Raw genomic sequence first — 131,361 nt, forward strand, 5'->3', positions numbered from 1 at the left:
TGGGCTTCCCTGCTTAGGCTGCTGCCCCCGCGACCCGACCCCGGATAAGCGGCAGAAGATGAAGATATATAGATAATTTTTTTCCTTGTATTATAATGTTTTTTTTTTAATTGTTTAACTTTCTGAGTGGTTCAACTTAAAGATCTTTATTTTACCTGCAGCCTGTTTTGTCCAAGAAGTGTAATAGATGGTGGCATCTTAGCAGATCATCTAAAGGGTTAAAAATCTCTATCACTGTGTGACAAACTAGAGGCCCGCAAACAGCATCTTGCCCCACAAAGCTAGAAACACCCTGATCCTGAGTCTCTAAAGTACTAAAGGAAATCAAATAATAAACAACTGGAAAGTTTGAAACAATAGAAAAATAAATCATTAACCTTTTGAATGGATGCAGCATCCATTCTCATAGAAAACACAGATTGGGAAATGAACATGGTTAAATTATTAGTCCACAACCTGCACCTGTAGAAACAGCTTCAGGCCACATGTCATAACCTAGAGAGCGGAGAACGAAAGATCAATTTATAAATATTTTCAGGGTTTGAGAACTGTCAATGGAACAATGTGATCGAGTTTATGGAAATGTTGTTAAAAGAAAAATTAGGTTTTCATGGTGATGTACACATTCAAAGAGCCCCTGAGATATACAAAAGATGTCGGTGACCCAGAGCGCGATTCCAAAACAAAAGATTTCAACGTCAGCAGCGACCAAAACCGAAAAATGAGTGAGCCACCAGAGGAATTTTTTTGATGGAGATTTTACCAGTCAGGTAAACAGGGAGTGTGTGAAATGTAAAGAAATTAGAGAACAGTTTACAGAAAGGAAAATAAAATCACACTTTGTGTTCCCTGCCACATTAAAGGTGTTTGAGAAGGATGGAAAATATGTGCAGCTGAGGGTGAACGCGGGCTTGGTGTGAAGGCGCAGACCTGAATTCTGTCTTGCAGGCGGCAAGCAGAGGAGAAGAAGTCTCCAGACAATGATGATATGTCTGGCATCAAAAATCATCTTGAGTGACACGGAAAAGACCAACAGGACTATTAAAGTATCGATCAGCAAAACCTAGACAACAAAAAATGTAGAAGGGATTCCTTGGAGACACTAGCCACTTTTTCTTTGTATTGTTGTTGGTTTAAATGACTGAATCTTTTAATAACTGTTTTTACTGAAAGGGGAATTTAAACTCCCCAGCCGGCATGGCCATATGGAGCCCATAAAGGTTAAATCTACACTGTGTGAGTACTGAGGGAACATGGGCTTGAACTAGGCACATTTTGCAGGTCCTATGTGGTTTCAGTTACATGGGTCCCATATGTGAAGCCCATGTGGGATGTATGAGGCCCTTAAGGGATGTAGCTGGGCTAAGTTGGCATGGGTTGTCCATGTGGGCTGGCTAAATGGGCCCCAACTAAAACCAACATAAGACGCATATGGGCAAACGTAAAACCTGACTGACGTGAAGTTCTGATTTTGCAACATTCAGGTCAGTTATTAGGTTCAGCAGGAGTACAATGAAAACTAAGTTTGGATATGTAATGGAATGACTGGATGCAGGAAAAGGGTGAAAAAAATATTTGTATTTGTAGGAAAATGGAAGAATAAAATAAAAATTTTCAATTTTGACAACAATTATAGCCAGCAAAAATAATGAAAAACCCTGTCCTTTGAGCTGAATGTTTGTCTTTTATTTTACCTCGGGGATCCACTGAAGTGTTGTAGAAGCACTGTGGAGCAGGTTTCAGCCCGACACCCTGTTTCATCTGTAGAATTTCAAAGTGCAACGTCTCTGACGCGGTTCACACAAGGATTGCGTAATTGTACATCATAGCTGGTGTAGGCCGACTTAAAATACTTTATAAAACTGCTTTAAAGGGAAGAATAAACCAGCAAATAAAAAAGCAGGCCTAGTTTGGCCGTGCCTTATGTGCTGCTCTTTAATTCTCTATACTCGGCATGTGTGTGTCAGAACAACAGGTTACAAAACGATGCAGCTTTTCTCCTCAAGATAGATGCATGTTTTCCACGCTGTCGTTTATTAAGTGAAACCGTCTTGCGTCTAACAGCTTGGTGCCACCGGAAATGAAGAAATGTTGATCTTTCAGAGTAAAATACATTCAAAGTGGACATGTAGTTTTTGTACACTCTCAAAAATAGAGGTACAAGATAAGGACATTTCTGTACCTATAGGTACATTTTAAAGAAATGTTCTCTCAAAAGTACAATACTGGTCTTTAAGAGACCAGAAGCACACCTTCAGAGGATGAAAAAGGGTTCAAAGTGACATAAAGTACAAATTTGTACCATTTTGACCATAAGGGAACCTGCAGCATTGAAAAATGTAATGTTAATGGCTGTAATGTTACAAACTAGAGCAGAGTTGAGTGATGACAGTAGTACTACTTAACAGTCATTTACTACACCAGACAATGAAGGTCAGATGCTGCAAACTAAGTGTATGTCTGGTCAGTATTTTGAGTTTTTGAAGATTATTTCTAGATTAAAGATAAGATAATATTGCTAAGTGTTATGGACCAGGTCTAATGCTGTGAAAACATAAAAAAAACATAACTTGATAAGGTGAGGTTGAACTTGATAAGGTACAAAAATAGACCAGAACTGAAGGGTACAGAAATGTCTCTCAAAAGAGTACACCCCCAGCGACAAGCATTCGTACCTTTTTAGGTACAAGCTGGTACCTCTAGTTTTGAGTGTGTAGGTGTACCCTGCCTTTCACACAAAGACTGCTGGGATAGGCTCCAGCTTCCCTGTGACCCTTTATTGGATCAAGCAGTTAAGATAATGAATCAATGAATGAATATTTCTTATATCACAAAGCTATAGCTTAGTTATTAATGTTCTTCTTCTCAACATTACCATTCAGCAATAAACAGTAATATTTTACATGCATGTTTTTACCTCAAAGTATCTCTTGTTTTACGTGAAATAACTCATGTAACACAATTAAATTAGTTTCCCCTTTTTTCTCTTTCTTAATAACCATGGAATTATAAATAATTGTCCCTAACGCCCTGTCCCTGGCGACAGCATGGTTTTTCGAGCACACATATGACTTTTCAACTCACCAAGATGAAATTTCTGCACGAGCACAGCAAGGAAACAGTCAGACGGGCCCTCTACCTTATGTTCCCTTTAACTTAACAAAATAACATCTCTAATTAGCTTTCAGGGCAAATATTTGGTTACAACTATTATTTTGCAGCAACTCACCAAGATGGCAAATAAAGTTTGGCTCAGACCGTCTACAGTCTGTCTCGTTCATGCTCAGAGCGCTAAAAACAGCTAAATTAGTTTCCATTCGCTACTTAAAGGTGGGACTAATATTACTCTCAACAAATGAGAAGGCCAGTATCACACAATGTTACCATAAAACAGGAAAATAAAGTGAGGGAGAAGGATGACATTTCCTTTTGAAAATAAATGCTGCAAATTAAAAGTGCACAATTGCATTATACAAATAAAAGGTAGAGAAAAAGAAGTTGTTTTTCTCTACTGGGCTACACCTTCCCCCGGTGAATACAGTGGGGTGAATAAGTATTTGACCCCCTGCTGAATTTGTAAGTTTCCATAGAAATGAACAGTCACTTTTAAGGTTGTTTAATTATTTTGGGTATAGATAGAATTTTAGTAGAAAATGCATAAAAACACACCATATGAAAGTTATAAATTCTTGTACTTATTGTTTGGTGAAATAAGTATTTGATTCCCAAGCAAAACACTAGTACTTGGTAGAGAAACCCTTGTTGGTAAGAACAGCTATAAGACGTTTCTTGTAGTTGGTCACCAGGTTTGCACACAGCGCTGGAGGGATTTTGACCCATTCTTCTTTACTGATAGTCTCATACGTCCTTCTAGTTTCTTGGAGTTGGAATCTCGAAGCTTCAGCTCCCTCCACAGGATTTCAATTTGGTTAAGGTCTGGAGACTGACTAGGCGGCTCCATGACCTTAATATGCGTCTTCCTGACCCGCACCTTTGTTTTACTTGCAGTATGTTTTGGGTCATTGTCATGTTGAAAGATTGTGTTCTTGGTGAGGTAAGAAGGCTTTTATCCAAGATTTTACAGTCCATGGCTGCGTTCATTCCCCCCCCCCCCCTTCACCAATGTGGTGAAGTTGCCCAGTGCCCAATGCTGAAGAACAGCCCCAAAACATAATGTTGTACCTCCATGGTTAACCATGGGTATGGAGTTCTTTGGGTCATACTCGTGTTTTTTCATCCTCCAAATGTGACAGGTCGAGTTAATGGCAGTTAGCTCATCTTTGGTTTTGTCTGACCACAGCACCTTCTCACAAGCCTTCCCCCGAGTCATTTAAATGTCTCTGGCAAACTTAAAGGGGGCCAGTACCTGTGCCATTATGTGCAGAGAAACCTTGCAGGCACTGCAAGATTTCCGTCCATGATGGAGCAGTGTGTTACCAAATGTTTTCTTGCCGACAGAGGTCCCAACTCCCTCCAGATCATTTGCAGGCTCCTGCAATGTTGTTTTAGGCTGCTCCTTCACCTTTCTCATCATCATCCTCAATCCACAAGGCGAAATCTTGCAGGGAGCTCCAGACTGAGGACAGTATTGAGCCGGGTTCTGCCGGAGGTTTTCTTCCTGTTAAAAGGGAGTTTTTTCCTTCCCACTGTCGCCTCGTGCAGCTCAGGATGGAGGATTGGATCGAAATCATGACTCAATGCAATCAGTTGGTTTCTATTATAGGATATGTATGAATTGGCTTGAAATGATGTGTATGTAAAGTGTTCTGTGACAACATTATTGTGAAGCAGCGCTATACAACTAAAGCTGAATTGGAGTCTTTTCCAGCAATCACTGAGTAAGAGGCAGACTACACCCTGGACAGGTCACCAGTCCATCACAGGGCCACACAGAGAGACAGACTCGCTCCTGACCAATCCATATAACATGCATGCCTTTGGAGGGTGGGAGGAAGCCAGAGTACCTGGAGAGAACCCACATTCAAACCCTCCCAGCTGAGACTCGAACCAGCGACCTTCTAGCTGAGGCTGCAGTGCTATTCAACCATTCAACCTACCCAGTAAAAATGCCATACATTTTACTTTTCCAGACATCTGTTATTTATCTCCACAACTTGCTCTTGCTCTGCAAAAGAAACAAAACAAAACACAAGAATAAATGTTGTCAGTCATTTGCAAATTTCAGAATAAAAATCATGCTGTAGTATTTCTTGTCATCTGATCTGAATCTTCCCTCTTTCACTGCAGCCTTCATCACTTGTTTTCCTTTCATCATTTCCCTTTCTCCCCTTCTCTCACTCGCCTCTTTTCTCTTGCTGTTTTCATCCTTTCAATATCCCTTTTCTACTTTTAATTCCTGTTTTACTTCTATCACTTCCCTATTTAAGCCTTTCATTTGTTTTGTTTTCTATTTTTATGTTCTCAAATGCTTTCCTTATGTTAACGCCAGTTTTCCCTCCACCTGCTAGTTTTCTGTCACCCGGTAACCCTCATCTCCTCCCTTCTTTCATTTGCTCTATTTTTTTCTGCTAATTATCTGTTTAATTCTTGCAGATATATATATTACCTCACCATAGTCCATTTTGGTCAGCATCTCTCTCTCAGTTGACCTCACAGCCAAACTGCCTAGCTGTTTCTGGCATGTTGTATTCCACAGCAACGTGTGTAATTGGCAAAGGCACTGAAAGACCTTACACAACAGCAGCTTGTAACTGGAATCGTCAAGGAAGCTTGAAATACAGTGTTAAGGGAGGGGAACATATCCTAGCCTAGTTCCAAGCACTTTGAATGGTGGTTAGAACTAGGTCTTTCTTTTTTATGTCAAGGAAAGATTTTGCAACCAGGTTTGTTAGACCATGTTTAGCCAGATGTTTGAGGGCCTCCTCATTTAGGAAATGCTCTGCAGAAGGCTGACATGCCTGTACACTCACCAAGATTTTTCCCTCAACTCGAGAAAACCTGTTCTGAAGCTCCTCTAGCATTCTATCAAGAGCTGGAAAGAAGACTTTCCCTCTCAGGTCATTTCCAGTAGAAAGGTTTGACCAAGTCCCACAAAATGTCTCAACTACAAAGTCGTCCTTTTTTTTTTTTTTTTTTTTTTTTTTTTTGCTTTTTCCTGCGTCTTAGTTGAGCAAATCTTAAGTTCACCACACAGGGATGAAGATGTGCTGACTTCAGCAGGGGGATCTTCCATATGATGAATGATTTTAAACCACGACGTCTTCTCAGTGTATAACCAATGGTAAACTTGGTCCCAGCTCTCTGTGGGTCATTGACCAGCTCATCCAGTGTAGTTCTGGGCTGATTCCTCACCTTTCTTTGCATCATTGACACCCCACAAGGTGAGATCTTGCATGGAGCCCCAGTCAGAGCAAGGTTGACAGTTGTCATTAGCCTCTTTTATTTTCTAATAATTGCTCCAACAGTTGATCTTTTTACACCACGCTGCTTGTCAATTCCCTTGTAGCCCTTCCCAGCCTTGTGGAGGTCTTCAACTTTGCCTCTGATGTCGTTTGAGAGCTCTTTGGTCTTGCCCATGGTAGTAGTTGGAGTCTGACTGATTGTGGGGTGGACAGGTTCTTTATGCAGCTAACGACCTCAAACAGGCGCTAATGAGTGAGATTAGGAGGTGGACTTTTTGAAGGCTTTGAAGGCTAACATGTCTTTAAGAACCAGAATTTATACAAATAAAATATTTAAAAATCATAAAATTTGAGTTCTAGATTTGTTATTTTAGACTCTGTCTCTTAAACGCACTTATGATGAAAATTTCAGACCTCTCCATCATTTCTCAGTGTAAAAACTTGCAGGGTGTTCAAATACTTCCAAACTATCCATACTGGGGCTGGGTTCTGTCTGCCTGATCTGTGTTCACAATCTCAGAACTCAGTGTGGTTCTATGATTTCATGTAGGAGCATAAGGAAGCATTTTGTATGTCCAGTAAAGTGATTAAATACGGTTCTTTGCCCAGCGGAGGATACATGCTGTCACTAAGGTACATTCTTTTTTGTTACTACAGGTAGATGATTGTATTGATCAGGTCGACTCTGTGAAATTGATCAGCAAATTTGACTTGTTAAAAGGACATTAGCAAATCTCTTTGTCCCAGGCACACAGAATATGTCTGCGTTGGTGCTGCAGCTTCTGGACTCTTCACATAAAGTCATGATGTCCAGGAGGAGAAACGCCTGATGAGTCAAGTAGCTGCTGATTATGATGTTTATTTAGATGACTTAAAGCCAGATCTTCTAAATGTTTGCCTGTAGAAAAACATATGTAAACTCATTTCACACCCAAAACAATGTACAAACTCATTTATTAACAGTGCAAACGGACATTTGCATCTTTCAAAAGGTGCAAAATAAGTAATGTGCATCCAGTTAGTATGGCTGTCACACTGACCTGCTTTAAAACTTTTGTCCTGTTCGCATCGACTTGTAAGTATCAGTCTCCTTTTGAAGAAATGTGGGTTTCTATTTCTTCATCATAGCAGAGCAGAACAAGGGATGAGCATGTGGGTACAGAAAGAGAGAGAAGCGAGGTCAAGCATGAGATCCACCTGGATCGAAAGAGGCTGACGCTTCACTGGTCTGACCTAGCAGCGCTGGTATGCACCCAGGGAGGAGTGGAGCTATCAGGGATGTCTAATGTAGGCCCATCTGCCTGCATCCCCTGGGTCCTCTGCTACCTTTGCCCTGCCATGCGCTCCCCTGTAGCCTACATTTCTAAAGTGGAGCCAGCTGAACCCAAATTCAGCATCTGTGTGTGCTAGATACGTCAGGCCCCAGTCCACAGCCAGCACCGCAAACAGAATATTCCCCACAACTCCCACACCTCTCCACCAAATTAAAAAAAGCACCATTTTGCCAAAGAGTTTAGATTACACACCTTGAAGTGCTGAGCCCAGACAGTTAGCATTGCAGTGTATTCACCATTACACACTCATACATGAGACATAGGGTCACATATTATTCAGTTTTCAAGTACCATTCAATAAATGGTTGCACAATGCATGAAGTGTACATACCTCCTCATATGAAGTACATATTCAAACTGCACACGAGCTCAAATACTTCTGCATAATTTCTTTTATTTCAATTAGTTTGTAACAATGAAAACTGGATACGACAAAGATTTTCATTCAAGTTTGGATGAATGAAATATTTCTGTTTTCCTTAAAAAAGTGTAATTTGAAATGAGATGATTTAAACGTGCAAGTTACCTTGTTTTTAATTTAAAAAATTCTAAAAATTCTTGAAAAAAAATAAAAATAAATGGAATGTAAACTACAACAGAAATAAATGATCAGTAATCAGTCAGTACAAATCCTCTTTCCAGGTGGTGAAAGCTGCAGGAAGCATGGCGTCCTGTATCTCTCTGTTTTGCTGTGTACTTGAAGAAGACTCTGAACACACCCTGTTTCTTCACTGTGTTGTGTAGAGGATGTAAATAATTGTCCATCAACTCCATTAGCTTGTGTAGCTTTAGTTCTGGACAATCAGCTCCATTTCCCAGCACAGCACCAGCTTTCTTCATTATTTTGTTCAGTATCTTCAGCTCTGATGCCACTGCCCCCTTCTGATGGCTAAAGAGGAAGTATCACGTGACACAACAAGCTCATAAAAGATGTTTTGCTTCAGATTTTGAAGGATTTCCAGTCAGGTCTATTATCCAGTTGAAGTACCAGATATGTGTAACCTTCCACCAGGATGTAAACAGCACTTTGCCCTCTCCTGCTTCTCCTAAAGTCCCTAACCATCTCTTTTGTTTTGTTTGTGATCAAGATGGTTGTTTCAGCAACATCCTATAACTGACTGACCAGCTCCTTGTACACTCCCACAGCAGCTTCTCACACGTCATAGCAGACTAAATTGTGTTAAATCAAAACCAAAGACTGGTACAGATGAGAGTGGGTTCTGAAGCAGATATATGATGATATCTTCAACCTCATGGCCATAAGTATAAGAAAAACTTTAAGTCATGAAAGGGAATGACTTGCTTGTTAAAGTGAAACACAGAAAGAGGACTTGATTTGATCTGTTTGGGGGTTTTGATATTAAAATTACATTATGACAATAATTCAATTAATTGTATACTATTAAATGTGTTTAATAGTTGTCATTAATATAAATCTGATTTTTATTATGCTTACATTTACTTTGATGGTCTTCATTTCCATTGTCAGTCCAGCTTTAACGGTCTCTTGGGAGACCTCACTGACATATCTCAGTTTGAACCTCGGGTCCAGGGTAGTGGCCACGTCGAGCAGCTCTTGTGTTGGTGGGTCACTATATTTTTCATTTAGGTATTCTAGTATCTTCCTCTTTATGTATCTTGACAGGTCTGTGTCATCCTCTTGCTCTGACAAGTTTGAGTCGCTAAAGAGGTGGTGTTGGTTTCACAAGAGACACACTCACATATTTCTCTCCAGAAAGGACATCAATGCCCTGCCATGAGGGGATGAGGTGTCTGGTTCCTTTGTCTTGGGAGAGGACCTGGGCAATTGCCTTCTGTTGCTCGAGAACTATGGAAACCATGGCCTGCCTAGATCCCCATTGGGTTGGACATTCAGTCTTTAAAGAGTGGTCAGGAGCTTCAGGTTTTTCTGTGCCTCTCTCAGTTCTTTCTTTTTTCTCCAACTACAGGAAAAGGTGCAGACCATCTTCTTGCAGATCCCCATTGCACACTCAATCCTGTGATCTTTCATGGCCCTCTCTGTGACAACAATAATATAAACATGTATTATCAGGATTATTATCATTTGGTTGTGTGTGTTTATGGGACAATGATTAATAGAGTAATTTAGAATAAATATCTTTGTATCTAATGAATGTAATTCATATAATTCATATTATTATTATTATTATTATTATTATTAATGGATTAATAGTGTGTGTCTGAATAATGACTCTATCCCCCTCTCAGATAGATAGATAGATAAAAAGATAATACGTGTGTGTGTGTGTATGTATATGAAAAGTATATTTAGTCTGAGATACTTTTTATCACTCATTCTCTCACAGTCACTCTACACACACATTACTAATATATTAATGATAATCATAGATATATCACAAAATTCATCACAATTAGGAGGACGTGGGCCTACTCACCTATGGCCAAGTGGAGTCTGTGCCCAAAGCACTGGAGTCTCATCCATGCAATGCAGCCAAGGCGACATTTGAAGCGTTGTCTGTGGTAATACAGACAAGTTCATTTTCATTCAGGTTCCACGTAGCCATTGCTTGTCTCAGACCAGCAGCTATGTTCTGCCCGGTGTGGTCTTCTGGGAAAAACAACGTCTGGAGACATTTCGTTTTCATGTTGAAACCGGCGTCTATGAAATGTAGCGTGAGGCTTATATACGGCTCCATGTTGCAGCTCGACCACAGGTCCGTGGTGGTGGCGAAATATTGGGCTGTAGCCACCTCCTCTACAACACCTTCACGACACTCTTCATGCAGGGCAGGGAGAGACACTCGACTAAAATGGTGACGAGATGGCAGCTTTATCCAAAGTGTTGCTTAGTTTCTTCAATCCCACGTTTTTCACCGTGTTAATTGAGCACTGGTCTTTGGTGATAAAATAAGTTCTGCTGTTTGTTATCTCTTTGTGCCTCTGGGAGCTGGTGGAATATTTGGTTGCGTTGAAAAGGGTTGCCTGAATCAATATCTGTGAAGTTGCAGCAGGAGTCGAGAGGGTTTTCTTTTTATGCTCCTTCATTGTTTGATCAAAAACCACTTTGTGAGCGGACTTCAAATGATTCATAGTCTTCAAAAATTCGTAGTTCGTAATGTTGCTCTGTGGTGCAGCTACGTCAGCGTGGCACAGTTTGCACATTATAGCTATTTAATCCACGTCTGATTCCCCGAACCCATAATGTTTCCACACCACTGAAGTCGTTTTACCTCTCTTTCTCTCACCATTATCCTCTTGCCTTTAACTTTGAATCTCAGTCTGGCTTGTGAGGCGTTCACAACTCGCACTGTAAACTTTACAGCATTGTGCTGCAATGCCAGTGACACTGATTGGCAACTGAAGACAACACAAAACTAAATTGCAAAGAGAAAAAAAAGTCGCACCTTTTTATTCTTATGAACATTGAAAACTCAGATCATAATTCCGATTAAAATCTGATTAATTTCAAAGCCGTACGAGAAGGTCTGATAGAACCCCTTCTTAAGCTTAATGACATCCTTCACTGCTGGTGTCCACCAACAAGAGGCACAGAACACAGTTCACTTGGACTCAATGTCCCCCGCCTCACTCGGGACATGGTTGAAGCTCTGCTGAAGGTGGGAGTTGAAGCTCGCTCTGACGGGGGACTCAGCCAGACGTTCCCAGCAGACCCTCACAACACGTTTGGGCCTCCCAGATCTGACCGGCTTCCTCCCCCACCATCTGAGCCAACTCACCACCAGGTGGTGATCAGTTGAAGCTCCGCCCCCCTCTTCACCTGAGTGTCCAAGGCATGTGGCCGCAGGTCTGACGATATGATTACAAAGCCGATCATCAAACTGCGGCCCAGGGAGTCCTGATGCCAGGTGTACATATGGACATGGTGTTTGTTATGGACAATCCATGACGAGCACAGAAGTCCAATAACAAAACACCATTTGGGTTCAGAGGGGGTTCCCATGCCTCCCAATCACTCCCCTCCAGGTCTCACTTTCATTGCCCCCATGAGCATTGAAGTCCCCCAGCAGAACACGAGAGTCCCCAGAAGAAGCCACATCTGACCACTCCCTACAAGGACTCCAGACAGGGTGTGTACTCTGAACTGCTGTTCGGTGCATAAGCACAGACAATGAGCAACTCCAGAGTTGAAGTAGATCCAGCTGCTCTTGAGGGTACTGGTTCCAGAGCCCAAGCCATGGGTTGAGGTGAGTACAACTATATCTAGCTAGAACCGCTTAACCTTGTGCACAAGCTCAGGCTCCTTCCCCACCAGAGAGGCGACGTTCCACGTCCTTAGAGCCAGCTTCTGCAGCCGGGGATCGGACCGCCAGGGTCCCCGCCTGGAGTTGCTCATGGTGAGAGGCACCGACAGGTGTGGGCATTCTCATCCCCTATGATACTGTGGGCAGAATTATCATAGCTATCATAGCATTTATTATTTTTCACCAGTTTTAGCCTACTTATTTTTTATGGAACTTTTTAAGTTTTACTTTATTTAACTGGGCATTTTTTTATTTGTTTTAGAATAAATTATTTTAAACTGGCATGCTCCTATCCTCCTTGGCAATTGTGTGCTCTCACCAGATCATTTGTTTTATTTCGATCATACCACCATTACCTTTAGAATATAAGACTGTGTACCTACTGTTAAACTCAACTTGCCTTTGCATGGAAAATGTTCATGTGGTTTGAGGAATGAAGAAATAAGTTAGACGTGTCCCTGCTATAAATTTGTGTCTGCAGCGTGGAGACATGCACGTTGCACTGAAGATATGCTAAACGCCTTCTTCATAGCCTGAACTTGTCTGTGTCATCTTTACTAAACCAGACGGACAGTTAGGTTGCCCACGTTTTTATTCTGTTCATTTATTCAACATTTCAGTTACTTTTCAGCTACTTAAACCCAAGTTGAGCATAAATAAATAATGTTTTTTTTTCATGTTATATTTGACAAAGAGACAGAGAGGGGACACTGAGAACGAAAGAAGCCAGTATGTCAGAGCAGGACGATGCAGATCAGATCGCCGGGGTCAGCCTGAATGCAACCAGGGAATATCATGTGAAGCCAAACATCCTGGGTTAGAGCTGCAAACATGAACCTCCATGTGAAATTACAGCTATGAGAAAACTGTGTTTAGACCACTGAATACAAATTATTTGTCATTCTGTCATAGTAGGGTGAATGAAATGACTGTCACCTGCCCTGAATGACTAAATGGAATTCAGTAAAGTTTTTAAATGTCTGCAAGTCATGCCACATTGTAAAATTGTACTTTAACATATAACACTGGTTAAAGATCTATTAAAAGATTCAATCCACACCTTCAGATGCACCACTGGGAGCTGAATACTTCTGATAACAGCAGCAGACACATACCAGCCCTGCCTGTATTTACTGAAACTGAAGGTTCCCAAACTGATTAAGCAACACAAAATGCAAATAATGCACCATTTAAAGCTTGAAAACATCAGTATGTTTCAAAATTAATGCTGTTCTTGCAAAATATTTCTCTTAGATGCTTTCAGGATCAGGTTTATGGCTTCAGTTTTACATAACCGGCAGATGTTTCAAGTGATGTTTCCTTGTTTATGTGAAGCACATGTCTATCACAATTTTAATGTTAACAATCCTAAATTAAAAAGGTCACATGCTTGTTTCGTACTGAGTTATAGAGACAATAAAATCATGACAAACTCTTTGTGAAAGTGACAAGTCAGTAGCAGCTTTCATCTTATTTTATTCACAACTTTTCAGTCACAAAATAAAGAAATTCTGTAAAATGACACTTATCCAAAGTTCCTCCAGATTAGTCTGGTCATTAAAAGCTCTCAAGCAAGGCGAAACCCAGTAAAGCAGACCAAACACAGGAAGTTGTCCAAATGATGCAAAGCAGCAGTGGTGGTCCTCTGTCGGGCATTATCCGGCACTGCAGCGCTAAGCTGTTACCCTGTTGTGCAGTCTGAAACTGCATGTCAAAGACCAGGCTCTCTTTAAAACAGAATATGCAGCCTGAATGTACAAAACACAACAAAGTGCACGAGCCTACCTGCCACAATCCAGGAGAAGCGACAAACACCAGGAAGTGACAGACTGCCAGCTACTAGCAAACAAGACCCAGAATTTATGCCCTGTTTACCTTTACAAGTGCTGCAGCTTCTGCAGATTGGCTCGCAGACCCAACACACGGAGGGCCGGCAACTGTCCGCTGTCCAGTCCAAAATATGTTATGTTGTTCTGATGTTCCCTTTGTGAAGAGTTTCAGTGCCGACAGTCCCATTTAGCGATCCAAAGGACTTTCATCTGAACTTTGTTCATGTCTGCCAGAACCAAAGGAAGGCCCGTTCCAATATTAAAATTAACATGGGTAGTGCAGAACCACATGGAAAGATATGAATATGTTTACTTGTATTAGTTAAAATGCAGACAGACTGAACCAAACAATTAGAGAAAATTATGAATAATTTGCTCAGTTTTTAATCATGAGAGGCATTTAAATGTCAATCAACACAAAAAGTCAAGGGAATGGGTGAACAATAAAAACAGAGGCAGAGCAGTTCTATTCCACAAATGAGGCTTAATAGCAGAGAAAACAAAAGACGGTGCTACAGCAGGGTTCAGTCGGAAGCATTAAACGTCACACTTTTAAATCTATATGCTGCAAATGAAGATGACACAGGCTTTTTTAGAGGAATGTCTACTCTTTGGGCAGCTAATGCTGAAAGTTGTATTATAGCTGGGGGTTTTAACTGTGCAATAAACAAAAAACTGAATAAATGCCCGCAGGAAAAAAAATGAATCAAAATGGAAAAAAAACAAAAAACAAAACAGCACTGAACAACATGATGAAGGAACTCGGCCTGGTGGTGTTACACCTGCATTCGGCTCTACCATGGATATGCCCACTCCAGCCAGCTTCCCTCACAGCCAATCTCCTGATTACTGATCATTCTCACCTGTCATCCATTCAGTCCTCCAGCCACATAAACACCAGCTCTCCAGCCATTCATTGTCGGACCTCGTAACTGCTCACCGCCATTTCCCGCTGTCCCTTCCCGGGCCCCGACTCACTCACCAACCCTGAGGACCGCTTTTGGCTTGACTTCCTGGTTCTGATCCCCGCCTTGTCTCCCGGACCCCTCGGCTTGACATCCTGGTTTTGAACCCTTGCCTGTCTCTCGGACCACCCCCTCAAGCTGATTCACCATCAGCGTGGTGAGATCAGTATTTTCCTGTTGGAGAACAAACTTGTTGCTAATCTTAACTGTCTCCGAGTCCTTCGTTACAGGTGGACATATGGCACCACAAACATCCCTGACACACTATACTATTTTCCTCTTCAAAGGTAGATAAAAGCTACTCCAGAATCTACTTCATGTGTATCAGAAAGGGAGGCCTATAGGGTCCCAGAATGTCATGTCAAGCCTATAACAACATCAGATCAGGGACCAGTAGTAATGTTGATTAAGGTAAATACAGAGAATTCAAACACTGGAGACTGAATGTCTCACTCCTAAACAAAACAGAAATAATAAAATGTTAAAGAATGACATGAATTTTTCAAACATGACAGTAGAGAGGTACCGGCACCACCTTATGGGAAACTACTACTTAGGGGCAAAATAATTGCACTCTTGTCCAAATTAAATAAAGAATATGGAAAACTAGAGGTACTTATGAAGAATTTAGAAGAGGAACACAAAAGGTCACAATAATACTTTAAAATATCTTAATCACTGCATAGACACATTAAACATCCTTCTGACCAATAAAGCAGAGGAAGCATTATGATTTACTAACCAAAAATAATTCTAATGAATGAATGTCTCACCTGCTGCTTCTAGTATGAGGGAAAGAATCTCATTAACCAAACTAACAGAGAATAAGTCCAAAGCAATGCAGGACACAATTACAAAAAAAAAAAGTAAGAAAGTCAAAGAATTTGAAAAAGAATAAAAAAAATTAAAAAAAATCCAGCTAAAACCTGCTCTGAAGCAATGATTAACGTGATCCCAAAAGGCAGGAAAGACCACACGAGTTGCACCTCATACAGACAAGCCTACTTTGTACCAATGCACATATTCTAATCGAGGTATAACGTTGCATCAAAACAGTAATTAAAACTGATCTAATTGGTTTCATACCAGGCAGACAAAATACGTATTAGAAGAACCTTAACTGCAACTTAACTCTAATGGGCAGGAAGTGGACCTAATAACAGCACAGATGGTTCTGGCAGGGAAACAGTCTTCAGCAGGCTGTCAGAACCTGTTACTGGGTGCTTACAACTGGACTCAAACTCATGTCTCCCATGTTCAAGTCATGACAGCATCTACAGAGGAATTGTGAGCACAAACTCACAGCTGATGGTATTCCTCTTGAAAAATGGTGAGGGCTAGGTGCAAATTTAAATCGGCGGCGATACAAGAAGGCACTGGTTAGAGGTAGATAACAGTACTGGAGAATCAGGCATGGAGACCAAGGCAATCTGGCAAAGTACGAGTGTAGTGAAGCTTCATTCACACTGACTTAACTGGAGAGGATGAACAGTTGACAGCAGCAGGTGAAGGCAGTAAAACTGATGGGAGATAAGAGCAAGGGGGAGAGGTGTTCAGATTGTAACTCTCAACTGCAAACAAAACCAGCAGACATCAATGTTTCGCAGCATAGATGCAGACAAAGCATTTGATCGAGTGGATTGGCTCTACCTACAACATACTCTTCCAAAAATGGGATTTAGGTGCCATACTCTGGCTTCATACCAACAGTAAAAGAAAATGGACCCACATCAAAAGATTTTAATTTAAGGGGGAAACCACAGAGGGGTACCCCCTTTTGCCCTTATTATTTGTAATCAGTAGAAAACCACTGACATAAATGATGAGAGATAACCATAAAATAAGTAGAATTACAGACAGAACACTCGTAAAATATGTCTGTTTGCAGATGACGCCATGCTGTATATTAAAAACCTGTTAACCTCTATTCCAACGTACTGAAACTGCCTTGCTACAGGTGTCTGGTTACAAAGTCGATGAAACTAAACCTGAGGCCATGATACTTGTAGGAAATTGGCCAGCCGATCTCTGGAAAATGTTACAATCAAAAGGCTATCAGAAGGATTCAGATATTTAGGAATCAGGATCACCCAGGAAACTTCCCAACTATATAAAGCAAATTAAACTGTTGTTGCACATGAAATCAGGTCTGTCCTGGTGAGAGATGCTCTGTCTCTCACTTTTTGGAAGGATTGAAACTGTATGAACATACTATCCAGGTTATCATATTTTACTAAGTACTAGTCATATGGATACCTGTGTCTACTTTCGAAATACTTGTTAAAATTGTAAGTTAACGTATTTGGCAGAGTAAAAAAACAAGGATTTGACAGACACTGTTATTTAATCAACACACAAGGTGATCTCAATATACCTGATCTGAGATCAAATTATTGGGCTGCACAGTTGCATGGTATGGTTGAGGACCAGGAAGCAAACTAGCTTGAACCTGAAACAAGCATGTTCTCTGGTTTCCCTTAAGGAACATCCCATTTCTAGAATAGAAGAAGTGGAGTGAATGAAGGATAAGGAATGGAAAAATTTAATATAGCCAAAAGATGTGGTCCTTAGTTAGGAAAGGTTTGGGCACACCTAAAATGATCAAAGATCTAATAAATTAGATGCTGGATTTAAGGCATGGCCAGAGAAAGGATTAATTATTATTAACCAAATGTTCAAAGGAAAAATCCTAAAATCATTCAAACATTTACATAATAAATTTGGTTTGCTACGCAATAAAGTTTATAGATCTATAAGAAATGACTCATTGTCTCATAATGAAAAGAGAACATTGATCCTACCACTCACACCCATAGGACACCTTCCGATAACATGCAAGTGCCAAAACAATAGTCTCTAATTCAGGTGCTTACTGTTATGCTTATCAGGTAACTCTTTAGATATATATAAAAAAAAAATAAATAAATAAAAAAAACAGGTGGGAGTTTTAGAGAAATTTTACTATTGAAAGAACTTGTTAAAAATGAGACCAAATCGCCAGCAGTCCTATATGGAAGGCATTCAACTAGAAATGAAAACTAAGGTGTTTCCTTAAGTGATCCAGATTCTCAGTAGATCAGCAGATCAAGCTTGTGCTGGAGGAACTGGAAACAAGTGGGAGACCTTACACGTATCTTTTGGGACTGCCTAGTTCTAGATAACAGCTAAACTTCAATGCACACAGGGAATGTTTTTGACCTTCTGGGCACCTGTAATCAATGACCTTAAACTGTCAAACATATTAGTGATTTGAGAGAAGCCTGCAGAAAGGGAAGAAGGGGGGGAGGGTGGAGGGGTCTATTTAGGCTATCATGTGTATACATGCTCACATACTATTATTCACTTATTTATTGACCAACTTCATCGAACTGTTTTCTGTTCCTGCCGTGTCCATATTTAACCCTAACACCCCACCTCCCACCCCCCTTAAGCACTCTTATCCCTGAACAATCATTTGTCTTTTGTTCTTGTTTCTGTATGGATAGAACCAAAGCCATGTATTGATCCAGAAAAGCCGGCTCAGTTTGTTTTTCTTTGTTTTGTTTTTCCAGACGCTTTCCTAAAAGTCCATTGGAATTTACTATGAGCACAAACTTCAATAAAATCTGTTTCAAAAGAAAAAAAAACAATAAAAGAAAAATGTGAACTGTGTATCATATACATACTGTACCTTTTTTCTTTTCTCACACGCCATACCGCTCACCGGTTTAGGTTCATGCATCACCTTCTGTAAGAAAACCTGCAGTTTCATTATACAGCCGAGTTCTCAAAACTTTGGATAAAAAGATGACTTGGTTTCACCACTGTCACACACTGGCAGATAAAAAACGTTTTGATCCATGCCTAGCTGAAACATTGATGTTCAACTGCAGCTGCACAGTGACATTGTTGCCATGTCATGGCTGTGACTTGATTCTGCGTGGTCATGTGATGATATCTTGTGGCCATGAAATACCACAAGTTACTTGGTTTTTTTTTGCATCTATTACCAAAACATTACACATTATTCACGTGGATAAGCTGGACGAAGCCTCACTCATAATGCTAACCCTAACCCCTGAAAGGTCCTTGCAATGTTCTGATCATGCTCATAATGGTTAAGAGTTTTTGGTTTTCATGGACGGACCTGTTTCATAAAGTTTAGGCTGGACTGGTAACACGTTGCAGACCATGCTTCATCTTCAACAATACTTGTTTTAGTGTTTAGAAGTAAACTTGCATACTGTATCTATCCCATGGTTTGTTTGTTTTGGCCATCTGCTTTTAATGTCAGTGTGGAAAGTTTCCTGGAAGATTTTTAGACCTCTAATTATTTTCTAATCGTAACTTTTAAGTAAATCAGGAGGGAATTTGATTGTCCTGAGCTGAGAATAAGACATACCAGCCTGACAGACAGCACATGGAAACTAGCTAAGACTAAACCTGGTGTAAGGCATCTTTTGTTAATGTTTTTTACAATTGGCCCCTGACAAATAAACTTATATATATATATATATATATATATATATATATATATATATATATATATATATATATATATATTGATTTCACAACACTTCCTTCAGGTTCATCATACCTTAGCATGACTAAAGTAAAAAAAAAAAAAGACTGTTTTTTTGTACATTTTCCTTCCCTCATCCCACGCCTGCTTCCTGCCACAAAGTAGCTGCTCACAGGGAAAAATGTGTTGATGAATGAAGCACTCATACAAAGTGAGCTGCTGACAGCCTTCGGGACCGGGGGGAAGCGATTCATTTGCAGCGCAAGTGTGATGTGTTCAGATCAGTCCCTAAGATGTCCCCAGAATATTTTGAAAGAGTCACAAAATTTTGCTGCTGCTGAAAATTCAGCTGCACACCCAGTGAATCTGTGCTTCAGAGAGCAGAACGTCAGCTGCCACCAATGCTGGATGTCTCATTACCCGTCCGTATGTATCAGACATACAGCGGCTTAATTTCCTCCTGGAATTTCTGATAGAGACTGCAGCAGCTCAGTAGCTGTTTTATATGTTCATGTTTTGAAGGCATGACAGGAATAATGTGGCATTCTGCAAACTTCCCAAGGACATTTGGTGTATAAACTGGATAAAATGGCATCAAACCAGCAACCATCTGAATAAAACAGAGTTTTTGTCTCCTTTCCATCAGAAAACATGAGTGCATCTGGTGTGAGGCAGCAGCATGCAGATCTTATATCATTCCCACACTGGGAAATAATGACCCTCATACTCTTTTCTTTGTTTTCATGATGGTGCCTCACAGCTCTGTTTTATAGCACCATGGGAGGAAATTTGTATGGCAGGAGGGGCTGAATTTTTCCTCTTTACTTAATGCAGTTTTTTGTTTTTTTTTTTCCAGTGCAAGCCCTTCCAGCCAATACTGACGTTCATTTGAGTTTTTTATTATTTATAGGAGCACCAAAGTGCTTTGTCTACGGGGGAGTGGGTGGGGGGTATCTCACATCAGCAAAGCTCTTAAAAGTCCACCTTGTGCTTACAGTCATTGACCCTCCCCTCTCCTCTATTCATCTGTCAACAAATGGTGATGCCCATAGAGAGGTTCACCTGCACTCCCTGCTGTGAAGTCCATTAGCAGTACAGACACACAATGCAGATTGTTCTTAGCTTTTGATATTGCCAGTGTTATGGATTAGGGTCGTGGCTTCATACGTAAGCTATATGACATAAGAGACTGGTTAGGCATACGCTGCTGTACTTTATGGCTTTCACCTGAATATGTCCTCTTAATTAATCGTATAAACCTGTGACCCAGTAGGAGCAATACACTGGGATTCATTAGTTTGGTCATTCATACTCTATCATACCCAAAGTTCTTTTGATTTTGTCTGTAAATCCATCAGCTCTGAGGGGTTACAACCTCCATCCCAATTAGGGGCGGCATGCACTGCATTTCTAGCTGCATAGAGTCCCTAAAATATTAAAAAGATCTTCTCTGGATCTGTGATAGGCATGTTTGTGAAAAAAGTCACCTTTAATTGGCTACATGACAGAAGACATGCTGGTGTCACAGTTAGGAAGTCCTTTAGGCAAAACCGTGTCAAGGACACACCGTCTTCAGAAACATGCTGCCTCTGAATTACAGCAAGGCTCTGCATCAGAAAAAACAACTCATAAAGCTTCATGCCTTTGTTGACTGCGCTGAAAAATAACAACTGTATTAAAGGACAACATCCAGAATAAGGGCTCAGTGTGATTTATAAAACTTGTTCATGGATTTGTTTTTAGTAGTCTTAACGTCTGTAATGGAGTTTATACAGGTCTCTATAATAATCTCTAAGACATTTGCAGCAAGTCTGAATGCTGCTATTCTTGTTCTCTTAAAGACCAAAAAGACTGAACAGCTGTCAAGTTCCAATCCTTTTACTTTCATTTCAGTCAGTTGTGACAGATATGCCCAGATCTAAAGAGGAATTAAGTAAAAGTGAATAAGTTTGTTTTCCATGTAAAAACATCATGTAACCTTAGCTAATGCCAACAAACAAGTCAGGAATGCAAAGTTTAAAGTTTAAAGTGCAGTGTATAGAGTTGAACGTATGGAAACATCTAAAACATGCAGGGCAGGGAGTCTTGAGGAGCAGGGTTAAGAAACACTGGGTCAGAGAACAGTGGCATTGCACAAGTCATCTTGACTTTCACGATGCATTATGTACTTTTACCCTAACCCCAACCGTATGCTGCATTATTTTAACAATGTTAAATAACATGAGAAAAGTGGAAAATGTGTATTAGTACATGAAAAGTGGCGCGCCATCTCTACTGCCATGGAACTGTGCTGTTTGGGAAATAAAATGTCAGAGCTGAATCAAAGTTGTGTCGTAGTAGGACAACACTGAACAACAACATGTGCAAGAACCAGATGTTTTAACTACCAGCTTTTAGCTTCTTTTTGTTGATATTGATCTGCTTGCAAAGCATGGCCAACCAATGAAACGTGTTAGGTTGCTGTTAAGATGTCCTCTGGAAGACAGAAAACCACCAGATGTAGCCGTTGCTGTGAAAACCTTCCCGTAGTCGTTAGACCAAAATGAGTGTGAAGCTGACATCATGTCGTGTAGAACTTTGGCTAATTAGGAGGGTTGCTGTTTTATTTACTTGTCATACTGTGAGAATCATTTTCATGAAGCTACCCTGTGTACAAACCTTATGTAACACTTAATTAGGCACACTTTAATCTTTCTATCCATTTCTCCTCTACATAACAAACGCTTTACATATTCTCATTTATTACATATTAATAAAAACCTTTTTTTAATAGGTGTAAGTGTCTTTAAAAATAATTCTGTAATGCTTTACAATGAAATAGTCTGACACACCAGTGTTTCCATACATTTACAGTTTTCTGTGGTAGTTTTTCTTCTCTTCCACGCAGTGAAGAATGACTTCTGCTGACATATACTAACCTTTAATTAATGTGAATGTAAAGTAGCCTCAACTTTCTATGCAGTAGAATATCACAGCATGAGAGCCAGCTTATAAACGTGCCCATAGAAGCTCAGCTGAACACAAAAGAACCTTGCAGAATGACAATAAAGTGGAGGCAGAGATGTGGTGGACCCAGCTCGATTAGACGTGACCGAACAGAATCCAAAATTTTATGTGAATTTTAAAAACACTTTCCAATTCAGTGGCACCTTTTCTTTAGTTCTGCAGCATATGTGCACAGTAGAGTTGTTGAAAAGCAGCGTACAAATGCTGAAGTTTACGTTTTAACAGCCTCAGGTCCACTTTACCAGCACCTTCAGAACTGCTGTCACACTTGGTGTCATAAACTTAACGATTTGTCTGAGACATTCCTCATTGATTTGTCTCCATATTGAGATGATACTGGCTGCCCTTTGTCCGCCTTGGATGTCCTTCCTGCTACAGCCAAATGTGTCCATCCAGCCATCCATTTTCTCCTGCTTATCAGAGTTATCAGGTCGCGGGGGCAGCAGCCTAAGCAGGGAAGCCCAGACTTGCCTCTCTGCAGCAACATTTGCCAACTCTGTGGGGGTGTCCCAAGGCGTTCCCAGGCAAGCCGCGAGATATAGTTGTGTTTATATGTTTCTCAAATCAGGTTCTGCACACGTCGAAGTGCGGATTCGTCGGCTGCATGCGTCATCGTAGCCCGCCAAGTGCTGTCCCAATTTAAAGGCTCCTTCGAGTCCACCCTTCAAATCCGCACTTCGTTTGGCTCCAGATTAGCTTAAAACGAAGGATACAAGAGATGTATCCTTTGCACCCTCTCCTATCCCAGAATCCATTTGCGCTCCTGATAGAAAATAATGAGCAGCAGAGCTCTGGTGTAGGTACCACACCAGCCAGACCATTTATCTATTTATTTTTATGTATAAACACACATATTTGTGTCCAATAACCACAAATGAATTTCATTCCAGTCGTCCTCAGATGTCTTCATCGGCTTTCATTAAAGAAAAGGTAGAATTTATTACAGTCAGTCAGATAACTGGAGACTAAAATAATGAACAATAATTAAAAATGTGCTAAATTATAATCCAATGATATAAGACACTGTTTTGTCCCTCAGGCCTCGCGCCCTCTCAGGGCTGCAGAGACTGTTGATGTTTTTAAAAAAAAACGCTCAAGACCGACCTTTTTCGTTTAGCTTATAACTAAGCTTTAACATTCTTATATTAACCCATATTTATTCTTCTTTTTAGTTAATTATATATATATATATATATATATATATATTTTTTTTTTTTTTTTTTTTTTTTTTTTTTTTTTTTTTTTAATTTTATATATATATTTTTTTTAAATGGATTATATTTTTGTTTATCACTCCAGCTCTCTCCTCATTGGGGTCCTCTTCACCAAGGGCTGCCCCTGCTCTGACTGCATGGGTGTTGCTGTGGGGGCCGTCCCTGTCTGGTGGGTTGGGATCCAGCGCTGCAGCCTTACGGTTGTGGCATGGGTCCTGTCTGCCCGGACCCTGGTGGCCCCCCTGGTGATGGCCTGGGTGGTCTTGGTTGGGGGTAGCCATTTGTGTAGAGGCTCCCTGAGAATATCGTTTCCTTCTCTGGTGCACATCTGGTGCAAATGCACCTGGCCATTCATCTTCTTTTAACTGTTACAGGGCTAATAGGGCATGGGGGAGGGTGGTTGTGGGTGGGTGAAAGGGGATGTGTATGTGTGTTAGTGTTTTATCTATTTTTATCTATTTTGATGTAAATTGTTTTATAATGTAAAGCACTTTGTATTGTTTTTAAGCACGAAAAGTGCTATACAAATAAAGTTTGATTTGATTTGATTTAGTCGAGTTAAAGAAAAAAACAAAAACAAATCGATCCTGGACAAATTAGAGCATTTTACTGATGAGCAGTAGGACAAAATACCTGTCAACAGGTGCAGAAGTCTGACTGAGAGGAACAGAAAACACCTGACTGGAATGAAAGCAATATATATATATATATATATATATATATATATATATATATATATATATATATATATATATATATATATATATATATATATATATATACAGGCCACATTTAATGGAGACTTGTGCAGTTGGCTTGAATTTAGCCTCCAGGGTGGTCTGCCACAGCCTCATTGGGTTTGCAACGAAGGTCCATCTGCTGCCGTTGATCTTGTACAGCTTCAGACATTCCAGGATCCATGTGTGTGACATTGAGTCGTAGGCTTTCTGGTAGTCAATCCAGGCGGTGCACAGGTTTGTCTGTCTGGATTTGCAGTCTCAGGCGACTGTTTTGTCAACCAGCGGCTGGTGTTTGGCTCCTCTGGTTCCTCTGCCAATGCCTTTCTTGGTCTCCGCCATGTATCTATCCATGTTCCCACTTATTTTAGCCGCTATGATGCCTGACAGGAGCTTCCATGTCGTGGAGAGGCAGGTTATTGGCCAGTAGTTGGATGGGACTGATCCCTTATGGGGGTCTTTCTGTCTCAGGACTGTTCGTCCCTTGGTCAGCCATTCAGGGTGAGTCCCATCCCTCAGGAGTTGGTTCATTTGTGCTGCCAGGCATTCATGGAGTGAAATCAGCCTCTTTAGCCAGTAGGCATGGATCATGGTAACTGGACTTTGTTCAGGGAGGGAGCTGTGGTCTGCTCTGAGGTCTTTTAACCACTGTGCTTCACTGTTATGTGATGCCTCCTCCTCCCATATGCCTTTCCAGTATTGTTCCATCTCCAGCCTTGGTGGGTCAGCTTGTGTAGTATTACCCTGCCACTGGGAGTACACTTTAGCTGGTTTAGTTGAGAACAGCCAGTTCATTCTTCTGGCCTCAACTTCTCTTTGTCAGGGTGGCAGTGGGGATGTGGTGTGGACCCAAATGCAGAGACAAGCTAACAGGGATTCAGATTCAAGACTGATTTATTCCAACCAAAGGAACTCAGGGGACTAACACAGGGAACACAATGACCAAGCAACTCAAGACAAAAACTGAGGGGTATAAATACACAGAACACAACGAGACATGGGTGAAACAGATTAACTGAATGAACCCAGGTGAACTTTTGAACACAAACAAAGGCAAAACAGGAAGGAAACCAGGAACAAAGTACACAGCAAAACATAACCTCATGACACTCTTATGTATCTCTTTAGTTGCACAGCCAGTCTTTGTTTGGCAGTTTCCAGGGCCTCAGGTATGGACATCTGGCCCTCCCTGGCACCCTTTCCATGATGGTGCCCTTCTGAACAGTTGTCGAACTTCCCTTCGAGTTGCCTTGATCTTGGCTTCTAATCTTGTCTTCCATGGTGCCTCCTTCTTGCCCTTGATGTTATGTCAGCCAAGCTTCTCCAGGATCACTGTTACTGTACTGTATACCAGCTTGTTGGTTTCAGTAATGGTTGCGGTAGGGACTGTACTTATTGCTGCATTCACCTCAGTTAGAAGGCTTTCTGGTGGTACATCACTGGTGGTAATTCTTGCCAGTGGGTGTCAGGGGTGGCTCACTCTCGTCCTAGCTATGATGCTGTCTCTGAGGTTGATTTTTCCCTCACTTGTCTCTATCTCTGGAGCTTGGTACCCAGTCTCCCCCATACCTTTATTTAAATGGTCCTGGTTGCTCCTGTGTACATGCAGTTTTAGGCACTTTAGTAACGTGTGAAATTTACTGGACTGATGCTAAATGACATATAAATAGACGTGTGTGCACATATGCACACACTCTTCTACAGACACTCCTCTGACAACCTCTTTGTTCCTAACTTTGTTATGAAACAACCATGTAAACAGGATTAAATCTCCTTCAGGGTTCCAGCTGCATTTCCAGCTTCTTCAGTTTGTTAAAAAAAATATGGGAGGCAGGCTACAAAAAAAGTCTCTTCCTCCATTTGGCGCAGCATTGCATTGTGAGTAAATACATAGCGATGGCGTTCAGGGTCCTATGCCTCATCTATTGTGCATACTGCCTCCAGTGTTGCAGTGTATTTCTGCAATATATTTGCATAGGACAACATAAAAAAAAAACCCCAAACAGCGATAGTTTCGTCTCCATGTTTTTTTCTTCACGTAGGTCTTGTCCTCTCATTTTACTGAATTCTAGTGTAGCGCCACCTTTGGTGGGAATGGGGATATATTATTGTAAAGGTTTGGCTTGTTTGATCAAAGTGCAGTGTAAACGCAATCTTGGTCTGCATGGACCCCCCCCCCCCCCCCACCCCCCACAACTGAGCTGAGTCCCCAATCAAGCCGAGTCTAGCGGACTATCCTGATGAGAATGCATCTTTAGTGGTAACTTCTGTGTGATCATGCAGCAGAGCTGATCTGACAGCAGCATGGAGCTGCATGAGGACTGAGCTATGTGTGTTCTTTATGGCGGGAAAAAAGGGAGGTCCTGTTATCAGAGAAGAGAAAACTACACATTCTTTTACTCACCAAAAGTCCCTGACACCACCAGAAAAGGAGGCTAGACTCAATGCTCATTTTGTCTTGAAATAAACTCACTGAAGGGTCTGAAACATCCATAAATATCGCGCCAGAGTGGCTAAGTTAGTAGCAGAGGTACCATGTGCATAAGTGTAATTGCCGTACCAGCAAATTGTGCCGTGACAATGTTTCCACGATAAAAATCCATAATTTTTTTTAATGCGTTGTTTCTGTAATTAATCAATCATAATTAACGTATTAAAGCCCCCCCCCCCCCCCCCCCCACTACACTATTAAAAAGCCTTTTGTTTTTTTGTCCAACTGTTTATTCTCCAGCTGCATCTTTCACATTACGTCACACAATTAAGTTCTGCAAATGGCCTCCCCAGCACTGATCGTAAACACATCCAGCTGTTGAGAGATCGGCTTTTTCAGTGCAGCTGCCAGAGGGACCATCATCAACACCTGAAGGTTGTATGTGTGAAAGCTGAGAACTGTGCTGCAGTAAACCTGTCCAAGTGATGAGGGAGTATTTGACGCAGGTGTGACCCATGCAGTGAGAAACCTCACGCCAACACTCTCCACTCCCCATTATCAACCTTCAGACGTGATTACAGCTCCTTAATCCAGCACCTGCCTGACTCAGCTGCCTTTATTTAACAGCTTTCTCTCCTGCAGAGATGTTCATACAAGACGTTGACTCTGACCGAGGCTGAACCCTGCTGCTGCAAATGAAAACGACTCGTCAAACTCGTATTTTATTCCTTATGAAGAAGGACATTTGCTTTAAGTGCTTCATTATCAAATCGTTCCGGTGCAGATTTCCTCGTAGAGGTGTTTTGATCTGCACACCGTTGGCGCTGTACGTCACAGGCTTTTTAATGATCACAGGTCAGTTTGTGGAAGAAACCAGAGAGACAGAGCAGCACCAGAACATAGGAAAGTAAAGCAATTTAATGACATCAAAAAACACCAATTAACATTCATAACATGCAATGGCTGAATTACAAAACATTCCTAATGTTAATGCCGGACCGTTCCGGATGGCGAGACAGTTGCCTGGTAAGATCCACTACAGGGTATAATGCAGCCACACAAAGTAATCTGATTAAACTACTCCTGAATCCATTCTGTGAAAATAACCCAGCTGTCTCAGCGCTGCTTGGACAAATGGTTTGTTTCTAACAGGAGATGTGTTATGGAGATGTAGGATCAGCTGTTCTGATTTAGATTATTTATGTTTGAAGTACTTCAACATTCCTCGCCCAGAGACTCACTTTAAAGGTTTATCAGACGTAGGCACTCATGTGTCATGCCGATCACATGTTGGTGTGTAAACTGTGACGCCCAGCAGGCACTTCTGCTGACCTGTAAACAGAGAAACAGCTGGACTCCTGTAGATCTTCCAACATGTCCCTCTTCTCTGAAGATCACCACAGAACCCTTTCTATTCTACAGAAACAGGAAACTCCAGACAAATGTGCAGATTAGAAGTGGCAATAATAGATGGAAGAAATCCAACATTTACACCATTTGTTGGCGTGATCAACCAGTGCAGACTGGACGGGTTTGCACTGATTCTGAACTGCAAAACCTCACATAGCGATGAAGATGAGGAGCAACAGACTTTACTGTCTTCACTGACTCGGAATTCCAGCAGTTTGCCCTCACATGCTCAGAAGATGTTTGTTTTCCTCTTCCGCTCGTTGCAACCTTGTTCCATGCAGGTTGAAGGAAGGCTAAGCTAACAAGTCGCTCACTTTACACCATCAAATGCATATAACGGCAGCACCTCCAAATTATTTAGTTGGATTCCTTCTTCACTCTTCTGAGTTACTGTGATGTTTAGTCAAGCCTACGACTGCTGTTAACGGCTAGCCGAGATTAGGTGGATGTAAATGCTCATACAAAAGTTGAATAACCTCCCTCCTTCACCGAGACTGGTGTCATGATGTGTGAATTTCATTGTGATTTTGTCAGGTATAAAACCATTGGAAGAAAAATAAGTTAATAAGCAAACCTTTATACATATCATAAATCATGTTTAATGAAACCATTTCAAATATAAAGGGTCATTAAATCTGCTCCAACCTAAGATTTAAGGCCCGCTTGCCTTTGAGCTGCTACATGCTGACATCAGAGGCAGAGCTGCAAATAATGATGCATTGTGGGATGTGACATTCTCCTAACATTTATACAAACCACAGTGCAGCTGAAGCAAAGGAAACAGAAAGGAAATTATACAAAAAAAGGAGGAAATCTTCTAAATTTCGAGTATAATTATAAAAAAAAAGAGACAATCAGCACGTACAATATACACTATATACACACTGTATTTAGTAACAGCCATTGTGATGCGACATGACAAGACAGCTTTATAAAATGAGCATATGGCAGTGTGTGGTTGGCAATGACGCATTACGTTTGACACTTTGTGCTGGAGATGGATCGCGTCCATTTTCCTTCCATTTGCTCCTTCCAGCAGGTGTCCGGGTGCAGATGAGTGGCTGCTCCGCTCCTCATTCCGGGGTCTGATCGGGGGCTTTGACCTCAGCGGACGCCCTCTTCTCCTTTCGCCCCGCATACTTGCCAATGAAGGAGCCGTCTTCGTTGAACTGAGTGTCATCTTCGCCGTAGTCTACCAGGCTGTCGCCACTGTCCCCTGCTTTGATTTCCCTGCTCAGAGAGCGCTGGCTGCCCCTCAGAGGCTTCTCATCGTTGTCGCTGCGAGGAAAGCACAGCAGATTTAGCGTCACCTCGTTTCACCCCGACATCTCTCTGTGGCTTTTTGGAGAGGAAGACGGTGCCGGCAGGCGCTCTAACTACCTCTACAATGACTGGCGCTGGCGTTACCTCTGGCTGACCAACAGGAAGCAGTCACCTCGATGCGCGTGCTGAGACTGAATTAATAGCTGGGTTGCATGTGCATCAATGGGTTTGACAAAGTGACAACTGGAAGGCGAACTGGAGCTGTTGCGCACACACATGCCGTGCTCCTCCACTGCTCAAACGGAGCCAACATGACGTGTAACGTTACATGTCATGCTGTGTGATTGCAGAAGCTTTTCAGATGAAGTGCCACACATTCAGGAGCCGGTTGCAAAAGTTACGTTTGAAATAAAAGGCAAGTTACGCAACATGAAGTCTGCAAGGCCACCATTATAAGATGAAGGTGTTGAAGGCTACGTATGGGCAAGCAAGAGGAAGTTAATGCGTTTATATCTTGACTGTGGTCTCCACATGTGGTCCACCGGCAACAGAAAGCTGCTTTTCTAATGTTTTAAACGTCACAGATGTAAATTCCTGTAAATGGCTTGAAATAGCTGAAGTCTTCCAGTTTGGTTCACAGACTCAGTCATAAACAAATTTACCACTAATAAATATTAAAATTTTATTGTGAAGAAAAAGCAGATTTAACTATATTTTACTGAGGAATTCCAGCCTCAGGCTACATCCACATGAACAGATGTGATTTGCAAAACTGTGTTTTTTCCCTCCAAAAAGATCCCTGTTTACGGTGCAACGCTGTCGGGTCCTGCCCCCACATCCTGAAGCCATCATCTTTAATCATCTTTATTACTGGTGTAAGACTGAGGGGGGGCTGTTCAATACATTTATCATGTATTTATTAGGGGTCGGTCTTTGCAATTAATTAATCTCAATTTATTGCATTTTAATCATAACAATATTTTCCCCCAAAAACAACAATTTTAATTTGAGCAGATATCAGTAGATGAATAAATCAGATAACAGACACAGACATTAATAAACTCCTTTGAAAAATCGTAAAATATAGCGCCAAAACTGCTAAGTTATTAGCAGAAGTCTACAGCGGGAATCGGTGTAATCAGTGTGAAACTGTGCACTGACAAACATTCTGCCATTAAATGTGTTTTTCCTGTGAATGAATTGTTTTTAAAGCGTAAAAGTCCCATCCCTAATTCATATCTGTACAAGTTTGGATGATTTATCTTTCTCTTGAAACATCCTCTCCCAACCCCATGTGTTCATGTTTACACCAAAGTTACGCAGTTTTTTGTTTTTTTCTGCATTTGTTTCCTTATTTTAAGTAAAAAGAACCAAACTGTGAACTTACAGCCAAGATAAGAATGGAACCGTGATTTTGGCGTACCGCTACACCCCTACCTTGCAAAGCAGAGTGACAGTTTCATGCTTACAACGCTTTGTTTCCAACTTTGGGACTTGGTTTGTGAAGAAGAGCAATAAAGCTCGCATTCGGCAGTGTGATGAAATGAAGCTACGTTTGGCCCCAGAAATGGGCCCAGCTTCTTTTTTCCTCCCTAAATGCTCTAAATGCTGCTTGTGTTGGGAGTATTTTATATATATATATGAGGTCTGCCTGACTGCTGCCAAAAGCCCAGACTGATTTAAAATGATGATTTTTTTTTTTTGTCAGGTTAGAATCGGGGACTGTCAGCCGACGTGTTGACTTCATCAGAAATGTTTCATCCTACAGATGGGTAAGTGGATCCTGATTCTGTTTACATCTTTATTAGCACAGCTGTGATCTGATGTGCACCAACCTGTAAGGTGTCTAAAAGAAACGATGCATCTGGCATCGTGTGTGTCAAAATTACAATATTTTACCTGATCAGTATTAATGACCTGTGCTTGGGTTTTGCCATTTAGGTATGATTTTTGAATTAATTAACTGCATCTATACTGTACACTATGCAGGAAATATTATTTATAAATGATCCTTTTAGTCCTCTCCCTGAGCCATCACCTTATCGTGGTGGAGGGGTTTGTGCATCCCGAAGATCCTAGCAGCTATGTTGTCGGGGGCTTTATGCCCCTGGTAGGGTCACCCATGGCAAACAGGTGTCTAGGGGAGGGACCAGACCAAGCACGGCTCATAGACCCCTATGATGACGACCAACCTGGGCATGAATGTTCCCTTGCCCGGACGCGGGTTACCGGGACCCCCCTCTGGAGCCAGGCCTGGAGGCGGGGTACGTGAGCCAGCGTCTGGTGGCCAGGCCTTCACCCATGGGGCCCGGTCGGGCTCAGCCCGAAAGGGTTACATGGGCCCCGCCTCCCGTGGGCTCACCATCTGCGGGAGGAGCCGTAGGAGTCGGGTGCAATGTGAGCTGGGCGGCAGCAAGGGGCGGGGACCCTGGCGGTCCGATCCCCGGCTGCAGAAGCTGGCTCTAGGGACGTGGAACGTCACCTCTCTGGTGGGGAAGGAGCCTGAGCTTGTGCGCGAGGTTGAGCGGTTCCGACTAGATATAGTTGGACTCACCTCGACGCATGGCTTGGGCTCTGGAACCAGTACCCTCGAGAGGGGCTGGACCTTCTTCCACTCTGGAGTTGCTCATGGTGAGAGGCGCCGAGCAGGTGTGGGCATTCTCATCAGCCCCCAGCTTGGTGGCTGCACGTTGGGGTTTACCCCGGTGGATGAAAGGGTAGTTTCCCTCCGCCTCCGGGTGGGGGGACGGGTCCTGACTGTTGTCTGTGCTTATGCACCAAACAGCAGTTCAGAGTACCCACCCTTTCTGGAGTCCTTGGAGGGAGTGCTGGAGGGTGCTCCTTCTGGGGACTCCATTGTTCTGCTGGGGGACTTCAATGCTCACGTGGGCAATGACAGTGAGACCTGGAGGGGAGTGATTGGGAGGCATGGTCCCCCCCCCTCTGAACCCAAATGGTGTTTTGTTATTGGACTTCTGTGCTCGTCATGGATTGTCTATAACGAACACCATGTTCCAGCATAAGAGTGTCCATATGTACACCTGGCATCAGGATTCCCTGGGCCGCAGTTCAATGATCGACTTTGTAGTCGTATCGTCGGACCTGCGGCCACATGCCTTGGACATCGGGTGAAGAGGGGGGCGGAGCTGTCAACTGATCACCACCTGGTGGTGAGTTGGCTCAGATGGTGGGGAGGAAGCCGGTCAGAGCTGGCAGGCCCAAACGTGTTGTGAGGGTCTGCTGGGAACGTCTGGCTGAGTCCCCTGTCAGAGTGAGCTTCAACTCCCACCTTCAGCAGAGCTTCGAACATGTCCCGGGTGAGGCGGGGGACATTGAGTCCGAATGGGCTGTGTTCCGTGCCTCTATTGCTGAGGCGGCCAGCCGGAGCTGTGGCTGCAAGGTCGTTGGTGCCTGTCGTGGCGGTAATCCCAGGACTCGTTGGTGGACACCAGCAGTGAGGGATGCCGTCAAGCTGAAGAAGGAGTCCTATCGGGCCTTCTTGGCCTGTGGGACTCTGGAGGCAGCTGATGGGTACCGGCGGGCTAAGCGGCATGCGGCTTCGGCCGTTGCCGAGGCAAAAACTCGGGCATGGGAGGAGTTCGGCGAGGCCATGGAGAAAGACTTCCGGACGGCTTCGAGGAGATTCTGGTCCACCATCCGGCGGCTCAGGAGGGGGAAGCAGTGCTCCATCAATACTGTGTACAGTGGAGATGGGGTGCTGCTGACCTCAACTCGGGACGTTGTGGGTCGGTGGAGGGAATACTTCGAAGACCTCCTCAATCCTACCAACACGGCTTCCCATGAGGGAGCAGAGCTGGTGGACTCAGGGGTGGACTCTCCTATCTCTGGGGCTGAAGGTGGTCAAAAAGCTCCTTGGCGGCAAGGCCCCGGGGGTGGATGAGATCCGCCCGGAGTTCCTTAAGGCTCTGGATGCTGTGGGGCTGTCCTGGCTGACACGCCTCTGCAGCATCGCGTGGACATCGGGGGCAGTACCGCTGGATTGGCAGACTGGGGTGGTGGTCCCCCTTTTTAAGAAGGGGGACCGGAGGGTGTGTTCCAATTACAGGGGAATCACACTCCTCAGCCTCCCTGGTAAGGTCTATTCAGGGGTCCTGGAGAGGAGGGTCCGCCGGATAGTCGAATCCCGGATTGAGGAGGAGCAGTGTGGTTTTCGTCCTGGTCGCGGAACAGTGGACCAGCTCTATACCCTCTCTGGGGTCCTGGGGGGGGCATGGGAGTTTGCCCAACCAGTCTACATGTGCTTTGTGGACCTGGAGAAGGCATTCGACCGTGTCCCCCGGGGGCTCCTGTGGGGGGTACTCCGGGAGTATGGGGTACCGGACCCCCTTGTACGAGCTGTCCGGTCCCTGTACGACAGGTGTCAGAGCTTGATCCGCATTGCCGGTAGTAAGTCGGATTAGTTTCCGGTGAGGGTTGGACTCCGCCAAGGCTGCCCTTTATCACCGATTCTGTTCATAACTTATATGGACAGAATTTCTAGGCGCAGCCGAGGGGTTGAGGGGATCCGACTTGGTGGCCTCAGGATTGGGTCCCTGCTTTTTGCAGATGACGTGGTCCTGTTGGCTTCATCTGGTCGTGATCTCCAGCTCTCGCTTGAGCGATTCGCGGCCGAGTGTGAAGTGGCTGGGATGAGAATCAGCACCTCCAAATCTGAGACCATGGTCCTCAGCCGGAATAGGATGGATTGCCCTCTCCGGGTCGGGAGTCAGGTCCTGCCTCAAGTGGAGGAGTTTAAATATCTCGGGGTCTTGTTCACGAGTGAGGGAAGGATGGAGCGTGAGATCGACAGACGGATCGGTGCGGCGTCTGCAGTAATGCGGGCTCTGCGCCGGTCTGTCGTGGTGAAGAAGGAGCTGAGCCAGAAGGCGAAGCTCTCGATTTATCAGTCGATCTACGTTCCTACCCTCACCTATGGTCATGAGCTGTGGGTCGTGACCGAAAGAACCAGATCTCGTATACAGGCGGCTGAAATGAGTTTCCTCCGCAGGGTGGCCGGGCTCTCCCTTAGAGATAGGGTGAGGAGCTCAGTCATCTGGGAGGAGATCAGAGTAGAGCCGCTGCTCCTCCACATCGAGAGGAACCAGTTGAGGTGGCTCGGGCATCTGGTCAGGATGCCTCCTGGACGCCTCCCTGGTGAGGTGTTCCAGGCACGTCCCTCGGGGAGGAGACCCCGGGGAAGACCCAGGACACGCTGGAGGGATTATATCTCTCGGCTGGCCTGGGAACGCCTCGGGATCCCCCCCGCAGAGTTGGCAAATGTGGCTGGGGAGAGGGAAGCGGCAGAAGATGGATGGATGGATGGATGGATGGATGAAATGATCCTTTTAGTTTTCCAGCATTTATTCCTTTTATTTAATAGATTTATTATATTATTTTTTTATCTGCATTTATTTAGCCTTTATGTGTTTCTTTTTACAACAGTTTTTTTTGTTAATCATTTCTTATTAAATGTATTTTCTTGTTTCCAGTCTTGTTTTTAGTGATATTTTTACTGTGTTTATTTTGTTTTCACGTAAATAAATTCAGACTTTCAGGAGTGAATAAAGCTGAACTCTTATTTTGTATTTTCCAGGTGACTTCTGTTGTACACGTTTTTATAACTATGTTTTCTTACAGCTTCATCTCTTTCCTGTGTGGGAAACTTAAAACTGCTCCCAGCTTTAAACTAAGCTAGAATAAACTAAACTAAGTTAAGCTAAACTAAACTCAGCTTAGCTAAACTAAACTAAACTAAGCTAAGCTAAGCTAAACTAAGCTGAGCTAAAATAAGCTAAGCTAAGCTAAACTAAGCTGAGCTAAAATAAGCTAAGCTAAGCTAAACTAAGCTAAGCTAAGCTAAGAGCTGCTTGCAGTTTTAAATCTTCCCAGCAGGCAGGATATTAGTCGTCTCATCTAGCTGCCTGTGAGAAAGCATGATAGCATAGCCTGACTCCCAAAATGCAACAGCTCTGCGTACTTTAGCTTCTCCTTAGGAAAATGGAGACTTAGCCTTAGCCTGCACTTAGCTTTGGTTTTAAAACTGTTAAACAGCTAGTTGTAAACCTCAATGAGATGTTGGCAATAAGCTGTGGCAACCGGCTCCTGAGGTGGCGCTGTCACATTGAGTCACTTTTAACATTATCACGTCAGTGTTTGTCGTGCACTTGGACTCTTCCAGTTGTAGCCATTTATGAACGCTACCTTGAGGCCAGAGCCCTTGAGACGAGCACTGATCCGTTTCAGCTTCCTGCACGATGACAGAAAGACTGAGTTTGGCGACATCTGAGCGGCTCTGTTGTAAAAACACTACACTTTCACAACACGCCAACACAACAGCAAAGCTAACAGCTAGCACTCTGACAAAGCGGATGTGTAAACAGTTTGACAATGCTACAGCTGTTTATCACATACTTTGGAGTTACTCAATCGATCAAATGTCTTCAGCAGATGAGGTGCGAGACTCCGCATGAACCTCGAGAATTCTGGGAAGTCTTTTCAGTGGCAGAAGAAATGCAGAGAAAGTTACTGCCAGGAAATGACAGAAAGAGGAAAGGAAGTTCGTATGCTGGCCTGCCTGGCGGGAGGTGATGCTTACCTGTACTCGCAGAAGGTGTCATCATTCATGCCTTGAGACTCCACGTCTGGGTGAAGGTCTTCTTTTTCTTTCACTGCTCAGAAATGGAAGAGATCAGTTATTTCCTCCAGAGACAGGGCAACGATGAATGCTAACTGAATAATTTGTTGTAATAAACAATAAATCGAGGCCTGTCTGTAAGCTAAAGGTTGTTGAAATAAAAAAAAAAAACACACAACTGAAACAGGAGAGAAAAGACTGTAATTATGCTTTTCTCCCTCAAAACTCTGCATGTGCTCCTGTTTGCATGTAAACATGTTGAGCTTCAACTCAAACTTTGCTCTGGGATTATTGTGCGCTTCTGTGTTAGAGGACTCTACTAAGACTTATCCAGCCAATAAACTGGACATGATGCTGAGCAACTCAATCACCACCACATCCTTATTGAGGTTTCACTTCCATAGACTGTATATAAAAAGATGCACAGAGCCTCCATGATGTCACCCATAGGTTTCTGAAGAGCTGAATTGAAGCTCGGTGGGCGGTTCCTACCATCGTATGGTACACACATGGTGGATGATTGACATCGAGTGAACTTCAAGCTGCCTGTAGCTAAGAGCTAACCGAGCTAACCCGGAGATAACAGGAGCTAACCAGCTAACGGAGGTAAGCAGGCTAAAGCTAAGTCACGTTGTTAACCGGTTAAAAACCACGGTTGTTCTACGTTCTTCTGACTTGAAGCGGGAGATCGGGTAACTGTCAATCAAAGGACACGCCCCTAAATGTGCCAAATTTGGAGATTAAATTACTTTAAAAAAAAAAAAATTCACTCCCCTCACAGTTGTCATGAAGTTAAACCTGATCTATTAAATCAAAAATGGATTTTTGTACCAGGCTGTAAACATGTTTATTTCTGCTGTAAACATGTTTATTTCTGCTGTAAACATGTTTATTCCTGCTGTGAAGTTGGTCTTTTTAACATGGGAGTCTATGGGGATTTGCTCTGTTTTGCAGCCCCTAGTGGATGAAGGAGGAACTGCAGTTTTATGCACCTCCACATAGGCTTCACTTTTAACTGCTGGAGGTTGCCGCTTGTTCACTTCCCAGTAAATCTCCAGAGGTGTTAACTGGTTCCAGTAACTCCCATCCAAGGCCTCTTGTTAATGGAGGAAGAAAAGTTCCACAGTGAAATGCATACAGAAATCGTTGAATAATTAATAAATTGTGATTCGTTAATTAGAATTGCAAACATACACATGAATAATTAATGAAATATGTCAGTAGTTAATAAGAATATGAAATAAATGAATTAAAAAATTATTTCATAATTAACTGAATATGTTTTGAAGTCATTTAGACTGAACTGATGTACAAGCATCTATAATTGTTTCCTGTCAGCAGAGCTGCAGTGCATCATTAAGTCATTTAAACTGTCATGGCGGCTCATCGGCAGATCTGACATCTGACCGGCTGCCCTGCTCCGCACACCGTCACAAATCAATCCCAGATTAAACAGAGACACTTGGACACTTCAGGTTGCCATATTTATCTCCATGTTAGATGGATATCTGGGAGTACTGATGGAGAAGCAGAAGCTCCAACTTCAGACCAAAGTATTTAAAGTCACGGTTAAACGCTGCAGATTTGCCCCACCCACTGGGTTTGGCGGGAAACAGAGACAGATAAACTGAAGTCATGATGGATTGAAGTGTGAAATAAACACATAAAAATGTAAATGTGTTTATATAAAAAATAAATTAAATTTATGACACATTTTTATTTATCTAATAAACATTTAACTAAATGTTAATTGTTGTGTTTAAATATGTCAACCTGCACTTTTCTCCCTTCATAATCATTTTGCATCTTGTGTTTTTCGTCTGTTATATTCCAGGTTGACGTGCTGCAGTGAAGACGGCAGCAGCCGGCTGTGGCTCGGTCCTCCTAGCAGGTTATATAATTACTGATCTAATCAATGCTAGGTCTGCACTGCTCACCGAAGACCAAATGAAAAGCCATTAACTTGGCTGAGATTTCTGTGTTTAAAGCATGTAGAGGTTTTGCAGGACCAGCACACATTTAACTTTCAGAAAGTACCAAAGGTTGAAGCAAAAATTAGGAGCCTAAACTCTGCAATGAGAGGAATAAAACTAAGAGCAGAGAGCTTGAGTCATTCCCTGAGCAGCCACCTCCTGCAGCATTTGCATTTGTCTCACTGCTGGCTGCCTTTTATTCCGACTGTTTGTTGGAAGGAAAATAAGCACTTAAACAAATTCACATGCAGGACATACAGCAGAAACGGTCATTTCCCATTTCTACAGCTGCCTTGTTTATGTCTGAATTTGCATTAAAATAAAACCGTGGCCTGGAATGTAAACACAGCCGTACACATTCCTGCTTCGGGATCTGGGATGATTGATTGCTTCTTTCAAAAGAACAAATAACTAAATGAAAATAAAATGAAGCTCAGAGCAGCAATTAGTATTCCAGGAAGTTGACGTGAGCTTGTAAGGGAGCACCTACCGGAATACTTTCCTCCTTTATTTCTGTTGACAAAGCAGGCGATCAACACAATGAGCGTGAGAAGAGCGATGGCGCCCATCAGGCCGATAAACCAGCCCTGAGTGGATATCCCTCCGTGGATGCTGGCCAGACCTGAGGAGAACAACACCGTGACTTTGACTCGCCTTGGCCTTTTCATCGGGACACTTAATTGAATGTTTACACCGACAAAGCCAATCTGATGCAGAGGCAGAGGGTGGCGGCGTGAGCTGCCCATGGAAACGGTCCAATATTAATATTAAACAGCTAATCCTGCTTGTCTAATTAATCAAGCAAGGAACGCTGAACAAATGTAATTCCTCTTAGTGGGCTGAATGAAATCCCAGAGACACCGTGAAGGACCACGCCGCGTTGCGTGAGTCACTGCTCAAGGACGCTCCAGGAACACTTTTCCAAGGCAGGTCAGTAAGTTCTACTTCTCTACAGCTAGTTTTGGCTCCTTCCTTCCTCACCTGCAGATTCGGTCATGATCATTTCTTCAAATATACTAGAGTGATCAACCCAGCTGCTAGGAATCAGGCGCACAGTGTACTCAGTCTCAGGTTCGAGCCCAACAATGATGTGGAAAGCGTTCGAGGCGCTTAAGGCCTCTGAAATGGTCCAGTGAGCCTCACCTGTGCAGAGGGACGGATGATTGAGTGTGTTAACAGCAATGAAAATGCAAAAGCACTTATCTCAAGCAGAAATGACTGAAAAACATGACACACAAGGCTACTCCTGCTACGCTACGCTGCTCTACAACAACCAGACAGAAGATCAGAGCAGCTTACGGTTCTTCCTGTGTGCAATATAAAACTCTGTGGGCTCTCCTACAGACATCCAGCTGATGTTGGCAGAGCTGTCGCTAACAGCTAAGCTAATGTTCACCAGAGCTGCGGCTGGCAGAGCAAAGAGAACAGATGAGAAAAAAGGACAGTAAGGAAGCGTTAGTAAAAGAGGAAGCACATGAAAGCTGCTGTGGAGCATGCAGGCTTGGCGTCACTATGAGATAAGACACTCCGTCTTGCAGAAACGAGCTTTCGGATGCATCAGGTATGTTTGCAGGATGTTAGCTTATCCTCTGTGTTGCAGAAGGACGTGGTGCTGAAATGGAAACAAACCTAAATGAACATTTTACAAGTTTGTAAGAGACATAATGGAACAATTCATGCACCTTAACTGGTTTCGATCAGGCCCAATAGACAATCTTATACCACTGAAATACAGCATGACGTCATCACCTGCAGCTATGGGGAGTTTTCATCAACTTGCAGGTTTATTCTATATTTTTTCCATATTTACATTTCTAAAAAACAAAGACTTGATTTAAAAAGAAACATTTTGAAAGCTTTAACTCATATCCTGCTGCTCAGACATCAACATATGACGGTCTAACGGGTAAAATGAGTCAGAAGCACAGAAATACAGGTTAAAAAACAAGGTTAGAATCTACTCACATATTTCTTAAAAAAGTTCCATTTCATTCATAATTACTTTTTTTTTTATCAAGTTATTAGTAAACTTAAAAAAGGATCAATTAAGAAGTGCCTCCTTCAGACTAGATGTGATGATTTATCCTTCAGATGTACAGCAGAAAAAGGAGGAAGGCTCCATAATTAGAATGGAAATGTGTGTTTTGACAGCAGCCCTCCGATCTGGCAAAGCCTGCTACAGCATGTCAAACATGGAAATCTTCCTTTGTGTCTCAGCTCAGGTACGTTATTTGCTCAGGTGATAATTCAGTCCACAAGGACACCTGCGTCTGGGCTGTCCATCTCAACCACTGGAATTGACACTTTCTCACTAATGCTGATGGATTAGTCTGCAACCATGGTAATTCCAGTCAATTGAAGCCGTGTGATGACTTCAACTGGCTCATGGAGTAAAAATATCCCCGAGCTGGCTGCCATGTATTGCCACCGCTTTCCTCAGCCTGCTATTAGACTCTGCACAAAGCAGCTGCTGGAACAGCAGGGAGATGATGCCCTGCAAGTCAGAGGGCTTTCTGTGGAAACGGGAGGCCGGGAAATATTCTGACATCGGAGCTTTCAGCAGCGTCCACTTATCCACTTATCCCAGCGTCCTGTAAATATCATGCTCCCAGTATGAGCTCACACCTCTCTGGTACAGCCTGGAAGGACGTTCCTCCTCGCCGCTCCCCAGCAGCTCCTCCTACCAGAGCCGCGCTGCTGTTTACCCAATTGAAGATTACATGGAAATCTCAGGTGACTGCTGGGTCAATATGTGGCCGTGTGCAGGCGGGACCGGGGCCCAACAAATCAATCACTTACAATTAGACATATTTGTCCTGTTCAAGTGACTGCACTCTGCAGCCACACGACCAGATCAGGATATAGATCTTGTATCCTAGATTTCCCCGCGGTGCAGAAAGATATTAAACCCGGCTCAGCGTATAACCCAGCTGTTACCTTTCATTCCATCTTTCTGCTTCTGCAAAATTATACAAAACATCACAGAGAAAGATCTCTGCGCCGTTAATCCAGCCTGACTCCTGCGGCTGTCACATGTGCTTAAGATCAAGTTATTTCTTTATTTCTGTGTTTTGTTGTCTCAGTGTGGTTTCATGCTCGCCGTGTCAGAATGAGCTGCAGATCTACCTATGGTGGAACGAGTGGGTTTGGTCACTTTGGGCTTTGGAGTGCTGGAAGGTGAGGCTGACTTGCCTAAAAAGAAAGACAGAGCTTGTGGTTACGATCTGAGGCGACACTCAGGCGCTATGCTCTACTGTTAGCCTACATGCTATTCTCAGCTACAGTTAGCAGCTACTCATCTACGGGATTTAAACTACGTTTCACATCTGTTTGCCCACAGTGTGGGATACTGTGGGTTTTACCACAAGTCCAGTTTTAAGTGTTCCTTAAAACTGATATTCAACCTACACCAGCTACGTTGGCTGGACAAGGTCTGGAAAACCCTGGGAAAGGTCTGGGAAAGGCTTGGAAAAACTGGGGAAGGTCTGAGTCCTGGACGTATCTCGTGTCATATTGGACGTATTGGACATATTGGACGTATTGGACATATTGGACGTATTGGACATATTGGACGTATTGGACATATTGGACGTATTGTGTCCACAGCAACGGACACGAACCTTCCAGCTGCTTTTCCAGCACGGCTGTAGGTGGTTTCTCTGTAAAACTAAACACTTCATGATGACAATGATTCAGCTGTGTTTTATTAGACTAGATATAATAAAGTATCAGGATACAAGCCTGTAGAAGTTAAATACTGTTTTTGAAAATAAAAAATCATGCCTGCGTCCAAAAGTTTAGAAATGTGGAGTTATTTATTTCCTTTGTTTTAAACAACCACAAATTTCTTTTTTTTAACTTTAACTGAAAGAAGAAAAAGCTTTTAACTGTGGCAGACGGTTATTATAACCAACTCTGCCACCATGACCAAAGTTTACATTATATCCTGCATTATTAACATTTACACACCTCTCCGTACTGAAGAGAGACAGAGCAGCTGTATGAATCTCTGATGATCTCCCTCAACTTGGCTCTTCGAGCTCTGAGAGTCAGACACGTATCACACAGTCTGCTGTTTAGTAGGAAATAAGTCAACATTCGTTTACAGCCGCTAATGAGCCGAGATGAATATGCTTTTATAATGAGGCTACTCATTAAGGAGCAGGCTTTCTCTGTGAGGAAGCTGATCGTTTTAATGAAAGGAGGCATCGAATGATCTCTGCTGCTGCGAAGAGCAAACAGTAGACATGCTAATGCATCTGCAGAGGGGCTGTGCTTTTTGAGCAGCAAAGGAGGGAAATAATGCATTTGCAGGTCTGTAGCACACACAACTGTCCACATTTCTACATCTAAAGCATGCAAACATTATTTAGAAATGCATAACCGAACATGTCATACCAACATGAATCACTGAGACAAACTGAATTATTCTAGTTGAGAGCAGCTTCTGAAGCGTGTTGGTATGGCATGCTAGTGTAAACATGGGATTACATACTGAGATCAACAGCAGAAGCCACAGTGGAAGCTGCAGGACAAAAGAAAGAAAAGACAAGGGACAAGCGTTGCATGGCCGAGCAGACACACACATTCACACACACATTTCTCATCCACACAGTGCAATCAAAGCGTGCGAGCGCTCAGGCAGACGGCCATTAGCAGACACAACGCTGACGTGTGGGAGACGCAGAGTGGGGCTGGAGTTTCCAGTCTCACATGTAACAATGCTGCAGGATTACCAGTCACTACATAAAAAACTATCATTTTCCCTGTTATCACTTTCAGCCAACAAATAAACAATCCCAAAAGCCAATTATGTGTCTTTCTGTGATTGTGAGGAGCCTTCCAGTAAGCAGGAGTAATTGCTGCATCATCAGCTGCTGCATGCTAAACATCTTGGGGGTTTTCTGTTTCTGCTGCATGTATCAGTCTCTATTTACTGACACGTTGGTGAAACAGCTTCCTGTTTCCTTTTAAATCTCCTGCTCGGCTCAACTTAAGGTGATAGTAAGGTGAGCGAGGCGCTCATCTGAAAAAATTTCATGCTACAAGCAACTCATTATGATGACTTCCACAACGAGTCTTTCAGGATTTCGTCGTCACTTTCCCTCCTGCTCGAAGCGGTCTTCTCTCTGAGCTGATTGCTTCACAGCTCCCGCTCGCTGTCTAATCAATAAGCACTTGTTCTCTCCGGACAGTGATAAATGAAAACCTCTGCTACGGCCACATGACTGTTTATCTGCAAATATTACTTACATGGAGATATGAAAAGCTTGGCTGCTCCGGAATGATTTGGCCTTGGCCACGTGTCGCTTCATGTCGCTTCATGACGCTTCATGTCGCTTCATGACGCTTCATGTCGCTTCATGTCGCTTCATGTCGCTTCATGTCGCTTCATGTCGCTTCATGTCGCTTCATGTCGCTTCATGACGCTTCATGACGCTTCATGACGCTTCATGTCGCTTCATGACGCTTCATGTCGCTTCATGACGCTTCATGTCGCTTCATGACGCTTCATGACGCTTCATGACGCTTCATGACGCTTCATGTCGCTTCATGACGCTTCATGACGCTTCATGACGCTTCATGACGCTTCATGACGCTTCATGACGCTTCATGACGCTTCATGTCGCTTCATGACGCTTCATGTCGCTTCATGTCGCTTCATGACGCTTCATGTCGCTTCATGACGCTTCATGACGCTTCATGACGCTTCATGACGCTTCATGTCGCTTCATGACGCTTCATGTCGCTTCATGACGCTTCATGTCGCTTCATGACGCTTCATGACGCTTCATGTCGCTTCATGACGCTTCATGTCGCTTCATGACGCTTCATGTCGCTTCATGTCGCTTCATGACGCTTCATGTCGCTTCATGACGCTTCATGACGCTTCATGACGCTTCATGACGCTTCATGACGCTTCATGTCGCTTCATGTCGCTTCATGACGCTTCATGACGCTTCATGACGCTTCATGACGCTTCATGACGCTTCATGTCGCTTCATGACGCTTCATGTCGCTTCATGTCGCTTCATGTCGCTTCATGATGCTTCATGTCGCTTCATGTCGCTTCATGTCGCTTCATGTCGCTTCATGTCGCTTCATGACGCTTCATGTCGCTTCATGTCGCTTCATGACGCTTCATGTCGCTTCATGTCGCTTCATGATGCTTCATGTCGCTTCATGACGCTTCATGTCGCTTCATGACGCTTCATGGCGCTTCATGTCGCTTCATGATGCTTCATGTCGCTTCATGTCGCTTCATGTCGCTTCATGTCGCTTCATGACGCTTCATGTCGCTTCATGACGCTTCATGTCGCTTCATGTCGCTTCATGATGCTTCATGTCGCTTCATGACGCTTCATGTCGCTTCATGACGCTTCATGGCGCTTCATGTCGCTTCATGATGCTTCATGTCGCTTCATGTCGCTTCATGTCGCTTCATGTCGCTTCATGACGCTTCATGTCGCTTCATGACGCTTCATGTCGCTTCATGACGGCTGGCTGCTTTGTGTCACTGGTCTGAACCAGTACTGAGAGCCCTACTACGAACCTAACTGGTTTACTGCCCCACTCACGTGTTTCCAGGATGGTGGTGCACTCCTCGCTGACAACGGGTCCGCAGCCCACCGCGGTGCAGGAACGCAGGTAAAACTGGTATTTGCTCAAAGGTTCCAAGTCACGCAGGACCCACTTGGTGGTGTCTGGATTGCTGATGTCGACCGTCTGCACAGGCCCCACTTCTTCTGTTTCATTGACTACATGGACAGAAAAAAGCCAAACCAGTTAAAATGTTAACGTCTTGGTGGTTTTTTCATTGCTTCAGGTCTTTTCCCGGATCAGCATAGTTCTTTAACATCTCAGTTTAAAGTTGGTCTTTGGCTACATCATCAGGAACATGGGTCAAAAGGTTTTGGCCATATGAAAGCGTAGACATGAAGCATTGTCAGGTGGCAAACCCAAAGGTTCGCCCACATGGCTTTACGGGGCAAATCAGAAGGCTGACAAAGAAACGTCGCTGTTTCCTGCAAATCCAAGCCATAATGGTAGCAGAGGGCCGTGTTGGCGCAATATATCCATGCAAAACCCAAAACGTTCCCATTTCTCATTCTAAAAACAAAGTTTTTACACAAACAGCCGGGTTAAAATCTGGAGATGGAAAACGCTGATAGGACAGGAAACGTTGGCCTGGAGCTACTAAAGGTTTGTGTGTATTAAAACGTGCAAACTCACCGCAAACTGATTTACTATCAGCGCACACTGATGGTGGCATCGCTCAAAGCTTCAAAGTAGCACGTCTGCATCCACTATTTATAATAATGTAACTATATTACTTTCACAGCTGTAATGTGAACTATCAAACCTGAGAGCAATGACGGTAACAGTCTCTCTCTCTGTGTGTGTGTGTGTGTGTGTGAGTGTGTGTGTGTGTGTGTGTGTGATTGCACACGATTATTGTTACAAGAAGAAGACACGGAAACAAAGCAAGGAGATGCAGTAAGTGCCTTTTTCACACTCATGGAAGTATTTTTGGAGGAACTCAGGATGGATTTGGAGTCATACATGCAGATGACAGATATTACGTGTCACAGCTGGGATCTTCCAGATGTGCCGTCCCTGTCCTAATCCCCATGAGTCGCCGGAAGGTCACAGTTATCAGGTTTCAGGTTATCATTAACTGCAACTATATTTTTTTTCCTCTATCTGGATTTCTTAGAGCAACAGGAGCAAATGATTGCAACCATCTGCAGAACATCTCGGGTCAGTGCATGGTGCTTTTATTTTGAAAAATAGTCCTGTTCTCCTGTTCTCCGAGCTGCGAGCTAGTGGGTTTTCAGACGGCGGGCTTGTAGGTGGGTCAGGTTATGAAAGCCTGAGTGAAAATAAATGAGGCTTTATTAGAAACAAGAGACTGTGTCATCTTCATTCGTGTTTTCTGTCCTGTTTTAATGCGACAGTACACACACACACACACTGCACCCCCACCTGCTATATTATATGTTGATTGTTGTTTTTTTCTCCTTCTTAAGTCTTCATACATCTTTTTACTTCATCATCTGTTCACATCATTTCACTAATTTTACATAAATCTGCTCTCATAGTGTTTATTGTTTGTCAGGCAGATTTCTTTGCTGTAAACAACAAAACCTAATTTAAATAAAATCACATTTTTATTAATAAAAGTTATTTGCATGAAACTAAGAGATTACTTGCATCCTATCCATAAATCAGGCGTCTTACTTTGAAGCTTTGGAGTGATGGGATCTCATTTCCCGTACATTAATCAGCCCAGTAGGAAGGGAGGCAACAAAAGCAAACCCAGCAGGTGCTGAGGTGACCTTTGCTGTGAGAGGTGCTACTTCTCTCTGGCTGGAGGTGACAGATTGTATTGGCGTGCTTCTCCTTCAGCGTGGATGCCGCCTCTTGTTAGTAGAAATAATGTTTTCAGGTTACTTTGGTTTTTAGATAAAAAAAAAAAGACTGCATTTTAAAAGTAATTTATGCAAATCAGACAATAACTATTTCCACCCTGCTGACAATATTTTCCTCCTCTTCTCCAAAAAGCCTTTGGCCTGACAGCTTGTGCTCATGATCTTATGGAGTGAACTGGCTGAAGGCTGCAGACTTTGGCTCCTCTGCTCACTACAAATAACAGCGTTTCCAAGTCTTCTTCATCCTAGAGGGCCAAATATGGCAGCATCACGAGGCGTGAAGCATGCCGAGACTCTGAGCAGAAGCTGACAGTGGAAACAGACTGAACCGAAGCCAAGGTCATTTTCAGCCCCCACAATGGATAAATATCACAATTTAGTGCAGCGAAAACTACGCTAGAGCCATCGGAAATCATTCACAATGTGCTGAGATCAATCGGCATTATTTTAAAATAGATGCAGCTACGCAGGATGATGCAACATGAAGGATTTGTGCTTTTTATTTTAATGGAGAATTTAGTGAAATAAAAGGTAAAAGCTCAGTCGGATCGTATTAAGACCATCTGCTACAACGTTCTTCTGCACAGCTGGTAAAATGGATGTAAAGACGGGAATGTTATGGCCCCAGGCCTCTGCCTCTTATGTTATTGAAGAACCCAGGACTCCCCCAGACTTCTACAAACTGTGCCATTACACTTCGGCGACTGGCTGAGTCCATAGGACACACCCAGCTGTGCCGTCACCTGCCTGCGGTTGACCCAATCCTCGGCTGGCTACCTGGAGCTTCACCATTTAAGCGAGCTCCTAATGAACGTTCAGGGCAGGTGTGGTGGTGTAGACCAGCTTGTCCTTTAGGGTTCTTATGAATGGTCAGAGTCCTGTTGTGGCTGCCTTTATCGGTCCTTGTCGTTGGCCTTTGTTGTATTTTTGGTGACTGTAAGTTTTTGTGGTGTGAACCAACTGGGGTTGGTTTTATTGATATTGTGTTGGTTGCCTATTAAATCTTTATTTTTTTATACACTCATTTAAAGTCCTGTTTCTCAACTGTGGCAAATTTTCTTACTATGGAGCCCTACCAAGTGTTAATTTTCTCAGAGTCTCTTCTCTGAACTCACTGGGTCCATTAAAGTCATCCAGTATCGACTCTTATGTGTTGCGCCGTCACCTTTTCCTTTCTTCCTCTGATCATGTCCTGCTGGGTGTCATCATGTGTGTTTTGTATTTTTAGTTTTGGTTTCTTGTTTTGTATCTTTAGTTCTGGTCCTCCCTGTTTAGTTCTCCTTGTTTCTTGTCTAGCCTTTGTCCCTGTTCATTATATTCCCCTGTGTCTCATTTTGTTCCAGTGAATTTATACCCTTTGGTTTTTGCTCCCAGTGTTGCTCCATTGCTTGTGTTTGTGTTAGCTTCCTGTGTTCCCGTGTCAAATTTATGGAAATAAACATCTAGATTCAGCCTTCCTGCCTCCAGTCCTGCATTTGGGTCCTCGCCTACATCCCAATCGGGACATATTGAGCAAGCTACTCAGGACCCAGCAGGCCAGAAAGAAGGGACCCTCCAGGCGTGTTAAGCTGAAACCACCAGAGAGCATCCAGTGAACTGGTGGAAATCTTGCTTGGGCCTGGACCAGTTCCTGAGCTGGTGGAGAGGGTGATCCAGTCACGGTTCTGGGGAACCCGAATGACTATCCTGCTCCATGGTCCAAGTATTCGGTGTCGCCACTAGCTCCACAGCCCACGTCTCCGGAGTCGCTGCCCAGCCCTGATCCACGCCACCATCTCATCTGGTTGACAAGATTTTATGAGATTTGCGGTTTATGCGAGGTAGCCACGTAGCGGTTTTTTTGGGGGGGGGGGGGGTTCTACTTGCTGCGGAGAATTTGCTCTGACTTTTCAAAGCTGCTTTTCTGACTCATTTTCGTTTGTAAAACTCTGAAATTTGCTGTTTGTTCCTTACAGCACCATCTTTACTGGAAATGAACTGGTCACGTTCCCCTAAGTCATGTCCGGGGAAACGTAAACGCCAAAACGTGTTTCCATTACACTTTTTTATACATTTTTACATCGAAACGTTTGGAAAACCGCCTGATGATAACATAAAACCTTATTCATGATATTTCAGTCTTTTTTTAAAATGTGTTTCCAGTAGTGTTTTTTTGTTTGTTGCGATATTTGGTTTTTGTGCAATTCTAGGTGTAATGGAAATACACCTTTTGTCTCCTTCCTCTTCTCTCTACACTCTATCTTCCCCTTTTCAGGTGCAGCATTAAATTTAACTTTACAATTCCTAAAGATCCTAAAGATAAATAATCAGGTTTGAAGTATCGAGCTGCAGTAAACCTGCGGTTAACCTCCGACTGGCGAAGCCAGACCGTCTTCTGCTCCCAGAGTTCTGGATAAAACAAGTTAAACAAAAAGCACATTGAATTTTAAACTGTTGAAGTCATTTTGTTTTGTTAGTCATCACCACAGTAAAGTCCACAGCTGCCGTTTTGTGTCCTGACATCGAGTGTACTTAGAAAGCTGTTCTGCTTTGGCACACACACACACACACACACACACACATGTTCTTACGAAGCAGGTGAACAGCCTAAACCCGGTGTAAACGCGCCGTGCTCTGTGCGTGTTAAACAACGTGTTACAGCGCGCCTCCTTCACAAAGCTGTGAGATGAGAAGCCATTAAACGCGGCTGTGAAGGTGGGCGTAGCGTCCACACAGCGAACAGCTGGGCGCGTCATCACACACCACTTCTGTCAAGGGGACTTTGGAGAAAAAAAAAACAAAAATAAAGTCACACTTGAAAGAAGCCATAAGCTTAATTACCAAGACGCGCCGGAAACGTCTCCTGAAACACGGCGTGACGATCGGCCCCCGAGCGCACCCGCCGAGTCAAACTCAATTAGCCGGCAAATTCTGCACTTTAGCTGAAGTTAGTCGTTATCTTTGTTGTGACTTTTCCTTTAGGACGGGACAGCATGTGTGAGACGTGCCGACAGTCTCCCCTTCAGGCAGGAGGGGGTCAGTACGAGCGGACCTCTGTAGAGCGTAACGTCTGAACGGCACACGGCGGTGACACGCGTGTTTATTCTGACACGCTTTCTGTCCTTCAGAGCCGCGCCGTAAGTCTCTTTCTCATCACCAGTGGACCAAAGACACAGCTTCCTTTTCCCTGAGAAGCTCTCAGCACATATTTGTTCCTCTTTAGAGGGAAATGGTAGGAAAGTGTTTTGGGAAGGAAGCGAAGCAGCAGGATACGTACTGAGCTGGTACTCCAGCAGGTACCCAGTAAGAATCCCATTGGGCTCCAGCGGTGGCGCCCAGGCCAGAGACACAGAATCCTTCTGTACGTCTGTGACGCTGAAAACTGGATTTTTCTCTGGCACTGTCGGACAAAGACAGAAACACACTCAGTAAGCAGCAACCCAGTTTCCTTTGCTATTATTAGATTTTCCCTTCTGTAGCTGTGAATCGATCCACTGAGCTTTTCCCACCTCCCTCGGGGGTTTTGAAGTTGACGGGATGGCTGCCTGGGCCGTTGCCGCGCCCGTTGAAGGTCATGACGATGAGGCTGTACTCTGAGAAGGGCGTCAGTCCTGCAACCGTGCCGCCGTTGCGATCCCCGGGGATCGTCAGCATGTGTTTGTCTCCGGGACGTTTCTGCGAATCCACCAGGCTGCGCAGACGCCACCAGTTTATCTAAATTAGCAAGCACACACATGGACAGCAACCTTGACATCATACATATGTAAATAGGGGGAGACTGTGGATGAGTGTTTTTTCAGTGGGAAAACAATGAGTGGACTGGTGGAGAAGACACAGAGGGGCGAGAGACGCCAACGTTCAGAGCAAGGTCAGGCCATTCCTTTTAAACTGTGTCTGAAAGCAAAGCTGTGTTTTTGAGGTATTACCCTGTAGCCTCCCAGATGTCCATGCAACTTGTCTTTGTGTACTCGTGTCCATTTAACCTTGATCACCGAGCTGTTCATCACCTCCACAGCTACATCTTCAGGTGCAGCAGAGGGAACTGAAAGGCAAACAGGGAAGACAGAGTGAGACGCCACGGCGCCATTTGCTCTGAAAACTACTTCACTCACGTCCATCAAACCAGGGAAAACTACGACTTACTACATCTAGTTAGTCATCACATCACTAAACCTTCTTACAGATGTTCTGATTTACAGGAACATCTGAGCGGAGAGAACTTTACGTAGCACCAACGGGAACACGGAAGGGTCAAAACTCTTCAGCTAAAAACGTTTCAGCACATCTGAGGAGAAACACAACATTCAGGTGGCGTCATGACCTGAGGAAACGTCCTGGGGACAAGTCCAGAAGAAAGCTGAACAAAGGAATAACAGTAAGCGTCTGAGAAACAAAACTTCTGTTTTTATGATGTTTTTCACGTCTTCGTTTCCGGTTTGGGTTCATAGAAAAGGTTAGCATAGAAGTTACGGACAGATCCCCATGAAACTTTCAGGAGTTGTTGGAAATGTGAAAAGGAAGAACAAATTAGTTTTTAGTGGTGATCCGGATCACCGTTTGGATCCAGGAACTTGTGAAAGGATTCTTTAACATTGTGCTTGGCGGAGGATCGCGCTCTCTGAGAGCGTTTCCAGTTGGTTTATGAAGTCATGACGTTTCTTCTTGTGTCCTGTTGACTGAACACCGCACGCCGTGCTGAAACATGCCGGGTTTTCAGCTCCTAGCACTGTTCACATCACCAGATCTTTGGTGAGTTTTACTGTCAGAAGCTTGTCTGACAGGCTACCGGGAACATGTATAGATAATAACACTGCTCATCGCTGGAGCTAAGCAGCTTTACAGGGAAATAACTCATCGGTCAGCAGTCATCGTTCCTCTGAACACGCTCAGCTACAAGGACTGGACATGAGTCAAAAACCTGCAGAAGTTGTGCTCAACCACCTGGAGGGTTTCCACAAAGCAGAACCTTTTCACCGGACTGGAGCTTTTCCTTCAACCCTTCTAATGCAGCCGTACACACTTTCACAGCTTTATTAGAACCATGCTATTAATGCATACGGATACTCACAGTCCTCTCCTGAGTAGCCAGTCAGGATCCGGGGCTCGGGGCCCCAGCCCTGAGTGTTCCTAGCCTGGATCCTGATTTCATACGGCACAAACGTAGGAGTGTTCTTCACCACAAATGAGTGTCTCTTCACAGTGTGCTCCTCCCAGTCCCCGTCCACGTCCTGCCGTCTGTAGCTCACCTTGTACTCCAGTCCGGGACCGTTCTGCTCGATGGGCTGCAGAGGCTGAGGACAGGACAAGTTTCACTGAGACCGGAGCTTTGCATCAGATGCTTGTTGTGTCGCCACCGCTGTGAGATGACAAGCAACGCCCAACGAGCTGCGCTGGAGCAGACACTGCTTCATCCTGCGTTCTGATAGAACAAGGGAACTACTGAGCTGGTCCAGCAGCGACAAGGCTCTGGTGTCACTGAGACGCCGCAGATAAAAAGATTCATCTCATGTCAGAACTCCAGCAAAGGGATGAGATGCTATTATCATTAACAGCAGGAGAACTCCTGACTCCTGCAGCCGCGTCGCAACGACAGGAAAACCAGATAAAAGTCATTCATATTTCAACAATAAAGCAAAAGTATGACTGTGAAGGTGAAAAGAGAGACTTTCTCTCTCTAATCAAAGAGCTGCTTTCAGAGGAAACCCAGAAACAAGCCCCGAAGATCCAAGCTGATGGATGAAATATCAAACGTGGAAACTTTCTATTGCCTCCATTATCGCTCATTGCAAATGAATCATTGATTTAAAAAAACTTCATCTGGGATTTTTTCAGAGGAAATTCTATAGTTGGCAAAGCTGAAGTGAAAGTGTGTAATTCTCTCATAAAGGAGCAAAGTGTGGCTCTTACCTCCCAGTTGATATTCATTTCATGTGGCAAATGACCTTCGATTTTGATATTTTCAGGGTTCTTGTCTGGAGCTGCACAAAAGAGGGAATATAGATTTAGTCAGCATTGTGAGAGGGAGAAATCCTCCGCGTCACGCCGGAGAGGAGACTTTCAACAAGACTGGCTTCCATTATGTGGCAGGTGTGTGTGTGTGTGTGTTTTAAAGTTCACAGCGCAGCGCTGTTGGCTGCTTCAGCAGGAGGGACAATGAGACGCGGACCTCTTGGGGGGGTCATGTAGCTCTCTGTGGCCCGGCTGGGAGGGCCCGCTCCGACGGCGTTGGCGGCGTGCACCCGGAAGCGGTAGCTGATGTGGCCGTGGAGTTTGAGCTGGGCCGAGTTCTGGTTCCCGGAGACTCGGAGCAGCTCCTTCCAGTTGCCCGGCTCCCACTTGCTTTCCTCGTACTCGATGATGAACTCTGTTACAGACAACCAGAGCTGCAGCTTATCGAAGACACGCTGCTGCTGCTGCCTCCTACGTTCTGTCATCTTTATTCATCAATAATCAGTTTGAATTGTACAAGACAATATCACACAAGTTCTTATACTCGCAGCGGGAAGCCAGATAACATCTGCATCCCCGTCAGAGAGGAGGCAGTGAGGACACCTGCACACATGGAGGTTTACCCGTGATGGAGCTGCTGTGATCGTCACCGGGGATCCACGCCAGTTTCACACTTCTGCTCCCGTGTTCGGACAGGACCAAGCTGTGGGGCGGATCAGGAACATCTGCAAATCACAGACACGTCAACATCTGCAGCAAGAGAGAGCCAAGGGACGAAACGTCCAATCAGATCAGCCGGAGCCAAGCTGGCTCGTCGCACACACACACACACACACACACACACACACACTGATGGGTTTTCTGACATTTTCATCACTTTGTGAATCCGCTGACCTAAGACCACCAGCGAGGCCCAGGCCGAGTCTCGGTCCACCGGCGTCTTCGCCACACACGTGTACACCCCCCCGTCTCCGTGGCTGACGTTGGAGATGTGAAGAATGCCGTCTCCTGCTACGTATCTGGGAGTGGAAAGATGGAGGCAGAATGTTGAGCAGTTAAAGTCAGAAGACCAGATGAGGAGGGAGCAGAACCTGCCTGGAAAGGTCCGTGTTGTTGGGGGTCATCAGCTCGCCGTCTTTCTCCCACAGCAGCTGGAAGTCGCCGCTGAAGGACTTGTCGTACTCTGCTACGCAGGAGAGCTGGGCTGTGGAGCCTATCAGGATCTGCTGGTCCTCTGGGGCCACCACGATTCTGGTGGGATCTTTCAGGAGAAGGACGAGTCAGATCTACAGACTGGTCTGAACTGCTGCAGCCTGTTTATACGGGAGAATCCTTTACCTTTTACATAAAGCATGGCGTCAACAGCAGACGAGCCCTCCACATTTTTAGCTACACATGTATACTGTCCCGTGTCGCCTCTCTGCACTCTGTAGATCTCTAGTGAACCGTTGTCGTGGACATTAAACCTGATGTCTGTGATGGATTTGGAGTCGTCGTCTTTGCTCCTGGAAAATGTTCCGAACAAACAAGCATGAAGGTCTGAAGTCACAGAGAAACATGAACCATGAGAGATGACACGGTGGCAGCAACCAAGAGGCAAGAAGCAGCTGAGAAGACGATCCCAGTTCAGTGCTGGGACTCTCCGTCCTGTTTGTGGGTAAAAGGGAGGCGTCTGGACAGAACTGGGGAAATGCAGCAACCAGGTGAGATCTACTGCTGTCTGCTGGTGTGTGGAGTCAGCAGGGAAGCACGGACTTACCAGGTGATTCGTGAAGGAGGAGAGCTGAAGACCTTGCAGTGCATCATCACTTCCTGGCCCTCCACTGCAGAATACTCCTCCCCATCACTGGTCAGAATCATAGGCTGCAGGTCTGCAAAGAATCCACTCATCAGCTGTTTGAAAATCACAACGTGGATATTTAGCAGCTCTCTCCAAGCAAAAGCAACGTTTTTCCGCCTGATAAAACAGAACAGAAGTGTGTGTTTATAGCAGGTGAATCCGGTGACAGCATTGTTGCCTCACCTGTGGATTAACTGAAGGTTCCTTTGTGTGACGGGAAAAAACAACTCGGCTGTCAGGCTGTCAGAAATGTGCAAATGAAATCAAAGCAGGAAACAATGGAATAATGAGTTTGCCCCTTATCAGCTGTAGCCAAAGCCTTGCAGTAAAACGCTCTGTCTCTAATTGTTTGTAGAGGCGGCTTCTGGGACTCAGCATTCACAGACTGTCCAGCTTTATTAACTCCTGTGTCACCGGGTGCAAGCTCCCCGCGTCGGCGCCGAGCAGAAGGAACCTTCTCTATTTGCTGTTTAATCTGCCACGGCGAGGCAGCAATGTTTGTCCAACGCACTGAAATTTGGATGCGATGTCTGCCGAACTTGTTGGCATGACACTAGCAGAGAGCAGAGCTTGTTGCTCAACGCGGATAATCGCTAGCTTGAATGAAATCACGCAGCTTGTCGACAGCGGTGTCCCGGGCTCCTCGCCTGGTTTATGGACGGATGCCAGCGTCAGCACCAACGCACAAACGTGACACATCAGTCAGCAGTCTCTAAATGACTCCCCGCAAACTCTGACACATTCTCACAAACACTGGGAAACAAAGGCTTCACACGGATCACATGTTCATGGACGTGAGAAGAACACGAGCTGAAACAGAAGGCATGGAAACAGCCGCGAAAAGCCCCAAAACCGCCAAACTTACTCATAATCATGATGTTTGCATTGGCCAGGAGCGTTCCGTGTTTGTTGGAGGCTTCGCACTGATAGACGGCGCTGTCCACAGCTTTGGTGTTATGCAGCATGATGGTATCACCGAACACCTTCCTGTTGGCTGCTGGAGACTCTGTAAGGACCCAAACACACACATTTAAACAGACTAGCTGAAACACATGTTTCCTCCATAAAGAGCAGGCATGGAAAGTGTGTCCAAACTTTTGACTGGTAGTGTAACCTCCTCTGCGGACACCTAAACCTTTCTGAGCACAGTGTAGCATCTTCTGATGGAAACTTCCAGCAGGATGATGCACCATGTCACAAAGCTCACATCATCTCCACCATGACGATGAGTTCACTGTCCTCCAACGGCTCCACAGTCACCAGATCTACATCCAGCAGAGCAGCTGTGGGATGTGGTGGGACGGGGGATTCTCATCAGGCATGTGCAGCAACTGTATGATGCTTTATGTCAACATGGAATATATCTCTTGTTGAATCTAAAACACCAGAATCAAGGCAGTTCTGAAGGAAGTACTGGGTCCGACCGGGTAGTAGGGAGTTGAAGCTGACAAACCGGTCGGTGGAGTGCGAGTCCTGGACTTGGGTCAGCCTCATCTCTGGAGTTGAACTTGTTAACTTTGTAAAAAGGCGTAAGCGGACCTTTCACATGAACTGGTCACATTTAAATAAAGAGATTCCTACAACGATGCATTCAAGCGTCTGTAGATCCTCATCTGCTCGTTGACCAAACAACAAAAACCACTTTGTGTGCTGGTTTCAGTCACAAACAGTAAGATAAGAATCTTTATTCTGGTATTTCATTGTTTCTGCTGATGTTAAAATGCTGTAAACACACTGAAGAAGTGAACTTTACAGCTGCAAGTTATTGTTGACTTAATGTGAAAAGCACATTTAATTCCTTCCACATCCACCCAGTCTGGATCAGAGGCAACATTAACATCATCCCTCCAAGCTGAAGGATGATTACAAATTAATGAATCCAGCCAAAGTTCTCCTGATCAAACCTTCATGCTTTTATGTCCCACAATACAACTTCCCGATAAAACTCCTGCGTTACCTTCGGCAGGACAAGAAAAGAGAGAAAAACTCCTCGGAGCTATCAGCTCTGTCAGCTTTTGCTCGACATCCTTCCACAGCCAATCAGAGCTTTTCATGGATGATGCAGGAACACCTGATGACTGAGGCTGCTTCACTAACGTACGGCAGGTTTAATTCTCCTTTCACAACGTTTCACCCAGCAAGATTTCCAAGAGACTTTACTGGCCTCTAGTGTGAGGATCCATAAGAACAGCCCTCCACCTGAGGAGGAGCGCGTCCTCCAACGAGCTAAACACGCCTGAGATGTGATTCACTGGCTTTTTAACTGAATAGACAGAAGATTTACCCTGTAGGGTAAATAAAGGAAAAAGTAGCAGCTGTGAGGAAATGCTGCTTTCTTTCTAATCATTACTGTAAGTGGCACCTCAAGTGAGACTGCTCTTCTTACTGGAGAGTGTTTACATTATATTGTTTGACCTTCATCTTCCTCTCAGGGCTTTAATTTTACACTTCATGATATTCAGTCCACATGTTTCAGACAATATTTTAAAATTCCACACAAAAACAATTCACAGGGAAAAGGCTCGCTTTCAATGAAACAAAAATGATCTGGAAGAAAACAAACTAAAATAGCAAAATAAAAGCCATGATAATCATCATGATGAGGCGCCCAAAGTGCTTTACACTGAATCCATTATTCATCCACTCCTCTTGGGGATGGTGGGCTACATGTGGAGCCACAGCTGGACTGGGACAGGCCGTAGCGCCAGCCGCCTGTCCGACCACCACCGAAACATTCATTCCCACTCAAACACCAGCGATGCCACACTTCAGGCAGGGAAGACGAAGTTTGCTGCCCAGAGACACAACGGCAGATTGACTGGTTGTTGAGGCTGCAGCTGGACTGACCCTGCAGAGGAACGCCGTTCACCCTCCATGTGATGGTCGGCTCTGGGATCCCCCTGGCTGAACATCTGATGGCCACATCTGAGCCGATCATGCTGAGCTGGCTCTCCGGCTCCGACAGCCACTCCGGAGGCTCTGCGAAGACACAGTCAGCAGGATGTTATCAAACTGGTGAGCGTGAGAGTGAAGAAGACACTGAGCCTTTGCAGAGGGGAATACAATCAGAGTTATTCGACATGTATTATTCAGCAGAGATGAATGCTCCACTTCCTCTCCATGACATATCTCACCAGAACGAGAGTCGGCACAATACAGGTATTATTCTATAAAATACAGCCGGTGTCATTTTTTATCCCTCTTGCTCTCAGAAGATTCTGTTCAAAGGAATATCTTCACATTCACTTCCAGATGCTAGAATGTAATCTTCATCTCAGCACAGAACCCTGGAAAACCACCCAACACTACCTGATGAAATGTAACACCTGGTGCAGACTGATGTGTTCAAGGTCTCATTTCACTAAGTTTATTTAAAACTCAGCCCTCAGGCCTGCCTCTGGTTCTGTCCTCATAAAGCTGATGTGTTAATCAGACCTGCTCTTGTCCACTAGTCAAAGAAAACAGCCCTAAAATCTTCAGTAAGTCCAGAAATAAGATGAATGCTGAGGTGAAAAATAGAATCAACAATACAAATGTACTCATGCCCAAACACTAACCCAACCCAAACCCCAAAATCTCAAACCCCAAGGCCCCTAACCCCAATCCCAACCCCAACACCAACCTCAACCCCAACCCCGCTAACCCCAGCACCAAACCCTCTAACCCCAACTTCAACACAAACCCCAACCTTAACCCCCAAACGTTCTAAACTCAACCCCAACCCCAACCCCAACCTCAACCCCAAACCCTCTAACCCCAACTTCAACACAAACCCCAACCTTAACCCCCAAACGTTCTAAACTCAACCCCAACCCCAACCTCAACCTCAACCCCAAACCCTCTAACCCCAACTTCAACACAAACCCCAACCTTAACCCCCAAACGTTCTAAACTCAACCCCAACCCCAACCTCAACCTCAACCCCAAACCCTCTAACCCCAACTTCAACACAAACCCCAACCTTAACCCCCAAACGTTCTAAACTCAACCCCAACCCCAACCTCAACCCCAAACCCTCTAACCCCAACACCAACCTCAACCATAACCCTCTAACCCCAACTTCATGACATGTCATGACAATCTGCACTTTTCACTCTGAGGCTTAAACAACGCTTTAAAGTGAACATTAGCTCAGATCAGTTATTTTCTCCTGATGCTCAGTTGTACAGTTTTGCCTCATGAGCTGCAGGTGTGGCTGTAAATTCAGCAAAAGATAAATGTAAAAATTAAAAATAATAATCAGTAAATCTTTAACTTATGAAGCTCAGTTTGACTAATTTTTTTCTGCACATTATGGCACCCAGAGCACCATTCTGCTTGCTATGATACTGGACAGGACACAAAACTAATCAAATTATTAAATCAACAGAAAACGATTAAAGATGGAAGTTGGAAAGTTGGAAATCAGATTAAGTTGTTCCCACTGAACTTCAAAGGTGAGTTAAAGCTGAAAGCAAACAAAGCAACATTTGTTTTCAGTTTTAATGAAATTCACTGCTTTGCTAGCTTAAGTTTCATACAGTTAGCAGAGGTGCTAACAGGGCTAGCACACCTGGGAAAAATATCATCAAGACGACTGTCTCTGTTATGATCAATCTCCATGGAGACGACAATATTTAATAATGCTGTCAGTGTGAGTGCACCGGAGCTCTTTTTTTTTAAAGCTATATTCAAATGTATTCACATAAACACAATAATATGTCTTCATATCGTCTGTTGTGTTCTTGTCATGTGAGGCTTCTCTGCTCACACCTGATACGGCAGTACAAGCTCTTCTTTCCCTCTGCAGCAGGTACAACAAGCCTGCCGCTGCTCTATTTCTGCTTGCTCGGTTTCCTTAAAAAATAAAATAATAAATACAAAAAAACATTTTCTTAAATGGAAAAGAAATGGTTTAACCCTCGCTAAACCGAAGCATCCGGGCAGCAAGTCTTTCTCCTTTCCTCCTCTATGTTTGTGCTATCAGTGGATTGATTAAAAGTGTGCACTGCTCATCTAACTAAAAATTTATTTGAATCCGTATTGGAGATTGCTTGATTTCCCAACTTACGCACCACCTGAATGAAGGATACGTTAATTTCCTCCCTGGACAGGCGGCGTGAGATGCACACACTACAGAAGATCTTTACACATGAGAAAGCAGAAATTCCAGCAAGGAGCTGTCAGAGAGAAACTCTGAAAAAAATTCTAGCAAGAGTTGGCATCCAGATAAAATATAATTCAAAACCCAAACAACAACATGGAAACAGCACACTCCACTTCAGAGCTTCTAGATTGCAAAACACACAAAAAAGCTCTGAGCCAGCACCCACAGAGGAGCTAATGGAAACAAGTCTAATGATTGTAAATCCAGTTGTTTGGTAAAAAGGGTTTTTTTTCACCTAAAAAGTATTCGGCTGACATCTCCTATGATTCTGACTTGTTAAAAATGAATCTCAATGGTCCTGCGAGTTTTCATGGAGATGAAGGGGGTGTTACTGTAAAGTGAAGTACCTATGGAAATGCTGCATACACTGATAGTACCCTGCTGTTACCTTCTATTATCACTGTGAAGTGATGGCTGGTCTCTCCCAGAGCGTTTGTAACTTTGCAGATGTAATCTCCACCATCGTGATGTTCCACTTCTGGTATGATCAGCTGCTTCCCATGATTCTCCTTTGGTGTCTTAATGGGATATTTAAGACCCATCTTCGTCCACTGCACATCTGGAGTTGGACTGAAAAACAGAGTCTCAAACTGAGTAAAGTGCACGTTCAATACAACTGCATTCACAACCAAATGGGTTGAGAAAATGTTTTTGTGTGAGCTTACATTCCTTCTGCAATGCACTCCAGCTTCAAGTCCTCTCCTCTGACCACCCGTACCTCTGATCGGCCATTAGGGGGCGTCATCAGCGCAGGTCTCCTCTGCAGAATTGCATTAGCTGAGACGGAATCACAGAGAATGAGATGCTGTAACAGCAGTCTGAGTGCAGCTGGTGACAGAAATGCACAGAAATCACCAGACCTACCACTTTCAGGACTGGCATGTTGTCCTGGCATGAAGGTGGAGGACACATGCGCACACACACACACACACACACACACACACACAGGCATAAAAAAAGACAATGAACATTAGGGACAATGTGGATGCATCATGAAAAACATCACCACGACCAAAATAAACCAGAAGAATGCACATGGAAAAACAAAGACACTGAGATGTCTGTGCTGCTGGGAACATCAGTGAACATGCTGAACGGTATCAGTCCTCTGAAAGCCAATCACAAGTTGGCATCATCCTCCTCCAATTAGAAAATACACCAGAGAAGAGCAAGAATGTGACTCAACACCTACTTTTCTGAACAACGACGGACATGGCGCTCTTCTGAACGATGGTTCGTATGGCGGGGAAGGCGGCGAAGCAGCAGTAATCTATCCCGCTGTCTGTCTCCACCGCGTGGGAGAAGTAAAGGTTTCCATCCAGGCCTGTAGAAACCCTTTTGTTCTGTTCAATGTGCTCGAGGTCTGAACAGAAAGACAATGGAGTTTATTTTTCCATCTGACGACATCCCAGTCCAAATTTTCTGTTTCAGCTCGTCTTAGTGAGACAACATAATTACATACCTACCAACCAATAATTCTACATTGATTCTGACATGCTGCCAGACTGCTTGGACAAAATGTCTCAATGCTTTTGGCAAAGCAAAGCACTAAAACTGCATTTACAGTAAAGTGTTTGTCTGCACAGCATGAATTAGTAGTGGCTGACACATTGAGATCAGGAATGTTTAAGGGGATTAATTCAGGAGATAAGCAGCTTAAGTCTCACAATAATGTGCTGTCAAAATGTTAATGCATATTGCACAACAGGAGTGAATAATAAATAATAAATTCCACTCATTCAAAATACTCCAGTACATAAGGTATTACTTACTGATAGTCATCCAGTAGATCTGCATGGGAGGTATGCCTTCAGGTGGGTCACATTTCAGCACAAAGGACTGGCCTTCCTCCACCTGAACAGGATCAATCGTCTCTTTGGGGAATTTGGGAACATCTGGGCACAAAACGGAAAAGAAGCCAAGCCTGAATGACAAAATGTTTTGTAGATCTCCTCTCTTCCAGATGATGGCAGTGTAGTTCAGCAGATGCTTCCTGAGCTCTCTGCTGGATCATTCAGCAGGTAAAACCTTCTGGTATTTTCTTCTTCAGTGTTGGCTTGCAGACAGAACACAGACATCTTTGCCATTATTGCACATGGTCCTGTCACCGCTGCCGGGCAGCTGCAGCCCGGCCAGATTGACTGCAGGTCCCCTGCGATGTGTATTTTCCTCTTTGGGGAGAAAATGAAAAATGCTGCAGAGGAAATGATGGACAGCTACATCACATTAAAAACCTTTCTAGCAGAGCTGAAGATGAGATGCTGCGAGCTTCATTCTGCCACTTCCCAATACAATGAGATGGCTCACAATGGAGGTACAGTCATCGCAGAGGGGTTGCCAGTTCTGAATCACTTTCAAAGTGCTGTAACAGAGCACCCCTCGCGCGCACACACACACACGCACACACACACACACACACACACACACACACACACACACACACACACACACACACACACACACACGTACAGGTTACTCACTGGGCACAATGAACTCAATCTCCTTGGATATGGCGGTCCCCAGTTTGTTTGAGGCATAACAGCGGTAGGTTCCCTGGTACTCTGTAAGGTTCCCTTTATTAGGTATCACAAAGGTCCCAGAATTCTCTTCTTTCATCAGGCGGGGGTCTAGAAAGGGGTCAAATTCCAGGCCATTCTTGGTCCATCTGAATCTGCATAAACAAAGCCAGTATTGAAATGTCAATTCTTTTAACTGAAACTCCCCCCCACCCCACCCCCCAACTCCTCCCCATTTTCCAAAGTTCAACACCAAATCCCCCAGATCCAACACAGTGATGGTGAACTGTTGCTGTTTGTATCTGGCGTCCTGCTGGGCTGCTAATAAGCTCTGTGTTCTCTGTTTCTCTGCGATGCAGAGGTGGAAGACATGTACTCACTCTGGCTCGGGATTCCCTTTGGCTTCGCATGTCACGGGGAAGCTCTCGTCAAAAGGAAAGGCGATGAGCGAGCTGCTAGCCTGAGCTGTGATGGTGGGCAACTGTTCAACTGTGTAACAAACAAGCAAACATGAAAATGACAGGTGCAACGCAGGCCTTTCCACACACATGAACTGCAGCAGTGGCTCCAAACCTTGTGAACAACCCTCAGCATGTTGTCTGGAATTACATTTTAAACTGGTCCAAACCAAATGTGCTGTTGGCTAATTAAGAAAAAAAGCAATGTGAGGGTCCGGATCAGCAGGTTGGGTACCATGGTACTTATGTCTGTTGATGAACGAGTCTATATGCAGAAAATCATTAAATGATGAGAATGAAATGAGTCAAAGCCGCTGTGAAAGACATTTCTTCAGGGTGGGCGTTCTGTCAACTTAACTCACACCAATAAACAAACCAACCAGTGTCCAAACTTCCCAGCACAACCAGAGCCTGATCACAGGATGCGCCGTGCATCTCGGAGGTGGAACTCATTGTGTGGACAGCATGGTGGATACAGGACGGGCATCATGAAAGAGGTGTTGTTGGGAGCTCCTCTCGCCACAGACTGTGTGGATGGTGAATGTGGACAGTCACCGTTGATGCGAGTTGCGTGAGTTAATTACATGAGCTGCGTCTCCGCTGCCGTGTCAGGGTTCCCTTTAATCCCTTAATTGATTCTTTACATGGAAGCTGACTGTGCAGAGGTCAGAGAAGATTTAAGTTTCCTCCGCTGCATTCAAGCTGGTTTCTGCTTGTTGCTGCTTTTCATTGAAGTTTTCCTTCTTATGCTGATAAGCTGAAGATGGAGAATGTCTCTGCTTGTTTAAGTTCATTATTGCTCTGTGTTGTTTAATCTGAGCTTTTTTCTTTGGTATTACATTACAGAGATATGCTCGGCTGTGAACGTTGCAGCGCGATAGAAAGCTCGTCTACTGTTCCCTTTCAGTGTGTTTTAATCTTCTAAACCCCCCGCTACACTTCTCTGCAGGAAACCATTGTCTGGAGTCCCGCTAATCCTTTAAATGATCTATCTTGTTTTTATTAAACACGATGCATCATCAGCTGTGGGCTTTGATCGACACTCTGTAGAGGTTCATTTCCAAGCTGCTGTATTTGACAGTTTGTTTGCCCGTTTTCAGCCAGATCGCTCACCCATCATTAAAACCAATCTGTTTGTTAGTCTGCTTTTACAATCTGATCGGTTATGTGATGACAAGCAATGGATGGAAGATAAAAACACAAGCTGTTTACATGTAAAGGAAAGTAAATACTATGGATCCTACAGGTACATAGTACTGATGCCACATGAGACTGAGATGCAGAACACACGGCTGGAAGTGGAGTTCTGGTACCAACAAAATGAACTTACTGTTTACGTGACCTACAACTATATAATCCACGGGCAGCAGGGGGAGAATAAACAAAACAAAAACAGTCAGCAGTTTGGGAATAATCCCCTTCTTGTCTAAAGTATTCTCCCCACAGATCCTTTTAAACACACACACACACACACACACACACACACACACACAGTGCTGCAAAACAGAAGTTAAAAGAATATCTGACAGTGAGCATAAAACACAACAATAAAAACCCTTGAGACATATTTCTGAATTATTTAGAGTGAGATTTGATATTTTTCTAAGGCAACTGGGGTAGACACACAACAGAAACAGAAAATTTCAAGCAAGATGATAGCTGTAAAGACATTCAGCACACAGAATGATGATTTATTTAACACTAAAATATTCAGCTTTCTGTTTTCTGCAAAAGGATGAAAACAAGCTATAAAGGGACAAAACACAATTATCCTTTCCTTGATCATCTGATATTAAATCTTCAGTAACTACAGTTACAAGTAAAAGCAGACTTTCCTGTTGTCCTTATTAAAAGTTAATGGAAAAAAAAAATCACCTTTGTGATATAAACAATAACTTCTGATTTTGGTTCCCCATCCCAGCATTGTCTTCAGCCCCTTGTAACACAAATGTCATCAAGTATCGGGACGAAAGAGGTCAGGTATGAGGACGAAAGAGGTCAGGTATGAGGACGAAAGAGGTCAGGTATGAGGACGAAAGAGGTCAGGTATGAGGACGAAAGACGTCAGGTATGAGGACGAAAGACGTCAGGTATGAGGACGAAAGACGTCAGGTATGAGGACGAAAGACGTCAGGTATGAGGACGAAAGAGGTCAGGTATGAGGACGAAAGACGTCAGGTATGAGGACGAAAGACGTCAGGTATGAGGACGAAAGAGGTCAGGTATGAGGACGAAAGACGTCAGGTATGAGGACGAAAGACGTCAGGTATGAGGACGAAAGAGGTCAGGTATGAGGACGAAAGAGGTCAGGTATGAGGACGAAAGAGGTCAGGTATGAGGACGAAAGAGGTCAGGTATCGGGACGAAAGACGTCAGGTATCGGGACGAAAGACGTCAGGTATGAGGACGAAAGACGTCAGGTATGAGGACGAAAGACGTGAGGTATCGGGACGAAAGACGTCAGGTATGAGGATGAAAGAGGTCAGGTATGAGGACAAAAGACGTCAGGTATGAGGACAAAAGACGTCAGGTATGAGGACGAAAGACGTCAGGTATGAGGACGAAAGACGTCAGGTATCGGGACGAAAGACGTCAGGTATCGGGACGAAAGACGTCAGGTATGAGGACGAAAGACGTCAGGTATGAGGACGAAAGACGTCAGGTATGAGGACGAAAGACGTCAGGTATGAGGACGAAAGACGTCAGGTATGAGGACGAAAGAGGTCAGGTATGAGGACGAAAGAGGTCAGGTATGAGGACGAAAGAGGTCAGGTATGAGGACGAAAGACGTCAGGTATGAGGACGAAAGACGTCAGGTATGAGGACGAAAGAGGTCAGGTATGAGGACGAAAGAGGTCAGGTATGAGGACGAAAGAGGTCAGGTATGAGTGTGTATATATATATATATATATATATATATTCATATTCATATATATATATTCATATTCTTATACTTATTGTTTTATTATTTTACCTTATGGCCTGTCTTCTGTTGTCTTTATTTTGTTTTTTACAACTGCAAATAATCTCAGGCATTAAAGGGTTAAACGGTACGGTCACATGACCATCATCGGTTGAAGTCTAAAACATTTGGATACATGTAAAGCAGCGACTCGTGCTTGTGGTTCCTAAACGGTCTCGGTCTAAATATAACTTGCATCGCGTGTGTTCTGTCAGAAAGGGTGTTAAAGTCGCCGTGAAGCTGTCTGACAACGTGAAGATGTGCAGAAATACATTTCAGTCTCACAGCTGTAAAGAGAAACACGAGGAAAGTCATGTGCATGTGGCTGAGGACTGGGAATGTGTTGTAGGCACTGGGACTGTGGTATGGTTTAAGTATTCAGTTTCAGTAGTTGTAGAAGTACTTTTTAACTTGTGGTAACCCAGCTGCCATCAGCAGTGAAAAAATGAAGTCACTTTTTCTTTGTATTCTGAGACAAATAAAGTTGGCTATCATGTTCCTGTGAAAACAGCTGATTATCAACTAAATATCCAGGCCTGACATGACGAAACCAATCAGCGCCAGACATCCTCTTTCTATTAGGACACAAAAGACTAGAAAGTTAAAAAGCCACATTTATTCTTTTTTCTTTTTATTCCAATAATCACACCTAAAATTCAGCAGTTTGATTCAACTTTGCACCACGCCTGCAGGAACATCACATAACCATTACAAACTGATGACTGCAGTGTGTGTACTTTACATATTATTCCCAAATAAGTTCAGTTTTGTGTATTATTTGCTTATAAGAGTGCTGGTGTGTATTCACTTTGCCTTTACACACCACGTGTGAGACAACTTGAACGAACTTGGTGTGAAATCAACAACACCTTGGTAACCTCAACATCAATAAAAAAATAACACTGCCACTAGTAAAGAAGTGAAACACTTCCTGGTTTCAACTGCAACAGGAAAAAATAGTGTTTTTCTCAAAGCGAAAAGATGTGAAACAGAAGTGAAAGGTTGGTCTCATGTACTTCGTGCCTGACAGCTACAGATTTAAGCACTTTTCCATCTACACATGACTTCCCAGCCTAACAACATCACAGCTGTTTCGTAGTGGCAGTGTTCTCTTACAGTGAAAGATTCATAGCAGCATATTTAAAGACGGGTTTCTGTGCCACTGGGCGGAAAGCGGAGCTTTATCTGATTTCTGGAGAGTCAAACTCCAAAACACAGATGACAGAGCAGTCAACATTCACATGGATGGACATTAGTTTAAACTGCTGGATCAACAAGCAGAAGACGACCGCAGATGCAGTTCAGTAGAGACTCGCCTTTCCTGTGGATTAAACATTTAGAGGCATTCTCAATAGCTGCGTTTCCATTACATTTGTTCGCAAAATAAAAGCGATATTTGTGTGGACAAACAACATATGGAGATTTGTGGGTGTTTCCATTGAACAGGGTTTAGCATTAGCATTAGCCTCAAGTCTCGTAAAATCTTGTTGCTCTCGTGAGATTTTATGAAAATTGCTGCTTATGCAAGGTAGCAACGTAGCGTCATTTTGGGGTTTTCTTTTTTCGTTTAGCTTTTTGAAGCTTTTCTCCCTCATTTTCTTTTCTAAAACTCTGAAATTTCCGCACAGCGCCATCTTCACTGGAAATGAACTGGTCATGACCCCAAAATCAGGTCCAGGGACAGGTAAATGTGTAAAAAGTGTTTCCATTACACTTTTGTGATGTTTCTACATCGAAACATCTGAAAAACCACTTCATGAGAACATAAAATTGCAACATGCAATTTTACTTATAAAGGAAACACACCTGGTGAGGTGTGGCTGATTGTGTACTTATTTATTTAGAAATACACCAACAGCTGAGTCTGGGAAAGTTTCTGCAGTGATTTACTGATTTCGCTGTTAGCTTAGAACATCATTTCAGCCGTACTTTGAATTGTGAATGTTGACTGTAACACGCTGGGAAATGATCAGATTCCCACATTTCCAGCATGGCTTCCACAGCAGCTGATGAATGCAGCGGCTTGGAAGGTTGAACTTGAGTATTTGGTGAAAGTGACATTAGCTCCCCGTTATTGTGACAGCAGAAACACTTTGTGCTGTGAAAACCATTTCCTGGAAATATTTTCCATGAGTCTGAATTGACTCTCTGAAGCATGAACAAGGGTTTTTGAATAAACAAGGAATTTCTATACAATAAGAAAGTTGATGGAAACCAACTACATTCCTGTTGCATCCAGTAAAGTCTTTATAAAGCTGACTCTATGACACCATGAATCTGTGCTATCTATGTTTGGTCCTGTGACTTTCTGATGCAGAAAACACAGACGGAATCCTGGAATCTGATAGTTACAACTGATCAGCTGTAAAATACAGAATATTCTGGAATTTTAGGGTGAGGAGCTCAGTCATCCGGGAGGAGATCAGAGTAGAGCCGCTGCTCCTCCGCATCGAGAGGAACCAGTTGTGGTGGCTCGGGCATCTGGTCAGGATGCCTCCTGGACCTCATTGGTGAGGTGTTCCAGGCACGTCCCGCACGAGGAACGCCTCGGGATCCCCCCCGCAGAGTTGGTAAATGTGGCTGGAGAGAGGGAAGTCTGGGCTTCCCTGCTTAGGCTGCTGCTCCCGCGACCCGACCCCGGATAAGCGGCTGAAGATGGATGGATGGATGGGTTCTGGAATTTCCTCACATGATTTGTTTTTTTAAGGTGACTGAGTCAAATGAACAGGAAGAGAAGGTTTTCTGAGCGCTGCAGCTTCCTGTCTGCATAGCGTCGCCTGAGCTGGCAGGACATGTCTCCCAGTAACGTCAGCAATGTCTCAGAGATGACCAGGAAATGTGGAAATGCAGCCCTAAACAGCTGTAAAAAAAAAAAAAAGCTTTTTTGGTGGAATGTTACGAATAAGGAGCAGCTTCCATCAAACTGCAGATGAAGGATGTCCTGAAGTAGATCCCAAAAAAAAAAAAAGTAAAAAAATCATTTAAAAAAGAAGAAAAAAGGACGTTAATGGCGTCTGGCGCCTGCAGATTGGTGCTACAGGTCCTCCTGTCTCCAACTCATTTAAAAAAAAAAAAAAAATTTTACTTTTGAACAGTGGAAATTTCAGACATCCACCACATAACTGGACAAATGCCAAAAAACAGGGAAAATTTACAGGGTAAAACAAGGAAAACATGGAATCTGGAGAGAACCAAACAGATTCCATAGATGCTTCTACTCTCCAATACCAGCGGAAATTTGCTCATGTTTAAAATTCCTGGAATTTTCCTTTACTTGTGTTTAAATTTTCTGCATTTCCTAAGTTTCATTTGCTTAAATTAATTATTTTCTAATGTTTTTAGTACATTATCATGCATACTGACACCTTCCCAAAATTTCTTCTTATTTACATAAGTTTGGTTTTGCAGCTGTAAAGGGAAACATGCAGCTTAACTTTGATCACATTATTATTATATTACATTATTATAAAAACATCAACTGGATGTCACTGCAAATGTTTTGTGACAGTTTTGCATTTTCATCCCTGTGTTAAACTTTAGATTTCTTGCAGCGACGTTTTGAGCTGTAATAATCTTATTCGTTGTGCTGGTAAATCATGTTTCCCAGTGAGAGGAAGACTTACCTTCTAGCGGGATATCAGCGGTTGTAGCATGAAAGGCACAAATACACGTGATTGCGACGAGCCTGGCAGCCAGTGCTGGACTTCTCTGTAACCTCATGGTTTTGCTGTAGGATGTTGGACGTTCAACACATGAATCTTTTCCTCGGTGTTCTCAGTTCATCTCCCTGGTAGGTTGATGATGCTGTACCTGTAAAAGCAACACAGATGAATCACCCACCTGCTGGCATAACCCAAACATAACAAATCCCCTGTGACCGGGAGTCTGACTGCGCTCAGCCAGCCAGGCAGAACCAGGCACACTTTTTCATTTGCATCAGCAGGGATTCAGCTCTGCTCCGATTTTTACTGTAACAAAGAAATAGTCACGTTAAAGTCTCCCATCATGCCGGTCTTCCTGGGGCTCTCAGTGTTTCCTTGTCTGTGAAACAAAGAGAATAAGTAAACAGAAAGAGAAGCTTGATCTATTCATTCAGGGCAGATGTCCAACATTTCCAAGCCAAGTTGGAAATCTCCATCAAAATAAAGCGGAAAGTAAAGCGGATTTAATGATTTCATCCACGGCTGCAGTTTCTGATAACTCATAACTGGGAAACATTTTCTCTATGAATACACAGAGCGGTGACACATAAAAGCCTGGATATGCAGTAGTGACCTGCACGCACACCGGCCGGCTGTAGAACGGAGAGCACTGCATCATTTTCCACCTAACAGACCAACGTCTGAGCTGCAATGGAGGAAGAGTGTGGAGATTATGAGGTCCGACGCCGGGCTCCGTAAACCCTCTGGGGTGTCAGTTCATTAGCCTTCCTTACATGGTCTCTGACCCGGCTTAGCAGGTCACGCCGGAGTAATTAGCTCAACAGCCACAGCAGCCAGTAATAAGAAAATGGAGCGATAATAAGTGAACATGAGAGTTTTACAGAAACGTGAACTGGTGAGGCCGCTGGTCTACTGGGAGTCTGCAGACGTGTAAAACAGAGAGGCTTTAACATGCATGGAGCGCCGCAAAGATACACTTACTCTGCTGACGATGGGATCCAATTAGTTTCAAGGAAGCGTGTGTGTGTGTGTGTGTGTGTGTGTGTGTGTGTAAGTCTTTTTTGCCAATTTTTTGCAGCCTGTTTTTAATGTAAAAATGTAGAAGTGCAACCTTTGATGACAGTCACTATCCAGACTTTAATTTTTCATTTCAGCCTCAGCTGTCAGATTCTGAGGCTAAAATGACATAAAATGAAAGCATGAATAGATAAAGCAGCATAAAGAGCAACCAGAGGAAGAAAACAGAAGTTTGGAGGAATAACACACAGATCAACACACATCATTCTCATGTTTTGGTTTTCAGGAGAAAAGATACTTATATTTAAAACGATCTGCAGTAAACGTGCTGAGCTCTCGCAGAGAGAATTCATTTGCCTGCACTAAAAACACTCCGTCAGGTCTTGAAGCTTGAACAATGAGTATTGTTTTTATAGATGAATTTTCTATGGATGGTTTCATCTAACCTGTTTCTGATGGTCGTGTTGCGGTTGCTGATTTAACTGCTTTGCTTGCCTCGTGTCCGTCCTGCTGAACCACAAAACTAATTTTCCCTGAGGAGAAAATAAAGGAACTGCCAGTGAAACAACACAACGGAAACTATTTCCATATTGACACCTCATTGACAGTTTTTCTGCTGACTGCCATCCCCAGTGGAGCGTTCCGTTCTTTTCAGACGGACATAACTGGGAGTTTAGGCTTTCTAACTGGTCTAAAGCTAAACAGGAAGTGGCATCATCATCACTTCCAGGTCAACGTCGAGGTCGCTTAGTGGAGCTGGGTTTAAAAAGAAAAAACAATAACTTTATTGATATGAATCAATTCAAATTTAATTAATCTAATATCAACATTGTTTGAATCTCCCCTCAGGGCGGAATCAAGTTTCTATGATTTGATTTGATTTGATGAAAAGGTTCCTTTTGCGGTGATAACAGTCATGCTACGGTGCTGTTAGCGATGCTCCAGCAGCGATGAGACTTCAGAAAGCTGGAAAATGATCAGAAACTTTACAGATAAGGAGGATAATCGGTTTTTGGTGGATCATGTTCGCAGCTGTGACAAGGCAGCTACAGTGCTGCGAAAAGTATTTGCCCCCCTTCCTGTTTTTTTTTTACTACTTTATTAATTTTTCACATTAAAATGTGTCGGATTATTAAACTAATTTTTAATACTGGACAAACGTAACCTGCGTAAAAACAAAAGGCAGTTTTATCAGCCTTCATGACTCGATGGGAAAAAGTAAAGTCATGAGTTAGAGGTGCTTAATCACATTATTAGGAAAACTGAGTTCAGTTTCACTGACCAGACTCAGACCTGATCCCTGCCAGGCCTGATCCCTGCCAGAGACCTGATCCCTGCCAGGCCTGATCCCTGCCAGAGACCTGATCCCTGCCAGGCCTGATCCCTGCCAGACCTGATCCCTGCCAGACCTGATCCCTACCAGACCTGATCCCTGCCAGACCTGATCCCTGCCAGACCTGATCCCTACCAGGCCTGATCCCTGCCAGACCTGATCCCTGCCAGACCTGATCCCTACCAGACCTGATCCCTGCCAGACCTGATCCCTGCCAGACCTGATCCCTGCCTGACCTGATCCCTGCCAGACCTGATCCCTGCCAGACCTGATCCCTACCAGACCTGATCCCTGCCAGACCTGATCCCTGCCAGACCTGATCCCTACCAGACCTGATCCCTGCCAGGCCTGATCCCTGCCAGACCTGATCCCTACCAGACCTGATCCCTGCCAGACCTGATCCCTGCCAGACCTGATCCCTACCAGACCTGATCCCTGCCAGGCCTGATCCCTGCCAGAGACCTGATCCCTGCCAGACCTGATCCCTGCCAGACCTGATCCCTACCAGGCCTGATCCCTGCCAGACCTGATCCCTACCAGACCTGATCCCTGCCAGGCCTGATCCCTGCCAGACCTGATCCCTACCAGACCTGATCCCTGCCAGAGACCTGATCCCTGCCAGACCTGATCCCTACCAGACCTGATCCCTGCCAGACCTGATCCCTACCAGACCTGATCCCTACCAGGCCTGATCCCTGCCAGACCTGATCCCTACCAGACCTGATCCCTGCCAGGCCTGATCCCTGCCAGACCTGATCCCTACCAGACCTGATCCCTGCCAGAGACCTGATCCCTGCCAGACCTGATCCCTACCAGACCTGATCCCTGCCAGACCTGATCCCTACCAGACCTGATCCCTGCCTGACCTGATCCCTGCCAGACCTGATCCCTGCCTGACCTGATCCCTGCCAGACCTGATCCATGCCAGACCTGATCCCTGCCAGACCTGATCCATGCCAGACCTGATCCATGCCAGACCTGATCCCTGCCAGACCTGATCCCTACCAGACCTGATCCCTGCCAGACCTGATCCCTACCAGACCTGATCCCTGCCAGACCTGATCCCTGCCAGACCTGATCCCTGCCAGACCTGATCCCTGCCAGACCTGATCCCTACCAGACCTGATCCCTGCCAGACCTGATCCCTGCCTGACCTGATCCATGCCAGACCTGATCCCTGCCTGACCTGATCCATGCCAGACCTGATCCCTGCCAGACCTGATCCCTACCAGACCTGATCCCTGCCAGACCTGATCCCTGCCAGACCTGATCCCTGCCAGACCTGATCCCTACCAGACCTGATCCCTGCCAGACCTGATCCCTACCAGACCTGATCCCTGCCAGACCTGATCCCTACCAGACCTGATCCCTGCCAGACCTGATCCCTGCCAGACCTGATCCATGCCAGACCTGATCCATGCCAGACCTGATCCATGCCAGACCTGATCCCTGCCAGACCTGATCCCTACCAGACCTGATCCCTGCCAGACCTGATCCCTGCCAGACCTGATCCCTACCAGACCTGATCCATGCCAGACCTGATCCCTACCAGACCTGATCCCTACCAGACCTGATCCCTACCAGACCTGATCCCTGCCAGACCTGATCCATGCCAGACCTGATCCCTGCCAGACCTGATCCCTGCCAGACCTGATCCATGCCAGACCTGATCCATGCCAGACCTGTGTGATGCCCTGTCCTATCGCCTAGGGTTGGTAGAGTAATTCCAGGCTCGCCCTGACTACATGCCTTAGTGTCCTTGGGCAAAACACTGAACCCTTCATCGCCCCCCATGTGGGTATGAGTGTGTGTGAATGTGACCTGCAGTGTAAAGTGCTTTGATTAGAAAAGCTTTTTACACTCAAAATAGTATTAATTTTAACCATCAAAATCTTCATAGTATTAATGATGGAAATGAGATAAATAATGCTGACATCATGGATCATTGTGGATTAAATATGCCGACTCTGAATAAACACTGCATGTTGTAGCTGGATTGTAAACCTCCTGAATGGGATCTAAATGCCTGCAAACCTTCTGCAGATCACCTCGAGGGTAAGATATTGATCCCTAGTTACACACCACCATATATGAGACACTGGTAGCGCTGAGGGGGGGGGGGACGACTGCAGTGTAGCACATTTTCCATCAGCTATCCTGCTAAAAGGAGCCAATTCTCCACTAAAGAGCCAGAATCCAGCTCTTGCTATTTTCTCTCATCACTGAAGAGATGTCAATGAATAACAGAGGAGAAAACAAAATTTATTTCCCTCTTTGTTTCAGTTAAAAAACAACATTAACTGCGACCCAACAGTGGCCTTTCTGAACCCACATGTGACCTCTGTACTCCATTCACCAACAGCTCCACCGAGGTTGCAGACAATACAAGTGCTGCACATAATAACTATCAACCCCACTCAATCACAATTCATGCCTATTGACTTTGGTTCCTGCAAAAGATTTATACGTCAAAGTTGGAAATGGTGCAGAAGAATGCCGGCGGCTCTCCTTTGTTTCAGCCTTTCCCAGACACAATGATTTATGTTGCTGCAGCAAATTCAAATCAAATGGTGGGGCCTTTGGCTAATTGGCTTTCGCACTGGCGGTGAGATTGGCCGGGTTAAGAGGGGTGGTTGGAGGGTGTGTGTGTGTGTGTGTGTGTGTGTGTGTGTATGGGGGGGGGGGGGGGGGGGGGGGGGGGGGGGTTTACATTCCCCACATGAGAATGTTTCTCATTATCTTATGTTGCGGGCCAAAATCTTTTACCTTCCTAACAGCAGCTTAGATGGATTACACTTTGTTCAAACTGTGCTTGATCACTTGCCTTCTGATTTAATTTGTGCAACCCCACTTAAACATTTATTGAGGACCAGCGCGGCCATCTGGCCGGGGGAGGTCCGCTCACAGCTTAACTGCTGTGACTGATAATGTCTACATTCAGCTGAGAAGGGTACGGTGCCCGTTGGACCTGTACCCTCAATGTACAGCTGATTTACAGGCTTGACCCCCGCCCAGTTTGAGTTCTCTGGTTCGCTCTCTGTATGTCAACAACTAAGTTATCTGTTCAAACGTATCTCCGCTTGATCAACACACACACGGATCTTTGTCAGAGAAGATTCAACTGAATTTTTCTGTTGATTTCCTGATTTTCTGATAAAAGTTCTGACCTGCTGAGTCATGTTTTATAGCAACACTACGTAGGTAAAACTCAGTGATTCTGACTCGTTTTGACGCCACATTTCAGCTCCGTTCAGGTCCTGTCGTCTACATTCCTCATGCGCAGCTGTTGTCACCTTGCAGGCATCCTGAGGCTGAGAACAACTCAACAGTTTATTTTGTTTCCCAGCCTGGAGCGTCTCATTACAGCTGTGTTTTGCTCTACGCCATGTCACACACCTGGCTGTTGGAGACAAACTGTCTCTGATTCAGCAACACAAGACAGAGCAAGAGACGAGAGTCTAAATCGTTTCTACAGGCTGGAGAAAGCCCAGAGAAGAGACCGGATGCAAAATGGATGCTGGATCAGAGCCTCCATTAGGGGTGTTGAGTGTGATAATCATTTATCTAAAACAGAATTACTTCACAAGAGATCATAAAAACCTGAAAAAAAGCTTCAGGTTGTCGGAGAAAGCTCCGACAGCAGCAGCATTATCCACTGTGCTTTTCAGATTATTGGCCTCTAACAGTTTCCTCTTTATTTTACGCTCAAAACACGACAACCTGAGACTAAAAACATGTTTTTATGCAAACATTCAATCTTAAATAAAAAAGTCATGAAAGTGATTAGCTGTAAATAATCATGTTATGCACAAAATATACTTTTATTTTGAAAGTACTCCTTTATACAGAAAAGACTGTCAGATCTGGTTTACAAACACAAATATTTGACTCTAAAAACTTGTTTTTTTTTGTTTTAAATCTTTAAAATAATTTGTAATTCATCTTTTTGTGCTCTTAAATCTTTTTTCTGCTTTAATGTCCTTCAGTGAAATATTTCTTCACATCATGCACAATAACGTCCATCTGTGCACCTCCAGCGGTACATTATCCAGACGTTTGCCTGGTAATTCTCTACCTGGACTGTTGAGCTGAAACTAAAACCTGCTTAGGGAGCAGAAACCCGTCCATTTTCTGCCCAGTTAGACGGATTTTACTGTCCAGTCACACCTTTTCCTCTGTCTTCAGAGCCAGACAGAAACTTTCCTTCATGCTGATAATCTGTCCCATCATGACCCGATGACGCTTCATCGGGTCATGACGGGAGGTATTTGTGGGTTTCTGAGGTCAGAGCCACTGAAGCAGAAATACATTTACAATCAACGACGGAGCCGGGAAATGTCCAGTGCAGCGGCCAGGATGGATTTGTGATCAGTTTTAGGGCCTACCTGCCTCATCACACAGTGACAAAGGCTGCAAAGCCAAATGGCAGCATCGCACAGCATCCCAGAAGAAAAAGTGCAGCTCCTCAGCCTCTGGATGCTGCTGGGCAGCCAGAAATGGGCCGAATAAAAGTCACTGTACCATCAAACACATCCACAGTTACAGTACGTCTTTATTCGACCCAACCTTCTGGACGTGCTGGACAGCCTGCGGAGCAGTAGGGAAGGGTCAAGAACCCACCAGGGACTTAAAACCAGGTTCAACCAAGACCACCTCTGTAACCACAAGGCCGCCACTCGCCTGAATATTCGCCATCTACTGAGATGCAGAGAGATTAAATAATATTTAGTGCTTCTACATTTTACTTCCCTTATTTGTGCAGATAAAGTAAAAATAAGTTATGCTAGAAATGTAGCTCATTTTACGTACAACTGTTATTATTAGGAGATGCTCAGCAGCTTCTGAGCTTATGTATCATCAGATAAACAGATTTTATTTTTCTCATCTTAATCTGGTCAGTCTTTATAAACACACGTGTAATAAACCTAATATGGTCTCTGATATGATAAATGACATGTAACAGGTGATTCTAGTCTCCTGGAACCCTCAGCAACCACAAGGTGACTCCAGCTGGAATTCATCACCTTTTATCACGATATTTTATATAAATAACAGGAACATTTATGTACATCTGTGGTGATTATGCTGAAGTGTACGCCTGCTCACTCTGCTGCAGTTATGTACGCCCTGGAGACAAAGGGTGAGTCCGACTTTACTCAGCTGCCTCTGCATTCACACGCGCTCTACTATTTATATCACCTTTCTATATTCTTTATAAAGAACCTTTTTAATCAAGCCGTTGACCTTCTCATCACTCACCAACCCTAACCCTAACCCGATGTTCCGCGGATCCCAGGTTCCTTTGGACGTCTCCTTTTCCATCTCCACCTTTTCACTCTTCCTTCTGATATCTGGATGTTTCAGCCTATCACTAGAAAACACAACACATCTTTACAGCTTTGTTGCTAATGCAAATAATTCTTCCAATTTAAAGACAAAAACATTAAACTTCATATGAAGTTAAGTACTGTTAATGAGTTTAGCATGATTTTTTAGAAAGAAAAGAAGATTTCAGATTTAGTTTGAAAAAACCTGATGTCGTATCTGTATGCCGTATCTACCAGATGTATTACACACTGGGTACTTGATGCTTTTGATTCAGAATTAAATCATTTGGAATTAACGTATTCTCCTACGAGTTTCCTTGGAAATAATAGTTCTGAATGGAGGTTTACATGAAATACATCCTTAATTCCACTTTAGTTCGGCAGGTTGGGAAGGGTTCTGATTGGACAGAGGGTGGACGTGACGTACTGACATCTACCAGAATCAAACAAAGTTCTTGCTTTTTGTCTTTTCTGTTGTAACATGGAAAACTACACAATAATTTCCAAAGACTCTTCTGAATGGACTTTTTCATTTAGAATCAGGTACTTTTTCACCAGTTTAAAGAGGATTTAATTTTTATCTGCAATTAAATAGGAATTAAAACTCCAATGTAAACATTGCCGGCCAGTTCTGGCAAATTTCTGATTAAAAGAAAAAAAGATAAAATCTGTTGTTTTATCCAAGTGTCTGTTTTCAGTTTCAGGATCTCCAGGTACGACGTTACAGTCAGTAAACAGGTGTGTATTCTTTAAGAACACACACCAGACGTTTGTCATGGGAAGTCATTTCCAATCACCTAGGATCAATAATTGCCTCCTCAATCATGTCTTTTCCTGCAATTCAACAATCGTCCACGTCAACTCTGCTGAAAGGACATCATTTTCCTTCCAGACTGCTGCAGATGGTAAATATGGGTTTTATTCCGTTCTTGCTCAGAGCAGGATTTTGGTTTTGGTTCGGCACATTTCACACCACCTAATCCCTAAATGCTTGTTGCTGGATCCCATTCAGACCAGTGGATAAACTGGAACGCGGGTTTCATTAAACATCAACAACATCTTACTTCAGAGAAAACGGCTAAGCTATCAGATGCAGAGAATGTGTCTGTGGAGGAAACATACGCTGCCTTCCCACTTTCTCTCTACAGTAGCTCCTTTTTACTGAAAACTCTCAACTGCTACTGGTGTTTCTAACAGGCTCTACTTCACCTCCGTTCTTCTTAGTTAAGTCCAAGTCTTGCAGCTTTTCTTCACACTGGAGTAACTGCTACACTTTGTGACCGCACAGCTTCGATCAACTTTTCCTTAAAGAACCATTCATGGCACCCGTCAACAGCAGATCTGGCAACCTCACGAGAGTATTCCTCGACTCCTGCAGTTCAGCCATCTGGTCGGGTTTTGCTCCGTAAATCTAACCCATAAAAACCTGGACAACGCTTTAAAGGAAAGAGAAAAACACCAACTTATGTGCATGTGTTGTTTAGTAATAGCTAAGCTATTCAAAGTTCACTACAGTAAAGTCTTTAATGTGTCACCATCTGCTCCTTTCTCACACAAAGACAAACGGGGCGGAGAGGAGCAGGGCTACTGTAGTTTAATGTAATGGGATTAAGCAGATCCTGTCTTGTCAGGCTGGATTAAAATATTCTCCTCACTAAAGACCTGCGACAGAAAGATAATGGCTCCACACTCCCCCTCATGGTGCTCACATAAGGCCTCCACACTGATTCACATTTGATCATTTAGGACCAATTAAAGCACCGGCCTTGCTGATTAGTGCAAAGCTGCAATTAACTCATTTGTAAAGAGTGTCAAAGCAGAATCTGTTGTAGTTGTAGATTCCAGGCAGTGGAAAAACCGTTCACTCTGCTTAGAGGTCTAGTTTCTCTCCTCACTCTGCTGGATTGTGGTCTGACCTCTGGCAAAAAGCATAATCACTGTTATTCTAAAAGCTTTGTAATGAAATTCATCAATTATTCAGCTACTGGCAGCGGCAGAGATCAGAAACTAAACGCTACATGAGTTTAGGAAGTGGGACCGATGTGAGGTCATTTGCTCGGCCAACAGAAAGATATCACTGCGACCTCACAACGCTTTATGATTCAGTTATGGTGCGTTTAATATTTCAGGAGTGTGTAGCATATGCAGGCTATGCAGAGCTGGATGAGGATGTAAGAACTGATAGAATTATGACTGAGAAGGAAAGTTTGCTACAAATATATGAACATGATTTTAAACGTGTGCCCCCCCCCCCAATGCAGAGAGAAATCCGACCAGAAACACACCATGACCCAGAATGACTACACTTCTCTCTCTGACATCATTCAGGGGAAAAAGAAGCTCTGTAAGCATAAATATCCTTCGTTAGTTTCAAAGAAACAGAGCAACATTACAATCATCACTGACTCTTACAGCAGAGAACCCCACACCGCCAGCCTTCTGGAGCAGCGCATCGTTCAGGACCAACAGCATATTCAGCTCTGAGACTAGAGTCCGTGTAGCTCCGTGATGCGCACTACAAGCATGTTCAAAACGCGTTGGCTTTGTGCGCTTCGGGGACGTTTTCGCACACACACCTAGTCAAGTCGGCTTTCCATATACAGAAACTGCTGAAGACTTCTTTACGCGTCTTCCGGCAGCAACTGAGTTAATAAGACCTCAAGACAAAAACGAAGAACAACTGACTAATGCTTTTTAATGCCAACACAGCAAGAAGCTGATGACTGACAGCTGTGCACCCTCCCTTACTTCATCCCAACAGTCCAGCTGTTACATCTCAGGGCTTAAAGCTGGGGTAGGTTATCTTAATCTGACTTTATTTTACTCTGGGTGAAGTGGTTCCTCGTCCTGATAGTAGTCTATACATTCTGTCATCATGAACAATAAGAAATATAGTTAGACCCCTCAGTTTACTGTAAATCTGTAAAAACTTTGACCGATCCAAACGTTCCGACCCAAATGGAGTTGTTCATTTCTTATATTTCGTAGCTTCTTCTCCCGGCTCCCCTCCTCCCCCTCCAGCAGCACATACCTGATCGAGACACCCTGCATATAAACAGCATGTTAGGATGAAAATACAAAGTAGTGAAGAAGAAACTCGGAAGGCAAACATGGCTGAGAAAATGCAGGAAGGATTTCCCGACCCGGCTCGGTTTATTTACCTCCTCCTGCTAAACAGCCGAGAAAGAGAAAATCGCTGGTGGAAAAAGCTGCGGACTAGAAAATCACTCGGAAAGCGCAAACTTTCACCAAGGCCTTTAAAAAGTTCCTTGATCCAAACGGTGATCCGGATCACCACCTAAATGAAATCAGTTCTTCCTTTTCACATTTCCAACTGTGAATAAAAAAACCTCGGATCACGTAAGGAGGAGAACCGGAGGGGGAGGAGCCAAGACAGGGGGAGGAGCCAAGACAAGGGGAGGGGCCAGTGCAGGGGGAGGGGCCAAGACAGGACACCACTTCCACATCTTGCCTGCTGCTCAACATTACCTACCCCGGCTTTAAACAGAAATCAACTCAACTGCTTTAAATGCCAAGCTTAGCCCTGCTGGGAGTGAACAACATGGACTTGTAAACTACAATCATGATTTCATTTTGTACTCTGAGCTAAATTTTTAGAGCAGGAACCAGATCAGCTTTTACCATCTGGAGAATGTTGATGGTTCAGCAACAACCCTCATGTTTGCACCACATTAAAGTTGCCTGCTTGTTTTCTTACCACTGACACGAGAAGATGGTCCAATACCCACCCTGCCAGGAAATATTTAGAAGCCACTAATGGCTTGTAAACTTTTAACTCTGCCTCTGAGGTGCGACTATCGCCTGACAAGCTAACTGTAATTGTAATAAATAGGGTTTCAGTATCAGTGGCAGTTTTGGAGGTTTGTTAACCAGTATGCAGGTTGTGAGCACAAACAAGCCCAAATGTTTTAAAATCTCCCCGTCTGACCTCACCACATAAACGCTCAACTGTTGTGGGTAGTGTAATGTCTCCAAGTGCCAGTCACTCAGTAACAGCAGCTGCTTTCTGCCACCAACGTGGCAACGTTGCAAACAATGTGACATCTCTGAGAATGCTCAAAACTTACGGGACTTTAACTTGTTTTATGGCATTTTGATGACTTATGAAACTGCTGTTGTTCTTACTGTTTATGAGATAAATTTCTCATCTAGTCACAAAAAACATTTTAAAAAATGATCTTTCTATTACAAAATGTAACCAGAAAAGCCCTCTGTGAGCGCAAACCCTCGCCAAGTCCTTTAAAATGTTCCTGGATCCAAACTGTAATCCGGATCACCACCAAACTCAAACCCCTTCTTCCTTTTCACATGTCCAACATTTCCTGAAAATTTCATGAAAGTCCATCCATAACTTTTTGAGTTATCTAGAACACAACAAACAAACAGACAAACAAATAAACACCGGTAAAAACATGACCTCCTTGGCGGAGGTAATTATGCCTTCTGTGAAGTGTGGAGTTTCATACGCACCAACATTATTACCAGACTTTAATCATAATTTGCCCAAATGGACAAAAAAGTCCACAAGGATCCACAAGGTTTGATGTCTTGATGTTGTCGAAGCAAAGCTTCACATAAAGACTTGCAGCGGTGTCACCAAATCACTGCTAAAGGACAAAGTTAAACCTTCATGACATAATGGAGCCTTTCTATTAACACTGAATGAATAAATAAAATAAAATAAAATAGATCTACCACAATAACAGAACTACTGCGATACTCTCATTTGATGCGTCTCGTTTAAGATCTGTGATGGTCTGGAAGTTCTGCTTATGTTAGCTAGGTTAGTTATGTTATGTTAGCTCGTGTTATGTGTGTGTGGCGAGAGGACATCGGGACGATGCCAACACTTCTTGTTTTACTTGCATAGTTACAGCCAACGACTGGCTCTGTCCACAATGACGGATCACTTTGCCATTCACAACTATACAAGACTATGAAACAATATTAATATGATCACGACGGATCATTGGACTACTTATTTTGGCTTTTGCACTGCTGACATACGGAGGTTGTGTTTTATATTAAGCAACAGATGTAGCAGGAATACAGCACATTGTTCTTAATAACTTTTATTATCAGATCCTTTTAATATTCTTGCTGAAAAAAATATTTTTTATAATTCATGCTGGCTTTGACCAGGAGACTCGGTGGACGGGTGAGGTGAGGTTGTCAGATGCAGGAGGCAGACAGATATAAAGTAGCTGCACTGATGAACTGTCGGGCTTGGTGATCTGTCTTTGCTCTCTGTGAACTCATGATGAATGACCTTCATGACCCGGCATTACACGTTGGTACCAGTGATGGAGGGGAATACACAGGATACAGCCTGCAGGAACCCTGCAGAGCCACTGTAAGAGATGGGCGGAGCCTCTGTGACCTCACCCGTAGGTTTCTGAAGATCTGGATTGAAGCTCAATGGGCGGTTCCTACCATCACCATCTTGGCAGGGTAAGGCATGTCCTCTCTCCTGGAAAATTTAACAATGTGCAAAGAGGAGGAGCTGAGAGGACGGCCGTGAAGGTGAGGGCGATGATTCTAGCGAACTCTGACCTGTCTGTAGCTAAGAGCTTACCGAGCTAACCTGGAGCTAATGGAGGTAAGCGGGCTAAAGCTAAGTCACGTTGTTAACCGGCTAAAAACCACGGTTGTTCTACGTTCTTCTTACTTAAAGCGGGAGATTGGGTACCTGTCAGTCAAAAGGACACGCCCCTAAATATGCTAAATTTCGAGATTAAATTACTCTTAAACGGGCTAGTTGGAAAAAATTCACTCCCCCCACAGTTGTCATGAAGGTAAACCTGACCTATTAAACCTAAAATGGATGGAACCAGGCTGTAAACATGTTTATTTCTGCTGTAAACGTGTTTATTTCTGCTGTGAACGTGTTTATTTCTGCTGTAAACGTGTTTATTTCTGCTGTAAACGTGTTTATTTCTGCTGTAAACATGTTTATTCCTGCTGTAAACATGTTTATTCCCGCTGTAAACATGTTTATTTCTGTTGTAAACATGTTTATTCCCGCTGTAAACATGTTTATTCCCGCTGTAAACATGTTTATTCCCGCTGTAAACGTGTTTATTCCTGCTGTAAACGTGTTTATTCCTGCTGTAAACATGTTTATTCCTGCTGTAAACTTGGTCTTTTTAACATGGGAGTCTATGGGGATGTGGGTGAAGTGGAATATGAGCATTGCTGGTCTTGTTTATTCGGAGGAGAAGAGAAGAAACAGCTGGAGAGATCTGCAACCACATCCTGTCAGTAATTTTTATGAAAGCGCTTTGCTTTTATTTCACAAACAAAAGCACATGAAGGCCTTTTCAAGCCTCTAATTAGCTGCTCTTTAGAGCGTCTGAGCGGTTTCTATCTAACATATAAAGCTCTGCTTATAATCATCAAACTGAACTGAAAACTGAACAAGGCCTTCAGCAACATCTTCAAGAACAATAAAAGGTTTTTTCTTTCTGGATTATGGACTTTAATTATAGTCACAGCCTAATTTATAAATGAAAGTGATCACCAGAGCATATCATATTACAGTGTTATAAATCCTGTCTGTGCTGTGAGCTTAAACAACATACAGATGGAGTCACACACATCCATGTCAACGTGTTCAAGCAAAATAAAATAAAAAAAAAAGATTGAAAAGGGACACTACACCTGTCCACATGACAGCCTGAAGGGTTTTCTCTTTTCATCCTCCTCTGATCTCCTCACTTTGAAGTCCCAGAGGAGTGCCGGTTGCTTGGGACAATAATCACATTAGTGTGTGAGCCCCGTCGGCAGCCAGCAGAGAGATGAATTCATAAGTTGCACTGCGGGGACAGGGGTATTATTTTGTGGAAACTAACACAGCTTCCTCCTCTTCGCGTTCATTCGCCTTCCTCTGACTGATGCTGGCAATTTCCCCGGACGAAACTGCGCCGCGGCCAGATATGATGGATGGTTCTTATACCACAAATCCTTACCTCCATCAGACCACAAAGCAATTTATTTCTGCCAACTAGCAGGACTTTCTCAGGTCCCCACAGACGCACAAAACCCACATCTTTACCGCGGTATTGCTACTGCTTCGTCTACGTTGCAATGTCCTCAGATGTCTCATACGTTGTCATTCCAGTGTGTGAAATGAGACCTGACGTGTGACAATCCCGCCGCACGCCGCAGCAGAACATCTGGACAGCGTTACTGTGTACAGCTGTTTGACACTGCTGTCAGAGAACTGGCCTGGATCCTTCACCCGACCGGGGTCCAGCTGGGGGTGTGTTCCGGCAAACACAACGGAAAGAGCTCTAAAACACACAGACAAGACTTTAATACATGGCAGGGCGAAATCTTGGCCACAGCGCAGCTCAAACTCACACGACTCGTCAGTCGAAGCGTTCCTGAGCCAGTCCGACGGCCACTGGAAGCTAAACTCACAACCACTAACTGGTGAAACATCAAAGTCCAACTTATCGCAGTGGATTACACGCTGCTCGGTTCAGAAAGTCTTTCTCTCTCACCGCACATCAAATAAACTCAGACATGACAGGAAAGTCAGAAACCTTGCTGCATATTTCCTCCTTTCATCTTTTCTGCAGCACACACTCATCCCAGCTCTGTGTTTGGTCTCATAACCACCAGCCTTTAACACAGCCGTCAGAGCAGGACGCACGAACCAACGTTTCCAAGTGGCTCCAGAACACCAGACTGGCTAAAAGTCCACAAGATGCTCCTGCAGGTCGGTTTACCAGTCCTGACTGAAACCGTTTGACGTAAACTTGCTTTGGCAGGAAGCTGCACACAGAAGGACGTTTAGTGGACGTGGATACGGTCTGGGTTTGTTTGGTGAATGCCGTGGAGGTTGTTTAACTAAGTCAGGCTTCCTGAGGTCCGACTGCCGGACTGATCCGCATCAAGACAGCCGGTGATTAAAACCCTCCAACATTCCTTTTAACTTTTATATCTTTGCTAGTTTGTCATTTTACCAAACTATTGCACCGTGTTTCACAAATACACACACACACACACATAAATATATTTACATACAAGTACATATCTACGTAAAGACACACACAGAGCTGAGACAGTACTTACAAGCTGTGACTCTGCTCTCAACCCGGACCCCCATGAGAGGAGTATTACTTCCTTTCCTGGTGATAAAATCCAGAATAAAATGAAGCTGTGCCTTCAGACATGTCTGATCTGTGTGAAGATGGAGAGCGAGGAGCTCGCTCTGTGCTTCGCCTCACAGACGACAGACTGAGACAAACACAAGAACTGTAGTCACATATGTTACCAAAGCCTCTAGCTTGGCAGAGAAGCTCATTAAGCTACTGACAATCATGCCCACAAATCCTGATCTAAAGGCTATTCAGCAAGTCTGCTCAAAGCCGAGTGGAGAGAAGCTAGTCCCATGTTGTCCCATGTTGTCTTCCGTGTCAGAAACATGTCTCATGTACCTGTAGACTCACTGAAAAGTGTTGATTCACTCTCATCTGCTGGGTAGAATGTGAGCTGTGTGCTGGGTGGGTGAAGAACCCCTGCTGGGGGGGAATCTGTTGCATTTTGCTCCTGCTGGAAGCTCGTCCTGTTAGCCAGTTACAATCTGCTTAATGCTAACGCTGCTGAGGACTGTTTGGCATCAAACTGCTTCAGACTGCTGTCTGGCATTAGTCCGGCATCGTTGAGAGGTTGTGTTTCATCTCAGATATCACACTGACCCTCTCCATTTTTATCACGTTTCAGTCTGGATTGGAAGTTAATCTGATTGTTTCATCCCTGTGAACTGGAACCCCAATCCTCAAGCATCCAGATGGACATGAGAGGGGCTGCGTCGAGCCAAGCAGGGGGTTCAGGCGCTGGATAAGAGCCTTCAACCAGTCCAACCCATAAAAAGGGAAAAAACAGGCCAATTTTCTCCCACAACACACACGAGGGGGAGGGAGGAAACAACCCCCCGTCCGGATGATGTATGATGTGGACCCTAGACAGAGGCTTGGATTTTAAAGGGGAGAAAGGCAGAAAATGAAAGGAGGGAGGAGGGTCATGCTTGAATTATGCTGATGCGGGTCAAAACGGTGGTGGAAAAAAACCAAGGAAAGGCCGGCCTGCTTGGACTCAACTTACAGCCAGACATTACAAGGTTGTTGTCATGCAGGGCTTCAAACGCCGATGCTTATAATGAGGTTGCAAACCTTCACAGGGCTGGACACACACACACACACACACACACACACGCAGGTGTAATTCTGCTGCTTTGCAGAGGACATCTGAATACAACCTTTTATGGAAATTCAGATATTCTAAACTACTGATTGCCATTTGCGCTTCGGAATCAGACACAAAACAAAAGATGCATCCAGAATAAGACGGACCGAAACGTTTTATCTGCTGGAGGATTTCATTCAGTCAGAAAAGCCGACAAACAAAAGGAAATAATGATACTGGCTCAGATGTTTGTAGAGTTGATGAGCAATGGGCAGCAGTGGTGCTGTGTGTGTGTGTGTGTGTGTGTGTGTGTGTGTGTGTGTGTGTGTGTGTGGGAGGGGGGGGTGTCTTTTTTTTTTTTTAATGAATGCACTCAGCCAAAGTCAGTAACTGAGAACGCTCACACGCCTCTGCAGCACCAGCGCCAGATCCTCTGAGCCCATAAGCACTCTTTGAGCTACAACAGGATGGAGCCTCCATTATGGCCACACAAACAGAAGGAAGCCTTATGAACTTTGCACAAATGCTTAGTGCTCCGGGGCTGGACAGCTCTGGAAGCTGGGTGGGATGGGTAGGAACTGGGGCGAGCTGCCAGTTCCGAAAGGCTCAGTGGCCAGACAAACCTGACATTGTCCTGGGCACTGCCCCGGGGGAAAGCTCTTCCTCTTTCTGTCCGCGACGGCGGCTCTTTCACACTTTCAGCCCGGTTGATTCACCGATTTAGACATGACTTCAACAGGCAACTACACAAACATTTATCCACACTCTGAACCCACCGTGAAAACACTGTAAACTCTCATAAACGTTCTCGTATCGCTTCTGTGCTTTGCTGAGATGACCTCACATTAATGGATTAAATTTAAAATGAGATAAGCCGCCGTTGGTGCAGCAATAAATATTTACAGCAACTTTAAATCAAGACAAACTAATCCTCTAATGACCCGTAAGAGCCCAGCCGTGCTGGACGGGTGGGGTGTTTTAATGCTCTCTTGACCAACTCTGCAGAAAACAGGCTTCATGTTTGAAACCGAAGCCAGGTTGTTCCCTCACTGCTCCGAGACCAGAGTAAGGTAACTGCAGGTGGTTTTACTGGGGTTCATGGCCCCACTAAAACCTGCACAGTTACCATGGGTTTCCAAAGCTCCAAAGTGAAAGTAAAGACTCCCCTTCAACCTGCCTGCATAAGATAAATGTTGGATCTTTGATGGGGGGGGGTTTAAAAATGAGTTGAGGCAAAGTCATCAATATTTCTGAAGGACATCCAGGATGCTGAGAAAGCACCAAGACTGATTTATGCTTCCCTCCTATTTGGCAAATATGCTGGATTCACACAGAGAGAGGCTTTTAATTGAACTTTGGGCTCGCGGCCCATTTCGCCCAAAAGTCGTCTGTTAGTCAGTCTGTCAGAAACGGTCAATAAGCCCCGAAGCTGGCGCTGGCAGATAGAAGCAGGCCGACCTGCCTTGAGGTGATACCAGCAGACTGAGTCAATATGACAACCAATGTTACTTTCTTTGTCAGGGTTGCTTACGCGTTGCCATGGTAACATGTGCCCCGATCTTCATTCTTAGGCACTGAAAGTTTCTCAGAGCTGAAGCATCGCGCCACATGAGCACGTGTCCGGGTTTATCTGCCGTCATAAACAAAGGGTTTATGACAAATCTCCTCGATTATTTCCAGATCCACGTAGACGTGTGTGTCTCAGCTACTCTGAATGTTTAGAGGTGAGACTCTGAAGCAGCTGCAGGGAAGTGCTTTAAAGATCTTCAAGTGAAGCGGTGTGCAGCGGCAGAGCTGACAGCTACGCGAGGACAGCAGAGAGAATCTCTCAGCCAGACCATCAGAGCAGCACAGATGGTGCACGCAGCAATCATGGCAGCAAAGAGAGGATCTCTACTTCTGATTAGCACACCTACTGAACACAATGTGCACAACACCGTCTGCTCCATCTCTGGCTGCAGAACACCTACAGCAAGCAAGGAAGCAAATCAACAAGCACCATCTCTGTAACGAACTTTGTGAATAATGTTGGATGTGTTGCATTAGAGGGATGAACACTTGCAGGAGAAGTAAGAAATGTCATTTATCATGCAGAGAACACGCTTCCTCCACTTTTCAACACACTAACACGACAGAAGTATTTTAGTCGTGGTAAAGAGGAAGCAGCTGACAAAAGCCAACTTTCTCTTCTCTCCTGTAGACAACTTCAGACCAAGTGTCAACTAAAAGCTCAATTTAATCACGTCTACCCCAAAGAATCAATAAGCTATTTCCCTTAGGTCCCTTCCAGCAGTGAGAAAGGCCTCTACTCCACAACCATTAGGAGTGTGTACACAGCTGACGGAGAACACAGAAGCAAACATAAGCTTGAAAATGAATTCATTAAGATCAACGTGGTCTCTCAGTGAACCGTGTAGGCATGGCAACCAGGCTCTGCTCTGCGGTGAGAGACGCTCCGGACACACACTTACTACATGGGTGGAGAAATCAGCATGCATACTGGCATACACACACACAGTGATCTTAACCACACACACACACACACACACACACACACACACACACGCAACCACATAGGCTAAGAGCTGCTGAGACAAGCGGGTCTGAATCAAATCGTCCTTTTCAGAGAAGGCAGCTCCGCTGGGTCCTGAAGAAAGGAAGCTAAATGAGGAGCATCATCTTCATCAACCTCACAGAGGACAACCCTTCATCAGGAACACCGGGCACATGGGATGGCCTCTCCTCAGTATTATTATGCCAACAAGTAGGATTAATTATTCAGAGAAAAAAGCTTTTTTTCCACCAACAGTGTGATGACAAGGAGTCACACACCCACTAATAATACCAAGCAAAGCTCTAATAACCATGTAAGGAGCGTCCGTCTGGTCGCCTCCGCTCAGGGTCAGCCCTTTAGGACCACTGAAGCAGATCAGCCCGCCGCGCTACATGGCTAATCTGGCGGTGGAAAATGATGGTGGGCTCCGTCTCACATGGACGCACAACAAGAAATGAGGAGGCAGGACCAATATTTGAGATGAATTGAAAATGTCTGAGTGTGTGTAGGGTTGGAGCTTTAAGAACGAGGCGTAGCCTGTGTGTGTGTGTGTGTGTGTGTGTGTGTGTGTGTGTGTTTCAGCTCAGACAGGCTGCAGAACTTTTCAAGCCACATCCTCGCAGCCGTTCAATGAGAAAAGGAAAAGAACACTTCAGTGTGTGTGTGGGCTCACTATATAGTCTAGATTTTACTCTCCCTTAGCAACAGCAAGAAGATCCTTGATTTATTTAGAGAGTTACCTTAAATCATATCTGTTCAGGACAACCCACCATGCAGCAGAGTTGCGTACTTCTCAGCTCTTTACTTCGGAGTATGAATAGCAGTGGTGGGAAAGCAGAACCACGATTATTCTCAGAGCTGCTCCTGTGAGCCAATTAACTAGGATCAGGTGTTGTAGCCCACAGTCACAATTCCACCCAGTACACCAGCTACTACTGGACCATGCAAAAATCCCCTTCGGCTTTTCTTGATGGATTGGGTTTCTCAGGTTCTTGTTATACAATTTATACTACATGTGTTCTATAACATAGAGCCCAGCATACCTGAGACTCAGGCCAGTAATGCCTCCTAAAACTTAAAATCAATATAAATTATTCACTGTGCCTGGAGGGAGCCGTTGAGGAAGTGCAAGAGTCTGAAATTTTCCTCAAACCAATGCACAACGCAGGCAGCTTAATAAATTACAGGGTTTTAATAAAGCAGCACCTGGTGAGCTGAAAAAAAACAGAAACAGTTTCCTTATTAGTGAGAATATAAAAATGGCAGGTTTGCAAGCTTATGCTATCATTAAAATGTACCCGAGTTAAAACATAATGGAAGTAAGCATGAGCTGGATGTGGAAGCACGGAGATGGGGGTGTACTCTGACATCTCCTCAACATCAAAGCAGAGTGACAGATGTAGAAGATCTTTCCACAACCAGAGCTGCTGGTGTCTCTAATGGCTGCCGCCACTTGAAAGGTAGCACGTACAATTAAAACAAAGCTCCGTTTCAGACTGCAACACGAGGCACACCCAGAAAGTGATCTTTTCACAACCTGAAAGCACAAAGGGAGCGAGCACTTTAAAAACAGTGAAAAGGGCTTTAGGAGTCGGTGCCTTTGTCAGGCCAACATCAAAAGTTGTGCCTGCAGACAGAGCACCACGGTGAGTGTTCTGTGAGTGGGTGGAGGTCTGCCACCACTGAAACACACAGGAGAACATGACGGTGTGTTTTTCCCCCACAGAAACATTCATCATCACTTGGCTGCTGTGATGAAAACCTGACTCATGCCAAGTACAAAGATTTAGGCTCCGTTTACACCACAACGCTGAAACTGAAAAACATAAAAGTTTTTGGTGCGTTCTGGCCTCCTGTTTCCATGGTGACAGAGTTTCGGGGGGGTAAAACTGCAAAGATTTTATAACGGTGTCCATCGTGGAATTTTCGTGCAACACAAGACGAATTCAGTGTGTGTGAACTGGAACGAACGACAGAAAGCTCAGCGAGACGCTAGCGCTGCTCGATTATGGCAAAAATCACAATCACGATTATTTTGACTCAAATTGAGATCTCGATTATTTAACACAATTATCCAGTATTTATAAACAACGCTGCGCGTCGTGGTGTTCTGGACTCCGTGTCGTGCATTATAACCATCTAATGTACGGTTCCGAGTTGTTTAATCCGCTTATGCCACGGTCCCACACAGGAAACATTTTATAACAAATTTGTATTTCTTTTTTACACTTTCTAAATATGCTGAAGTATAGGAGCTATTTTACGTTGGCCTGGATGTACGTTTTATACCAAACAACCGCTGTCAGGCTGCAGCGCGTTTCTCTCATTCACCTGTTAAAAGACGGCTGATCTGAACCAGCTGGTTAACGCGTTGCTATGGTAACGCCCCGTAACGGAGGGATACTACAGCGTTTAACTGGCCGAACTATGTATAGGAAAATAATGCAGCCAGTTGTCACTGACAATGGTATAAACTATGTTTAGGTGAACTTCCACAACCTACTGCAGTTATTCTACATGGACCTGCAGCCGGAGCCGACTGAGACTGGCCGCCTGGGAGTGCTTTAGGACGGGAGAGGCTCCCGCTGCTCCTTCCTTACAGTAACTGCAGAACAATATGTGCCTTCAAGTCAGTCGCCAAAACACCAGAAAAGTCTCTAATAACTCCAGTAAAAGCTGCTAGATTTGTCGCTTTTAACAAAAAAAGTCTCCAGATTTAGCGAGAAAGTCGCCAAGTTGGCAACAGTGTCTGAATGAAAGCAAAGCGGCTGTGGGAGGAGTTTACAGCACAGCGCTGCAACGCCAGAGACGCTCGATTAGCAGCTGAAGACAGCAGGAGAGGAAACTGCAGAGAGAAAAATAATCACACCCTTTTATTTTTATCATCGTTGAAAACCCAGATCGTACTGAGATTAAAATCCGATTCATCGCCCAGACCCAGGAGACGCCGCAAATGTTTTATTTGTTGAAAGGATTTCACACCAGCCGGCAGGTAAACCTCTCAGTGGACAAGGTTAACTAAGGGCACATTCACATCAGCCTTATTGATCCAAACCGAGTCCGTTTCCTCGGAAAGTCTGCTTTGTTTGGGGAAATGTGAATGATTCCAAACGAATTCTGATTTGAACCGAAGAAGTGGACTAGAAGTGCTTTTTTTCTTTTCTGGTTGTAATGAGTAAATTACTGATTACAATATAATATGTCTGTAAATATTCCACTTTCTGCTTTCCAGGGTAAAACAAACCACCGTGGATCAGTTTTCCACAAGAAGAGTCCAATTCCACACACACACACACACACACACACGTGTCATAAGGCAGATGGCATTTTGAGCCTGACAGTTAAAGACCAGAAAGCGCTCGCTGTGTGGAGGTCGAAGGTTGTTCACTCATTCTGTGGTTTCCACATTTCACTTTTACTTTTTATGTCATGTTTGAAGGAAAAGCAACAAATGAAATGACCTGATAATTTTTTGTTTAAAGCGTTAACATTATTTTTGGATATTTATTTCATAATGGACTGATGGACTGCCGTCCTGTCCAGGTGCACCTCGTTGCCCAGTGACTGCTGGGATAGACTCCGGCTTCCCCGAGACCCTTAATCAGACTAAGCGTTTCGGACAATGAAAATAGTGAATGAATATTTCATATTATGAAATTATTCTTTGAGCTTTGCAGCTGCTAAATGACTTTTTCTTAATATTTCTTAGTATCTGCACTTTTTACTTGAAACAAGCTGCTCTGCTGAATCTCAGTTAATTTCATGTTTGTAGGAAGATGGCTGCTTTTTGCTTCTTTTTACTCTTTAATTAAAGGTTGAGATTGAACAAGTCCTGTTTGGTTTACTGTTGCCTTTATTTTTTCTTTGAAATAATCAATAGACTAATTGATCAATCAAAAAATGAATTACTAGATTAATCAGGAAACAAATAATTCGACTGATGTTTTATTTTATATTTAATGTGTTTACATTGTATTGTTTGTCTTGTCTTGTTGTTTTTGTCATGTTCTGAGTTTGTTTAGTTTTTTTTTGCCTCTATAGAATCAAAAATATTGAGTAATGTCGTAATATAGTAATATTGATAATGTCGGTATTGTGACATCACCACTTCCTGTAGGGTACGGGCGATGTGAGGACCAAGCATGCTGGTAACTACGGAAACCCAGGAACGACTTTAAACACCAAAATATTCTCATACTTATTCAAATTGATCATAAACGACGAATTCAAATGAATCAACACATCTGATCACTCAGCCCTGCTATTGACTAGTTTCACATTTGCATCCTGCATTCACCATGCACATGCGCCCTCGGCATGCTCCGTCTTCACAAGCGGGTCAGGGATTTGGAGCCCCGTGACCCAGATCAGGCTGGAGCACAAAAACATGATTACCGAACACGATCATTACAAAAAGTTTGCTTTGCTTTCATCATCGCTGCAAACAGGATCAGCTTGTTCACACACATTTGCATTTCATGTCATATTTTGTTTTTACTGTCACGCTGTGGTTACTGGGGAACAGCAGCCTCTGTAGGCCAATCAATACTATGTGTGGCATGCATGCTGACCTTGCCGGCACTCACAACACTAATGTTCACGTTCCATTTATCAAACATCCCTTCTGGTCCCCATCCTGTTTTTAATTTACAGGTCATTTGGAGAATCCAGAGCATGCAGAATATTTGGTCTGCACATGCAGGACATGTGTTCAGTGTTCCCTGCTGCATGCTGGGGGAACATTCAAGCTGTCAGAGGAGCAAGAGAGGTAACAGCAGCGAAAGGGCTTCGTTGCAAATGAGCGGATAAGGAGTTCATTCAGGTCTCAAGAGGCATGGAGTGGTTAGCACGGAGGGAGACCGGCGTGCCCGCTTAGAAGTGGATGTTAAAGTGCTGATGGAGCGGCATCATTTGCTGCTACGCTGCGGTCTGCGCTGAGAGGAATCAAATCCAATTTGCTTAATGATAAAATCGAAGCTACAAAAGAGCAGTATGAGGGCAGGAAATAAAGACAAGAATCATTAGTGTTGGCATACCATCTATCTATACACATGTATCATAACACTGCATGCTACGTCAAACGCAGGTACAATAAAGATTTGTTTAGCAGTTAACAGTACATCCTGGTAACAGGTTGAGTGATGAACAAGTAGGTATCTAGCCAGCGCCCCACTAGCTAGATAATCAGGTTAACTGGTGACTGAACACGCAGGGTGACGAGTTCAAGAGGAGAGCAGAACAAAAGTGAAGAGCTCTTGTCGACGGAAAAGTACTACAGACCTTCCTCTCAATAATTCTTTTCATGCTTTTAATAAAATGAAACGATTGCAAGCGGTGTCAGTCACTAACTGGTGACAAATCAGCGTACGTTCAAACAGCAGGAAAAAAAGAAGTGTGGAACAGTGTCAACAAAGGAGATTCAGCAAAAAGGATGAATCACTGACTAAGTTAGAGTACAGCAAGAGCTTTTTTTGTCCTGGCACAAAGGCGGTCCTTTTCATTCCTGACAGGATGCATATAGTTGTCTGAACAAAGAGGCGTTTCAGCACGCTGGGAAACATACTGACCCATATCCACAAATCCAAATCCATCATGTTATGTCCCAGAAAACAACTAGAGGAGCCAAAGTTCCTTCAAATGTCTTCATAATGAAACAAATTAAAACAAAAATGAGTCCAAGCTTGCCACACTAAAACGAACCCTCCCTCCACACTGATGTGTAAATAAGGTCTTACATCCTCTTGACATCGCACACATGAACTGTTAAGTGGCGCTCTGTTAACCAGGTGCTGCCAAGTCCTTTGGTGTTCATCATGTGAGCCCAATCCAAGCATGACTTTAACCACTGGGAGTGAAGTTTTCATGTTTCTACTGTCCTATCTGAGCAGCTCAGTAAAGTCCATCCAGTGTTTGTCAAGGCGTGTGTGAAACAGCTGCATGCGGGGCTCATGGAGGATCATGGAGTGAAAGACTGAAAATGAGGAACCTGGATGAGCTCTTTCATCACTTTAAGTGTCCAGTGCAGCGTTGGACTTGCTCCACCAGCTCGACTTGAGAGTCACTCCAGAAATTTCTTTTGAGACGGTGACGTCATATCAATATATAAATGGCCTGTAGGCTGGAGCCAGCACTGCAGCCTGCCTTCAAACCCACATGCAGATAAGAAGGAATTACTTTCCCCAGCAATCAGTAAACCCAGCCTGCCCTTCATTTATTACCCTGCAGAAAGTTTCTACAATCTACAAACTTCTGCTGCCACAACATCCATCCGTTTTCTTAACCTCCAATTCAGGGTGGCGGGAAGGTGAGAGGCAGGTACACCCTGGACAGGTTGCCAGTCCACCACTGGGACAGTCACAGAGACAAACAACCACTCACACACACTCTCATATCACACACACTCTCCAGGACATTCAGAGTACCCAATGAGCCTAACATGCGTGTCTGTGGACGGTGGGAGGAAGCTGGAGAAACCAACAAACTCCACTCAGAAAGGTCAGCGTTTGAACCTCCCCCAGTCGAGGATCGAACCAGCAACCAATGAGGCCACAGTGCAAACCACTACACCACCGTGCAGCCTGCTAAAATTCCATATAACTCAGTCTAACGGCCAACAGTCCAATAGCAACACTAGCGTGTTCACAGCTTGTTTTTCTTCAAATCTTAACCAGTAAACAACGTCAACGATGACAAAGTTATGTGCCGCACAATACTTCATTTCATAAGTCACAACCCCCATCCCCCGACACCCCCCCCCCCCCCATCCTAAAACAAGATGAAGCTTCAATGACTGAAAAAACTTCAATGAAAAAGAACTTGAGTGACCAGAGACACGTCATGTTTGGACTTTTCATGAGAAAATGGGAGATTCAGATGTCCTGTTTCCTAGGAAACCCCTTGTCTTGTTGTCATATTTCTCATGTTCTGCAATGCGCCTGGTGTTTTTCATGCAGCCCACAGCCACAGCTACCATTAGGGGTGGACTATGCCATGTCGTGACATGGGAACCCTTATAAACGTGTTAAGAGCTGGAGGCATTAGCATTTTGGACGCTTCTGAATAGAGCCATTTGTTCCTCTTCCTGTGCCTCCCTGAAAGACTCTATTAAAGGGAGGTTTAGGAATTGCTCTGTTTTGGACATGGTGGAGTTGGGAGAGCATGGAGAGAACATTTGATGAGAGATTTCCAAAACAAAGATTTTAGTTTTTTCAGCATTTACGCAACACAATTTTCTACTTACTAATACAAAATTCCCAGTTACAGAAATATATATTTATTCGCGGCAAATTATTCATACTTTTGAATGCAGGTCTTGAGTATGAATGCGAGCAATGATGCAACAATTAGATTCCCAGCCAGACTTCAAACCCTCCATCTTTCCTCCATATTTCCGATTTATTTCTACTCCTTATATCAAATAAAACCAGCAAACCCTCAAATGGCCCCTTTATTCCCCTACAGATGTAAGATTTCACAGAAAGCAAGAGTCCAATGCTTTCAATGCTTTCAACAGGCTTGTATTTATGACGCTGGTTACAGTTCAAGTTTCTCCTGCAGTTGCGCAATATTAATACAAAGATGATATGTTATCACAAATATGATTTGAAGTGCTGATCTGAAAGTTAGAAACTAGATAGGAGGGGTCCTTCTGGGTGGCTCAGCAAGCCGCGTTTAACTTGTCTAAATTCTTCATGTCATGAATTTACATAAAAACAAGTAGATGATGAGGTATTAAAAACACCAAATTTTCATCTGGTATCAAATTCAAATGTGCAGAGACCACATAAATACTTCACCAAAAAGGCCTGTTGGAATAAAAACCTCACACAAACAAGTCATAATGACACCAAACAGCATGGGATAGAGCGGAGAGAAATGTGTCTCATGTAAACAGAATAAAGATTCAGCACAAAGGTTCGTTCATTTGAACTGAAGGGAAAGTTAGGTGTATTTGCAACCTGGGTGGGGGAGCAGCATGCAGACTGCTGATTTGGTAAAAGGCAGTAGGTCAGTAAGTGGAGTGATTAGCTATGGCACAAGGAGGAGGACGGCAGGAGAATCTGAAAATCCTGCTAATTTTAGTGTTAACACACGTGAAATAAAAGCAGCTGCCTCCGGCTGGAGCTACTTAACCGTGGCTTTATAAACTACATCCATCTTACTTTCCAAAAAGCTCATTGTGGATTTAGAGCTCTGCACTCACCACACACAAGTGGGAATGGGGAATCAGAGCTGTCTGCTGAGAGGCGTGCGCGCTAAGATGCAGCACGCCGACGATTGTTCATCAACCAGCACAGCTGAGGAAAATGCATTATGGATGAGGTAGACGTGTAACACAAACTGTTGAAAGCTTGAAGATGAAAGTTGGGATGGCAAACAGCACACTGACCACACATCCGGCTGTGGCCCCAGCATGACGTGGAACCGGAGAGCAATCAAAAAGCCTTCCTTAAGCCTCTGCAAGCACATCCACAGATAAACAACACATTCGCAGAAGACATCAGGTTTTATCCCCTAATAACTCATGTAAGCATGTTTAAAACATTTCATAAGACTGTGAGACATTTCTTCCCTGAGGCCAGGCATGTGTGGCCTTTTAGCATTAAAACTAATTTCCATTTGTCTTGCTGTTTTCAAGCCCCAGCAGACCTGGACCCGATCCCAGTTACTGATCAGGAAATTTGTCCCAACAGAGAGAATGTTATCGCGTTGCAGAGCGTCACAGATATGCACGAGATTGTTGCGCTTTTGTCCAGAAATACCAGCTAATATACCAGTGAGTTTATTACTGTAGAAGATCATTTAGCCTTGGCTTCATACGGCTACTTCTGGGCAGATTCCAACACATAAAGCAGCGTTGGCGACTCCTGCCCCCACTCCAAAAGGGGAATTGATTTCATGCAATGAGTATTGATGCTCCTCATGTAGGAGCAGAACACGGCTACTGAGCTAATGAAAATCAGTAAATGTTCCACTTGCCAAACCCACAGAGAAGTCAAAACTCTTAAAGAGATTCTGTACAGTCTATCTGCGACAAACACACGTTGCTATACGGACACACACCGTACGCCAGGACTTCAGTTAAAAGGCTTCACAGCAAACAGGACAGCAGGGAACCAAACCTTTTCAATTCCACATGCAATAAACTGGGAATTTACCACAAGCTCTTAGGGCCACATGAAGTTATATTACTGTGAAAGCTTATTGATTTGGAAAGTGTACATGGGCAGGGGGAGGGGGTGGGAGGGTTGTGCCTAAAACTAGAGTCAGAGCTGAGAACATCTATGGAGCCACTAAAACCAGAGAATGGAATCAGCTGTGTCTGCATGGAACTGGAAAGAGACAGAGAAGCTTTTTGTCACGACGGAAAAGGTGATCAATGGGCCTGCTGGTGATCTGCACTGATCTTCAAACATCACATTTAACACTTCATGTCATGAATCTTTCTTCCACTGAAACCAATGTGCAGATTGGTCACATGAGCGGCTGAAATTGAGATGGCTTTCATTTGAAGAGGCTCTTTTGGCCATTAGACATCTTAGAACGCGATCAGGCGTCCAGGGACAGCACATCTCCAGCGCATCAGTTACACAAGCCCCATCCCCCCGTTTAACACTACCACCAGTGGAAGTCTCTTCTCCCCACTATCTGCCTTCTCAGTACTGAAACCTGGAAACAACACCATCGTTTCCAGCCTCCGACGTGAAGAAAAACGAGGGCAAACCCTCCGATTGGCTTCTTTTAATGACTCAAGAGACTGTAGGCAGAGGACGTCACCACTAACACTCACAGTGGCTCTTTGCTCCAGAGTTTCTACGTCTTGCACCCTGCAGAAATGTGAATTAATTCATGTGTTCACAGTCTCACATGAGACCTCTGGAAGAGCCGAGGCAGCAGAACAGGGACGTCCATAAGGAGTCCACAGCAGCTCTAATGATGACGGCTGTGGACTTGCTGCGCTCTGCATTCTGGGCTCCACAGCTCCTGGCTTTGGTCAGAGCGTAGAGGATTCCCCAACATGCTGCTGCAGATATTAGCGGCGCTGCTGTACTGAGTTGAGATGGGAACCAAATGGCTCCGAACAATCCTCCTTTGATGCACTTAAGCCCGTGGAGCTGTGATCAAACCGGCTTCTTCTTCTGTTTTTCTCTCTTTCATGTTCAAGCTAAACGCTGCTGTTTAGTCTAAAAGCTCTTGTTAGAAAAGAGAGCAGTGTGCACAAAGAAAGGCATTAAGCGAATGAAAGCGGCAGGCCCCAGTGGCCAACCCCAGCCTCCAACATGGGGGCTCCTCGCCGTGACAGTGACAGAGATGCAACGCTACACCATCCGTTTAATAACTCCACCTCCTGCCTTAACACAGCGCAGGAAACTGGAGACATGCGCTCGTATAAATCAGACACTGTGTGTGTGTGTGTGTGTGTGTGTGTGTGTGTGTGTACATGGGGGTGGGGGTGAGCACTTTCCACCATTTTCACCATTTACTGAGCAACACAAATCGCCACTCTGGCTGCCTTTGAGGCCCGTGTGGTCGATGTTGCAGCACAGTGACGGAATCCCGATGTCTTCGCTTAAAGCAGCCTGATGGGGGGTTTGAGTTGATCCCCATTTCAATATTCACTAAAAAAAAAAGGGAAGGAGGGGGGTAGACAGACGTGACTTCACAAGCAACACACACACTTTCACAGTGTGCTCCTTCAGTCACATCCAGTATGATTCCACTCAGACAACGTGCACACAGTAGATTCTCTCTGGGATGAAATGATGTGGCTGCTAAATGATTTTTCCCCCCGACTTAGTAAAACAACCACATCTGCTGCGCCATCTGTGTTACAGTACCACACGGAGAAATTATACGCCGCCATAATGCTATAATCAGTGTGTACAATTAACTAACAAATGTTGTAAACAAGGAACTGAGCTCAAATTAAGACAATCTGCTGAAGAAATCCGAGGAGGAACATTTAAGAAACAGGAAAATTATTGGAATAATTAGTCTGAGCCTGCGGCCCCCGGGGGTCATGCTACATTATATCAGTCTCTTTAGTGTTTTCCATCATCCGGATGCAACAGATCAAGTTAGGTCTGCTGTGGTTGTTGGAGAATGCTTCTGCTCTGTTAGCTTACAAACCAGCCTCTTTTTGAGACACACTCCTACACACATTGTCTTCCACTCTGTTTGCATAGTTCCTGACAATCTGCTTGTGGAGTGAATGAGAGGAAGGATGTTTACTTCATGACTGAGATAGCTGAACCAATCCCAGGAGGAGCGGTTCACTATAAACACCACTGAGAAATGAGCATGGTGTAAAAAGGAAGAAAAGACATGTCCACTCCAGTGAGATCTGCATGAGGGGCTCTTTGAGAGCCAGCAAACCATGTCCTGTCAGCCTGGAAGGGATGAATTCTGCTTTAACATGAGCAGAGTCTGCCAGTGAACTGCCCTTCATACAGCGACACAATACCGGGTTAATAGCGCTCCTTCTGGCACATTTCCAACCCCGGCTAAAAACCGCTTCACACCCCAGGTGGCGAAGGGTCTCAAGTTTTAAAGGAGGGTTCAGTGTTTTAATAACAGCTCTGGATCCAGAACAAGAGAGGAAGACCTGCGTGTGACCTTCAGACTCTCCACACCTCTTCCACTGGAGAACCACAGGAAGACCCAAAGCCATCTGTACCTTTGGTTTGGCTTTAAATGGGGTACCGGGGGGCCCCTCGCTGCTCGAGGATATGATCCAAATGTTTAAACAGCAGGTGAGTTACAGCACACAGCAGAGCTGAGGGGCCCATAATGCGCTAGCTAAACAAGAGGACTAGCACACCCTGCGGGACGAGACCGGTGGACTGTCTCTTATGAAGCGGCCTGTGAATCACATCCTGAAGAGGTTCATCACAAAGCCACGACACGACACAACTGTGGCTCAGCTGGGGCAAGTAGCTGTTAGGAGAGGGATTACTGAGGTGTGCCATACAACACGGAGCGTGAACGTGCTGCGCGGTGAAGGGAGGACCCACGTGAGCCCATCAGCTGTCAGAAAACCGACACCTCAAGCCTAATGTTGTCAATTATACGAGCTTCAGCGGTGATCTCTGTGTCAAACTGTCACCCAGCAGCATCGCAGGCCACTAAATTACCATGACCCCTGCAGAGCTGGCAGGCTTTTGTTAAACTATTTTTGCAGGGTGGATTAATCCCAGAGGTCACACCAACATGACTTAAGGCATGCTATTCTCTGGCTGGAAACAGAGGCTGAATCCAAGTGCTTTCAACCCAGAAAGGGATAAAAATTAAAACCTGTTTTAGGCTTCAGCAACATGAGTCAAGTCTGCATTTTCTGAAGAAAATGTTTTACTTTCATTTTATAAATCCAGCAAAGCCATAATTTTCTCTAATATGAGAGGAAACAAGCAGCCATGCAGGACTTCCTCCAATATAACCTGCAGTTTTATGAGAATGAAACACAAGTGGGACGTGTCTGGTGTGGCACTACGGCAGAGCATGAAACTAACTTGGGACTGTGATTTCACAGAATAATAATCCAGCTTTGGTTATCACACTCGGAGCAGATCCAAGAGAATTAGAAGCAAAGCCGTCGACTGAACTCTCTCTCATGAAAATAAATCACACCGGCATAAAGTCAATTTAAATGCAAATTTTAGCGTTTAAGACAACAACCTGCTTGTCTCACAGAGTTTCCGTGATGGAGGGAAGTGAAGACCACCCGGAGGTTTTTAACACGACGGCGTCATCAGGCAGCCGGAGGGAAACAAGACTCCACTCAGGGTGGAAATACTGTTTGCTATCATGTAAAAACTAAAGGGAGCAAGTCCAGGATATCAAAGGCAGATTTCTTTTGGATCACGTCTATTGATCTGCTTTTGCCTCGTAAAGCCTTTTCTTTCAGCCGTTCTGAACGAGTAAAACCTCCACAATGAAACGCTTCGCTCTTTTACAGTTGTTGTTAAAGCCCCGCACCAACCAGAGGTGGATTGTGTTTCCATCTGACCCGGGACAGACAGTCAAGTGTAACCCCTGGATAGGGGGTGGGGGGGTTGGGGGGGGTCTACAGTGATAAATGTAGACAGAAACAACAGCTCACAATCACGGAGCTGCAGGGAACTGCTCTATCTCTAAAGTAGTTGTTCCTCTTAATATCAACATGATTAATATGAAACCAACATCTGTTTCCCTCCAGAAGATTCCTGCACATTAAATCAGCACGAAGCACTTCATCATGTTCTTTTTTTTCCATAAAGAGAAAAATGTCATCGCTGTTTTCCTTCTCAGGTTGTTTTCTTGTTTTTCAGTTCATTAAATGCACTCAACAAAACCTCACAGTTTCCCCCTCATGGGATCAGGGCTGATAGAGACCCTGCAGCTGTGTTTCTGTAACACAACAAAGATGCTATTTACAGAAGAAGCAGTGTGAAAAGAGCAGGAGTAAAAATGATGCTGAAAAAATGTTGCTAGGAACTATATATATATATATATATATATATATATATATATATATATATATCATACCTAATATATATTAATTAGGTGTGAGACTGGATTAAATCAATTATCTAATTAATCACAGGCTTTGCAATTAAATAATGACATTATAATTGCTTAACAATATTTGTCCCAAAAAAGAACCTCTTTTTAATTGAAATGGATTTTGGTGGATGACTAAATTAGAAAATAAACACAGACATTAATATTTTAACCTCAGGCTCTATTAATGTCTGGAAAAATACATTTATTTTCATGTCTATTCAAAACAGTAGAAAAAAAGTAGAAAATACTTCTGGTCAAAACTAAACAGACCTAAAATGTCATTTTAAGTGATTTAACTAACAGCTCAAGTCTACAACATGTTACAGAACGTTTTCCATGTTTCCGTCTACGCTCCACATTAACAGACGTTAATGTGTGACAGTAAACAGACTGTGTTGTGCTTCAGTCTGGCCCTGCAGCAGAGCTCATCACCTCCTGCTCTGCCTGCAGTTTGAAGCTGGATGCTTCAGGAGGACCGAGCTTCTAGTGGGTTATTCTGGACAACGGCTTACGAGCCACTGATGCTAACACAGAAGAATAAATAACGGTGCTTTCAAGTTTTTCAGAGTCCCTGCATCTGTTGATCGTCACCTTTGCTTTAAACAGTCACTGAAGACATCTAAAATCTTACTAAATCTAGCGCCAAAATGCTAAGTTTAAGGTCTACAATGAGCAGCAATGTAGGAAATTGGGCCCTGACAGATGTTCTGCCATTAAGGCCTGGATCTAATAAAGGTTTGCAAATACTGAAACGTGTGCAAACTCCTGAAAACATACAAAAGTACAAACTAGTTTACTAACAGCTCGCACTGAGGGTTGCGTCTTCCAAAGGTGCAAAAATAGCGCGTCTGCATCAAGATAGTACGTCTGCCACAATGAATATGCAATATGGTGCGTTCACAAGCTATTTTGTGTGTTGGGAGGAGAAAATGTAAATATATTAAACCCTATAATGTGATCTATCAAGTCTGAGAGTAATTTTGATGTAAACTACCAGTAAGAAGTTTACACGCTTTCCTGTTGGTTTTATTGGGAAAGTGTGTCCAAACGTTTCATTGGTTGTGTATATACGAGAGGTGGAACTTTACACATGAATTACGAAAATTTTTTCACAGAAAAATCAATGCATTAAAGAAAATTAACACATGTAATTGTGGAACATTTGTCAGAACACAATTTCCTGGTTCACCGATGACAATAATACACACAAACATCTGCTAATAGTTTAGCAGCATTAGAGCTATGTCTAGTGATGTTTCAGAAGCCTACAGTGAGTTTATTTAAAGAAAAAACAAGCATCAGCAAGACTTTCTGGTGGTTTTGGGAACTCTTGGTGATAACATTAAAAGAATGTGTAGTTTTCTGTTCTCCATTAGCCGCAGCACCTGCCAAAGCCCCCCCTGTCCTAAAGAACACAGGTAGCTCGGTCCTGATGCAGCGTCATGTTGCTGTCAGCGCAGGAGGAGATCACGTCTGCTGCACGATCAGACGGAAGCTGACGCTGGTTAAATCGTCCTGGTTTACTGTCACATATTTATGTCTATAATGGAAGAGTGTGGGTAAAAAGTTTCTAAAGTTACATGCAGTCATGTAGACATGGTGAGCATCAGACTGAGCACCAGTATGAGGGAAAAAGGAGATTTAAGTCATTTGGAATGTAGCATGGTGTTGGCTTCAGGATTTACTGGGATCTCCACACACAACCATCTCCAGGGTTTCCAGAGAAGGTCTGAACACAAGAAATCATCCAGCAGCAGCAGTTGTCTGGACCAGAAGGTCTGGTTGGTGTCAGAGGTCAGAGGAGACTGGACAGACTGGTTGGAGATGATGGAAAGACAACAGGAATGCAACCAAATACTAGGTCTGGGCGATTAATCGGATTTTAATCTCAGTACGATCTGGGTTTTCAACGATGATAAAAATAAAAGGGTGTGATTATTTTTCTCTCTGCAGTTTCCTCTCCTGCTGTCTTCAGCTGCTAATCGAGCGTCTCTGGCGTTGCAGCGCTGTGCTGTAAACTCCTCCCACAGCCGCTTTGCTTCCATTCAGACACTGTTGCTAACTTGGAGTTTCTCCCAAATCTGACGACTTTCCAAACCCCATTGGCGACATTTGTTTGGTTAAAAGCCACCAGCGACAACTCTAGCTACTTTTACTGGAGATATTGGAGACTTTTCTGGTGTTCTGATGACTGACTTGAAGGCACATATTGCTCTGCAGAGACTGAGATCTCAATTTCAGTCCAAATAATTGTGATGAGAATATTTACCACAATCGAGCAGCCCCACTAACTCCTGGTTCAAATAGCAGTAAAAGACCACGTCAAGTGCCTCTCCTGTCAGCTCAGAGCGGGAAGCTGAAGCTACAAAACAAAGCCCAACACAGATAGATGGACCTGATAAAGGGCCTCAACCTACCAACACCGTTGCCATTTTCCTTTTATTCAAGGAATTTAAGTGCTCTTATGGGAGATAAAAATCAGACTGGGTTTGATTGTGAGCACCTTGTACTTAAGCTGCTTTTGGGAATTCTTCAAGATGCTGATAAGCTAATGCAATTAAAGAACACTGTGTCCTACAGTGACTTTTTGTGCCTCTAAATGAGTCAATAAGACTAAAATATTCAGTACATCAGCACTAAAGTATTTTCTTTCAACTATTGTGCTTCTTACTGGAATGAAAGCCAATAACTGGTCTATTTAGCTAGCAAAAGGAGCCCCCTGATACTTGTCACAATTCCAGTGTAAACCACAGAAAATGTTACACTCTGAGACTCTATGCCATTTAAACTAGAGCCATAAACAGTGCTCTCCAAGAAGGCGTTGATTTTTACCCCTAGAAATCTGGAGCTATGAAAATAATGAGGTCAAAGAGGTCTGTGGTTCATAGCTGGTGGTCTGTGGGTCACACTTGTAAAAGTGGAGAATGCCCCCACCCCACTCACAAGCTGATGAATTCATCTGGATTCGTACCAACTTGGCAAGATTCTCTCAACATTTGCTGTGTCTGGGGGTGAGTACATCAAGAAACAGACATGCTGCGATATGGCTGTTTGCAGAAGTGCCTAAAGGACAAACGCTAAGACTTTCAGAAGCCAACAACTTCACAGAAACTGGAAAAGGCGTCAGTTAGGTAAAATCCTAACAAAATGATGCGAGAGCGCCTTAGACTAGTGACAACACACAGCAGTGTTAAGGCGCAAACCACCATGAAATGTTTCAGCCCTTCTGGAAGACCATCTTTGATCAAACCAAAATGAAGATGTGGGACATGGAACCAGTGCCACCGCTGTGACACAAACCATGCAGAGATCACACTCCCTCCTCATATGTTGGCCCATTTAGCAAATTGACCACTCAGCCTTCCCTCCTTTGTCTCGCAATTCAAATCATGCCTGATCTGCTCCCTAATCGTCCCTTTGAGCGATGCGGCTCTGCTCCACTCCAGGCCTCAACGGGCCAGTAAACAGGCTCTTCATATGCAGAGCAGACACAGACCAAATAAACAAGCACAGAGGCTGGGAGATCCAAAGAGTCCAGAACCAAACAAGACCTGAAATACTGTAATGATGTCCCAGAGGAAACTTCTGGACGTAGAACACTGCTGTCCTCATAGCAGACATAGTTACACAGATTCACCTTCACCTGCAGCCAGACAGTCCGCCAGATGTTGTTCATGTGGCCTTTTCTGATGCTAGACGACATGTTTAGAGAAAAATAAGATACAATTTCACCGTTAAAAAAGCTGTAAACCAAAAGAAGAGCATATAAATAAAGAAGCTGAAATACAGATATGATGGTCAGCAGAGTTTAGATGTTCACCACCAAGAGAGACAAAAAAGAGCTTCATGGTCTCTGCTGGATTTTTACACAAATCCCAAACTTTGGTCCAGTTTGCAGCAGTTTTACTTCAACTGTTTCACATGGCAAAACCACAGGTTTACGACTAAATACCTGTGAGATGTATGCAATCCTTCAGAAATGTTTGACTTTTGAAAATATAAGTGTTAAACAAACATGGTAAACCGCCTGGTCCTCGTTTAATATAAAAACATTTGTGACGTTTAAATTAACCCTCAAAAAAAAACCGTTTCAGAAAATGGAAGTATTTGTGCAACTTGCCAGTCATGGGATGAGGGACCATGAAACCAGATGATTTTATGTTTCTTTTGACTAAATTTATTTGCTGCGATCCCGACTCCCATGCTACTTAGTTAGATGTTAGCAAACAGGATTTTTTCTAATGTTGCAAGAAGAAAAAGATTTTGTGCTGAAACCACCAGTCAAACTGCAGAAAGGTTCTGAAACTTTACATCGAACATCATGTTTGCTTTTCTAAGCACTGAAACAAACCAAACTGAGAGCTATGTTATCTGGAGTTCTGATATTTGACTCTGAAATGAAACTCTGTTTCAGATCTACATTACTTCCATATTTCATCTCATCTGTGTAGTTTTGGAGTCAGTGTGCTAAAAACAGCTGGTTAAAATAAAACAATAATCATCAGATCACACAGGGAATGCTAAAAGAAAAGACAACAAACATGAATGATCAAAATTTTTCTATGAAAAAATCAAAAACAACATTAGCAGTGAAAAGTTTGGACACACTTTCCCATTTAATCCAGTGGGAAATTGTGTCCAAACTTTTGACTGGTCATGTGTTTCATCACCAGAATGAGCAGCATTTTCAGCATCTTCACCTGCTACAAACACCTGGAACAAAGATGGATATGAGCCGCTGGAAACTGCTGGAAACCGCTGAAAACTGCTGAAAACCGCTGGAAACCGCTGAAAACCGCTAGATGCCATTTCTGACACATCACACTTTTATAACGCTTGGTGTGTTTTATTTCATTCCTGCAACACGTCTCCTGCCTGTCAGATACGACCTCCTTCATCTCAGGCACCCTTCACTTTCATCTCCCAGGGGTCTCCTTGTAATCTGATCCATGCACCCAAACACAATGCCCTTCACGGGACACAAAGCCGACGATTCTCTGTGCCATTCTCTACATTTGTCACTTTTATTCCAGAGCTCTTTGTTCGCTCTACCTCTGTATGCATGACTTATTCCACATCGAGCTTCCAATGAAATGGAAATCATCCCCTTTTCCCTGCGATAACTTCCGTCTCTTTCAGGCAGATCTGTCATGTTTGTTGTTCCTCTTAGACTCTTACGGCTGTCTTGGCCTTTTCACCAGGCTTTTAACATAAACACACGTTGTGTACCCTTTTTCACCAGAGGCGTCAGACACCTGCACAGACAAGCAAAAACCGGGGCTGTGAGTCTGAAAACGGCTCAGGATTAGGATTCCTCCCATAAAACCTCCCCTTTCTGGCTGTCTTTGGGATGGTTTTTTATTTGAGCCGAACCTCATGATTAATTAAACATGATGACAGATGAAAACCATGCATGGAAATCCAAATGAGGCCGGATGACACCAGAGTGTTTGCCTTATTCGCCAAACGCATCATCCTGGTGTGTATAAGCTACTTCTGGTGAATGAGCTTGTTTGTTTGCTAACAGCAAGATGTGATGGAATAAACAGAAAAGCTACGGAAAGATGGAGCCCGTCAGAAAAATGTCATAAAGAGCCTAGTGTGGGATGATTTCAGACCGAACTAACATGAAACGACTGAAAGACAGAGCTAGCATGTAGCATCTCAGCAGAACGCCATGGACTCGGGTTCAGGTGACCCAGACGTGAAGAAAAAAGGCGACTTTTAGCTGAAGCTGTTAATTAAAGACCACATGGTGGAACCAGCCAGCCAGTCTTGTTGCAGTTTTAAGCTAATTTTACTGAGTCATGGTCGAGAGCCTTGACTATCTTACATGTGGACAACAGAATTTATCACTTTAAAACCTGCAGTTGCACCAAAAATAATATTCATTCTTGAAAATACGCTGAAAGCTGAGAAGCGCAGCGTTGTACTGATGTACGGGACATGATGGCAGAAGCATCAGCAGCTGCATCTGGTCCTGACGGAATAAAATACTGGGTTGCATAAAACGCTGCAGGATCAGGATGAAGCCTCGGTCTAAAACACAAGTCAGATATTTATTAAATATGGATATTAAATATTAAATATATAGTTACATTTTTTTTAAAGAGAACTGAAACATGAATAGTTTAGGTCCCACCTTATTCATTTGGCACTTTTATCCGTTTAAGACATTAAATTTGAGAAAAACCTTTATTATATTTTTTTATAGGTTGTATTTATCTGATTTTTGTCGTTATATTTGTTTTAATGAAGCAATATTCCTTTTGTTCTAATTATCCAGTAATCAGATTACATTGTAATGTCATTAAATCATCTGAGTTTTGATCAGCAGCTGCAAATGAAACAGAAATGTAATAGTTTACTGTAATATAAACATCTTACTGACTTTTGTACATTTACAACTTTGTTTCACTCACAAGATGTTCACAGAAAAGAAAAACTGAATTTATCCCATTAACCGATCGATTAAAACAACGGATGAATCGACTATTGAAGTAACCTACTGACGCTGGGACACGATGATGAAAGGTGTTTGTGAACGACATGAGACCTCCAGACGCTCGCTGTAAAAGCAGAGGAAGACGTTCGCCGTCCAAACTGCAGCCCGAAGCAGAAACGTCAGCGCAACACACCGCCAGCCATGCCGGCTGCCCCCTCGTCCCCTCCTGCTGGGAAAGGAGGCCCTGAACATCCGAGATAACATTGACCTCGCTGCAGGTTTGTCCTTCTGTAGGAACGTTGCAGATTAATGGTCCGTGCGCCACGGAGAGCCATTGATCATGTCGACCCCGTTGCCCTGACGATGCAGCAGCCTGTTAAATGACAAATAAAGCTGGTGATCAGCACTTCTGATCTTTGCATCTTCACTCCCCTTCCTCCGTTCCCCACCAGAGACAGGCAGTCACTGAGCCAGTCACTGGTGAATACGTACGCATATTGCCAACGAGGAGGCAGGAGCATGAATATTTCATGTAGCCAAACACATTTCCAGAACAACTGTGTGAGGAAGCTCCTTTCCACTGCAGCCAGGAGGCTCAGGTCCTCCTGTAGCTGCAGCCTCCTCACCGCCGTGGCATGTCTGCCAGGAGGCATGCAGAACACGCTGGAACATCTCAACAGCGCCGCTGCAGCTCAGTCCTGCTGTCTGATTTCTCCTGATCCACCTCACAAGCTGCGTTTTACCTGAAGCAGAAAACTCTTCAGTCGCTTTCTGCTCTGCAGATCCGGGCTGTGCAGCCTGCTGCAGCCTGCTGCTGCCTGCTACAGCCTGCTGCTGCCTGCTGCTGCCTGCTGCAGCCTGCTGCTGCCTGCTACAGCCTGCTGCAGCCTGCTGCTGCCTGCTACAGCCTGCTACAGCCTGCTGCTGCCTGCTACAGCCTGCTGCTGCCTGCTACAGCCTGCTGCTGCTGCCTGCTACAGCCTGCTGCTGCTGCCTGCTACAGCCTGCTGCTGCCTGCTACAGCCTGCTGCTGCCTGCTACAGCCTGCTGCTGCCTGCTACAGCCTGCTGCTGCCTGCTACAGCCTGCTGCTGCTGCCTGCTACAGCCTGCTGCTGCTGCCTGCTGCAGCCTGCTGCTGCCTGCTGCTGCCTGCTGTAGCCTGCTACAGCCTGCTGCTGCCTGCTACAGCCTGCTGCTGCCTGCTGCAGCCTGCTGTAGCCTGCTGTAGCCTGCTACAGCCTGCAGCAGCCTGCTGCTGCTGCCTGCTACAGCCTGCTACAGCCTGCTGTAGCCTGCTACAGCCTGCAGCAGCCTGCTGCTGCTGCCTGCTACAGCCTGCTGCTGCTGCTGCCTGCTACAGCCTGCTGCTGCTGCCTGTTACAGCCTGCTGCTGCCTGTTACAGCCTGCTGCAGCCTGCTGCTGCCTGTTACAGCCTGCTGCTGCCTGTTACAGCCTGCTGCAGCCTGCTGCTGCCTGTTACAGCCTGCTGCAGCCTGCTACAGCCTGCTGCTGCTGCCTGTTACAGCCTGCTGCTGCTGCCTGTTACAGCCTGCTGCTGCTGCCTGTTACAGCCTGCTGCAGCCTGCTACAGCCTGCTGCTGCCTGCCAGTCTAGCCTCTCCCTCTGCACCCGGGACAATAACATGACCCGCTCAGGAAACACACACCTGCATGGACAGGTACACGCTGCATTTCCATCGCCCTCCCTGCCTCTGAAAGAGCTGCCAGCATGACGTTGCGTGGACAAACAGACTAAAACAGCTCAACAAGCTAGAAGCTGAGCTGTTTATTGCCGTTTGTTCAATCTGTGTGCAGCAAAGAAAACGGGTGCCATGCTGTGTAAAGTCTCACTGATGTGTAGGAAGTCTGATCCAAACCGAGCCGAAGCAGAACCTACGTGTCCCTCCTATCAGCTGACATGAGCTGCAAACTCACAACAAGCGGAGTGTACAAGCCCCGATGCTCCTGCCTGCAGCCACAAAGGAGCTTCTGTTCTGAAATGTGAAAGATTAAAAAGGCCGTGAAATGCTGCAGGTAAGAGCTGCATGTTAAGTAGCGGGAGGACCGGCTTGACATGGGCCGACTGGGAGGATGGTCCACTCTGCGCTCGTCCAATTACTGGCTCCAGCTCAGATTGTTTGGTGAGAAGCATTCGACCTACTTCTGGACACAAAGCACCACTGGCCTGAATACGGAGAGGCTGGGGACTGCGTGTGATGACAAGGGCCATTATGGCTTCTTGTCTTTGGCCTGGAAATTAAATTAGGCTTCTTACCTGAAGTGTGGTGGTTCTGGAGGCTGAACCTGTGTGCTTCTGACGTGCTGGGAGCCTGGGATGGATGGGGGTAGATGAATGGGATTTCATGATAAAAATCACTAATGGCAGCCTCACCTTCACAAGGCCACAGAACTGGCAACATGTTTCCTAATCTGATTAATTACAGGCTTTGTAATGAAATAAAATCACGTAATATTTGCCCCCAAAAGCAACTTTCTCTTTTTTATTTTAATAAGTTTTAGTAGACGACAGAATCAATTAAGACATAAAAAAACAGACATTAATTAGTAAAATCCGGTTCTATTAATGTCTGTAAAAATATATCTCATTTAAAAATAGTGATGAGAAACAGAAAATAAACAGAACCAAGAGTCATTTTATGAACCAACAGCTCCAAATCTTCTCTCATGTTACGGTTCAACATGTTTTCGTCCACAGACATTAATATCTGACAGTAAACCAGGATCACTTAGTGGCAGCTTCAGTCTGGTCCTGCAGCAGAGGTCATCTCCTCCTGCTCTTAGTGCAGCTGGAGGCTGGATGCTGCAGGAGGACCGAGCTTCTAGCACGTTCTTCTCAAGCTGCAACCTCCATAAAACTTCATCCACTAGGGGCTCCAAAACAGAGTGAATCCCCATAGACTCCCATGTTAAAAAGACCAACTTCACAGCAAGAATAAACATGTTTACAGCAGAAATAAACATGTTTACAGCAGGAATAAACATGTTTACAGCAGAAATAAACATGTTTACAGCAGGAATAAACATGTTTACAGCAGAAATAAACATGTTTACAACAGGAATAAACATGTTTACAGCCTGGTTCAACAATCCATTTTCGGTTTAATAGGTCAGGTTTACCTTCATGACAACTGTGGGGGAAGTTAATTTTTTGCCCTTTAAAAGTAATTAAATCTCGAAGTTCAGCATATTTAGGGGCGTGTCCTTTTGATTGACAGGTAACAGATCTCCAGTTTCATGTCAGAAGAACGTAGAACAACCGCGGTTTTTATTCGGTGAACAACGTGACTTAGCTTTAGCCCGCTTACCTCCGTTAGCTGGTTAGCTCCTGTATCTCGGGGTTAGCTCGGTTAGCTCTTAGCTACAGAAAGCTCGGAGTTTGCTCGATGTCAATCATCCACCATGAGGCTCACAGCCCCCCTCTCAGCTCCACCTCTTTGCCCATATTTGTATTTTCCGGGCGAGACGACACGCATGCTCCTTCCAAGATGGCGATGGTAGGAACCGCCCACCGAGCTTCAATTCAGCTCTTCAGAAACCTACGGATGACGTCACAGAGGCTCCGCCCATCTTTTAAATACAGTCTATGGTTCCTCTGGACGGGGGAGGGGCTTACGCAGCAGCTGCTCATGCTAGCAAAGAAGAGTAAACAATATGTACTTTCACCTTACTCAACAAAAGTCTCCAGTGTCACCAGAAAAAGTTGTTAAACTTGTTTATAGTCGCTATTTCTCTAAAGAGTTGCGAGAGGAGGTTAAAAAAAAATAGAATAACTCAATAAATATAGCGGCAAAGCTGCTAACGCATTAGCTGAGAGCACCGTCGGTGTTCTCTGTTTACCAGGAAACCGCCGTACGCCGATAACACGACAAACTTCAGACTATTAAATGTGTTCATTTGTTTAATGCATTCAATTTTCTGTAATTAGTTCATCTTCATTAACGTTTTAAAGTCCCAGCGCCTCTTTTTTACCCGTTTAATTCTTAGCAAACGGGCCACAAACTGCGGTGCAGACAATGTTGGCCAAATCGACTGTTTTCTGAACAAAAGTAAGAAAAAAAAAACACCAAAAGGAGAACAAACAGAAGAAGATTTCACTTTCCTGGGATTCCCTCAAGCAAAGGCAGCGGTGGGGAAACCAACACGAACACTTGCAACACTTCCACAGACTGTGATCAATTTGCATACCTTGTAAATATTCATGATGAGGGAATCTCCATGTCTGCCACGGGAGATGTGACTGGTTCAGGAACACCAGCAACAACTGTTCCATCCACATCAGCTACAACACCCACACCTCCCAGTCACCAGCATCCGGATCTGACGGGATTTTAACCACAGATTTAAGCCTCATCAGTCTCTGCAATCCTCTGGAAAACAGGCCTTTCTGTCGGGGTTTGGAACAAGGAGCCATGTCCTGCAGGGCTGAGAGGGACGTCAGGTCATTTAGTCTCCTCAAACTTTTCCTCTCCCTCTCTCTTTTACTGCTCCTTCTTATCAGTGTCACGCTGCTCACCTGTCCTGGACATAACAACAAAGCTGCTGATATTTCCCCAGTCCCGCATGTCAGCGCGCACGCTGCAGTGGACGTGCGCGTGCGTGATGCCAGCAGAGGACGATGGCATGCCGCAGGTTGCAGGAGGTGTTTCTGTCCTGCTCTGTACCTGTGGTGTCTATTAAAAAGCCCAAACAGCGAGGTGGAGGGCTCGCGACGCGATGGAGGAGAGATCTTCATCATCATATCTGATGATGATGATGAAGCCAGATGAGCTCCTCACTGAGGAGGACTTTACCTGCAGGTCTGCTCATCATTCCCCTTCTGACACCCTGACACCAGCCGTCATCTCTGTCCTCTCCCAGCAGGATTCCCAGCATTCCCAGTCAGCTGCCTCTGCAGCAGACCCTGTCTGCCCTGCAGACCCTCCCCAGCAAACCAGGTGCAACAAGCTGCAGCTCCCAGCCGACTGAAATCACGCTGCGTGGACGACATGGAGACAGAAGTGGAGGAAACTCACCCTCAGGTGGGACTCAGGCGCGCGAGCTGGATTCTTGTCCACGGAAGAGTGCGCGAGGAGGGACTGCTCACGTAACGCCTCGCGCTCGGTCTCTACCAGGAGCACCTCCGCTCCCACTGCTCCTCCTTCTCCACCTCCCGTCCCGACGGATGCTGTTGGTGTCGCCGCCCCTCCTCCTGCTGCTCCTCGCGCTTTATTCCTCCTCCTCCTCCTCCTCCTCCTTTACAACCCTGTTGCCGTCAGAAGCTCCACAAAACTCCATGGCAACCAGAGAAGTAGAGCGCAACTTCCCCACGTTGTGACCGGGTTAAAGCCCCCCCCCCAGACCCCCCAACACAGCGACGTGGCTGCGTGTTCCCAGGCTCCAGGTTATACTGGGAGGAGGGGAGCTGCTGGTGCGCCTTATGGTGCGCGTGCTGGTCAGCAGGGATGAGAGGGAACACATATGTGGAAGTTACTCACTTTACCAGCAACAGCAGCTGGTAACTAACACCCACCTTAGAGGCAGGCTGAGGGTCTGCAGGACCCCCCCCCCCCCCCCCCCCCTCCGTCCAGGACGTGGGTCTGTCCGGGGTGGAGGACTCTGCAGACCTCTTCACCTCCTGCAGGGACATTTCAGACTTCTGCTGTCTGCAGGGATTTGTTCTCCAAAAGCAGCAGGTTCCTCCACCCCACCCTGTCAGCAAACATGTGGTTTATCTTTATATCACTTTTATGGTCTCCTGTGTCACTTCTATTTCTAGTTTTTCTTTATTGTTATTTTTAATCATTTTACTCTAATTATTCTATAACTTTTGTGCTGAAAGTACAATGTCTGCAAGAATTCACTGTTGGTCTGTCTTTCCTTCCAGACGAACACATTTCCAGAACAACAGTGTGAGGACGCTCCTTTCTGCTGCTAAAGTGGAATAAAGTGATTCTCACTCTGAAATCTGATCAGCCAATCACACGGCAGCATCTCAGTACATGGCGAAGTTCAAACTGAGCATCAGAATGAGGAACAGGGGAGATTTATGTGACTTTGAACGTGGCATGTTGCTGGTCTGAGTGTTTCCTGGGATTTCTGCTTCCAGTAGCAGCAGAAGACCACAGCGGGTTCCCTCCTGTTGGTAAGAACAGCAAACTGAGGCGACAATTCACACAGACTCACCAGGAGAAACGTTGCTGTACGTTCATGTACAGACATCTCAAAGTGCTTTCCACAAGACATTAAAAGCATTACAGCAAGGTAAAAAAAAGAGCCATTAAAGAAGAGAAATAAACTAAAACCAATAAAAGAAATGAAACAGACTGAACAAACTAGATGGAGAGAAACAAAAGATGGAAGTCTTACAGTGAAGTGGGCTACATATGATCCAAATTACCAACAATATCATCATCTCCGTCAATGTAAGGGAATATATTCACAATAAAAAGAGAAACTCTCCACCTGAATTAAAAGCAGGGATAAAAACAAGAGTTTAAGGACCAGATGTAAAGGCAGAGGGTGTGTGTAAGGTGTCAGGAGACTTTGGGTTTTCTGCTACTGAACAAGGAAACGAGGAATGCTCCACAGGTATGTTTAACTCTCTGGGTGGTGTAAACAACATGAAAGCATGAATCCCTCCTGCCTTGCAGCAGCAGCTCGAGCTGCTGGTGTCATTTATATGCTTTCAGTTCCCAGCAGGAGAACAAAAAGATATGCAAATGCTTTCATTTCTTCTGCCATCAGGCTTGTAATACCGGTGGAAGTGTGAGATGTGTTTTTTCATTAAATCTTTTTAATCTGTTTTCATCTTCTCATCCTCCCATTATGTTTGCCACTGATGATGAAACTGCTTTACGGCTGGATCCTCTGCTGATGTGTCGACACTCTGACATTGACTGATCTGTGTGTGATCTATGTTTGTGTCAATTCAATCTAGCTTTATTTGTAAAAGCTCATCTTCATCGTCTCAGGACACTTTAAGACACATCAATTCAAGCCAGTTTATAATAAATAGCAAAAGAAAACCAATAGATTGTGTGGAGTCTTGACTTGGATCCAGTCCTCCATCCAGAGCTGCAGATGAGGTGACAGTGGGAAGGAAAACACTCCCTTTTAACAGGAAGGAAGAGCCTCTGGTGGAACCCGGCTGAGGGAGAGCAGCCATCTGCCAGGACCCATTGGGGTGGAGAGGACAGGGAAGAGAGACCAACAATCACTGAGGCTTTTATCCGGGAAGACCTGCAGAAAGAGGAGAAATACATTAACGACGTCAGTACTGTCACAGGGTTCTACATCATGGGACATCCTTCATCAGGTGGATTCCCATCTGGATAGTCCACTAGACTCAGTGGTGTTCGGGACGTGGCTCAGCTGTAGGGGGGTGTATCCATGATATCGCCCGAGATCATGTTCACGCTGCACTTTGGTGAAACCAGCCAAACCATCAGAATAATATCTCCCCATTCCACCAGAGGTGGCGCTGCACTAGTATTTAGCGGAAGAGAGGACAAGACCGGTGTGAAGAAGAAAACATGGAGACCAAACTATGGCTGTTTTGGGTTTTTATTGTGTCTTATGCAAGTATACTGCAGAAATCCACTGCAACAATGGACGCAGTATGAACACCAGACAAGGCAGAGGACCCTTAACGCCATCGCTATGGATTTACCCACAATGCAACGCTACGCCACATGCAGTTGTTTTGTCGTCCACTTCCTACATTTGGTCCGCTTGAATCAGACTTAGACTTGTGGTTGTGAAACGAGTCCACTTCTTTGGTCCGAATCAGACTTAATTTGGCGCATTCACATTTCCCCAAGCAAACGGACTGGGATTGGGATCAAAAAGGCTCATGTGAATGAGCCTATGGTAGATCTACAAAGGAAGGGCAAGACCTCCTAACTATAAGATTTATCACAAAGGAAGGTTGTAAGCCTGGTCGTAATGGTAGAGAGGGTGTCTGCCTCCTGAACCCAGACTGAGATCTGGTTCCATAAGAGAGGAATCTGACAGCCGAAGGCTCTTCCTCCCTTCGTACTTTTAAAGATTGATATACAATGGAGCTGGACAATATTCTGTCCTTTGCTGTTACACATGTCTAAAAACTGAGTTGTCCTTGAGAGTAAATAAAGTTTTCTTAATTGCAATCTGGAGTGGGAGATACTTTCTCCACACCCATTAGTTCCCTCAGTACCAACATAACATGGTTTAACCCCCACAGCCTGCCTGAGTCCTGCTGCTGACCATGTCCATCCCTTTCTGAGCACAGTGTAGCATCTTCTGATGGAAACTTCCAGCAGGATGATGCACCATGTCACAAAGCTCACATCATCTCCACCATGACGATGAGTTCACTGTCCTCCAACGGCTCCACAGTCACCAGATCTACATCCAGCAGAGCAGCTTTGTGGTGGAATGGAAGATTCTCATCATGATGTGGTGGAACGGGAGATTCTCATCATGATGAGGTGGAACGGGAGATTCTCATGGTGATGAGATGGAACGGGAGATTCTCATGGTGATGAGGTGGAACGGAGATTCTCATCATGATGAGGTGGAACGGGAGATTCTCATGATGATGAGGTGGAACGGGAGATTCTCATGGTGATGAGGTGGAACGGAGATTCTCATCATGATGAGGTGGAACGGGAGATTCTCATGGTGATGAGGTGGAACGGAGATTCTCATCATGATGAGGTGGAACGGGAGATTCTCATGGTGATGAGGTGGAACGGGAGATTCTCATGGTGATGTGGTGGAACGGGAGATACTCATCATGATGAGGTGGAACGGGAGATTCTCATGGTGATGAGGTGGAACGGGAGATTCTCATGGTGATGTGGTGGAACGGGAGATTCTCATCATGATGAGGTGGAACGGGAGATTCTCATCATGATGAGGTGGAACGGGAGATTCTCATCATGATGAGGTGGAACGGGAGATTCTCATCATGATGAGGTGGAACGGGAGATTCTCATCATGATGAGGTGGAACGGGAGATTCTCATGGTGATGAGATGGAACGGGAGATTCTCATGGTGATGAGGTGGAACGGAGATTCTCATCATGATGAGGTGGAACGGGAGATTCTCATGGTGATGAGATGGAACGGGAGATTCTCATGGTGATGAGGTGGAACGGAGATTCTCATCGTGATGAGGTGGAACGGGAGATTCTCATGGTGATGAGGTGGAACGGAGATTCTCATCATGATGAGGTGGAACGAGAGATTCTCATGGTGATGAGGTGGAACGGGAGATTTTCATGGTGATGAGGTGGAACGGAGATTCTCATCATGATGAGGTGGAACGGGAGATTCTCATAGTGATGAGGTGGAACGTGAGATTCTCATGGTGATGAGGTGGAACGGGAGATTCTATAGGTGATGTGGTGGAACGGGAGATTCTCATGGTGATGAGGTGGAACGGGAGATTCTCATCATGATGAGGTGGAACGGAGATTCTCATCATGATGAGGTGGAACGGGAGATTCTCATGGTGATGAGGTGGAACGGGAGATTCTCATAGTGATGAGGTGGAACGTGAGATTCTCATGGTGATGAGGTGGAACGGGAGATTCTATAGGTGATGTGGTGGAACGGGAGATTCTCATGGTGATGAGGTGGAACGGGAGATTCTCATCATGATGAGGTGGAACGGGAGATTCTCATCATGATGAGGTGGAACGGGAGATTCTCATGGTGATGAGGTGGAACGGAGATTCTCATCATGATGAGGTGGAACGGGAGATTCTCATGATTATGTGGTGGAACGGGAGATTCTCATGATGATGAGGTGGAACGTGAGATTCTCATGGTGATGAGGTGGAACGGGAGATTCTCATGGTGATGAGGTGGAACGTGAGATTCTCATGTTGATGAGGTGGAACGGGAGATTCTCATGATGATGAGGTGGAACGTGAGATTCTCATGGTGATGTGGTGGAACGGGAGATTCTCATGTTGATGAGGTGGAACGTGAGATTCTCATGTTGATGAGGTGGAACGGGAGATTCTCATGGTGATGAGGTGGAACGGAGATTCTCATCATGATGAGGTGGAACGGGAGATTCTCATGGTGATGAGGTGGAACGGAGATTCTCATCATGATGAGGTGGAACGAGAGATTCTCATGGTGATGAGGTGGAACGGGAGATTTTCATGGTGATGAGGTGGAACGGAGATTCTCATCATGATGAGGTGGAACGGGAGATTCTCATAGTGATGAGGTGGAACGTGAGATTCTCATGGTGATGAGGTGGAACGGGAGATTCTATAGGTGATGTGGTGGAACGGGAGATTCTCATGGTGATGAGGTGGAACGGGAGATTCTCATCATGATGAGGTGGAACGGAGATTCTCATCATGATGAGGTGGAACGGGAGATTCTCATGGTGATGAGGTGGAACGGGAGATTCTCATAGTGATGAGGTGGAACGTGAGATTCTCATGGTGATGAGGTGGAACGGGAGATTCTATAGGTGATGTGGTGGAACGGGAGATTCTCATGGTGATGAGGTGGAACGGGAGATTCTCATCATGATGAGGTGGAACGGGAGATTCTCATCATGATGAGGTGGAACGGGAGATTCTCATGGTGATGAGGTGGAACGGAGATTCTCATCATGATGAGGTGGAACGGGAGATTCTCATGGTGATGAGGTGGAACGGGAGATTCTCATGATGATGAGGTGGAACGTGAGATTCTCATGGTGATGAGGTGGAACGGGAGATTCTCATGGTGATGAGGTGGAACGTGAGATTCTCATGTTGATGAGGTGGAACGGGAGATTCTCATGATGATGAGGTGGAACGTGAGATTCTCATGGTGATGTGGTGGAACGGGAGATTCTCATGTTGATGAGGTGGAACGTGAGATTCTCATGTTGATGAGGTGGAACGGGAGATTCTCATGGTGATGAGGTGGAACGGAGATTCTCATCATGATGAGGTGGAACGTGAGATTCTCATGTTGATGAGGTGGAACGGGAGATTCTCATGGTGATGAGGTGGAACGGAGATTCTCATCATGATGAGGTGGAACGGGAGATTCTCATCATGATGAGGTGGAACGGGAGATTGTCATGGTGATGTGGTGGAACGGGAGATTGTCATGGTGATGAGGTGGAACGGAGATTCTCATCATGATGAGGTGGAACGGGAGATTGTCATGGTGATGTGGTGGAACGGGAGATTGTCATGGTGATGAGGTGGAACGGGAGATTCTCATGGTGATGAGGTGGAACGGGAGATTCTCATGGTGATGTGGTGGAACGGGAGATTGTCATGGTGATGAGGTGGAACGGGAGATTCTCATGATGAGGTGGAACGGGAGATTCTCATGGTGATGAGGTGGAACGGGAGATTCTCATGGTGATGAGGTGGAACGGGAGATTCTCATCATGATGAGGTGGAACGGGAGATTCTCATTATAGATCTGCAGCAACTGTGTCTACTATTGTCTAATATTGTCAGTGCAGCATGCACACATCCTTGTGTCTCTATTTTTGTTTGACACTATCTCTTATAATCACAACTAAGTAAATTTCATTAAACAACTGTCAAAGAGCTTCAGTTTGGACAAACAGAAACATTCCCTGCAGGTGAGGGAGGTTAAAAGCCTGTCTGTGGGTTAGCAACCAGAGGGCACATTGTTAGGCATCTTAAGCACTCCAACCTAACAAAAATGGGGTTATATATGTGAAGTTTCAGTCATATGAACTATTTATTTAATTGGTAATCAGGACAAAATATGAATAAGATGGTCACACTGGTATTACACTATTTGATCATCTAAAGTTACATCATCACAATGGACACGTGGCAGTTCATCCCTCTCCCCTGAATGGATTGGAAATTCATTCTGACCAAGGCCTATCAGAGTGTTTAAATATGCATCTTTTGCTGTTTGAATGTTTGACGGGACCAAAAGTGTCACATGTAAATGTTACACCACTCAGACCAACGGCTCTGGGTGTATATAAAGTTCTTTATTTTTCACCGAACGAAGATTCAACATTTTACACACTCGTTAGATGCGACAGCACCGGGCGCATGCTTCAACCACCATTTTGTTCAACAGTGCACACGCACGCTTCTCTTCTTCTTCTTCTTCGTCGGTAATTATCACAGAACTGCTTGCCCTGCCCCCCTAGCGGTAACATTGGTGAATCACATCACTGAGAAAGCAGATTACTGAGTGCAGCAAACAGAAATAATTCTTAATAGGTGCTACAGTCCTCCCCTGCAAATAAAATGTTGTCTCAACATTGGAACATATAACATTGGAACATAATAAATGTATCACAATTTTTCAGCAGTGATGTTAGACTTTACTCTAGCTGCTTCTACTCAGTAGCAATGGCCTAAACACAAGTAAATGGCTAGCAAAACTTTACAGTATCTCACACAACTCAGCACCATTTCCTTAATAAGAAACTATTCTTGACCAGCAGCATTACCTGCAAACTTTTGTCTCATTTCACCTTGAATTGTTCTAATGACAGAGCAAATAATGCACATTGAAAACAACACATAGCATTTCCGTTCTCTGTCTTTAACATATACTGTAAACAACCACTTACATTATTCAGGTGCCAAGATTTATGTCCTAATCGTGTAGGAAATTGAAACCGGTTGAGTAATATTTATCTGACAACCATACCAATACCTTGTGTAAGAAATGTAAACACAATTACATTAAAGCAAACTTATATTATGTCTGTTTCTTCCTCCTGTCCTATTTTGTCAAATGATCAACAGTAACAACTCAGTTTTCCAACAGTCTATGTTACTATGTTCACCTCTCACAGAATAAGACATGAGTCCATTATCAACCTTAGCAGTCTCTAAGTAGTATCCTACAGGAACAGAAGTAGGATAAAGTATGTGTTGTCCAAACATAGGTGGTGGTGACCACGACACACTGTATTGTCCATACGCTGGTGTCACCGTATTTACATAAAGCGGGTTGGCATGAAGACCCACTACACGGCGAGTAGGCTGGCCCAGTGATTCATATGTCAGAGTTTCCCTTGGACGCCTTTCCCGCTGCGATCTGCATGTCAGTCCGTTCCATCTCCTGATCTCTGGGAAAGTCAGTAGATTGAGCTGTTTGTGTCACCTCCTGAATGTCATTTTCAGTCACAATATTGTCCTTAAGCTCTTCAGCTGGAGTCACCACCCTCTGCTCCTCTGCTGTAATGGTGGACTCGGGCTGATGTCTTGCTGCAGGGGTACTTGGATTTGGTACATTTTGTCCTTCCATCCGCTGGAAGTGAGATCTCAGTCTATGTGTTAAATACTGTTCTTCAAGCTCTTCCTCATCTGAGCTTGTGCTTCCTCATCTCAGCCCTTGTTTCGTTTGTTTTACCACTCACATGTCTTTCTCTTTGTTTTGTCTGGGATTTTCCTCTCACAGAACTTTGGGTTGGTTCCTGAAGGGGCAATGCATTACATGGCATTAGCATGTTCCGATGAAGAATCCTGCCTCTTCCTGTGCCAGACTCTGGCTTTACTTCATAAACCGGACTGTTTTCCCCTTTTTGGGAGACAACTATATGTATCTGTTTTTCCCCATATGAGCGCAGTTTTCCAGGTCCTCCGCGCTCTGACATATTCCTTACAAGAAATCTATCACCTGGAAAAAGGACAGCACTGTCATTTTTTTTTATCATAGTACATTTTCCCTCTCGCTGTAGTCTTTTTGATGGTTTTGGATGCAATTTCATATGCCTCTTGCATTTGTTGTTGCCATTTCTGAGCATATTCCTGATGTGAGATGTACCCTTCCTTGTCATTTAATCCAAATATCAGATCAATTGGAAGTCTGGGATTTCTTCCAAATAGCAGATAAAAAGGAGAGTAACCTGTTGCTTCGCTGATGGTGCTGTTGTAAGCATGTAACACTTTATTTACATAGTCACTCCAGTTCTCCTTTTTCTCCTCATCTAGGGTCCGCAGCATAGATAACAAGGTGCGATTAAATCTTTCTGCTGGGTTCCCCTGTGGATGGTAGGGAGTTGTCTTTGACTTTGCAACACCTGTGTATTCTTGCAGTTGTCTGAACAGCTGATTCTCAAATTCTTTGCCTTGATCGTGGTGTATTTTAGAAGGGAATCCGAATTTTAAGGCAAAATCATTAAAGATTTTATCAGCTGCTGTTTTGCCTGATTTGTTTTGAGTCGGGTAGGCTTGAGCAAACTTAGTGAAGTTATCTAAGATCACTAAAATATATTCATACCCTCCCCTGCTTCTTTCAAGATGGAGGTAGTCTATTGAGACCATTTCGAATGGCGCAGTTGCATGTACATGACACATAGGTGCTCTGCTCTGTACTGCAGGTTTCTTTTGAACGTTGCATTTGCAAACCTGGGTTATGAAAAACTCTATATCTGTTTGCATTCTAGGCCAATAAAACCTCTGCTTAGCTAGATGTAGAACCCTGTCTACCCCCAAATGACCCATCTCAGAATGGAGGTACTTATAAACCAAATCCTTGTACTGCTCTGGAAGCACAATTTGGGAACATGTTGCTGTTTTATGCTTTAATAAACCCTCTTGAGAGACATACAGTCTTTTCCATTCATGTGCTTAACTTTTTCTGTTCTCATGTTACTGTCTCTCCTGTTTGGTTTTCCTCCCAACTTTTTCATTTGGAGAATATGGGATATTGCAGGGTCTTGCAACTGTGCCTGCACTAAGTCCTGCTGAGTAACTGTAATGTCCAGATGACTATCCGCTGTCATCTCTTGAACATATGGGCTGCAGGTAATAGCTGAGATCCAGTCCATATCGCATTGATTGTGGGTTTCAGTTGCACCGAAAATTGCACCCAACACTTCAGGAAGACACTTCTCTGTGCACTCAGACATGTAAGACTCCATACTCACAGGTGTCCGGGACAAGAAATCAGCATCTGCGTTGCTTTTTCCTGGACGGTACTTCAGCGTAATGTTGAAATCAGCTAACTCGGAGACCCAGCGAGTTGGCCAGTTATAGAAAATGGCCAGTTGCATTCAATTTAGCTGTACTTAGGAGCTTAGGAGTACTTAAGTGACAGGGTTAATATCACTGTACACTGTTACAGATGGAGCATAAAACAAATAGTCTCTAAACCTATCTGCAACAGCCCACTTGAGCGCTAGAAACTCCAGTTTTCCTGAATGCAGTCTGTAATTTTTTTCTGCTGGTGTCAATGTCCGTGAGCCATATCCAATGACTCTGAGTTTGCCCTCCTGTCTCTGATACAAGACTGCTCCGAGTCCTTCCTCTGAAGCATCTACTTGTAAAATAAATGGATCCTCAAATCTCGGGTAAGCCATTACTGGTGGGTTGGTCAACACATCAACTAAATGATTCAGGGCGTTCTGGTGGATTTCAGTCCACACTATTTTCTGATTTGTGAGGGACTGTCTCACCTTAGCTGAGTGGTAGTTGGTCTTTGAGTCCAAGTCTGGGGCTGCTCCTGCCGACAGTAGATCATATAAACATTTTGCATGGCGAGAGAAATCTTGCACGTAACTTCTATAGTACCCCAGAAATCCCAGAAGTTTACGCAGCTCTCTGATATTAGTAGGAGGGGTTGTTTTTAATGCCCTCACTGCTGACACTTCTTTGTCATTCATCTTGTAACCTTCAGCTGAAATCACTTTCCCAACGTAGTGCACCTCACTTTTAAAAAGGTCACATTTGTCTGGTCTCAGTTTAATGCCCCAGGTTTGCTGACGTTTTAGTACAGACCTCACATCCTCAACATGTTGTGCAAATGTCTTGCTATAAACTAAAACATCATCCAAGTATGGGATACATATTTTGTCCCTCAAACCTTCTAAGCTCTCCTCCATGCTCCGCTGAAAAGCTGAGGGGGCGTTTGTGAGTCCAAATGGAATTCTGTTCCATTCATACAGCCCCCATGGAGTTGTAAAGGCTGTGTATTTCTTGGAGTCCTCACTCACACTACCTTGATGGTAAGCTTTTCCTTGGTCCAACACACTGAACCATGCGTTTCCATCCAACCCATCAAGTATCTCCTGAATGCGTGGTATGGGGTGTCTATCTGGAATTGTCTTTTTATTTAGTCCCCTGTAGTCGATACAGAGTCTTAGACTGCCGTCATTTTTCCTCACGCAAACTTCTGGAGATGCATACGGAGAGGCTGATTTGCGGATGAAGCCCTTGTTCAGCAAGTCCTGGATGTGGGATTTTACCTCATCATACAACGGTCGGGGTATGGCAATATATGTTTTTGCCACTGGAACATGGTCAGTTAATTTAATGTCCATTTGAGGTTTTTAATATGCCATACTCCGTCTTTGTCTCTGGCAAAAGCACAAGATTCCTCTCTGAGCATTCTTTTAACCAGTGTTTGTTGCTCACTTGTCAGGTGGTCAACATTAACAGGTGGATCCCACAATTTGTCCAAGGGCTCATTCTGGGACTTTACCGAGGTGGAGCTGGGCGTGGCCAACGAACTTTCAGCTGTTACAGAGTTAACTTGTTGCTCCTCTGCAAGCGATGGGAAACAGTCTGTTATTCTCTGTATGCTACCAATCACGGTTCTACTAGGCACAGTTATATCATGGTGAGTGGTATTCCTGGCATAGATTTTCACTTTGCGGGACGAAGGTGAAATATCGATCAGTTGACAGGATATTTTGAGCCCCTCATCCAAAGAAAGGTTCTCATCGGGTTCAAACAGCATTTCAGTAACCCTTTTCAGATCCGTGTTCACAGGACAGCTGATGCATTGTGTTTGACCTCCTGGAACTACAACAGAAGTGCGTCCCGTCTTTACTGCATACGTTGCATTTTCATCTGTAACTTCCTGGATTAAGCTCAACAGTGTTTCTGCCTTTCTTGTGCCTAGTTTTAGTGAGTTTCTGAGCAAGGCTAGTCTTTCACTGGGCTGAACCCGGTCCTCCCTTTCTTTCATTATCTCTTCAATGGCATTAAACCCTATTATTGGTCTCTGTACAATGTCTCTACTCACTAATACTGGGACTAAGATATTATTTGACCCTGTGGATTTAGCCTTTGGGCCACACAGACTAAGATTAACCTCCACCCATCCCTCGAAAGGAATTTCTGAGCCATTTGCAGCTCTCAAGTCCAGGAGTTGATTCTCGCTTAACAGATCACTGATAGGAAGGATTTTTGCATCAGGTAAATTTTGGGACATCCATGCTTCACTCATTATAGTCACTTGTGCTCCTGTATCCCACAGAGCTTGAGTTTTTAACATTGTTCATTTTGCACCAGACAAGACACTTCTTACCAATCAGTTGTGCAACCTTCATGTGTCTGGTGTGGGTGTTACATGAATTAGTTGATGGGTCTTTTTGTTTAATGTTTACGTTTGACTGTATGGGGGAAAGATTAACAGTAAGTTTATTTGTCTCATTTTGAAGCATGTCTGCATTCCTGGTCATGGATTTTGGGATCAGTTTAGGACTTGGGTCACTATGGGACTGCAGCTCTCTGGTTGTGGCACGTCCCTCAGTCACAACCTCCGCCAGTTTCCCGACAGCTTCTGCTCTTTTGCCATCCTGCACCCTTTTGCCCAATGTGTTTCACTACCACACTTATAACAATGCTGACAATCAGTTTTGTCCTGTTGGCATGCTGCACATTGTCTCTTTGGTCTCTGGAAGGTATTTGCATGTGCTTTACTTTGGCTTTCATCAGAAGTCATTTTATCACGGTGGATACTTTGCAACAGGGAAGCTACTTGGCCTGTAAGTTCTCTTATTGCTGTATTATTCTCCTCTATTTTTGTAAACAAGGGGTTTTCTTTAGTTGCCTTGTTTGGTTTTTCTGAGACTTGGGTGACTTGGGGGTTGTTTTCAACCCCTCCCTGCTCTACAGAGTTCAGACCTGCCTTGTACATGGCCTTATTTGTGGTCTTTATCTCTCACTTTCCTTATATTGAGCAATCTGCATCTTTTGTAGCAGCAGCTCATCACTGTTGTTCTCATCCTGTAAATACATCCACATCTCTGCTCTGATATTGGCGTTCGCCAAGCCTGTCATGATGGACTGAAAACACTGGCTCTGGACTAGCTCTTTGTTATATTTCAGGCCAGATTCTGCACGACCAGATGCACACAGGACTTTCTGATGCAGATCAAACACACGAATGAGGAAGTCAAGTGGTGTCTCACTAGGTCCTTGCACTGCTTTAGTCAGTTGATGATAAAGCATAGTTGCATCTTTCTCTGCATAATGTGCTCTTAATATTTGTCTGAGGGTCATCAGAGTGAGATCTGGTTTACCTTCTAGATAGCTCCTTAGCTTCAGACCAGGACTCACAGATTGTATTACTGCTTCCACAATTTCCATTTCTGGATAGCCTTTCTTTAAACCGCTCACAATCTGATGTTCCAAGCTGCTGAAACTCAGGGTGTCTTTAGAAGTCAACTCACCAACATGTCCCTTTATTCTGAATTCTTTTCTGAATCCTGAAGGAACAGCACAGTATTGGTTGGTTAAGAATTCACTTTCTCCAACTCGAACCTCCTCGTTTTGCAGGGTTTCCTGAAGCGTCTGGTGCTCCAGCAATGACAAAGATGCTTTGCGGTCTTTTTGCTGTCCCCCGCATGAGAACACCGCTGACCGCGTCACCTCTGCCGCCTCCTCCCCGGTGGATGAAGAGAAAGGCGCTGCTGCTCCCGCGACTTCACCTGCCGACCGGCTCTGCAGCAGATCCTCGAGTTTGTCATTCAGCTCCAAAAGAACCAACACCCCTTCGTCCTGTCTTTCCAATAGTTCTTGCCGTTCACAAAACTTTATGACGTATTTAACGAGTGCACGACGAGTTTTGCTTTTAAAGTCGTCATCTCCCGAAAGTCTGCAGAGCTCACAAACATCGTGCAGTTCTTCCACTGACAGTTCAAACAGCTTCTTTTCAACTTCCAGAAGCAAATCCTCTCAGTGCTCCAACATCTCGTCGTTCGCTGATCTGTTCTAAGCTCTCTTGAAAATCACAAAAACGGTTCGGTGTCGTGCTCGGACTTAGCTCTATGCTACTTGCACCGGTTGCACCGGCTCTACACACACCAGTTGTTGCTTGTATTTCCAGTCTCTTCGTTGGTGATCTCGGTGGGACCTCCAAATTGTTACACCACTCAGACCAACGGCTCTGGGTGTATATAAAGTTCTTTATTTTTCACCGAACGAAGATTAAACATTTTACACACTCGTTAGATGCGACTGCACCGGGCGCATGCTTCAACCACCATTTTGTTCAACAGCGCGCACACACATGCTTCTCTTCTTTTTCTTCTTCAGTAATTATCACAGAACTGCTTGCCCTGCCTCCTAGCGGTAACATTAGTGAATCACATCACTAAGATAGCAGGTTACTGAGTGCAGCAAACAGAAATAATTCTTAATAGGTGCTACATAAACACAGCTAATACTTCCCTGCTCCTCCTTTGCAACCCCATGAAATATTTTCTAGATTCGCCACTGTAGTTCACAAATTTTAGCCCTAAAATGTAGCATTACATACTATCAGGAAAGGAATGGCAGTAAATATATACAGTACTGACTGCTGATGTATAAACTTCTTTTCCTGAGGTACATGCTAATCCTTGTGGAATCTATAAGTAATAACCTTAGTGATGCATAACTCAGTCTTATTACCTGTTGTTTACTGTGTTTTGCCATTGAAAGCAAAAATAAACACAAATATTACCCACAGTCACTGCTGCGATCCTTAATTACAACAAGTGTTTATGAAAATGGATGGATGGACAGTGGCCACTTTTCTTTGTCTGACTCTACTTTGGAACATAGTGTGTGTAATGTGGTGAAGGTGACCATTAAAATTTCATGGCAGCAACACATTGGTGCAGCTGAAGGCTGTAAAAAGCTGCAGCTAATCAGATCAATAGGGATCAAGTCAGTAACACTCTCATTGGGTATAAAGAAAAGATAAATAAAGAAAGAGCACCTTAGAAAGGCAGAGTCTCTCGGTGGTTAAGAGGACGTTTACAGACCAGAGGGTTTGCTACACAGAGTCTCTGTCTGCATCCCAAACTTCTGGAAATTCTTGATGTTTTCTAAGTTCTGTTGTGAATAAAATAACAGGTTTTGAGACATGCCAACCATGGCACCACATTCGGGCTTTACATGAACAGGTGCTCTCGTTGTGTCAACCTGCAGTACATCATCAGCGTTCACGCCTTTTATCACGACGCCAGCCTGCGTATTGGTGTCTAACCGTGTCTGTGGGGATGTGTGATTCCAGCACCTTTGACAGCACAAGATCATTAAGAACTCTTTGCATCAGCGGAGCGAGCAGGAAAGGTCAGCCAGAAATCAATTTCTCCAATGAGCTCAGACTGCGAGACAGAAATGAAGTGGATTTCTGAGCTGGAAATGACCAAGAGGGAAGAGCCTCCCACCACTGCCAGAAGTGTCTGGAGATTCATTTTCTCTAACCTCTGAGTCACGGGGTCAGTCAGCGACGTGCGTCTCGACAGCATCCTGAACAGGCACGGCTTCTGGCTCAAGAACCACAAGGATTTTATTCAACTGTTTAAAAAAGAAAACAGAAAGAGGAAAACACATTTTTTCATGCTTTATTTCTTTCCATCGATCTGTGGGGGGCGAGCACCAGCCTCCCCCTCTCATCACCCCTCCTCCCATATTTATGACTATCTGGCAGTGTGAGGATACACCTGCCGCTTGTTCTCTGGTGTTTGATGAGTTGCAGTGTGGATCAGCCCCCCTACAGGCTAAATTGTCTCCTATGTTATGTGATTACATTCCTCTCCGCTGCACTGATAGCATCGGTCTGAGCTCCATATGTAAGGAATAGTTATCGGCTGGCTCTTTTCTTTAAAACACCTCATTATGTGTTGAAATGGTGAATGTTTACAGATGCAAACACTTTTGCAGTTTTCTGCATGGAGATGGAATGTTCCTCAGAGGACGTAACTTCAAAACTTGTTCAGAAACTAAATTTAATAAAATGCGTCTGGAAAATGTGCGTCGTTTTGACCCAGCAGTTGTGTTGCTTTGGAATTCCCATCGTCACATGACATGACGGACTTTCCTGCAGTTCCCCACTTCACTCATACAGACAGACGGGTCACATTCGGGATAAAGGCAAAGGAAAAGTCACTGCCTGCAGGCTCTGAGCCAGGTCTTCTTCCTGAATTAGATTAATCTTCATCCAAATGGCACCGAAGACAAAAGTCTGAGAACTCCCTGCTGCACAAAGACGGGAAGCGAACAGATTGACTTGAATCCAAATAACCTGATTTAGGGGATCATGATTGTGCTGAGTGGATTGCACAATGGTTTGACTGAGCAATAAATGTAACACCATACCTTTGTGAGGTGCTCCATGTTACAGTGAGAGCTCTTATGAGATCTAATTAGGTAGAACATCTGCCTCCCTCTCTCCCAGCAGGAACTGGCTCATCTGGAAGGGTTAAGTGTGATACTGTTGACCAAGGCCCGGCATTAGGCTGACTTTCAGGAGGCTGGGGTTAAGAGCTGCCATTACATCTAAGCTGATTAGCGATGTCTCCATCTTGCTGCCAGAGCTGAAAAAAAAAAAAAAAAAAATTTCCAAGTGAGTTTGTTATTTTAAAGATATGGTTTTAGTTGAATATTCCTGAGTTTCCTTACATTTGCTTGTTTGATGCATGATAGAAAATTACCAGTCAGAAAATACTGAGGGAAAAACTTTATTTCAGTTTTAATATTTGTTTGTTCATGGGTTGACTTTCCCACCTACTGACATTCAGTGTCCATTTTGTTTGCTTTTCCTACTTTTTATTGTTGAAAGGATTTCAGGGAAAGAAACGGTGTGAAGTTTTCTGCAGAAACGCGGCTGTGATTTCAGTCCAGCAGGAGGAGGTTTTCTGCAGAAACGCGGCTGTGATTTCAGTCCAGCAGGAGGAGGTTTTCTGCAGAAACGCGGCTGTGATTTCAGTCCAGCAGGAGGAGGTTTTCTGCAGAAACGCGGCTGTGATTTCAGTCCAGCAGGAGGAGGTTTTCTGCAGAAACGCGGCTGTGATTTCAGTCCAGCAGGAGGAGGTTTTCTGCAGAAACGCGGCTGTGATTTCAGTCCAGCAGGAGGAGGTTTTCTGCAGAAACGCGGCTGTGATTTCAGTCCAGCAGGAGGAGGTTTTCTTCAGAAACGCGGCTGTGATTTCAGTCCAGCAGGAGGAGGTTTTCTGCAGAAACGCGGCTGTGATTTCAGTCCAGCAGGAGGAGGTTTTCTGCAGAAACGCGGCTGTGATTTCAGTCCAGCAGGAGGAGGTTTTCTGCAGAAACGCGGCTGTGATTTCAGTCCAGCAGGAGGAGGTTTTCTTCAGAAACGCGGCTGTGATTTCAGTCCAGCAGGAGGAGGTTTTCTGCAGAAACGCGGCTGTGATTTCAGTCCAGCAGGAGGAGGTTTTCTGCAGAAACGCGGCTGTGATTTCAGTCCAGCAGGAAGAGGTTTTCTGCAGAAACGCGGCTGTGATTTCAGTCCAGCAGGAGGAGGTTTTCTGCAGAAACGCGGCTGTGATTTCAGTCCAGCAGGAGGAGGTTTTCTGCAGAAACGCGGCTGTGATTTCAGTCCAGCAGGAGGAGGTTTTCTGCAGAAACGCGGCTGTGATTTCAGTCCAGCAGGAGGAGGTTTTCTGCAGAAACGCGGCTGTGATTTCAGTCCAGCAGGTGGAGGTTTTCTGCAGAAACGCGGCTGTGATTTCAGTCCAGCAGGAGGAGGTTTTCTGCAGAAACGCGGCTGTGATTTCAGTCCAGCAGGAGGAGGTTTTCTGCAGAAACGCGGCTGTGATTTCAGTCCAGCAGGAGGAGGTTTTTTTGCAGAAACGCGGCTGTGATTTCAGTCCAGCAGGAGGAGGTTTTCTGCAGAAACGCGGCTGTGATTTCAGTCCAGCAGGAGGAGGTTTTCTGCAGAAACGCGGCTGTGATTTCAGTCCAGCAGGAGGAGGTTTTCTGCAGAAACGCGGCTGTGATTTCAGTCCAGCAGGAAGAGGTTTTCTGCAGAAACGCGGCTGTGATTTCAGTCCAGCAGGAGGAGGTTTTTTTGCAGAAACGCGGCTGTGATTTCAGTCCAGCAGGA

At 44.3% G+C, this 131,361-nt stretch overlaps 1 protein-coding gene across 1 annotated transcript; it reads right to left on the reverse strand.

Annotated features, from left to right (window-relative positions):
• Nucleotides 1–27,640: 27,640 nt before the first annotated feature.
• chl1b (cell adhesion molecule L1-like b) lies at nucleotides 27,641–113,443 on the reverse strand. Its single transcript, XM_079242626.1, has 26 exons — nucleotides 113,313–113,443; nucleotides 68,809–68,995; nucleotides 62,146–62,254; nucleotides 61,730–61,920; nucleotides 61,022–61,144; nucleotides 60,442–60,612; nucleotides 60,114–60,137; nucleotides 59,915–60,026; nucleotides 59,638–59,819; nucleotides 56,951–57,082; nucleotides 54,969–55,109; nucleotides 54,023–54,134; nucleotides 53,602–53,768; nucleotides 53,359–53,524; nucleotides 53,158–53,282; nucleotides 52,887–52,988; nucleotides 52,481–52,678; nucleotides 52,222–52,292; nucleotides 51,383–51,605; nucleotides 50,241–50,356; nucleotides 49,824–50,028; nucleotides 49,592–49,714; nucleotides 44,482–44,661; nucleotides 38,394–38,525; nucleotides 35,892–35,964; nucleotides 27,641–29,311 (listed from the first exon to the last, which is right to left on the reverse strand). The coding sequence occupies exons 2-26, from the start codon at nucleotides 68,903–68,905 to the stop codon at nucleotides 29,107–29,109; spliced, it is 3,480 nt and encodes a 1,159-aa protein (XP_079098752.1). The 5' UTR covers nucleotides 68,906–68,995; nucleotides 113,313–113,443; the 3' UTR covers nucleotides 27,641–29,106.
• Nucleotides 113,444–131,361: the final 17,918 nt, after the last annotated feature.

This window comes from Telmatherina bonti (assembly GCF_933228915.1).
Source record: "Telmatherina bonti genome assembly, chromosome: 6".
In the NCBI taxonomy this organism is placed as follows: Eukaryota; Metazoa; Chordata; class Actinopteri; order Atheriniformes; family Telmatherinidae; genus Telmatherina; species Telmatherina bonti.

What these genes read in the sequence shown, in the direction of transcription:
- chl1b (XM_079242626.1), bottom strand. Translation starts at nt 68,905, where the DNA reads ATGAGGTTACAGAGAAGTCCAGCACTGGCTGCCAGGCTCGTCGCAATC. An exon ending in CACCACCATCCTGGAAACAC is followed by an intron (nt 38,526 to 44,481) that starts GTGAGTGGGGCA and finishes TGTTCTCCTCAG; the next exon opens with GTCTGGCCAGCATCCACGGA. An exon ending in GACACCTTCTGCGAGTACAG is followed by an intron (nt 29,312 to 35,891) that starts GTAAGCATCACC and finishes CTTTCCTCGCAG; the next exon opens with CGACAACGATGAGAAGCCTC.